General features: G+C 39.5%; 2 protein-coding genes across 2 annotated transcripts; one reads left to right on the top strand and one right to left on the bottom strand.

The window, feature by feature from the left end:
* Nucleotides 1-9,149: 9,149 nt before the first annotated feature.
* Nucleotides 9,150-87,100, top strand: SYTL5 (synaptotagmin like 5). Its single transcript, XM_042810732.1, has 18 exons — nucleotides 9,150-9,209; nucleotides 36,072-36,560; nucleotides 43,847-44,062; nucleotides 52,027-52,139; nucleotides 53,268-53,394; nucleotides 55,176-55,301; nucleotides 58,801-58,957; nucleotides 60,590-60,719; nucleotides 62,657-62,763; nucleotides 66,565-66,657; nucleotides 70,643-70,708; nucleotides 71,621-71,799; nucleotides 72,613-72,715; nucleotides 74,775-74,936; nucleotides 77,050-77,158; nucleotides 78,509-78,644; nucleotides 80,427-80,635; nucleotides 81,012-87,100. The coding sequence occupies exons 2-18, from the start codon at nucleotides 36,442-36,444 to the stop codon at nucleotides 81,152-81,154; spliced, it is 2,295 nt and encodes a 764-aa protein (XP_042666666.1). The 5' UTR covers nucleotides 9,150-9,209; nucleotides 36,072-36,441; the 3' UTR covers nucleotides 81,155-87,100.
* A 3,789-nt stretch (nucleotides 87,101-90,889) lies between these two features.
* On the bottom strand, nucleotides 90,890-106,018 carry SRPX (sushi repeat containing protein X-linked). Its single transcript, XM_042810513.1, is given in 11 exon segments — nucleotides 90,890-91,407; nucleotides 93,544-93,665; nucleotides 94,929-95,062; nucleotides 95,515-95,694; nucleotides 96,323-96,444; nucleotides 96,921-97,047; nucleotides 101,977-102,153; nucleotides 102,742-103,051; nucleotides 103,053-103,103; nucleotides 103,105-103,216; nucleotides 103,218-106,018. Coding segments are annotated over 11 exon segments (1,548 nt in total). The 5' UTR covers nucleotides 103,250-106,018; the 3' UTR covers nucleotides 90,890-91,226.
* Between the last annotated feature and the right edge of the window lie 15,551 nt (nucleotides 106,019-121,569).

Genomic DNA, 121,569 nt, shown 5'->3' with positions numbered 1-121,569 from the left:
AACTGTGAGCTTTTGAAGCAATAAGAATTCCTTTCTTAATGTATTGATATGCAAAATATTCTACTTTTTTAACAAATCATTTGGTAGCAAACAACTACTAGATTTTTAGGAGTTTCAGTTATAAGACTCCATTTTGTTATTTAGGATGCTTTCAGGCTTGAGTTGAATTTCTTAAAAAGGCTTCTCTCAAACTTATGCTGCAGCTGTTGTAGTTTTGAAGGTCAGAAGCAGTTGCACTACACAACACGACTATTCAAACAGAAATTACTGAGCTGGAAGGGAGAAAGGCACTTGTTTCCTTCCTGAGATTTCAAAGTTTTTCTAGCATGAAGTTGACAGAACAGTGTCATGTCCTGGCGCACAGGCAACTGTACAAACATATTGCATTTGGAGTACATGCTGATCAACATTTTCAGTAGCTATTTTGTAGGAAAAGCTGACATTTCAGACTGTGCAGTTTGGGCAGAAATTCAGATTTCAAATGTCATTTCTTGGAATGGGTCACCTGCTCACTAAAAGCAGTATGTTTCTTTTGGTGTTTGTGGAGGAACAAAACAACATGTGACCAAACAACTTTGCCTCGGGCCCTTTCTCTGTCCCAGCGAGCACAGCTCAGCGCTGCCCCTCCGCTCCCTGGGAGGAGCTGCAGCTGCCATCAGGCCTCCCCTCAGCTCCTCTGCTCTGGGCCCACACACCGAGATGGGCCTCAGCTGCTCCTCCCACACCTTGCCCTCAGATCCTTCACCATGCTTGCAGCCCTCCTTGGCGTGCTAACAGCTTTGTGTCCTTACGTTATGGCACCCAAACCTACCTGCATACAGTGCTGGCAGTGGGGCCACACAGCGCAGAGCAGAAGGGACAACCCTTCCCCTTGCCTGGTGTCAGTGCTGGCCCTGCTGCTCCCTCGGGTACAGTTGGCCCTTTTGGCTGCCAGGGCACACTGCTGGTTCAGATCCAATTTGCCATCAGTCAGAACCCCTAGATCCCTACCTCTGTGAGGCTGTATATAGATCCAGGGCTATTCTGCTCAGATGCAGAATCTGGCACTCGCTCTTGTTAAACTTTCGGTGGTTGGTGATTGCCCAGATCCCCAGTTCGTCAAGATCTCTTTGCCAAGCAGAAAGCTGCCCATTTTCTATGCAAGAACCAATTCCAGCCATGCAACAGTGATCTATCTCTGGCTAAAGCCAGAGCCCATCAGCCAAGCTTCTTGCAGGTCTGTGAAAACATACTAAGAAATGGTAAAAAATGCTGTATGGCAGCTGTAAGAGAGAGAAAATAGAGAATGTGACACCAAGGTCAGTGCAGAAGGAGGTCAGGAGGTGCTCAAGGCGCAGAGCATAAGTTCCCTGCAACCCAGCAGAGGCCCATGGAGAGTTCAGTTTAGATTTTATCTTGATCTATTTGTTCAAAATGTATTAGATGTCTTCCTTCTGCTCATCAAAATTTGCTACAGATGGTTCATGAACAGCGTGAGGTCCCTTTACTGAAATTCTCAGTGTTTATTTGCTTCACTCAGGTACAATGGCAGCCTTCTAAGCCAGAGAACTATACAGCCTTAGTAAAGCTATTAGCGTGAAGTCTCATAAATGTAAGTGCTTTCTGAGACAGCTGTTCTATTTGTCAGGTCTTCTGGAAAAGGTAATGTGTGATAAATATAATGACTAGTGAATTAATAATTGGGCAAACATAGAAGTCTAATAAGACAGTCTGTTTGTATATTTCTAACTCTTCATTTATTCCTGATAAATCATAGAATAATGTCTTAAAATGCATAGAATACATTTTTGTTTTTAATGTTATACAAGCAATCATAATGCTGCTGAAGGATTGTAAATTATGAGTGCTTTTTGTCCAAAAACTCCTACAACATGCAAGTTTGGAGGCTACAAGTTTTATGGTGTATAAATATTTAAATAAAAATAAGAACTGTTTTAAAAGTATTTGTTTGACATCATCTGCTGTGTGAAAATTTCTCTGTGTACTATGCATAAAACACTCTCCATCTCAGTCTTTTATAATTTAGAAATGCTGTGGTATCAGCTGCTAAAAGCAGGCACACTGCTATCCATTATTGAATGGAAGACTTTAATTGTATGAAAGTTAAATAAAACATGTCGTTCTTTTCCATGACCAGAGCACTTATCTTCTAAGCTATTGTTTCTTCAGTGCGGTGAAAATATCCATTTTAAGACTGCAGGGATGCATTCCTGATATTGGTTGTAAACAGTTGTACCACTACAAAATGATGAGTTAAACACTGTCAAGAATGTTACATGGATACATTTACATTTTAGTGATTTTATCATTTTGTTGTTTGGAAAAGAAAGAACAATAGCATCAACAACAACAAAACCAACCACCAAACCACATTACTTTTAAGGTGGAGCAAACACCACAAGACCCTCAAGACCACAAGCCAGCTGATCTGCTCAGAAGACTCGGTGCCCTTAAGAACCTAAGGAGCGGCCAAGCCCCTCTTCCCTCTGTTTTTCCTCTGTAGCACAATCCTGCCTTCCCTGGCACGGGTTCTGCTGCTCCTTTGACTCTACTCTCTGAGGATGTTCTTCACTAAATTGGCAGCTACAACAGCTGGGTAACTTTCTGTTTGTTCTCTAACTGAACTGGCTTGCTTAGAGGTCAGGAATCCAAACAAGGGAGAGGGCAAAGCATCACTGATGAAGAGCGCAAAAAGTCACAAACAGCAACTTTCATCTTTCAGCAGCTGCCAGTTATTGCACTAACATTACCTTTAAACCAAACATGAACTCTTTCCTCAGGAATGAAGCTATATTTATTTTTAAATAACTTTCTATACTGTAACTATCTATACCTGTACTGTAACTATCTATATCTGTACTAGAAGCTACTGTTAGGCAGCAAGAAATGTTAGTGATCCTTGTCTGTCACAGTCCTGGTTCGAAGTAAGGAACATTTCCTCTATCTAAGAGGAATTCTGGCTGAAACAAAAAAGCCATTGTCCAAAACACTGTCCAACATGCTACAGAAAAGCATAGAAAGGAACTCAGTCTTTTGGACTAGAGAGCTTCCCTGAACTTGAAATACAAGAACCAAGAGTGGTCTTTGTGTGGTAAGAGAGGTACAGCCAAGAGAGATGTGATTGTGCCCTGAGGACTCTAAGCAGCAGAGCTCACTTTGGAAAAAGAAAAAAGTGAATCTTTGCATAGAGAAATACCTACAAAAAGTGTTTTCTTTTTATAGAGTTCAAAAAAATACACTTGGGCTGTGTTTGCAAGTCACGTAAAGCATGTTGAAGAAACACTTCATTCAAGATGACAGATCTCCTCTTATCAGAAGTAACCATATAAGACTACAACTGGGAACAAAAGCTTTGAGCAAAACATAATGCAAACTAGAGAAAGTCAAATTTGTGACTCTCACTGTGACATTGAGCTTTCAAAGGGTGAGGAATTCTCTTCTAAAGTAAAGTGTTGGGTTGGTTTTTTTATTTTTTTTTTTGCTGTGAAGATATAAGATTGCCTTCTAAGGTGTTTTTCCAAACCCTGTTTCAAATGCAGAATGCAGCTTTTCACTTCCCAAGCTATTTTCTTGTCAAGGACAAACTGAACCAAATTACTTCATCTAAAAATGCCCTTTCAGTTTCTGACCAGAATACTTCTGTTCATTCTCTACTGGAACATTAAAGGTGTTTTTTTAAATTGCTTCATCATCTAGAAAATTTCTAAATCTTATTTATTGATAGCTAGATGATGAAAAAGCATTTAGGTTACTTGAGCTATCTTTCTGATAAACTTTGCAAGTTTGGCAAATAACAGGTGGACACGTTTCATGAAATCACTGACATCTTTCTGTATTTTCTAAGGTCCATTAAAACTATTTGCAGCAAAACATTCAAAAAATATAGATATTTTACTAATGGATTTGCTAAGTGATAGAACTGCAGCTTGCTATTTTGAAGTAAGGTGGTAAGTAATTCTGAGCATTACCTTGGTTACACTTAGGATGAAATTCTGTGTTGTGCTACCAGTTTGTGTTTCACAAGTTTTTCATATTTTTAAGTTATTTGAAAGGTTCCTTCATTGTTGTCTCAAGAAACACTTCTGAACAGTGAAGCACAGGGTGCCTGGTTATTGACTTAATGTTTCTTTATGCAGGATTTGTTCTATAGCTTTCACTCATTTGGCATTGTTCATGCTTGTGTGAAGAATGCCATAGAAAACATCAAATAAGAGTAAATGGCACACACAGTGCTGGGGGCTCCACAACCATTCCCTTAGTTTCATTCTGGACACTGATTCAAACACTGCACAGTTAGACACCCGTAACTGTATTCTGTTGTTCTTCTTATTCTTTCTTGTTTTTGTTTTGAATGTGCTGAAGCAGAAGCAAGCAATTAGGTTCCTCATTTTATGATGTGAGGAAAGTACAGATGTGTTAGTGCATTCAGTATATCTCAAAGTCTGCCTTTAACAACTTCTTTAGAAAGAACAGGGGGCACAGTAATTACTCTGAAAAGCTTTCTCTCTCCTTCTGAATCTTTTCACTGACTGTAACAGAAATGGAGCAGCTCAGAGCAGCTAATAACATCAGTTCACTCTTTTTCACTTCTAAGCCTGTGGCATGTAGTTTTCCTGTTCCTGTAGTAAGTAATGTTAAGGAAAAACAAAACAAAAAACAACAAAAAAGAATAATTGCCATTTCAAAACTTTGCTGTTGGGTGCAACACTTTTGGAATGCCCATCCTCTGCTTTTGACATCGCTTGCTTAGTACGGAGAGGACGAGAAGGAGGGCAGGAATGCTGAATAATTGCAATGAAGCTAGAAAAGAAATCTTTTCCTATCAGAGGAAAGTTAATTGGCTTTGTAGTAAGAAGTCTCTTCATGTCACAAGTAAAAACAGTTGCACAAGTAAGCCAGGACACTGACTTGCAGCCTAATACTGCTGTTATAAAAACAAAACTGAAGTCCTAACAGTGAATGGGTCCAGATTGCAGAGTTACTTGTCTGATCTCACAGACATTTATGATGCACACTGAAGAAACCATGGCCTACAAGGTTGTATGGAATTCCATTCAACCTTGTTTGCCACACGGTTACCAAGCAGGAACTGAGTGATTATCTCAAGTGAAATAATGTGTGTTTTAATAAAATTAATGAAATAATTTTATAACACTGCTTAACAACACTGCTCAAATAAATCTCTCTTCTTTCAATAGGGAATTCTGACAAAGCTGATGAATGATTTCAAGAAGCAAAATGCTGTTGTTGCTTCAGCAGCTGTTCGTACACTTCCTGAAATATTTTCCCTCATTGTTCATTAGTGCATCCTACCAGGCTTTTTTTTTTTCAAAGCATAATATCTTTTCCCCACCTTATGCTGACAGCAGAAAGCACATCAGTGTCACAAGGGCCACTGAAAACTGACCAGGAACCTGTTTTTACAGAAATACCAAGAACTTCTTCATTTAAACTACAGGATACAGAAGAATTCAGAATTTTTCACTGGAAAAAATAGTAGAAATAGGACACTTCAATAGAAGTGGCTTCTATACCTTTCTGACCATTGGAAGGCATTGCTGAAATGTCTTTTTTTGTTGTTGTTGGTTTTTTTTTTTAAAAAAGACCTGTTCCAAGTGACCTTCAGCAATGACAGTAAAAGTCCTCCCTCTTTGTTAGAGGTGCAATTATACTTCTGGAAAACAGCCCAGGGAATGCTCAGCTGGATGATAAGTACTTGCATAATTCAACTTCCTTGACCAAACTTTCTTTACAGTTTTTGCCTTCAAATACTTCTCCTTACATGTGTGTTATTTAGGAGTGAAATGTATATAAGTTATCCTAGTGCACTCCTTGCTCTTAATAGCTGTTGGTGTTTCTCAAAAACTTCCTTTTCTATTTCATGCTACGTTATTTCATACTCAAAACTTTCAGATTTAGCAAAACTGCAGCAGAAATGACTTTTTTGATAAGTACTGATAGGCGACTCATAGATTTAAGTGAGAAATAATAGCTTGCAGAGCGCTTCATATTGTTAACTGAGGTGCAAGCCAACTAAATTTTCTTCATTAGTGTTATTGAACAGTTAGTAATTTGTGCAAGTTCTGTGCATTTGGCAGATGCTGGGGCTGTGTGAAACGGGATATCAATAAATGCCAAAGTCTATTGATGGCTGGTGTGTGGAGTTCACGGTTCCTGACCCAGAGAAGAAAACGTGACAGAAAACCTCTGTCCCAGAGGACAAGATTGTTGCCAAGATTGGACAAAAGCTGTGAATACCTTAAGTAATTCCTCGCAGAGCCGCAGCCAGGGACCCTTGTGGGGTCATTCTTTACAGTGATGCAAATGTGAGCAGAAGATTGAAGTCACCAGTGAAATCATAGCAAGGATACTTCACCTTTCTTCCAACCTTGGCCCATTTAGAAATCCATTTTATGTAGTCGTGATTTATAAAGCCCTTGGTTCGTGTGGTCTGTTACAGATCTCAAAGGACACTTAATAAATCAGAATGTGGATTTACATGCACCAGTGCTACCAGAGTGCTATGGCTGTCCAGCCTCTAGAACAGCTGCTTTTTATTCCAACAGAAACACAAACATCTGTGGTTTCTCAGAAATTCTCTTTGTACTTGGGTATTCTGGCTGCTAGTGTTGTATGTGTGCCATCAAGATGCTTCTGGGTTATTTGCCCTTCTTTTCATTCGCCAACCCTCCAGGCAATATTTATAAGGTACAACTAAAAATTCACATGAATCTCAAGCTTGTGTTTCAGTATTTAAAATTAAGAATTACAGAATATATTTATTTGGATATCTCTGTTGATACTGATGCACGCTGTTATAGAGTATTATTCTGATATTAAAGACAAATGATAAATCTGAGCACTTAATATAGAGCAGATCCATTCAAGAGCTTCTATGTACAAGGGAAAAAATGCTGTAGTGATTATAACGTGTTGCAAAATCAAGTTAGTTTCCACAGGAGTTGTAGTTTTCTGCCAGTTCAGTAAACGTTGAACCTCCTTCCCAACATATGCATTAATTGGAATAATGTAAGCACTGCTTATGTCCTTCCCTTACAAGCTACTTGAAGGGAGCTTATAAACAGAAGGGAGACTGCCCAAAAATTATGCTGAGAGTTATTGATAAACACCTGAAGGACAGTGCAATCATTGATCACAGACAACATTTGTTCATGAAGGGAAAGTCCTTCTTAACTAACTTAATTTGCTTTTATGATGGTAAAAATCTAAATGACCAAGGGAAACCAGTTGATGCTTTTGGATTTCAGTAAAGCCTTTGATAGTGTTTCTCACAGTATCCTTCTGGACAAAATGTCCAGCATGCAGTTACGGAAACGTAAGGTGATGGATGAGCAATTGGCATCAGGTCAGGCCCAAAGGGTTATAGTAAATGGGGCTGCATCAGGCTGGTCACTGGTCACTAGCAGGGTGCCCCGGGCTCCGTTTTAGGGCCAGTTCTCCTTAATGTTTTCACAAATAACTTGGATGTAGGACTAGAAGTTAATTTGCACTAGTTTGCTAACTACTAAATTAGAAGGAGGTGTTGACTCTTTTGAGAGTGGGGAGGCCTTGCAGAGAGATCTAGACAAATTAGAGGGCTGAGCAATCACCAACTGCATGAGGATTAACAGGAGCAAGTGCCGGATTCTGCACCTGGGAAAGGGCAACCCAGGGCTATACATACAGAATGGGGGATGAGATGCTAGAGAGCAGCTTAAGAGGATTTGGGGGTCTTGGTCAACAGCAAGTTGTACATGAGTCAACACAGTGCCCAGGCAGCCAGGAAGACCAACTGTATACTAGATTGCATCAAGTATGGCATTGCTATCCAATCAAGGGAAATGATTGTCCCGTTCCACACTGTGCAGCAGTTTGGGGCACCACAATACAAAAAGGACATAGAACTATTTGAGAGTGCTCAAAGGAGGGCAACAAAGATGGCAAATGGTCTAGAGGTTAGATGTTGGGCAGGAATTCTTTCCCCAGAGTGTGGTGAGGTACTGGCACAGCTGCCCAGAGGAGCTGTGGTGCCCCATCCCTGGAGGTGCTCAAGGCCAGGTTGGATGGGGCCCTGGGCAGCCCTGCACACGGCAGGGCTTGGGGCTGAGTGGGCTTTGAGGTCCCTTCCAACTCAATCCATTCTGTGATTCCATGATTTTCATTGCACACATTGCAATGTTTTCAAAGTGATAAAAATTAGATCATTTTTAAAATGAGTTAAAGCTGTGAAAAGGATCTGCTCTTCAGTGTTTCCACATGACCTTCCTCTGCACACTGCAGAAATTTCAAAGCCCCATTCTAATATGTTGGGCAATACAGGAGTGCTAAATTGGTTTCCTTATCTCCCTCCTCAGATGCCAGCTATGTGAGCTCTCCAGAGGCTTGAGGATACCCACAAGGGTAAATGAATCATTTCTTCTTCTGGATGAATCCAGATGCTCTTTTGCTTGGTTTCTTTTGAATTTTGGGATGTTTTGTAAGACTTGCAGCTATCTGATTAGTCTGAAGACACTTGAACATTGAAATGATGGTCATAAAACTTAAGAACCATTGCCTATTGCTGTAGGGAGGGCAGCTAGGACAAGTGCATACCATCAAGCTCCTCCATTGCTGTTTTACCCTTTGATTTCTTCCCTCAACCACTGCACGGAATGGCGATCCCTACTATTTCCTAATGGCCAAAAAGACAGATGACCACAAACACAATTCTAAGAAACCAGAGCTGCCCGCTCCATGCAGCGAAAACACTGCTGAACATGAGATAGTTACGTGAATGGGGGAGGCACACCTTTCCCAAGCCCTGTGGGAAGCGCGGGGCCAAGTCCCTATGGGCCCGGGGGCAGTGAGGCAGCACAACCGCTCCGGCAACGGGGCGGCCGCGCTTCCTGCCGCTGAGGGGCGCTGCGGGGCGGCTGGGGCTCTGCCGGCGGCAGCTGGGGAGGTGCGGGCGGAGCGCGACGCGCAGCTGCCGGGCGAGCCCAGGCGGGGAGGGGGTGAGGCAGGCGGGCTGCAGCAGGGCTGCACCTGCCGGAGCCCGGCTGTGCCCTGCTCGCGTGCGTGCGCCAGCGGCTGCATCCCGCCGGGGCTGGAGTAGTACTTTGCTTCTCCGCCCCGTAGAGCTGCGGAGTTGACATCAGCAGTCTTTCACCGTCTCGACTGCGGCGGGGATGCTGATAAATACACGCGCTACTCCCCTAGCGAGGTACCTGGTGAGTCCTTCTCTCTTTATCGGCAACCTCTTAGAAAATGATTGTTGTTCTTATTTTTATTTTGCTTTTCTGGAGAGAGCAGAGGAAGAGAAAACCTGCGGCAGGGGTCCCGGCAGAGAGCTGCGCGGTGCCGGGTTAGACTGCGCTGCTCCAGTCGTGGGCGCCCTTCCATGTCCGGGAGCATGGGCTGCGCTCGCCCCGCTCCTCTGCACGGACAGATCGAGCGCTGCTGCCGTCGGGAACCTGACCGGAGCTGTGCTTTGTTTCTCTCTCTCTGTCTTAACGCTTTTTAGCCCACGTTACTATGAAAACTGAAGGTAGTAGATTTCACCTGATAGCGATGCTGCAGGCGGCTCTCTTTCGGCAGAAGTGGCGATAAGAATGGGGAGGTTAATTGTCCTCTCCGTGGGTGAGTGGCTCCGTGGAGCTCAGGTGGTGAGCATCTCTCCGTCGTGTGCTGCCCGAAGTTTTCTTCTAGCTTTTTGCTTTGCCTGGAGGCACTGAGAGGCGTGTATTAGAAATTAGCAATCAGTAGGTTGTGCTGACGTTGGGCTTGATGATCTTGGAAGGTCCATTCCAGCTTAAATGATTCTATGAAAAGCAACCTACTTTACTGTTAACTGAAATTATCTGTAATTCACATGTAGTCATCTGGGTTACTTGGTAGTTATTGAGTGCCTCTGCCCAAATTCGTATTTCAACATATTGAGTTCAGTTTGGGCATGGTCAGCTGATGGGCTGACGGCTGGACTAGATGACCTTAGTAGTCTTTTCAACATTAACAATTCAGTGATTCTATAAGTAGAAGTCATACCACAAGAAAGAGTGAATTAAAAGATTCTGTTCCCCAGATCTGTGGCTTTGGGAAGGCTTTGGGAGCTTGGTGGGCTGTCAGCCAGGGCTGAGCTCCTCCTGAGTGTGAGATGATAGAAGAGCAGGGAGTGTGCGAATTACCTGTGAAGTCTATAGGTGTTATTGCTTTGCTGTATGTGCTTCAGGTGAGAGGTTTGTGTGCAAGATGCAGCCCTCATCCCCATCATTTGAAAGCAAAACTTTTTGGAAAAGCATCAGTAAAGATTTATTTTTGACAGTAGGTAGTATGGGGAAATCTTATGGGCTACGCACAGGTGGGGAGGCTGGGACAGGTGATCATAATGAGCCCTTATTCATCAAGCATGTGATCAGGAAAGCTGTGTTGTCTCAAAGCACATGCTCAACACTGTCTTTCCTTCCCCTTGTTCCTTCAACTTTCTTCATGTAAAAGGGCTCAAATAACACTAATGGCTAATTTAGCTTTTGGCTCTATGCTTTTCTTTGCATTTCTGAACCAAGTTATCTCCCAAACGCAACTAGATCCAGAGGTCCACGTCTAAGTGGTTCTAGTGGATTTCTGAAGGGTAAGAGTTGCAATGACAGCTGCTCAGAGTTCTGAGTAAATTTTGAGGCATATGCTATGTAAGGGTTGCAGGTACAGTAATGCTTTACAATATCAGTATACTGAAACATTTTCTGGAGTTCAACATGTTAATATTCCTCAGCTGCCTTCAGAACTACCTCTGCTCTGAAGAGATACTTATCAATGTGTTCTGACTTCTTCAGACTTCATGGTAGTTTGAAATCTTAAGGTCTTTCAGGATGGAGGAATCATAATTCAATTAAAATTCTAGGTGAAAAGCCCTTTTTGTGTTGATGCTGTGTTTCTACAGTGGAAACACAGTGGGTAGGAAGGATCTTATTAAAACCTTTGCAGTGTGAAGTTGCAGTCATCTGCTTGTTTGAGTATCTAAACATGTTGTTATTACATACATAGTGCTATTTGCTCCAAATCACCCTATCAAGGGTAATGTGCGTTTCAAATCTGATGATTAACTCTATTAGTAAGACATTCAGCTTTTTAAAGTGGGGAGAAAGGGAATCTGCTACTTGAGTGAAAGCTGAAGTCATCTGTGGTGTAGGATTGTGCACACTGTTTTCTCAGTTCTTTATTGCTACTTCCTTGTCTACACTTACTCTGCCTTCTTATCAAACTTTCTTGATAGCGGGGATTTACACCCCTGTGTGTTGTCCCAGACCTTGCAAACACAAGAAGCATAAAGAAGCAGAATAAATAAGAATGTCTGGGAAAGTAAACCTTAAAGAACAGTGTGGCTGAGTCCAAGGCAGGTAGTAAAAGGTGTATTCATGATAGCTGGTACACACGTATTTTTCTTTGCCTCTTTAGAGCACTTTTTCCATCCATTTATGTAGAAGAACCACAAACAGATACATACAAATACATACAGCGTATGCCAATGAACGTATGCGTATATGTAAAATGTATACCAATGAAGCCTTCTGTTCAGAGCAGCCTTTGGACTTTGCAGTCAGAAAAAAGCTGTTTAAGCCCTTATTTTAGGTTGTCCTGGATGTGACCAAGTGGCTCAGTTCTGAGTGGGGTTGCTGTGGTTTTTTTTTTGTTCTCCCCACAAGCTGAGGCGTAGCTTCAGAGCAGAACTAATTGTGCAGGAGCTGATTTTGCTTGCTGAATCAGCCTGTGCTGGAGTTTCTTCATAGTTCATTTACTCTAATCTGTGCCTTTTTATTTTCACTGTAACTCTTCCCTGGGAAGGCTTTTTGTATCACTTAGAAATGTAAACATCTCAGAGATGAGACAAGATTCCACTGTCATTTTTACATTTACATTTTTACATTTACATTTTTACATTTACATTTTTACATTTACATTTTTACATTTACATTTTTACATTTTATACTCCACAGAAATGTGTTAACAGGAATCTCCTTAAATAAGCATTTTCTTTATTAAAGAAACTGCCTTTGCCTCTTTAAATGCATAATATAAATGGAATATTTAAATTTTCAAGGGTATCTCTTGTTCTTGTTTCAGTTGCTCCGAATCTTACTTCCAGATAAATTAGAGTGGCTTTTTTTTTGTGTGTATGTGTGCAAAATTACTCTTTGCTGCATCTTTTTATTGTAAGGAAGACTGTGCTTTTCAGAGTGATTGCATTATGCACTGGGTTAAATTGTGATCTGAATACTGCTCTACTTGTTAGTGTCTCTCCACTGTAACAGATACCCTTCATCTGTACAGCTCCACAAACAGTAGCAATGCATCAGCAGAAGAGAGGAAAGCAATCCAAGGCATGAATGTCTCCTTTTTTTTTAAAAAAAAAAAAAAATAGTAATAATTTAGAGATGGAAATAATATAGGAATTGTATGTAGGCTGATCCAAAAGTAATGCATTTTACTTATTTCCATGGAAACCACACCAGCTACAAAGAATTCAACAACATTGTTTGATAGTAGATATTTTCAGCTACAAAAACCTATTTTTCAGCATAGCAGGAAGGTTCAGCCTTTACTGCCATACCACCAACATCTGCCTCTGACACTGTGGGCCAACATAATGAAATAGGAGACATTACTTTTGGTTCAGCCTTTGTGCATAGCACCAATGTATTTCCAGAGCTTGAACAGCAAATTGGAGCTTGAGGTAATCATTTTTTTTTTTTTTTTTTTTTTGTTCAGCATGTTGCTGTGCTTCTACAATGTTATCTGAATACCAGGGAAGCAAATGTCCATGACCATGGGAACATTGTTTCCAAGGATTCTGTTATTTGACAGACTTCTGGGAGAAAGCACTGTTTGAAAGCAAGCCATTTGTCAGTGATATTTTTCATTTGCAGTTACAAAGCAACAGAGTTGATAGCTTTTTGAGCAGTTGAAGACAAGTTTAATCTGAACTTGTTTCCTCATTTCAAGGGGTATCTCAGAACTGGAGAAGAAGTAAATCAGATTTAAGAAGGGCATACTTCATATATCACTTCAGAACTCTGGTTCGTTTTCCTGAATCTTTGCAGGAGATGGCTAGGGCCTAATGGGCTGAGAGGAGAGAAAAGTAGAGGAAATGATTTCCTGTTCTCAGAATATTAAGCCTATTTATGGTAATGAATATGGGAATGATGCCATGGGTAACAGATATTTACACATGGACACATGCTCACATATATGGCTTCAGAAGGAGAAGAGAAGCATAACTCATGTGTACTCTCAATTAAATAAATATTTGGTGTAGGAGTTACCTTCTACTCACTGTGGACAATAGTGCAGAAATAGTACCATTGTGGAGTCGTTAACAGAGGTAGAAGAGAATGAGGCTTATACTCAGAAGTTGGAAATCTCATCCTGGGGAAAAAAAGAATGAAACCATAGCTAAGGTGACAGTAAAGCTGCTGTTTTAACACTGGTTTTGAAACCCTCCAAAACCAGAAACCCACCAGAAAAAAGGTGAAAAAGTAGGATGTGGTTAGGTGGAAAAAAGTTTAGCATGCTATAAAACAATGACTTATCAGATACAGTTGAAAACTAACAAGTGAGAAGGATATCCCTTTGTGGTATTTTCTCTTTCTGCTCGGAGGCGTGCATCCTTCTGTGGAATGTGTATGGTAGCAGAGGAAGGTGGAGAAGTATGAGTAACCTGTGCAAACATAGGTGTCATCTGTCATGTGGCTGGTGCAGCCGTAACAAGTGTGCTGGAAAATGAGGGTGGGACAAGCTCAGAATGCAGTGGAGGTGCTTGCATGCTCATAGATCTTGTACTTTCTGTAGCAAACATTTGTCTAGTTTCAGCTGTTGTAAGTGAAGAACCTGAGCGGATGCCATTTAGGCCAACTTAACTGCATATTCTGCAAATACCTGGATGTTGGCCTTGCATCTAAGAAAAAACATGCATCTGAACTTCCTTTTTATCTGAATTTCTTAAGGCAGAGGTTGTTTTGCTTATTCTTGGGATAATCTTTTAGAGCGTTGTTCACACAGTAACATTCATGGCAAGCTACAAGTCCTTCCTGATTGAATCTCTTAATGTTTGAGACACTGATTTGCCAAGAATTGGTGGTTTACCCCGAAATCACTTTGGTTCATGACCTCACTGATGTTTAAGTTCTACTACGGAAGAGAGCAAAAGCATTTTGAAATGATTTGTGGGAAATGAGTTTTGAGAGTTCACCTTCTCAATTAAGAGTTTAAATTACTGGTGCAATGGTTCTTATACAAAAAAAATACCTTGAAATGAAACCCCTCGTTTCTGATTAGTTTTGAGCAAGTGTATTTAATATTTGCCACACCCTGTTTCCTGCTATGAAGAGTTTATGTTTGAAGCAAAAGCGGTTCAGCATTTAGCTTCAGGCTTGGCGCAGTACCTGAACCACTGATGCATGTAAAAGTCTTCTCAGTAACGCAGTGAAAATAATTCAGATGATTGCTACAGATGTCTCTGATATTGTCATGTTTTCAGACATGGTGGAGCTGAGTTTTGAGAAAACTATGAGAAATAAACGTTCTAAATGATTTGTGTTCGTTGCCCGCATCCTTCAGTTTCAAGTGAGGAAGCTTAGGTGGGATCGTGCTACTGCTTTCAGTGGTGTTCACGTGGCTGTGTACTTTCTGTATGTGAGGAAAGCAAACTCCGTTGTGATCTGCCTGCCTGAATTAATTAGTAACCAGTAGTAAAACTGGTAAATCAGTCACAAAATAGTATGTACAGCACTTTGCAAAACAGACTTAAGTCTTAGGGATACTTAAAAATACTGTCTGTTGGGTGGTCTTATGCTTAGGAGCAAAACATCCAATTCAAAGAGAGTGGTGTAGAACGGTTTCCAGCTTGCCACCTTCCCAAGATTGTTCTTTCCCTCATCAACTAGGATGAAGGACTAGCACCATGCAGGATTGCCCAAAAATCAGACTGTGCTTCTGAGAGCATTGTCCAGATTCTCCTTGAACTCTGGCACTTGGGGCCATGCCCACTGCCCTGGGCAGACTGTTCCATACCCACCGCCTTATGGTGCAGAACCTTTCCCTGAATCCCACTTCACCCTCCCCTGATGTAACTCCATGCTGTTGGACCTGCAGCCTTTATGAGTCCTGTCCTCAACTCCTCTGCTCTGGGCTGAGCACACGGAGGGCCTCAGCTGCTCCTCATGTCTTGTCCTCCAGACCCTTCACCATCTTTGTAGCCCTTCTTCGGATGCTCTCTCTATGTCCTTGTGTCATGGTGGAATAGTGACAATTTTTTGTACAGTACATTGCGTTTTTCCTTGATTTTCCTATGCTCCAACACTTGAAATAAGCATCCTAGTTTGGTGTTCTTGTCCTTTGACTTGGTACAGCTCATCTGGTTTTGCTGCTTGTGTATAAATTTGAGCTTGTTTTCAACTGTCTATGTTTTTTTGAAACTGACCCTTTCTGGCCCTCCTGTTCTTGTTAATACTGAGGGAATGAGACCAGACTGAAGGGTTTGTTTTTTTTTCATTGTAGCATATGTGGAAGGGAAGAGTGGAAGGAAGAACCGAACAGCATTTCATCAAGTGTTACACTCAGGTAACCATGGATGTGGCCTTTTTTTTTTTTTTTTTTAACTGGAATCCAAATGGAACAATAGCAGGTAACAAGAGAGGAATCAGTAATTTAAGGACAGCTGCTTGTCTTGTCACTGTTACTGGTTTTCAATCGGAGATGCTTTTTTTTTTTTATGTGCAAGTTAAACCTGAGGAAAATTGACAGTGTTCTTGACTTTAGAGAGCTTCTGATTCTCCTTACTTCTCATCACAGCAGATGAAGAGGCTGTGATAGCTGGCAGACAGTGTGCTTACAGTAGGCACAAGTGGGACACTTGTGGCTTTCACCTGGGAGAGAGGAGAGTGCAGACAATGAAATGACAATGCAATACCCTCAAAAACTCAACGTTGGAGTTTTACTGTAGTCTGTGTAGTATAAAAGCTGGAGATGCGTTGAGGAGGAATGAATATCTTCATATACACAGAAAACATCTACAGAAAAAAAGTTTTGTTAGGTAACTATGCAGATGTATCTTCAGACAGCTTATGCCTGGGGAAAGCAATGAAGTCATACTCAGTTATTAATGCATAAATTATGTGAGAAAGCTGAAAGTTTTCGTTACTGCAGATGCTCTTGATCCTTGCTGTGAATGTAAGATCCCCTATTGTTTCCCTTTTTTTTTTTTTTTTGGTGGTTGTTTTGGGAAGAAAATTGGAAGAACTGCAAATCACAGATGATTAAATATGTAACAAGGCATTCTACTTCCAGTAATAAGTAGATATTTGAATAGCACCTTGGGAAGAAAAGCAGTAAAAATACACATATGAGGTCTTCAGTGTGTTTATGTTTAGGTACTGGGGATAAATAGTTCTGGCATCCTTTTATACCGTTGTTAAGAGTTTCTCTTTACTGTAATGCTAATATGAATACCCAAATAACAGTTTTTAGGCAAAAGATGGTAGCAGAAGCATTATGCAACGTGGTTTCTTCTCAATAGGCAAGGAAGGGAATAAACAGGTGGACAATGACTGTTAATAGTGCGTTTTGTGGTTTAGGAGGAGTTTGATATGCCTCCCTGTGTGTTTGTCTGGTTTTGAAGGATCTAGTGTACCTAAGTGGCTTGTGGTTGGTTTCAAAGCTATACAGCACATAGGCAGGAACTCGTTCTGTTGAGAGATGATCTGAAAATAGCAATAGAAAATGTACTTGAGGTTAAGGCATTGTCTCTGTGGTATGATTATTCTTTGTTTGAAAGTGAGTGTGGATGGTGCAGAGAAAATGAGTCTTCTGCATGACTCCCAAAAAATAAGAAGTCTTTCTGTTTGTAAGAGATAGAAACATTTGCTTGAATGCTGAACTTGGTGGCTGCCAATTTTTTATTATAAAATTTCTATGCCATTAAATGATGGGGCATGATCAAATTATTTGCAATGGCTATTAGAACACTGGAACATTTACTGTTATTTGAGGAATCCCACATGTTGATCCAACTCTGTTTACTGCTGTGCATCTCCCATTAATACCTGTTTGTGTTTGAGAATGATGATTCATCAACAGCACAGCTCTGGCATTCCTGCCTGCGGGCTTTGTTGCGCTACGGCAGTGTGATCTTCAGTAACAGAAGCTGACTTCCCAACTGGCTTATTTTGAAACCCTGTCACATAAACATAAATGTAAGATCAGCACAAGACAGTGTTTAGGAACAGTTAAGTGGTAATGATCACGACAATGTAGAGAAATGCTGTGCTGTGAAATACTTGATGTTCAGGATTATTTTTCTAGAAATAAAATTTTAACTATTATTCCTTTTGGTGAACTTAGGCTGTAAAGTTGTCTACTGGTTCTGGCAGAGGAAGATTTTGCCTTAATGTGCTATGGGAGCATGCTGATCAATTGCAACTCCATGGCTACATAGGACAATCTTTTTTCTCTAGCCATTAACAAAGAATTATATTGTGTATTGTATGAGAGGTGTTGAGTTTTGAAGGAACTAAGAAAGGAGCTAAACCCAACTAAACAACATCATGACATTTCCTTTAGCAGAGCCATTACAGTTACACTACCTGAGGAGCTGTATCCCTGCATTTAGAGCAACTTAAAGTAGCTGCTCTGTTCTTGTGAAGAATTCTGTATGATGCAGGGCTTGTAAGGCAATGAATTGGGGGGTCTTTTCAGTATCCTTCAGGACACCACTTTGTAATTCCCACATGTGCATACCCCTGCACATCTGGAAAACCACTGGTGGCAGATTTTTTCTCAAATTCTTCTAACCAAAACTTAAATTATGTGAAATTGAGATGTACGTGTTTCTGAGGGCAGATTTCGGTAACAAGCTTGAAAATCAAAGTAGGCCTTAGAAGGTTTGTAGTATTTCTGGATTGGAATAAGTCTATACTGAAACCTGTAAAAATGACTTTGAGTAAATTTTATTCGAGGCTGAATTTGAACAGTATTATTGTTGCATTGATGAACAAATCCTGAAGAGAGGAATTGCCTCAGACTTGAACAAAATAGGATTATTTTTTTGGTATCTCTATTTCACTCTGAGAGTCACTTTTCCCATTCTTCTATTCCAGTGTAATACTCAGGACAAAATGACTTCTCTACCTATTTCCCTACTCTAAAAGATCGCAAGGAATGAGTGTCTGGAAACATCACAAGACAACTGTGACTTGAAAATAAATAAGAGATAGTGTTACCCAGTTACAGAAGGAGGGCAATCAGCCAAGTGAAAAGAGCAGAATAGTATTTAAGGTGTATAACCATTTGTTGTAATATTTTGCTGTGAGATTTCATGACCCGTGTTTATGAGCTTTTTGTGTTCTCTTAAAGCAAAGCATAGCAGTGTTTGTGCTAGGTTAAAAAAAAAACCAAAAAAAACCCCCACCAACAAAAACCTTTGAGGTTGGTGCTTCTGTCTCATCAATTGGAAGAATTTAAGAAAAGGGACAAATACAGAATGTCTTTGTTTCCACCGTTGACAATTTTTTGTTGCTTTAAGTGAACTACTGCCCCTGTGTTCCCTTAGTTAAGTTTGCATCTGTGCCATCAGTTAATACAGCTGATAAAAGGGAAGATTAAAGTAAACTTTCTAAATTTAGTGAAGTCTCCTGAATGGTGTTGTCTTTATATTGGTATAGCCCAGGACAAACCACAGTCTTTTTGAAGGTCTTTGTGCCTCTTTTTCAATCTACCCATTTAATTAACTTTTAAACCATTTATAGTTTTTATTTAGACAAGAACGTCTTCAATGAATTACATTTTTTTGGTACATTGTGTCCTGTCTTTTTGCTGGGAAAATAGCTTCAGCTGTTCTCTGAAAATTTCACAGAGCCCAATATGAGCAGGAAAATTGATGAATTTTGAAAATACTGTAGTCTTTTATATGATATGTAAATGCACATAATCTGAGTGTTATGTATTCCCCAGCATTCTAGTGAATTTGACAGTCTGAATCCTACTTACACATTTCTGCAGCAGAATGAAAAATGAGCAATGCTGAATAATCCTTCTAGCAATGAAAAGGTCTCTCAATCCTGCTTTTTTATCTACTTTTCCACACTGGAGAGTATCTTCCGCTGTCTGAAAGCATTCATTTATTTATGTTCTCTTTGCCTCTGTAGTATGTCCTGAGTGATCTTGTCAGGTTAGTTTGTAACAGCAATAAGGGTTTTCGCTCAGTGCACCTAGGGATGAGAATTCACCATTAAGCTAAATTTACTCCAAACCTGGGGACCTGGAAATGCAAGTGTGCCTCTCGTGATTTGCCTTTAGTTGGTTGAACTTCCCTGTTTGCAAACATATGGAGTGTGTATAGACAATTAAGCATTTTTCTATTTAAACAAATTGTATTTCAGTAGTCTGGCTTACTCCCTTCACAAACAAGGTGAGATAATCACTCATTCAGGCCCTTAGTGAGTAGCCAGAGACAGCCTCTCCTTTCTCTTCCTGCGCTCCCAGAGTGTTGTTTGTCCTGTACTCTAGCCTGGTGAAACAGCTCAGGTTTTGCTCCCTTATAGGCAAGGTGCCCTTGGCCCAGGCTGTCCTCAGGACTCTGCTTTCTCCTGGTGCACAGGCTTGTCTGTTGTGTCATGTCATAGGAGCATGCACCTCTGCCATGAGCCATGTCATGGATGCTTCCTGTGAACCTCAGGTCTTTGGGAAATGTTGAATCTGCTCAAGTCAGCAGCATCTGAGGATTGTGCCTCCGTGGATGGAAGGTGTGATGCTGAGTTGTGGTACAGCAGAGTGGGTTTTATTCTCCTCTTTTATCTCATGTGCCGCTGGTTTATGAGTTCTCAGATCTGGAAGAAGTACTTGTGCTCTTGTGAAGGAGACGCAATATTTAGGAAGACTAAGATAAGGGAATCCAACTTACGAGATTTGGCGGGTGTGCTTCACTGATAGTAAAAAAAAAACAAAACAAAACAAAAAACAAAAAAACAACCAAAAACATTGCAATTGAGAAATAAGGTTATTTGTATAAAGAAGAAATGTAATTCCTTTCTTTGTGGGAGTTCATGTTATATCTGCCTCAAAACTGTATGCAGGAAATGTGATCTTATTTTCCTTTTTTTTTTTTTTTTTTTTTCTTCTTTTTTTCCCCATTGATACTGGGGGAATATTCAGCAGGCAAACCTTGCTTTAGAAGCTCCTTGAAAGTGTTATAGACTTGCAGAAACATGACAGAGTGCATTTTGGAACAATTTTTTGCAGTGATGCATTGGAAGTTTTTAAAAGTGAATTCCTGAAGGTATTCTGTAGTACCTGTAGCTCAGCAGCATGATATTCAAATGTTATTGTAGAATTAAGAAAATTGATCACCAGCATTCCACATGCATGGTGGTGCTGCTAACAGTGTGGGGTTTGATCACTGTTTTGTTTTTTTCTTTAAATGATTGTGGCAAGCTAGCAGGCAATTGATTAAACATGAGTATATTCATGCACACAGTTTTAAAGTGTGCTGCTAGTAAAGTTCAGTGCTGTCATAGAAAGATCATCCAGTCATTTTCCATGGATTAGTGTTTGTTATTGTCAACTTTAAGCGTACAGGTGTAGTAGTGTATCTGTTCTGGCTGTCATGGACAAAACGTGTCGAAGTTTATCAAGTTTTGGTCATTGAATTCAATGATATAATAAATTCATTGTTTTCATAGAAAAATACCTTTCAGCCTGCACCACTTCTGTCTTCCATCTGCTGTGTACCAAAGAAAGTGTCTCAGCTCTTAGTTGAAGCTTAAAGTTTTTGTTGTTTAATGGAATGGTGTTCCCTGCATGAGCACCACGTTTCCTTGTGGCAGGAAGCCTGGCTGAGGATGTTCTGTGCAAACAGCTCTGCATCCTGTGGTCTCTCTGCGAGTGTCTGAGTTCATACTGTGTTTGACCTATGGACTGGAATAACTGCGCTGCAGAGGTACATGATCAAACAGTAGCTGCTGAACAATACTGAACTCAATTAAAAAGTTCTTCCACCTGCCATTCCGTAGGATTCTGAAATGCACAGTATTTCCTCTTTTGAGATGTTGTTCAGCATTTGTATCATTTGTTTCTAGGTGTAAGAGGGAAAGGAAAGGGGAAGGTTTTCAATCTAAGCATTTGCTGAAAGTGACTTAGAATTTCTAAGAATTCTTCATTTAAAAGGGGAAGGAACTGGTCTTTCTAAAAGACATCTGAACTACCATCTCTGTAAAATCTTGCATTTTTCTTAGTAACAGATTCAAGTACTAATGAGAAGGATTTCTTTGGTTAATATTCTTAAGCAAATATTTAACCCCAAAATACCGCTCCAGGGAGTGAAGGCTTATAAAAGCAATCAGACTAGCCTCAGTTGTTGGGTTTGGTCTGGAGATTTTTGGTTACATTTGAAGCAATGGTGAAGGAAAAGGTTCAAAAATCTTTTACCAGGTAGAACTGTTGGTTATATTTGATTCTCTTGATATGCTTTTCATAGCATGGGGTATATTCTTCACCAGGCTGTGTTTTTCGTTCAGTAAATTGTGAAAGCAAAGCTATTTTATTTATTTTGTTAGCCTGTGGTTATATTTTCTGCTTTCAAACGTTGATTTGAAATTGTAAAGTATGTTAGTTGGATTTTTACTACTTCATCTTGTACGCTACGTGGCCCTAATAAATATTCATGCTAACTTTTATGTTGACTTGGTTTTGGTTTTGTATTTTAAAAAGCTTTCAGGGGGGAAAAAAAGCTTTTTCTGTGAAGTGGAAGAAGTATTTTATACTTGAGAGCCTGGCATCTGAAAGTGCTGGGAGTTCCTAAGTGTGTTTTAAGTCATAAGGAATGTGGGTGCTCAGTATACTTGTAAAATCACGCTATCAATGAACGGAGTGTCCAGCTGTTTAGATTAATTAAATCACTGAACTGTTTATCTCCCTTCCCATTTGTACCCTGCCTCCTACCCTGATGCTGTTTCCTCAGCATTATGCGGATTGCTGTTTTGTGAGGTACTTGGATATGTATGTGTGTACATTGGGTCATCTATTAATCATGTATTCAGGAGTTAGAAGATGTACCTCCGAAGGTGTATGGGCTTTATGGTGAAGCTTTGGGCAGCTGCCTTGCTGTTATCTTTTCTGACTTGATTGGACGACGAGTCCTGTGGAAATTACCATCTGTGGTTGTGTATTTGAAAAACTTTATGATGTTGCCAAGTGAGTAGAATAAAAGCGTATATATGCTTTTAAGGCGGTGAACAGTTGGAAGTCTGATATTGTACCAGAGGTAGTGCCTAACATTTCATGGCCTAGGGCTTTTTATTTGTTTAAGATTACAGGAATGGAGTAAATAGGCTATAGATTTTTTGCATGTGTGAGCTTCTAGTTGGAGTATTACTGATATAAGTGGTAAAGGCAGGAGTTATCATAGAATATTAACTTAGAATGATGAGAGTGTTTGTAAAAAAATTTGTTTTGTTTGTTTGCTTTTACTTACTGTGCTTTCTGGAAAGGTTACTTTAAGATGCTGTGCTCCAAGAGGGAAAGATGAGTTCAAATATGCTGATTTTCCATTGTGTCTAAAAAAATTATTAAGGATGTAAATTCTCAAAGTCATGTGGCTCCTATTTAACTGGGGAGGTTTGCTCTTCTGCCATACAATAATGATTTCAATCCTGACAGGTTCTTTCTCTAAAGCCTTGGAGAGAACCCAAAAAAATGGCTGCCAGCAGCCAATTGTTTACAGGTGGAAATGCGGGGAAATATTTACAGATGAGTCTTTTTTTCAGTACTGGTGGGATGGGAATAAAGTGAGTGGAATAAGTCACAGGGAAAAAAAATCTGTCCTTTTCTCTTGCTCTGCTGCCTGGTTTTATCTTGCAGGAAGACATTTTTTACATACTTCTTTGGAAAATAAACTTGTCTGTGTTAATTCTGAGGATGTTTGCTGGGTTGAAGAGCACAAGCTGTGTGCCACAAGTTGATATATTAATAAGTAATAATAAAGTAATGAGACCGACCCCAAATGTCTGTGTGAGACAGAGATTGAACAGATAAATCTTATTAGCGTTTCAGTATTAGCTTTTCAGTAAGAAAAAACTGTCCTTATCACTTCTGTTCCCTCCCTGAGGGCATCTGTTACACTACAGTTGCTGTGCAGGACATGGAAACAGAGCTGTTATTCTGCGTAAGGAGAAATGCTGAAGTGTGAAGCTTGGGTATCCAGCATTTGATTGCTGGAAAACAAACAAAAAAAAAAAGTAACACTACTGATAATGATAAATTACTAACCAGGCTTACATAAATGTATCCTTAACTTCTCAAAGCTGTATTGGCAAATGAGATATTTGGGCAAGTTTTGAGGGGCTGGCTATACTTCAGAAATAGAGGCAGCAGCAGTGGCAAGAGCTGCTGCTGTTTGCATGTGTCCTTCATGTGAGGACATGGAGGCACCGTCCTTTCCGTGGTGCTTACTTCAGTTACCTACTCTGTACCAAGGACTGTCTCTGAGATGACCTGTCCCTCTCTGAAAGATCTTTAATGGATTTTCCTACTGGAAATGCTCATCAGTTATGCTTTCCATTTTAAACCCTAACCAATGAATGATTAGTTTGACCTTCACATGATGATACATTTTGGTATTGTGTCAACTGATGTAAGGTGCATCTCTTGCAAACGCAACCATAAGGCAGAAGGCAGAATGTTTACTATGTGAAGTACTGGAGTAAAGCTTGGCCATAAGAGGCAGAAAACTGCTGTGGAAATGTCAAGTTATGATTAATATCCTGTGAGAACAGCTCTGTAGAATTGTTCTGAATAATTTCTCTTTTGCCATTTCACCTAAAAGCTAGCATCCATGTAATATGGTGTGTGTGCCCACTGTCTGTACCCAACTACTAAATGGTGGTTCTAGGGCAGGAGAAAACTCTAGAATCCCACCATCAGGTTTTTGAACTTTTAGTCTGTAGTGCTTCTGGAACATAGCTAGTTGGAAAGAAGGAGAGAAATATAAAGCATGATAATGAGTGGGAATGTGAAGATAAATGAATAAAAGTCCTTTTTCTCCTACATCAGTGCAGAAGCAGCTTATTTAGGTGTTCTTTGCCTTTCTGTTGTTTGTACAGCACCCACTGGTATTAGATGATGGAGCTGTCTTGATTGGTTATGTCCAGAAGGATTTAGAAGAGAGCTTGAGATTATTATCTCTTTCTGTACAGTTAGCATAAAGTGTCGTAGTATAATATACTTCAGGTTAACCTTTACAATTGAAAAATTTGGTTGCTGGCAAAGATGACCTGAGGCCTTGAGTCTTGAACTATTTCTGCAGTGGAAATCTACGTCTTCTGCCATGTCCTATGAAGTCACCTTTAGCAATAGTGAATGCTTGCTTTTGCTTCAGTGCGCTTCCCACACAGTGATCCACTGAGCCACTTTGCACTTTACTCCTCCAGCCCTGTGTCTGACTGCTGCTTGCAAGGCACTGCTGAAAGCCACGCTGCTGAATCTCTACCACTGCTTTTTATGTGAGAAAGGCAGGCAGGCCAGGCAGTCTGTTCAGCTCTGGCAACTTCTGCTGCATGCCCTTCTGTCAGGGGAGGTGTACAGCTGAGGCACAGAATTTGCTGAGGGCAAAGAGCTTGAAAACAGCCAAATAATGATTACAGGAAAAAATAAAAAAATCTCACATTCTCCATTCATTTGATGAGCAGGTTCTTTTGGAGGAATCTGTCACTTTAATTGGTTTCTTACGCAGTGTAGAAAAAAGGATGCTGATATACTTAAAAATGCAGGTTTCTCATCCAGCCCATTTTGAGGTGGATACCATGGGACGATGCACTGAGCATTTCATGGCAAGGCTTACGTGATTGGTGAGCTTTGTGTGCTCTCCATAGGAAAGCATTGTGGCATTGTGTATAGTGAAAAACAAGACAAGGCATCAGTCTAAGTTCACCACCCCCCTTATGATTTAAGCAGTTTGTGTCTTTTGGTAGGTTTCTGGACAAGTGTACTTTTGAACAACTTAGCTACGTCTTACGCTGCTAATGAGTACATTTACTCATACATTCTGTATGCTTGTGTTTGAGGTAGTCATGCTGCATCCTCTTCACAGTCAGTGAAGAAAGATAGATGCTACCAGACAGGGACTCCTCTGACCTTTAAAAATCTTCTTGCAAGGTGAGTCATGCCCTAGAAACGCCTGTTTCTCTCATTTGCTTCTAGAGCAAGACTGGGATGACTAGGTCAGAGTAAATAACAGATTAATCTCAAGATTTTTCATGCCTCTACAGAGGTGACTTGTGGGTTTAATGTGTGTTTATGTTTAGTATCTTTGCTGTGCATGAAAACAAATTAAAAACTCATTAAAAAACCTGAATCCGGTCGCTTTTCTAAATCACACTGTAATACTCTTTATTTGCTGCTTGTGGTAATAACTATACCATACTGATGTTGCAGAAAGGGTCGGTGAGTGCTTAGCATCTAAAGGCTGAAATAATGGAGTACTGGACCTCTGACCTCCTGCACATGCCCCCGTGCACACACACCACGTGCGCATTTCCTCAATCTTGTACACCTTAGTTCCCTTTACCATTGCCCCATAAGCCAGAGAGGGATTTCCTGTTTGGGTGGATGGTCTTCCAAACTCTGGTTCCCCCTTCTCTGGCTCTGCAGTTTGGCTGTAGTTTCTCAACAGTCTCACTGCAGCCCTATTGCAAAGCTCAGAGATCCTTTAATTTTCTTCATGGGGAAAGCAAGGTCATTGATATAATTTTATCATATGGACTAAACCTCAGGTTGATAGTCATGAGTTTATCTGGAAAATAAATATTTTATGAAGTCAAAACTTTTAAGAATGCTCTTTGTAGTATTCTTAATTCATCCAATTAGTGAAAACATTTGAACATTTTAAGACTTAAGAAGCTTTCATTGAAATTTTTGAAGAAAAATCAAGTTCTGCAGAGTGTAGCTGCGGGCATTTGTTGTTGAGGAGGTTTTCTCTTATGGGAAAATCTTGGTCAAATATATTGATATTTCAGTAAATTACTTTTTGCAGCTAAAAGAAACAGATGCAGACTATTGTTTTACTGTGTATCTTCTGCCTCGTGTTGGCTGAAACCTCCCAGAGATCTGGCAGGGTTGCATGTGATAGCTGCTGCCCAGAGCAGCCTCAAGTCCCAATGGAAAGGAAAGAAGGTGGTTAAGGAGCAGGAAGGGGGAAGATGGGCTACAACTAGATCATGGAGCAGCAGCTGCTGGCTGATAGTGGGGAAGTCAGTGCTTTCAGGAATCCTGGGTTCGCTCCTGTACAGGCATCATGTGGTGACAAATGCAATCATGTCATGTCATATGTATAATTTAACTTTTCCTAAACTCATTGTATTTGATAAGTGTAGGGATGTGCTTGCTGGTATTGTTCTTGCTGTCCATTTTCAAGAGATTTTTCATATCAAGAGATTTTCTTGCTGCCAAAGTTCACGCTTGTTTTATTGTGGGGAAGGAGTGTTAGAGGTTCTGAAGAGTACTGTTGGTACGTTTTCTTCTGCTTACCTTAGTTAAATGCTGTAAATGTGAGTCTTGGTTAAATTTATAATTTGTCTAGCTATGAAAGAAAACACATGCAAGGTGGGACATGCTAGAACTTTTGCTTTAAAACAGTCTAAATCTGTTTTGTTCTAGACCTCAGTTCACTGTTTACTTTCTGTAATGGAAAGTAAAAGATGAAAAGAATAACATAGAAGTAAGGTAAAGTTCAGTACTGTATGACTACTGCTTTTATAAACACTGTGAGTAAGCGATAACATTGAGATGAGTCAAGCCCTAGGTCATATTTTTACCGGCAATTTAGTATTGCACAAATGCTTTTGCTTAACAATAAAAATATATTTTGACTTCCTTCATTTCTTTGTTCAGGTCTTTTTTGTCTTGTTTGTTTAATTTTGCAAGCTAACATACTGAGTTTTATTTACATTCCTACCCTGGGAGGTCTTGTGTTTTCTGGTTAAATGCTCAGCCAGGACAGTGATCTGTATTTACTCAGAGATGAGGAAAAGAAAAGAAAAAGAAAAGACTGCTACCTTGTTGTGTCGTTTTATTTCCCTTCCTTGAATTCTACTCGTACGCATATTAGCTAAAGAAATGTAATATAGAGATGATTATTAGACACTTGTTGAATTTAAGGCTTCATCTAAAGCAGACATATCCAACCCCATGGGCTGCATATGGCTCGGTACAACTCACACTGTGGCCATATCCTGCCCTGCGCCAGCATAGCAGCAGCCTGGCCGCTCAGCACCATCAAACATTGATGCACTACAAATCCCCTTGGAGCTGAAGCAGGACATGGAAAGGTACAGCATGGTGGTGGCTCAAGTGATGGCAAATCACTTTATGCAGTTGGATATGTTGGCAAACACAGTCCTGTGAACAGCAAAAAATATGCAGCTGTCCTTTCTGTTTTGATACAGGAATTGGAGAACAGGTTTCAAGATAGATGAATAAATCATCAATTTTTTGGTTTATTTGCAACTTCAGTTCCAGTTGATGTAAATACTATACTTGCAAATTTTCAAAGGAAATTTATATAATTGCAGTCAAAAGTCTGATCGTGTCTCTTTGCTGGACTTCTATCAGCCCTCTCTTACAGAGAGAACTACCCCTCACTTCACAGTCATGGCTCATTCATCTCCTCACTTTTTGGCAGTGAGCACAACTTGTAAGCAAATACTGTTGTGGCTGAAGCACAAAAAGAATAAAATGTCATCATAAATCTATGTCAAATGCCTTGAGAGCTCATGAGAATTGCAGCCACTGGCATGGAACTAGACTGATCCATTAATTTCACAAAACACAGGATCATAGATAGTTTGTTGTATGTTTTAATTAAATATATATATATATATATATATTTACATACGTTAGGTGCATTATACGTTTAGCAAGGACTGCTCTGAAAGTCATGCTTCCTGTTTTATGATGTTGGCCCATGATGTCAGAAGCGGATGTTAGCTGTATAGCAGAAGAGGTTGAACCTTCCTCCCAGTATCCTGTTACATTTTGTTGCCATGTGACAGATGGCAGAAGAAGAGCACTCTGACACAATGGTGTCTGACATAGAAGTGCAGATGAAGAAAAGGGCTGCAATTGAATTCCTCCATTAAAAAAAAAATAAAAATAAATAGCTCCCACTGACATTCATTAATGCTTGCTGATTGTTGATGGTGACCAACCAGTGGATGTGAGCACAGTGAGAAGGTGGGTGCATTTCAGCAGTGGTGACAGTGATGTGAAAGACAGGCTGTGTTTCAGATGGCCACGCACAGCTGTCATGCCAGAAAATGAAAAACATCTCAATCAACTCACTTGTGTGAATTGATGATTTTGATCAGAGAATTGTGAATGGAGCTGAATAATCGGTTTCAGTTTGTTGGAATCAATGTTGACAACATTGAATACTGCAGAGTTTATGCTGAGTATGTCCCACAAATGCTCATACAGGAACAGAACTAACACTGTAGGCAGGTTTGTCAAGAAATATTGAACCAGTATGAGGCTGAAGGTGATAGCTTCCTGGATCATAGTTACTGATGATATGTGGTGTTGCTAAATGAGCTGTAGTTAAAAGATTGTCTGTGATTGTCTGAATGGTGGTGTATAGATTTCCCATCAAATAAAAGGTTGAGGGCTCAACCCTTGGCAGGTAAAGTGATGTGCATCATCTTTTAGTGTAGGAAAGATGTGGTACTTCTGGATTTCCTAGAAACCAGACTGCCACGTTCTGATGCTGACTGAGCTGAAAGCTTGAACGTCCAGAGTCAGGCCGGAGAAGATAACTTTTCTCCTGCAACTTGATAACACCAGGCAGCAGACCAGTTTGAAAACTATGGAGAACATTGCCAGTCTTGGCTGGACAGTCCAACCACCTCTACCATGTAGTCCAGGTTTGGCACCTCCTGACTTCCAATTGTTCAGGTCAAAGAAAGATGGACTGGGCAACATTTTGTAGGAACAACATTGTCAGTGTAGCTGTGGAACAGTGGGTCACCTGTGCTAGTGCAGATTTTTCCAAGTGCAGTATTTGGGTTCCTGTGCTTCTTTTGCTCATCACTGGCAAAAAAGTATAGCTAATGACGGTGTCTGTGTTGAAAAATAGTGTTTTGTTGCTGAGAATTTGCTCTGTCAAGTAGCGTTATTGTACTCTTTGTTGTAGCTTCCATGGAAAGAAATAGTAGGCATCACTTTCAGAGCAACTTACCTGTGTTTTTACTTTGTTTTAAGTGCTTTCTCATGTTACTCATTTATTTATTTTCCAGGGCTGAAAAATAAATACAGATACCTATAGTAGGAACTTGGCTTGAATGGATGACTAGCAGCACTGAGCCTTAAATCTTAGCTCTCTCCTTGTACACGTTAGGTTCTGATTTCATTATATAATAAGGTGAAATTCTTCACATGCTTAATGGGCATCAACATTATCGCTTTAGTGTTTAAACTCTCATGGGTTTGGTTTTGAAATTCAGTTACAACATCACTGTAACCTAGATATAGCTTTGAGGCATTGACTGTGGTTGTAATAAAAAACGCAGTCTTTTACTTACAGAATAACTTTGCCAAGTTATGAGAAAGCTGGAATTGTTCCTGACCTAAAAACTGAGCTACTTCTGAATGCATTGTTTTTGTTTGATAGATGAAAGTAAACACACTTGGGCTACGTGAGTTTCGAAAGCTGACATAGAGGGTTGGATGTTTTGGGTTTTTTCAGCTTATGTTCATTGTGGTGCACTGATACAAATTTGTATGATGGTATTCTGTGCTTTCAGTGTCTTGCCAAACAATCCTGCAGTCACTCGTATGTGTCTCTTTTTTATAATGCTTCAATATATGACTTCCCAGATAATACATCTTCCAGTTTTCATAAGTAAAGATCTTTTAGGTTTGCTTCTGGCAAAAGAAAAAAAAAAAAAAAAAAAAAAAAAAAAAAGGGAAAAAAAATCAATTTGCTACTTGCATTATGATATTGAGTGAAGTTCTCAGTCAGACTATGTGCTGTTAACCAAGATCACATTCGGTTTTCTTTTCTTTCTGCTTAATTTCAGTTTCTGCCAAAGATGGAAAAGGTGCTCTTTTTTACCTTGTATATTTATTCATTTTGTGCAACAAATATTTCGCAGTGCTTCAATATGTGCTGGCACTTAGCATACCTGGGTGTGTGCTGTGCAAACAGACCATTGAGAAGTTAGCTGGTTTTTCTTGCTCTTGAATGTTGGAAGTGCTATGTTTGTGTTGAAACAGGAAGAGGGATGGATTGGCCATTATGCTCTGATCATGGTAAGTTTTACATTTGCTAAGGGTTGTTGATGTGATGTTCCTTTTTATGTGCCTTTTTATGCCTTCATGCTATTTTATTAGACTTGAAGGTGAAAGTTCTTCCCATCCTTCTCCCATAATAGATTACTAAACAGCTATGGGCATCAGAAAAAAATAACTGAGGTTGAATATGTTTAGGAGGCTACCTAGTAATGCCATCATAGGTCTTTATTTTATTTTGGACCCTGTGTGAATGAACTCAAATAGAACACAGCATTGGAGTGTTTTAAACAGCGTGTACATTTGATTGCCAAAGCCGGATGTGATGGATCTGGGTTCAGCACATCATGATACAGGTGCCAGCATTGGATTAGGAGTTGTGGCCTCTTGAAATGTGTGTGGGAGGCAGCAGTACCACTGTGCCTGCTCACACTGAGCTTTGCTGTTTGCCTTGCACAGCTTTCGTGTTTATGATTGGTGCCTTTCTTCAGGAACGATGTAACTCAACTGAAGTGACCCAATGAAGGTCAGCTATTGCCCACAACATCATCTTGCTCCTGTTGGTCAGAATTTCTTTGCCAGTATGGAAATAGTAGCTGTAGATGAAGGCTGCTTCACTTCAGTGATATGAGGTAATGCTGTTCTCCTACTGCTTCCACACACGTGGAAAATGCTCCTCTGCTGCTGAGTCACCAAATGGTTCCAATATCAGCTTCTGATGAGTAAACATAATGGTTTGGCTGGGGGAGTAATTTCCTGCATCAAGCCTCTTGTTGATAGTGCTGTTGAAGAAAAGAGGATGATTTCTTCCATCCCTGCCTCTTTCTCAGGGGCAGGATGCTTCCCCCGCTTCCAGAGAAGATGGCAGAGATGGGCGGAAAGTGTCTCAGAGTGCCCAGGGGGCTGCTGATCTGCTGCATTCACAGGTTGTGTTGATGAACAGTGTAGAAAATTGCAGGGGATTTGCTGTATTTCCTGTAGTTTTGACTAACATCCCTCACAGAGACTCAGTTTCAATGGTGACGTGTTTCAAGTTGTCACAGGCAGCTGTACTAACAATTAGGAAAATCAAACAGCATATTCTTCCCCTCTGCAGTGCTTTGGGTGTTTTTTTTTTTTCTTTTTCCTTCCTGTTTTTAGTCAAGCCTTTAAGTAATTCTTTTGCTTTATTAGTGTAGGCAAATGCTCTCTGGGTAGACTTGGGACCTACATACAGTAGATACATAGTATACAATAGAATGAACAGCAGTGTCTCAAGAGCCATCCTACTCATGAGAGTCTGTTATTTGTGATGCATCTTCCCGCAACAACAGCTTCAGAGAGGTAGACTGCATTCTAGAATTACCATTTTCACAGGGATAACAAGTGAAGAAAGCATGTAAGGAGTATTAAACATTTTCATAAGTAGTCAACGTGGATTCGCCAAAGGGAAATCATGCTTGACCAACCCGATAGCATTCTGTGTCATCACTGGCTTGGTAGGTGGGGGGAAAGCAGTGGATGTTGTGTGCCTTGACTTCAGGTTATCCTCCCTCTCTACCATGCCCTAGTGAGGCCACATTTAGACTACTACCAGTTCTGAACTCCTCAGTTCAAAAAAAAAAAGACAGGAATCTCCTAGAAGGAGTCCAGTGGAGGGCCACGAAGATGATAAGGGGCCTGGAGCACCTCCTGTAAGAGGAAAGGCTGAGTAACCTGGGTCTGTTCAGCTTGGGGAAAAAAAAGAGAGGGGATCTGATAAATGTTAATAAATATCTAAAGGGAAGTGGGAGGAGAGTGCATGAGGCCAGGCTCTTCTCAGTGGTGTAGGACAAGGAGTAATGGCCTAAAACTTAAACATAGGAAGTTCTGTACTAGCATGCGGAAGAACTTCTGTATGATTAGGGTGATGTAGTGCTGGAACACGTTGCCCAGAGAGGCTGTGGAGTCTGTGGAGATTCAAGACCCAGCTGGATGCCTACCTATACAACCTATTGTAAGATACTGCTTTATCAGAGGGGTTGAAATCAATGACCTCTTGAAGTCCCTTTCAACTCTTGCAATTCTATGATTCTGTAAACAGTCCCAATGAGCAGTTCTTTAACCTCTTCCATGAGGAAAGGGAAAAACAAAAAAACATGCTCAAAATGCTCACTTATACATGGTTTCTTTATATTGTGTCACTTCATTCCTTCCTCCCCTACTACTAGTTTTTCTGCAAATCCAATGGTGGGTTGCCTTACCCTGAATAAGGAAATTAATGCTGTAGCCCAAGCTAAATAGAGATTTAAAACTACCTGCATCCTTCTAGGAGGCTTTGGATTCTTCCATGCTTCCTAGTATGTGATTTAGTATTCACAAAATACACTGTTGTGTAAAATCTTCATTTGTTTTAGGATGAAAACGTTGTCACTTCCTAAATGTCCCCAAGGCTACTTACTAAAACATCAAATGTCTGTTGAAAGGAGCATGTGCTTACATAGACATTGTTACTTTCTAACAGCTAGCTGGTTTGTCCTGTAAAATGGTTCAAATATTCAGCATCTGTCAGCTTATGCCTTTTTATCTGTTACATCTTAAAAATGGGCCTAATCACACGTTGTCTAAAGCAGGGAATTATTAAGTGTTACTTCATTTGAAACAGCGTCTCATTACTATTAGCCAGTTTTGAATAGAGGAAATGTTCCTGCTGTTTTGTTGTTGCTATTCTTTTTGTTTTACAAATACATGTATAATAGAAATGCCTACCACAAAAGGCATGTGAGCTCAGACATAGCTGTTATGAAGTGGGTGATGTTTTGTGTGCATCAGTCCATGACGGAGGGAAGGCAGCGTTCTCACTGAGTTTCAGCACAGAATTGGTATCATCAGGCAGGACTGAAATAGAACACACTGACAAGGAGAAATTTTCTCTAGTTCTGTTTCACATAGGATAAACATACCAGATACCTAAACTAATCTTCAGACCTAAAAGATGTCCTTGACATAGTAACATTGCATAAGCTAAGCTTTCCCTCTTGATTAAGCAGAGGTTATGGGTGTAATAACTTTAGGAACAATCTGGTCTGAACAAACATGAGTTTCTCTTGAGATGTTTGTGGAAGCTTCAGTAGTTAGAGAGTTAATAGGATAATCCAATTATTTTTTCATCCTGTGTTGAGTAGCAGTTTCATAGTGCAGAAGAAAATCTGGAAGGTAAAGTGGGTTCTGTGCCTTTTTGTCAATCAGCTGGTATGTATGGCTACGCTGGATAGCTGACAGGTAGAAAGCCAGGGTTATTTCAGCATCTGGTATGTTGTTGTAGCCCTGAACAATGCTGTTTGTGACTGTTTCAGACTGATGGCAGCTGATCTCCGCCATGCTACTTTCTCACTCCCCCTATTCGAAACAACTGCAGAAGAAAATATGATGAAAAAGGGCTGAAGGATTGAGAAAAGGACACTTGTGGAGAACACTTGTCAATTACTTTCGCAGGCAAAATAGACTCTGCATAGGGAAATTAATATAATTCCCCAAGTGGCGTAGAGTAACAGAATGGGGGCTGCAGTCAGTCCATAATGCTTTGTCTGTGCTGCTCCTCCCTGGTCGCTCTCTTTTCCTGCTGTATGTAAAGTCCTTCCCATGGGATTCCACGTGGACTTGCCACACGTGTAGCTCTCCCAGCACTGCTGCAGCATGGCTCTGTACCACAGGACGCACCCTTCGAACACCGCTCCACATGGGTGCCTACCAGCAGCAGCTCCAGCCCTAGGCTGCTCCTGCAGGGGCTCTCCATGGGCTGTGCCTCCTTCAGGCTTCATCCACTGCTGCCCCATCAGTTCCTACATGGCTGCACGTGGAGATCCAGTAGTGTCCTCTACATGTTTTTCCTGTTATTTCTCTTAAGTATCATCCTTATCTCTTCTTGCAGAGGCCACTCGTGCACCTGCCACTACCAGAGCCTTCCCAGTAAGCCCCACACACACCTATCATATGTCACCTTATTAATTCTGGACTACATATTTGGGAAAAAATGCCCAGTGTTGATGACAAAATCCCCCAGAATATCCACGGATGGGTGTTATGCTTAGCCAAAGGAAATTTTTCAGGCTTTCAGGTATTCTGCCAAGAATGCTAGCTTCTTTAGAATTAAATGAAAAAAGCTCAGAATATGTCCATACATCAAGTTAAGGTTAAGGTGCAGTCATAAAGGTCTGTTTAAAAAATCTTTTGAGTGTTTTTCTCTTCCCTGCTTCCCCAGAAATACCAGAAAATATCTTACATAGAACAGTGCTCTTTGTCAACCTGCTTGTTGTACCACTGCATTGTTTTTCTGTAAGAACCCCAGTTATTTGCAGTGTATTATCAAGATAGAAATGGTACAATCAGAGACAATTTTAACACTTTTGTTATTTTCATTTTCAGTTTGTATTGCACTTTCTTTACCCTTTCGGTTTTCTCTTTTTTCAATAAAACTTTTTTTTTTTTCTTTTTTTCTTCTTTTTTTTTTTTTCAATAGAGAAAAACATAGAACCATAGAATTGGGTTGGAAGGGACCCCAAGGACCATGAATATCCAAGCCCTGTGCCACAGGCAGAGCTGTCAGCTGTTAGATTCTCAGAGTAATCTCAGCATAATTCTTAGAGTAAGTCTGTTGCCCACCTACCTTGTCCCTTGTATGGTAAATTTGCAAACAGAAATTCAGAGCACCCTGACCCATCAAGCGTCTTGTTTGTTCTCTGGTTGCTGGATTTAGCTCTCCATTTTATGCCAGAGCACTGTGCTCCCAAGCACATCATGATGTTAGAACCTGGCTGGGATGGAAGTACTGCTTTGCTGGGCAGTTCAGGGAAGAATTTAGCAGTAACAGTAGCAAGGTATGATTCACACGTTGGTTGTCTTACTTTGCTTGCAAATAACTTGGCCTTAATGAATAGAAACTCAATTTTCAAGAGCCTAAGAATAAGTGTAGTGCTCCAGCAGCTTCTGCTGTTGTTTGTCTTCCTGTTCAAAAATAAATGCAAAGAAGCAAAGTAGAATTTTTCAAGTAGCTTCCTGATGATTTTCTCCTAGCAGGGTCAAGTAGGGACCAAGGTGCCTCTTCTGTTTTTGGCGTGGTTGGCTTGTTTATTTAAGTTGCTTTTTGCTTAGAATAAACAAAACAAAACTGAGTGAAATTTGTCTTATTTCCAAGTGGATTCACATTAGCTAGTCACTCATCTTTGTCACTGTATTTAGTGGGCTCTTCTAAGATGTATCATCCTAAATTAAATCTGTAGTAAGTTAGTATATCACTTCTAAAAAGCTCCTGTTTCTCTGAAGTAGCTGTGATTAAGTGTAATGGGTGACTTGCTGAAGTTCAGATAGAGTACTTGTTGTTGGGTGAGTCTTACCATTAGTCCTGTCCTTTGAAGTTTTTCCACTTTTTAAATTTTAACTAATTTTCTACTTTCCATTTTCAATTATTTAATTGCAGACAAATAGATGGATCGTCCCACACCTGGCCATTATTATTATGGAAGTATAGCAAAGTGAATGCAGTCATCTAAGCTTATTGCAGTAGGAAGAGAATTGCAAATTGTAATGCACTAGAGAGAGCCCTTGTGGGAATATAATTATCATCCATTAGAGTAAATAAACAACAACGTAGAAAACATGAGTTATGCTTATTCCCTGAGATAACTTGATAGTGTACAACTAAGTAGGCATTTATGATTTGGTGGCTTTCAAACCAGTACTTGATTAAGTCTTTCTTAAATCAGACCACAACAGTAATGTCAAAATCACTTCCATTTGTTTCTTTTGACTTTCAGATAGTTTGAAGTAAATGGCACTGAACGAAAGTTATTCCAGGAATGATTCTGAATCTGCAGCTGCTTATGAATGTGATCTGAAGGCCTACAGCATGTCAGAGAGCATCTGCCAGGACACGGGCATTCAGCAGCCAGAAAAATGAGTGGCTTTTTTGAGGAAGAAACAAAGAGGAAACCTTTATGTCTCATGTAGTTGGAAGGCAGAGCAATACAACCTTGACACCTGGTTAATGTAAAGGAACATTTTTTGAAATACCTCTTGACTGTGAATCTTGTAATTCAGACACAGAAGTGCCTTTGGACCTGTGCAGATAATTGACTGGAAAAATTGATCAGACGAAGCACTCACTGAAAGTGTCACTGAGGAATCATGGCGAAGCACTTGGAAATCATCAATCTGTCGTTTTTGTTGGAACATGAAAAAGAAATGATACTGGGAGTATTGAAGAGAGATGAGTATCTGAAAAAAGTTGAAGATAAAAGAATAAGGTAAGACTTCTATTATTGTAAATATATATATATATAATTCTGTATTATGGGTATTGATATGTTCCTCAGAGAAGATTTCCTAAATGCTCTGGAAGAAGGATCAATGTTGTGAGATGGCACAGTTAGTTACAGATCAAAATGTGTTTTAAAAAAAAACTTTTTTGCTAGTGTGTCCCTTTAAGAATAGAAGATTTTGATGCATCCATTGCTTCAAAGCAAAAGAATAAGAAAGTGAATCTTGAACTTCAGTCTGAGGCCATTTGTTGGTGCAGGGAAGTACTGCAGTAAATTTGTTCTAATGATCATTTCATATAAGACTTATCTACAATGTATTGCTTATTCATATTTCAAACTGATATCATTTAGAACTGCAGTCTGCTTGGAAAGCTGCCATTTGATCTTCATAACGTAGAAAGCTTTAACATATAATGGAAATATGGTATAATGAAATCTGATGGCTCGCTCTAAGTACAGCCACATTGTCTTGGCTGATTTTCATGCTACGTTTGAAATCCTAGGATTTACTTCAGTTATTAGATTTACTAATAAAAAAAGAATCAAACTGAAGGTGTTGGCTCAGAACGCGCTAATGAGATAAGTAAAGACTCAGAGTGTTGAATAGAGTTTGTGTATTCTTTTCAGAGGAAAAAAGGTGAAATAAAAGTTGAGAGAAAAATGTGTGGAGGCAGTTTGAGTTCCAGATAGTTCAAAGGGTGACTTCAGTTACTTCAGCAAAGTATCAGCTCTTAAAGGTTTAAACACGTTTCCAGTATGTTGCTGCTGCTTCCAATTGCTTCTCTGCTGTCTTTCTATCTAATGTTGGTTCTGAGAAACAGGCTTAGTGTGGACAACACGCAGCACTCAGTGTTGATGAGGCTGCTAAGTGCAATGGATTACAAAGGGAATATTTCCAGCATTTGCTGGTTTCTGTACATGTCCTCCTAGGCCAGGCTGCATTGTTCTTCTCTTTGATTTGCCGAAATGCATTTTAGATGTACATTCAGCACTTCCTGAGGCTTCTTTTGTATGAAATTATTTTGAGAATCCATGCAGAGTTATCCAGTCGTTTTGGAAGGCTTTGTCTCTTGAGATAACCAAGTCCAAATGCAATGCTCCTTTTGGTTTGCAACCCTTTTAGAAGAGTGAACATAGCTACTCGTCTAAATGGAGTGGGCTAAAGCTGGCATCTCTCTCCTAGTAAAAGACTGGAAAGAACAGAGTAAATCTTTGTGGTGGAGTGGGCGAATTAATTGTTTAACCTTCTTCATCATTCATCAGACGAAGCAGAAAACAGAACACAAGAAAACAGATGGAGCACTGTCTGTTCCAGGCATTGTGTTCTATTTTGTAACAGGATAAGCATTTCAGTGTACTTCAGTTTTTGAAGGTGGTGGCCTTAAAACATGAGCTGTGCAATAGTCATCTGTCAAAGGCTTTGGTATTAAGTGCAGGAGAGTAACCAGATCACTAGCTTCCCGAACACCCTAAATAACTTTTTGCTTCTGCTGTTGTGTCCCAGTCTCATGTAGGACATGGCAGTAATTTGTAAGTTAAAACTCATGCTGTTTTTTGTTGTCACTGTTTCTTTGTTTTAGTGATGTCTTAAAAAATCCTACTTACCTGTTTTAGTTTTTGTTTTTTGTGATACTGCACTGAAAGTCACTTTGTCAAATCTACTGAGAACCCAGAGCTGCTCCATAGGATGTGGTTTGATTAAGGGAGAGGTAGTATTAGACTCATCAGTGCTTTGGTACAAATGGAAGGAGCACCTTAGAAACATGGCTAATCTGAAATACTGTGTTAGTTAGGCTAACTCAAGTTGTGATGCTACATGTAATTCTGGCACCTGTATTAACCAGTTAGCTTGAAATTCAAGGCATTTCTGAAGTATTGTCATTAGACCATACTATGTCTGACAGTGATGGAATATGGTCCATAAAAGACTTTCAAGATATACAGCTGTACAAAGCTGGTAACTGCTTCCTGGGAAATGTCATCGTTTTTTCTTTTCAAATACAGCGTGGCAGGGTTATCTTTAATTATGGCTCATAAGTGTACTTCAGAGGAACATGTGCTGTCTTTGGAATTCCATTTGGTGCAATCTGTTACATATTTTATAGGAGTACCTTCAAAGGAACAAATCCTTTTTTCAATGCATTTTTAATTCTGGCAAGATACTTGCTTGAACACTATACAGAAGAGTGTTTATCTGTCTGCTCCACCCTGAATCTCTGTTAGTAATAATAGTGGGTTTTGTTTATTTCATTGTTTTCTTTCTGTTTCTATGTCTTCAGAAGCCATAATAACTTGAGAGGGTCTTTGGATTCAATGAGGAAGCAACAGTAGGCATAGAAGGATGAAATTGTTAAGAGTCAGATTCACACTCACTACTCATACTTGCGTTCTGAAATGCAGGTTGTTGTTCTTGTATTTTTGTATCATGTGTAAATATTTCACTTGCATATGAGAAATACACAGAAGGCAGGAAGAGCTCTTTCTGCATTCTAGCTTCGATAGTGTAAAAAACCAACACATTTTAATGAATGCTAATTTCTAGTTATGTCTTTACATCTGTGTGTTTTGTGTAACTGAAAATTTTGTTTGAATATAAATTTAAACTTGCAGATTAATTGTGAAAATAGCATTTTGTTTCTTAAACGTTGTATAATGCTTTTAGTATCAGTCAAATAATCATCATTGTTTTCAAATGGTAAGATTGTTTGGGTAAAATAATTCAGTGACATAGATCTAAAATAGCTACGTAAAAATAGTGAAATTAATCATACTGAGGGAGCAAATGTTTGTTAGGTTTTTCTTTGGCTTTTTGTTTGTTTGTTTGTTTTCATATTATACATTTGAATTGCTAGGAAAAATTTGTATCCAGACTGTGTCAGTCAATACAATCTGAATTGACTGTTCTTAACTGGGATATGTATTTCTTTTCAACTCTTCTACTATTTTTGAAGTTTTGTTCTTCTAAGACTGTTTTAGGCAAACCCTTGTTACATAGGTTGCTGTGAAAGCAATGCCTCCTATTTCTTTCCATGGAAACTACAAGTATGAAAAGCGCAGTAACACTGCTTAATAGAGCACATTCTCAGCTACAAAACGCTGTTTTTCAACATAATCACCACCAGGAGCTATGTGTTTTCACCAACAATGAACATGAGTACGTATGCTGCACTAGTGAAGATTGCACTATTGCCACTGCTGAAACACACCACCCACCACCTCACTGTGCTCACATCCACTGCTTGGTCGTCATCAACAGTCAACAAGTGTTGATGAACATCAGTGAGGGCATTTCTTTTTGCATAGAGGAATTCAATTGCAGCCTTTTTCTTCATCTGCATTTCCATGTCAGACACCATTGTGTCAGAGTGCTCCTCTGCTGTCACACAGCAACAAAAAGGAATGGAATGTTGGTAGACGGTTCAGCCTCTTGCTATACCAACGCGTGCTTCTGATGTCGTGGGCCAACATAATAAAACAGGAGGCATTACTTTCAAGCAGCCCTTGTGCAGTAGATGTGTGATATTACAATTCATGAAATCAAAACTAAATCAGAAGAATCTGTACACAAGCTGTAGTTTATCTGTTTGTTGGTTTGTCCCTATTCCAGCAGCAGATCTGCTGCCTCCTTCCAGGTCTGATGTTACACAGGCCCCTGGGTCTGATGGTCACAGCACTTTGCATTTGGAGCTAACTCTCCACCTTGGTATTAATATGCTGTCACAGAGCAAACACACATGACACGCTTACTTGCTAATTTACACTGCTTTTTTACCTTGAGTGTATTCCTAGACAGCTTTGTTTACAAAAAAAAAAGCTGTGAGTTGTAGTTGCCAGGCTTTTAGAAGAGAGGAAACCGGTGTAATAATTGCTGAACTGAGAAAACAATTAAAGAAAATGACAATTTCTTACAAGAATCAGGCTTGGTTGGGTAATTACCTTCATTGTTCCCACGGTGTTTAGATTGCCAAAAGTAGTACAAGCATTGCATGGATTCTTGTCAGGGGAGGTTAGCATTCCTCTCTCTTCCATTTATTAAAATGGTATCTCTTGAGCAGTCAGAACAGATCCACAGAAGCAATTTAAGGTATTATCTCCATTATGGTATAAGAGAATCTGTTAGCATGGATACACCATGTAACTAAAGACAAACAGTAGATCAAATGTTTAAATTTGAGTGACAATAGATGTGGTTTACCTGGTGATTATATATTTGGACTCATAGGCACAAAATGACTGCAAATTAGTATATAGTAGCACATGGTGTATGTTTTTTGCAACGCTGGCTATAAGTAATATTTTAAGGAAGGAGGTTTTGTGTTAAAGGGCACTGTTGATCCCTCTGTAGATGGGAAGAAAGGAAGTTGGTTGTGTGGAGGCTGTGTCATTTGGAAACTGGGTAGTTCCATGTCATATGTTGTTACTCTTTGAACTGAAGACTGTTTAAGATGAAGTAGCTCCTACTGCTAAGGAGGATATTTTAAGGATAAAGCTGCCTGTTCTGTGCCCCGTTGTTCCTCAGGAATGAAGATCTTCCATTTATGAAAGGATTTCTGATGGCGCTTTATTCTTATACACTTATACTGTGCAAACATCGATTTCATCAAAGGTAAGTAAGAAACCAACAGATAATTTGAGGTTTTGGATGGTTTTGTTTCTTTAAATACTGGTAATAGTCGTTAGATGAGAGGATAAAGAACTTGCTCAGAAAAATATTGATTTGTGGAAGTGTGTGAATGTTAGTCCCCAATATGATCTCAGTTTCCACATCTCCTTTCCTCTGTTCTGTCCCCCATTCTGCTATTCATCACTCCAATTCTCTTCTCCTTTGCAAATTCCCTGTCTTTCTATTTCCTTTCATTGCCACCAATGTATCTCCATAGTTAAATATTCCTAACATATTTTTTATCATAAAAAATCTGTTCCATAAGCAAAATGTGAAATGCTTATAAAATAGGGGCTTAAGTAGCTAGATTTTTACAATGAGAGGAAATGTCAATATAAATTGGTGATAGCTCATCCTTTTGTGGATTGACAGTAGCAGTTACTTTCTAGGTATCATGTCAGACATGAGTGAAGACTTTTTTGTTTTCTAGTGAATTTTTTTTACAGCTGTTTGAACTCTGGAAGATTTAGAGCAGCAGAATAAAATTAAGGATACTTGAATTCTGTGCTTTGTATCTGTTAAGATGTAAGTGTGCTTTCCTTGCCTTGTAGCACTAAACTTGAAGCAGTAAAACTGTTCAATTTTTATAAACTTGGGGTATGCATGTTCTTTAAGGTAAAGCATGCTAAGGAAAGATATGGCTTTCTTAAGGCTTCTGATCTCTTCTTTGTTTCTTTGCAAGTCTATTAGGATTAGCAAATATTCCTTCTCTGGTGGCTTCATTTGTGTAGGAATGAGATGAGTGCCTGTGATTCTTGAAGCCACAAGGCTTCAGTAGGGGGGGGTGAAACTCCTTCAGGGATGTTTTGTGCCTCTTGCAGGTGCTGCATGATGGTGCCTACAGCTATGACTACTGGCTGTTTCTTGGCTTTATTCTTGTAGAATTGTATTTCTTGCTGCCTTCATGTTTTACCTCATCTTTACAGAGTGCTAGACTTTCATATTTACATGTTTGATGGACCTAATGTAGGGTAATTTCTTAGATTTGCTTTGGTCTTTCTTGTTGTCCTTGGTGCTTAATGTGATATTAAAGGTCCTAGCTGAAGCACTAGATACAACAAAGCTCCTCTCCAATGCATGTACAGTATTTTGTCAAACAGAAGAGAGATCTTAATATGAATTCACAGAGGAGTGACAAAATATTCCATTATCCTTGCCCGTAACAGTTTTCTTCTTAATAATATCTTCTGTCAAATGCTATCATAATAAATGACTTAGAAATCTCGGTGTATTACAGGATTCTTTCTCCAGCAGCTTGTTAATTTGACTTCTGGACTTTATCTTCTCTTTAATATAAATAGGAGATCAATAAAGACAAATTCTTATTTAATATTTGTAATTAAAATTGTCTAAGTGTGTGATACATTAGATTGCCTTAATATTAAGGAGAACTCAAATGTTAGCGTAGCAAAATTTGATGTTTGCAATACAGCTGGTTCCTGTACTGGGGGATGAAAGATGTTGATAAATCAGTTTAGGTGCATGGTGCACTTGTTATCCATTTTCCATACTGTGTAACTGGTACTACTAGGCTATGGTTGTTTAGAGGTTGTTACAATGGTGTATTTATTATTATTTTTTTTTTTCAGATGAGTCACCTGCTCCCTCCTAACTGTTCGTTTTTTATTGTCTTAAGATACAAATGTGTTTGTTACTATCAGATAAGTTCCTTTTTTTGCTGTTGTAGTAGTAGTTGCACTTTTCATATGGTTCTTTTCTCTTAAGGACTTAACTCATGCACCCACGAAATTGCTGTTTTTAAATTAGGTCTTTAAATGCAAATATTTTTATCCTGCAGAGTCAATGGTAGAGCTGGTAATGTGAAAGTTATGATATCTAAACCAATATTCTCCTTTAAGGAGGAACAGAGGAAAAAAATAAAAAAAAAAGATGGTGTTATGCTATAATATCATTTGGTTAGCCATCCAAAACCTCAAACTATCTGTTAGTTTCTTACTAATCTTTGATGAAATCAACTGTATGCACAGTATAAGCGTATCAGAATAAACCACCATCAGAAATCCTTTCATAAATGGAAGATCTTCATTCCTGAGGAACAAGGGGCACAGAACAGGCAGCTCTATGGTTAGTTGGTTTTGTTTCTAAAGATCTAAGAATTTTTGAGTAGCCATTGCAGAACTGCATTTGTATTTGTGGCAAACTCTACCATGTCACGGTCTCAAATGCTCACTAGTTACTGGAAAGATTTTCTTTTCCTAACCTAAGATTTTCTTTTCCTAACCTGGAGCCACGGAAAAAATCTCAGTTTTGAGCTGCATTCAACCTGGTCTCAGCATGACTTGAATTATTGATAACATACAAGCGAAGATAGTTTGACAGCAGTCCAGAACTATTCAGCTACCTGCAGTCATGTATAATGATCTACCACAAGACTGCATACTTTCTTCTTGATTGCTCATCTGAGAAGTTGGAAGACAGATTTATTCTTCTTTGTTATTTATCTGTCAAAAGTACAATTAATATATGGAGCACATTTTTCATGACCTTATTTGTATGCATGGACATATTGATTGATCTCCAAAAATTTTACCCAAATAACATTCAGAAATCAGTCGTAAATTAAAGGCTTTTATTTTCTTCTTTCTAGGAAGTTGAAAAATGAGCTTCTGGAAGTGAAAAGGAAAGGTGGAAGCCAACACTGCCAACAGGACAACAGCAGGGTCTGCGTTCGCTGTCAGAAAGGCCTGGGCTTCATCTTTGACAGAGGAGACCTGTGCCAGACCTGCAAACTTCGAGTCTGCAATAAGTGTCGTGCAGTGGGAACTGATGGGCAGTGGAAGTGCTCTGTGTGTGCCAAGATTGCGTAAGTCACGCAGCTTTCGTAAATACATGTAGAGATTACCTCTCTGTAGGTAATTGTATGCTGGTGTCACTGTTTTATCTCTTCTTAGCACAAGAGCATGTGCGTAGCAGTTATACAATGGAAGCTTTTCTGGTGTTTTTATTTGCTGCACTGTTTTCCAGTGTTGTATGTTCAAAATCACTTATTTAATATATACTTGGAGGAGCATTTCCCTGGATTAGTTTAGTAATATGGAATTTTGTAGCTAGTCTTAGTAAGATAACCTGGAAGGAAAGTTACATTGTGCAATAGAACTTGGTCAAATACCTTAATGTTTTTACGCCTTAGCTCCCACATCAGTAAGGAAATTACAGATCTAAGGAAAAGACATGATACAAGGGTAAAAATTGGTAATTTCTTAGAGGGAGTTTCTCATTATTTCATAGAGGGGAGTTGGGCTTGTTCTTCTGTTGTTGTTGTAGGTTTGTTGGTGTTTTTTTGTTTCTGTTTGGTTTTTACAGATCAGGAAATAGAGATTTTTTTTCTAAATTGTATCAAAAAGAGAACCCAAAATGGTAGTTACGTCAGACTTTGGCTACCTAGACAGTTAATGAAAAACTAATGGAGCAGGGCAGAGAGTTTAAGGTTTGTGTCTCCTGACTTCAGCTTTAAAAAGCTAATGTCTAAATTTTTAGCCAAATGCTGTAAGCTCTGCATTGGTGCAGATGCATCCAGAGGACATCATTTCACCTCTTCTAAGATGAGTCACATTCAAGCACTTGATTTTATGAAATGTTAAACTGTTAGAGGCACCGCTGGTCTCCTTGTAGTCTACAGCCAATTTCTGAGGTGATCTGAATTCTGTGCCTTTCAGATTTTGTCATTATGAGGTCTAGGTGAGATGACAGAGAGAGAATAGCAAACACTAGGTCTGCTTTTTAAAAATAAATGAAGAGCACGGAATTTGTTGGCCCTGTCAGATTACCTTTATTTTCTCTACAAATACTGGAACAAATGGTCACAGTACCGTTTCAGAACTAAGAAGAACCATCGATGATGAGTTGGCTCAAGAACAAATAATGTCATAAACTTTAATTTCTTCCTTTGAAAGAGTGGCAGATCTCATGGATAGAAGAGGATGCACAGATGTCTTGTAACTTGACTTCAGTGAATCTTTTGATAGCTCCTATCGTACTGTTCCTGTGAGTTTATAAAGAAGGGAGACTGTGCTCTGGAATAAACTCTGTCAGCGTAATTGCGGATGTGCCTGGAGAACTACAAAGCTCTCTTGTCAGAGTAGTTGCTGGCATTTCATTGTCAAAGAAAACAGTGGTTTAGAGCAGAGTATTCACTGGATTTTTACTGTTCAATGCTTTAGTTTGGGACTTGGTGCAGCAGATGAGTTTGCCAGTTTTACTTGCTGGTGACATGAAACTGAGGGATGTTGCAGATATGTTGAAGGACAGGCCTGGGTGTGAGAATCCTTCTTTGTTTTTTTTTGCTCAAAGCTTGTTTCCTGAGGTATTTCTTGCGATAAGACTGACTTGTCTAGAAGATGAGTGATGGGTGTTGTTGTGTGGCAATCAACATCACTGTGCAGACAATTTCAGCTGTTTGCCTTTGGAAGATAGTGCTCAGGACTGTTTACTGGCGGAAGATCTAGCCTGTGATCGAATAACTCCAGTTTGTTATGGGAGGATCGGGGATGATGCCATTGTATCCTGTGAAGGCAAGATACAAGTTGATGCCTCCCTGCTCCCTCTTATCTGTTGGCAAGGCTAGGAAGATAGGAACAAAGGAGTTTCCGCTGAGATCCCAAAGCCAGAAGCTGCCACTTCAAGAACTAACTCAACCACCTTGGGTTTGAGCTGTCACTCCAAAGACAGCTGACTCAACCACTTTGGAACCATTGAAAAGGGGCCATCATCTCCAGTTGTTGCAATCGTCATCATCAACAGAACGATACCTGATGACCCACCACTAGCAATCACTGAACTACGAACCTCACTGGATCCATGGTGGTGACTATCTCCCTCTTGCTTCCTATAAAGACTCCTTGCTTCTTCTTTTCTATCTTTTCTATCGCCCTCCTTCCCTTTCTCATTACCCTAATTCGTAATAGTGTTCGTCCTCCCCTTCCCAATTTCCCTGATTAAGATTTGTAATAACTTGGTCGGACCCACATTTGAACCGTTGTTTCTTAATCTCACGCCAAATATATAGATAATAAAAGAAAATAAAACACAGAGTGAGAAAAAAAGCTTAAGCAGTTGTTCCTTAGGAAAGGATTGGTATAATGCACTGAACGAAAAGCTGAACATGAGTCACATGAATCAACAGTTTTATGCAGCTGCGGATAAGTCCAGCATCACTTAGGATGTGCAAACAGAAGTTTGGCCTACAAAATACATGATACTGTCATTTTTTGTATAGAGTACTCTGCCTCATTTTATGTAGGATGCTATAAGTTGGTCAGCTGGGGCAGGTTGAGCGGAAAATAGTGATAATGAGCCTAGAACATGGTGTGTCCAGGGTAATGGAGGGAGACAGAAACATTTGGCCTAGGCAAGAGAGAAGTTGAAATAACTGAATTTAGAATCTACAAAAGGCAACTGCATTGTGGATGTATACAAGCTGTTCTACATACTGACTTTGGATAGGAAAAGTAATGTGATTCTTGAATTGCAATGAAAGGATTTGGGGTAGCTGGTATGAAAAAGCTATTCATATAATCGGGAGAGGACGCAGAATCTTGTTTTAAAAACAGGCTACACAAACCTGTCTCAGGAATGATGGCGTCAGTAGTTGGTTCTGTTTTGTGGCTGAAAGGTGCATGTGGCCACCTCTCAAAATGTATGTGGTTGTGTTGCATTCTGCATTCCAAGCAATGGCCCTAGCAATCATCTTGAATATCAACTCCAGCTGAAGCTTGCATGTAAGTTACTGCAAAGCATGGTATAAGTTTAAAGCCTTGACAACCCTAGCATTATGTATTTTTATTAAATTCAAATCTTAGTCCTTTTTGTTTTTATATGTTGTTTTTGTAAGACTATAATGGCAGTTAATGATCTGTAAAACGTTTGCTATGCTGCTAAGAAAACACATTATCTTCTACGTGGATAATGTAGAGGTGATGCAGATGGGTATTTCAGTTAAATCCAATCTCTATGCAAAAAAAAAAAAAAATACTTTAAAATTCTTTCGTTTTTGCTTTCCTCTGTTTTACTTAAATGAGAAAGGCAGGGAAAATTAGGATTATTAGGCTTTCTGAATTACATTTAGGAAGTTAATAGAAAGGGAGGCTTTGACAAGATTGAAAGGCTGAAGGCAAGGACAAGAAAAATGAGAAACCAGTGCTAAGAGAGACAGTTATGCTGCATGAATAAGAACACAAGATAGAAGGAGAAAAAACTTTAAGTTACATGGCATTGATCTGCATACAGTGTTTGAGTCCATTAAACTGAGTTGTTTTACCATGCTAGTGACTTAGAAAAACCTAGCAATTTTTCCTTTTTCTTTACACTTATTTTCTTTTAGCAACCTTCATGAAAGAGGTATAAGACAACACTGATATAGACACTAGCACCTACTGTAACAGCTGTATGTTGTACAAGAGAGACTCTGTAAGTCTCTTAAAAGACAGGGATGGATTCTTGGCCTTCATGAACTCTCTTTGGTTTTGTTGTGATACTAATTATTGGTTGCTCTGCCAGGATAGTCCACAAGAATGTCTATTAACTACTGCTTAATGCAATGGTAGTGGCAGTAAACTGCATGGTATGCTATATAATAATAATCTTGCTTATCTGAGGGAACACATTCAAAAGTAAGTCTTTCTTGAAAAGTCTGCTGCAATACACATGGTGTCAGTGAAGAAATTTGTATACTGAGAATCTACTGTGTTTAGCAAAAGAGATGTTTAAGTACCGCAAAATGTGTTGGATAAATCACCTGAACTACACAAATAATACAAAATAGTTGCTGAAACGAAAGACATCTTAGGGCACCGAAAGAGAATGTTGATAATATCAGCCAGCTTTGGTCTATTGCTTCTTTTAATGCATTTTGACCCTTTCTTGTTTCTTGAGTCCAGCCTATCCACTCATGAACAGGAGTTTGGGATTTCTGTCCTACAGCCTTTGATGAAATACCATCTATGAATAGCATTAATATTTAGAGTGAGTTTGTGTGCAGCTACAGAAATACAAAAATTAATAAAAATGAGGAAAAAAAGGGCCAATTTGCAACTGTGTTGATTGACTTGAAGATCGGTTTATCTCAAGATACTCCTTTGGTAAAACCCAGTATTGTTTTCTGAACAAATTAAACACTTGTATGGTAACATAATGGTAGCTGAAAGGATGAGGTACTGTTTGCTTAATAATAAAATCTATCTCGTTGTTTTTCTGTCCACCAGAGTGTCTTCATGTGGCAGTAAGCAAGTCTGACTTAATCTCTTCGGTGCCTCCAAATAATCTTTAGTACCTTTTAATACTATTTCACTAAGGTCAGGTGGTGATGAAGAAGCTCATTACAAATCATTAATTACATTCTAAACCACTTTCAGAGAGAGCTTTAGTGAATTTGAGGAAAGAAATTTGGATGCAAAAAGTGAGAGATGTTTGTTAGAATTTTTAAGAATAACAGACTGAGATTTATACATAAACTACCTTGCAGTTTTTAGTTACAGGGGAAGGATACTCCATTTGTGTGTCCTTAAGGAGAAAGTAACTTGTTTTTTTCTGTTATCAGAGTTATTACCAGATAGGATATAAGGTTGCAAGATTAATTATTCAGAGGTCAAGAAGAGCTAGAGCCAAGTCTTCTCCCAGATTCTGTGGTCTGTTGTCACTGAGGGCAGAGAATAAGATAGTCTTTATTAATGAGATGAGATGTTATAGTGTTTAATGAGATAAAATGAGCCTTTGTGTAGCAGTGCACTTGGTGAAAAAGAAAGTTTTCTGCTCCGTTCCTTGCATACGAGGAACAGCTGAGTCATCAGCATCTATCAAACACAGGTGCTAGAAGAGACACTTTCCATCTAGGTCACATTTTTCCTGTATCATCTTAAAATGTGAATAAATTTATCATTTAATTTAAAATCACATTCTTCAAGCAGTCTTCTAGTTTTTCATCTTAATGCTGTGTTCTTCATCATGGTTATGTTTAGATGTATATGAATGGGGACTTTATTTTTGAATTCTTCAGCAAGATAAAATACCTAGGTGGCCCAGGTTAATACAATTGAATTAAGCAGTGCTGGGAGACCTATCTTCATCTGTGCAATAATTATATTGTCTCAAAGTGTCATGAAAACTCAGTATCATTGTGACAGTTACTCACATTAGGATCTTAAGAATAGATACTTCAAATGCTTTAGAATAAAAATGTTCATCAGATTTCCCTCCACGCCAACTTCCGTGTACGTTTGTCTTCTTTTAATAGAATCACAATTTTCTATTTAATAGCCTCACAGCATATAAAAAATACTCTGAAATTAATTTATGCTGTAGAAAGTATTCTGTGCAATTGAATGCATGCAAAGGTGGGTGTGTATGTTTTGGTTATTTATCTATAGGCTACACTTTATCCAGCTTTTGGTCCTGCTGTTGTTTTCCAATTTTACTTCCCAAAGAGGAAGTGAGATACTTGGTAGTGGTGTTTTTCTGTTGTTTTTTTGTTTGTTTGTTTGTTTTGTTTTTTTTTGTTTTTCTCACAGAAAAAGTAAAAATTGGTAATTTCCATCTTAAGTGGAATTTAACAATGAAGTGTCTTCCAAAAATGAGAGTGGAAAATAACAAGCTGAGTTGTTGGTAGGGACAGGCTACAGGTTGTATTGTTTGGAAGCTGAGCAATGTGTTAATGAAGCTACTGTGTTTATTGGGAGGTTAGAGAGGAAGAAGCATGAATACTCCCTCTCACACGTGTATGTAATTATCAGGCTCACTAATTAAAACCCACTGAGGAGTTTATGCAGTACCTACAGTGTTTTGTTCTAAATGTAGCTACTTGAACATGATTTTCTTTAAAATTTTCCTACGTATTTTGAGAATAGGGAAATGCAGTCAACAACAATTGCTACTGTTAAAATTTATAACTCTAGTTTCCTTCTTTCTAAAGGTACTGGTTTTAACATCTGTCACATATCCAGGAAGGCCAGGCTAAACATTTTTTGTAATTTTGTTTGTAAAACACATTTTTGTAAGTTTGTATGTAGCTATGTGTAGCTAACTGATGAAGGAAAGAAAATACCTATGTGTACCATGATTGCAGCAGTGATGGAACCTGAATCCATTTCAAAAACAAGTGAGAACAAACCTGGGAGAACTGATTTGATGTAATGCTGTGTATGTGATCTTGATTCTCTTCCCACTGGAACAATTATCTAGATGGAAATGGTTAATTTAGGTTCGGTATCAAAAATAGAAGAAAGATGTGCTATTTTAGTAGGAAAGACAGCCTGCCTTTGTCATAATTATACGTGCATGAAAATAATGTCATTGTAAGATGATTAGGTTTCAATTTTTGTTTCGGAATGTCAAGTGCAATTATGAAATTCAAACCTCAAGTCAGAAACTTTGGCATATAATCTGAAATCATTTTCATTCGTGTAGAACAAGAATTATTTTTGTAGATATTCCTGCAGTGCATGAATGATTAATATTATATGAACATTAGCCTTCCTACGAATTGTTCAGCATACATAAAAAATACATTTGCACATCTCATCCTGTATTAGTGTGCTAAAAAGTACAGAGCTTTTTATTTTTCCCACTTATTTCATTAAAATGTGATATTTTTATAGAATCTGTTAGGTATGGACACTTTCACAAACGAGTGCTACCAGAGGCTGGGAAGCCAAGACAAAGTGATGTTGATATTAAGGATAAAGGTCCAATGTAAAGGTTGAGGCCTCTATACTTGCTCCAAGTACTCTCAGAATAGCTGACTACAGATGGTTTCCAGAAGGTGGATGTCAGGGGAGGACCTCCTACCTCTACCCAGACCATAAATGAAGCCTGTATCCAAGGGGAAAATGACACTTGGGGAGTTTTGTGCCAAACCTAGGAGTAGCTGAGGGAAAAATAAGTGAACCACGTAGATCATCTAATACATCATTTATGTTGTAGTAGAATGCACTGGTATAGTTGAGTGTATGACAGTTTTACAATGTGATACAAAGCACTAAACTTGCTGTAAACCTTGACATAAAAATAACTGCACAGGGAAGTGCATGCTGTAAATGAATTGTGAAAATACACGTTTGGAAAAAACTGGTTTTCATATCATATAGTTTCTAATACAGTGACTCTAATATTCGTATCTTAAAAAAAAAAAAGTAATTTAACATTTCTGAGTGGAAATGCAGAGATTTTATTTAACACCTTGCGTAGTGACCTACTGTGCATACAAAATACATGATTTTGATGTTAGAAATATGCAACAACGAGGTAAGGCAGTAATCTTCTGCTACCTCATTTGTGTGCATGTTTTGGATTTGGAATTTTCATGCCAGGAAGGCTAAATTATTTCTTTTCTGGAATAGGTTAGCAAGTTTTCTTACTGGACATAAAGTAATTAGGAATGTGTCTGGAACTGAATCATTTTTTGAGTGATTTTATATGTTTATTTATTCATCCATTTGGAATATTTGTGATTAGTGGCTTTTTGCCATCAACTGTACGTGGTAGGGCAACAAAAGTGGTGATGCTTTAATATAATGAAACCTGTTCAAAGACACCTGGCAATTCGCATCAAAAACTTACCAAACAAAAACAGCAATGACGATGCAGGCTTTCTTTTTGTGAGTACAAGCAGAAGGATTTGAAATCTTTCCAGTTACCTCCAGAAAAGACAGCATTATCCAAAACAATAGCAAAGCCACAAGTTCTGTCTGAACTCTGAACACACATATGGGTAATTCGTAACAGTCCTGACATGTGGAAAGACTGCATTTAGTGGCTTTTTGTCTTCTTCCCATGCAGACAACTAAGGATAGTGACAGGAGAATGGTTCTTTGAAGAGAGAGCAAAGCGCTTCAAGCAATCAAATCTCGGAACCGATGTTGTCAGACAGTCCATCCTGCGCAAGTCCCCAGGTAGGGACCTCAACACAGGCATTTGCTGCATACACTTAATACGTTCAAACCATTTTCCCGGGGTGTTTTACCTGTGTTGTATTTCATTCTTCACTGCAGAAGATGTAAGCGTGATCAATAATCAGCCATTTTTCGTCTTTGTCTCTCTTATTTGTGATGGTAATATGTGAAATGCATGATCCATGGTTTCCATTTTGGAAAGTCAGGTGAGATTGGAGATGTACCTTTGGTTCAGGTACCTCCAATAAGTTGCACCCGCGTGCTTACGTAAAGAAAGCATTCTGCTGTCCTGATTGAGCAGAGCAAGCATATGCTGTTTGGGAGCTGCTGTACTACCTTGCTGGTACCACTGGATTAAGAAATAGAAGTTCAGCCTGAATCCTTATGCTTCGCTCTTCTCATAACTATTTCACTCTGATCACAGAAATTGGTACTTAAGTATAGTCTCTTTTCAGAGGTGGCATTCAAGTCTTTCAGTACTAATGTGGTACTTACTGGCAGGTTGTAGGGGAGGGTCTGGTTTACTGCTATTGCAAGAATCTCAGGTGCAAATATATTGCTTAGCAAAATGCTGATCTTCTGATCTTTCCAATACCGGCATGCTTCAGAAACTGTTGGACTGATGTATCTAATGTTTCTGGTGGTTTTTTTTTTGGTTTTTTTTTTTTTGTATTTCCATGTTGTGTGACTTTTCTTTACTATATATTTATATTTGATAGACACATTTGAAAAAATGAGCCATTTTTTCTGCCATCTGCTCCCAAATGAGCATGCATTTTAATTAAGAAAACATTATTTCATGCAACACAGAAAATGCGCTACACTGCAATATTATGTTTCAAGTCCTTTGATTATTAACTGTAGTGTCAGTGATGAATTCAGAAACATAGTTCAACAGTAAAGCTGGGAGGAAGAAACATTTCAAACTACTTGAACTTTATTTTTCCTTTATTAAACAGCAAAACTAAAGAGCCCTCCCAGCTGTTTTCATATGATATTTTATCATGTGGTTTCATTTAATACTGAAACATTGAAAACCTCTTTTTGCAGATTGTTTAATGTTTGCTGCCTTTACATGTTTAAACATTGATTTTTGTTGTTGTTTTTTTTTGTTCCCCTTCACTGTAGATACAATTTCCAGTAAGGCTGGAGAAAGAACGTTCAAAGATCAACACCAAGAGAATGAAGAAAAAGAAATATCAACCTCCTCCCTAACTGGACATAAATCAATCTTTGGCAAACCTAGAAAGATAGGGTAAAGCCTTTTCTTTTTAGAAAGTGAAAATCTCATAACAGCTGCATGCGGTCAAATGGATTGTCTTTTGAGACTCTCCAACAGTTCACATCAGCCCCAAATTTTCCAGAGTTAGAAAGACTCTTCAATTGAAAGCTGCTTCCTATAATTAGACTGCTGTCTCCAAGGAAATACAGCTGTAATTATCCTTCAGCTATAAACATAGCAGGAAAAAAAAGCAATTTAACTGCTGGATTATTCCTATTTATATTTGAAATAGCAGAGGGTCTCTAAAAGACATTTGCTGAGAAGGCAAATTCAAGAAAGGCCTGTTTTCTACATACGCTCATTGCTCCCATTTACAAGTCATGTTTTCCTTTGGCTTCTAGCTCTGCAAATTTAGTGTAACAATCAAGCAGTGATCCTTTGTTTTTTTGTGTTGTGACAGTGAATAAAGAGATGTGATGGTGGTCATTTTACAGCCTGTGAAGTGTATAACCCCACTTAGGCCATGGCCTTAGAGAAGTGCTCACTTATTCTCAGGGGACATGGACAGATGCATTGAATATATGGTTGCATGTGTGATTTTCAAAGATAACTTGAGAAAGTTCAATGAATGGGAATAAAATTGGATGAATGTTCATGTTATGGGTAGAGCTGTGGATCCCAACCGTAGGGTGGGTAGATGGCTTTCTACACCTTGACTGTTGAGGAGTAGTAGGTATGGAGTTCCTTCCTCCAGTCAATCAGAAAATGTGAAGTATTTTTCTCTGTTTAGTAATGGTGAAAAGAGCATCAGAACATCTCTGGCTTCTCAAATGAAGGTGAAGAAGAAACCAGCTAAGGGAATTTATTGTAGGGGAACTGATTGGTAGCTATAGGGAGAGCACCTTAAAATTTAGTTTTCGGATCCTCTTTTACTTAAATCCATTGAACATTTACTCATGAGAAACGAATTGTTTTGGTTGGGTTTTTTTTTCATTTTCTTTTCTTTTTATTTTTATTTTTTAGTAGTTTTCAGCATTTTTCAGTTTGTGGTTTGGAACATCTTCCAATGGTGACATTCCCCATAAATTTATCTCCACAAGAAATAGGCCGCTTCTCTTAGGAGTAATTCATTACTTCTCCTCTTTCTTCCTTGCTCCTTTTTCCTCACTCAGGTTTCATGTTCATATATTTCATGAGTGCATTTGCTTTAGCAAAGCCATTTTGGGGCCAACTCCTTAAACTTAGCATAATGGGAAACCTTTTACACTCTTGCTTGTATGTCTGTGAAGTATACTGTGACTATTCAGTTACATGTAATTTCATTTCATCTTTTTAAACCAAGTACTGCAGGGTGAGGTAAGACAAGGAGGTGGTGTTGTGTTTTCAGAAAGTCTGAGGTATTGCTATGTACAAGTATAGAAACTGCAAAGAGAAAATACACTTGGTGTAATTTCCTACAAGAAAATACATGTACTTGATCAAAAACTCTTTGCTGTGTATCTACTTAAAATTCTGAGGATTTCATGAGGCACTATTAGTTCATAGCAAGTAGTTAACCTTTTATTCTGTGATTCTGTGGTATTTTGATGTTCTGTGTCTTAAAGTAGCTTACTGTAAATATGATGCTGCTTTTGTTCCTAGAATCAGCTTGAAATTCAGATTTGGAACTTTGTTGACAATTATATCCCAAGTTGTCCGTAGCTCAGACATAAATAGAATGTGCACTTTGGGGTATTTCAGCCAGTTTGCTGTTTCTGGGAAAGATATTGCAACTTTTACAACATTTTTTTTTTTTAATTTCCTGTTTTCATCAGGAAGATGATCAAGGCAGCTACCAAAGGAGAAATTACAATTGCAAAAGATGAAGGTGGAAGGCGCATAGGCTGTGAAGCTGAATGCCAAAGCCTACACAGTAGCAAGTCAACGCCTTGTTCTGAGAGGTGAGTGGCAGAAATCTGTTGCAGTTTGTGCTGAAATTGACGTATGTGGCAGTCCACAGAATTGGATTGTCTTCGATTGCCCTGAGTGAGCACAGTCTGAGAAGGAGAGCTTCTGTTTTAACAACTAACTAAATAAAAATTACTCTGTCCATCTCTTTTTTCTCCCTTATGTTTAGGTGGTGATTGCTGTCAGTGCATTGGTTTTTCTTTTCTGGCTTTTAATCCAGCAAGTTGTGTTCACGTTGCAGAACTGAGGACCTTTTCCCCAAAATTTTACTTTTGTAATGACATGTTAATTCGTTATAATTTGTAACTTTTTCTTTCAAAGGATCTGTTTTATCCTTCTCTTTCCAATATTATGTTCCAGTTATTTCTGTTAGAGTTCCATTTAAAATTCTTTGGGACTTAGAAAATCTTTGTTATTGCCTGTTTTGATAGTATTATAAAATGCCACATGCAGTATTCTTCTCATCTCACCTCCAAAATCAAGTAAACAAACAACTTCTTTATTTTTCTTGTTCACTTGGTAATCTATACTGAATACCCATATGTTTTACACGCATTGGAAATTTGATAATATGGGTTTCTGTAGAGGAATGAAAATTCCTGCCTTATACAGATTTTCAAAAATGTTTGTTGTAGTTTATCCATTGTTACCTTATAGAACTGAGTAGTACTGATTAAAAATAACAACAAACTTTCCCAGGCTACCCTCCATCGCTGTTTCAAATTAAGGGAATATAATAGCATGTTGTGTCACTGTTGCTGCCCTAGATTCTCCTGCGTATTTTTTATTTTTGTAGTTGTCCCATCTTTTAGCGGCATTGTCAAAACTCTGAGTATTTCACCTACCAACAGGGAGATTGAGAAAGAATGAAAGTTCTTTCTGACTATTTTGATTTAAGAAAAGCTGTACTGAGATGAGAAACGGGAAGGCCTGGGCCAGGAGTTCATCTCTTGGACTGGTTTATTTCTACTGCTGCAGGAATGTTTACTGTTACTGCAGCTGAACAAACTGAATTTGCAGCATCAGGATACTCCTTAGATGAATAGTGTAGGAATTTTAGACTCATCTGTGCAAATGCTACCCCATCTTATTGAGGTCTTGTCTACCATGTGGAAATGCATAGTATTGTCACCTTATAACAACTTCTTTCATTGTTGTCTACGTAATATACGTATAAAAAAAGTTGGGCCCCTCTCTAAAAGCAGTCTGAAATAAGCACAAAGGTCTGAAGATGACCTTCCAGTATTTAAAAGGGGATTACAGACTGGAGGGGAATCAACTTTTTACAAGGGTAGATAGTGATAGGACAAGAGGGAACGGTTTTAAGCTCAAGGAGGGAAGGTTTAGATTAGATTTCAGAGGGAAGTTCTTCATAGAGAGAGTGATGAGCTGCTGGCACAGGTTGCCCAGAGAGGTTGTGGATGCCCCATCCCTAGAGGTGTTCAAGGCCAGGTTGGATGGGGACCTGGGCAGCCTGGTCTAGTATTAGATATGGAGGTTTTGGGTCCTGCATATGGCAGGGGGTTGGAACTTGATGATTCTTCCACCCCAAGCCATTCTATGATCTGGTATGCAAGTGCTCATTCTGACTGATGATTACAGAATCTCTCATAACACATTTTGAAATCTTTGTTATCCCAGTCCTGTGTGACTTAGGAATGCTTCTGTTGTTTCACATTAGTTTACAGAGTGAGGAAAAATTCTGTAACAGGAGCTTTCAAAACACAAAGTTAAAGCAATCTATCAAAAGTGGTGTGACAGAATAAAAATCAAATTTTATTTTTTATTGATATTACTCAGTGCAGTTTGACAACTGACCATGGTTGGCAGGTTTAGAAATTAAGTGTGCAATGAAATACAAGAGCTTTGACAAAATACAGATGACAGCCAGGTGCTTTGATTTTCTGACTTCGTGGCACCAAAAGCACTTCTTTATGTGAGCAGATAGGACTAAAATTCAACCAGACCACATTTTTTAGGGTTTGTTGATCACTGATTCATCAGATTAAAAAGTAGTAGTGCGATTATATGAAGTGCACATGGGTGAGAGTGAGTTTATTATGAGTAATCTACTCTTGTTGATATAAGAAACAGAATGATAATTGTTTAAAAGGTTTCTGTATGACCAATAATGGACAAAATATTGTTATGTAACATTAGTAGACAGTTCTGGTTTTTGGAGTTTTCCTCTCTATTCTTTGTTTTTAATAACTCTACAAATGTGATCTGTGTTCCCTGCTTAGGGTAGACAGTAACTGAGCATTTGTTTTCAGTTCAGCAGTAGTTCTGATACACATTTTTGTTATTTTAGAGAAGATTTTTACTGCTGTTACCCTAATGTGGTATGACAAACTGAAGTGAAGGTGAAAATCAGATGTGTGCACAATGAAGATGCTTGCAGATCTAAAATAATGGCTAAGCAAGCTGAAAACACGCTTTAAGTTCCAAAATCATTTTCTCCAGCAAAATCGCATTACCTCTGTCCTTTGGTGCTGCGTTTTTCTGCATGAAAAAGGCTGTGGTGCTTGCATCAATTGCTGTTTATCAGTAATTGTTTGAAATAGTAAGTAGGACTGTGTACAGAACTGTTACTGTCTGGCAAGGCTCTGTTACAGTTCCCTAGGTTGTGAAGGAAAATGAAAATATCTGAACTGATGTTTGCAGGGAAAGAGGGAAGAATGGATGAGTCAGGAACTTGGATTTTTGCTTCTAATCAAATTTCAAATGGAAATAGGACTTAGGCTGGAAACGTTAAAATAAATTTTAAAATCATTTTCATTCTTTCAAGAGTTAAAAAGTGATAAAAATAAAAAGTACAACAGCTTACCTTTCCTAGCACTCTAACACATGGACTGATCAATATTTTCTAATAGAAAATGTCCCTCTTGTCTGCTGCAGCATTAGATAGCAATTGGGCATGGTGACCACAGGCTGCTTTTTGTCACTTTTCAGTCTGGTTGAAATGATCTGCCAGCTGGGGTCACAAGTCATTGTCATTATATAAATAGGATGGTGCTCTTCTAGCAGGAGAGAGGATAATTGTTTTTCTGGAGAGGAAAGAGAATGCACAGCTGAGGATTTTAGAATTCCTGGGGATAGTGCTGACAGAAGTGATCAGAACTGTCAGATCCTGGTAATTTTTCTTCAAAATGAGGAGCAGCTCATTCCCCGTATGGGAAGTCCCACTGGAGGCCTCACGCCTTCTGCTGAGATGCTCGTGTGCTGTCACATGAACATGTGGCAGTGCAGCAACTGGAGAAGAGGCGCCTGCTCGGGCTATTCACACTTCTGGCAGAGATGCTGAAAACAGGTATAGGCGTGACATAATTGGTTCACCCCAGCTTATGTTTGTCTTTCCAGGTGGCCATTTCCTTCCAGTGGATGACACGGTTCATCCAGAGCAATGCAATTCTAATAAACCGTTATCAGTGATATTTTATTCTGTGGTTTGCTGGAAGCAGTAACGCTTTTTTACTCTTATCTCCTTCCCAGAGGAAGCACTCTTTCCCTGAACAGCAGCGATACTGAAGCAGCTGCAGGCCATGTAAGAGGGGCCATGGGCCCTGCAAACAGAAGCAGTGCTTCCATATCTTCCCTCCTGAGGTCGCCGGCGCTGAGCACATGCAGCATGACTGCAGATTATAGCAGGGTAAGTTCCCTGATGTAGAGCTGACACCAAATGGAGCTGGCGCCGAGCAGGACAGCTTGGCTGGTGTCTGCTCTGTTAGATCAATTTGTAGCTCAGGAAGGACGAGCCCGGTGGAGAAGATTTTGTCTCTTCTATAATTCTGCTGGGACCAATGAAGGTCTCTACTAGAGCAAGATTTGTCGTGCTCTATCAGTGATGTGGTTTTTGGTTTGGCAGGCATTTTTCTGTCTAAAAATTGCTGCTGATATCCAGAATTGCTTAATGACTTACAGATTTTGAAGTGGGAAGCACAAGGGATGAGTGTACATGTTTTTGACACTGTAGGGCCTTGAATAAGTGCCGTGAGCTAAGGATGTGACTCTCCAGCATGCAGGGCCCAGCACACCCCCCCGACTTCTGAGGGAAAAGATCAGCAATTGCAGAAAATCAGGCAGTACATGTCTTAATTTTTTGGATTTGTTTAAATTGTGGCATAGCACACAATGTGTGCTAGATGCTGTCAAAATGAAACATCTGGGACTCCTCTTACTTGCTGTTATTAGGCCTCTAGAGGTGTAGATGGCCATGTCTGAGTCAGCATCCTTGGCTGCTTCATAATAAGCAGGATTTGGCTCACTTCAGCAAGAAGCAAACACCATCTTCGTTCCTTTATCAGACGGGTGCTCTTGGCTGTCTGCTGAGTGGAACAACCATCCTGCATTCATTTTGGTCATCTCTCCTAAGAAATCAGGCTTATTCCAGTCAGTTAGTGGGCATGGTGGTGATGGATTGACGGTTGGCCTACATGATCTTAAAGGTTCTTTTCCAACTTCAATGATTCTAAGTTGATCCAAGTTGCAACAACACAAGTTGTATAGAAGGAAAGTCAAATTTATAGTCAGAGATAATTCTTTTTGTCACTGGAAAGAAATAGATGGGCTTTTGAACTCCATCTCATTGAGAGAACACATCCATTTTTTCCAGCTTCCAAGTACTTTGTCTAATTTATAATCTTTTATAAAAATGAATTAGTATTAGTGAAGGCCAGTTATGAGTGCTGTAAATAAGTTAATACTTGCTTTATTTATATTCTTGCTAGCACACAAATTGTCTTTGTTTCAAGTGCATTAGATGTCATTGAAAAAGACAAATCCATTCAATTTGGACACAGTTGATGTTGTTAGCTATTCCTTGTACAGGAAGGCAAGAAAAAAATAATAGTATCAAGCATACTAGCTTTATTTAAGGAATTATGCTATCATAATTTAATTAGTTCAAATCCATTTACTTCTAATCTGACAAATTATGCTGGTATAAAGCGAATACTTTTTCTTCTTTTTTTGTTTTACATAATTTCTAGGCTAAATTAGCATAGTATAGTTGTTTTTTTTTTTTTAACTTTCCTTCCCTCACTCCTGATTTTTCAGTTGCGAACTCAGACTGTACACATGAATTGCAGTTTTTGGCAAATTTTATGCATGATCTGTACTAAGCAGCGCAGATTAAGTGGTAAACTAAATATATTCAGTTATAGTCCAGGTGCTAAAGAAGCTTTGGATTTCTGGAAATTAATAGAAATGGTGCTTTTGTAGACTGATGGTAAGTAAGTTCAATTTTTGTATTTCTGGGATGTGCCTTTTTCTTACTGAGCAGGACACTGGTTCAGAAAATGGCATGATTATTCCAGCAAGTGAAAGTGTACCTGAAGATTTAGTAAAGAAGCACCGTAGAAAAGCATCTGGAACACCTTCCATTGCAGTTTCTAGAGTATCTTTGTCATCAGGCAAGTATTAAGTCTTCTTTTTTTCTGCTAGCCCTTATCATTAGAAGATTATGGCTATTCTTGTGGGTCTGTGATTTCTGTTTTTAGTGCACATCAGAAGATCAGGTATAAGAGTCATGTACTTGCTGATGTTCATCCTACAAAATTCATCTTTTTTCTAATTAAATTTATGCCACTTAATAAGTTTCACGTTTGAAAATATGGTAATCCTTACTGGCAAATGATATACTCTAGGACTTGTTACAAGATTTTTATTGACAGTTTCACATTGTTAAATCGTTCCCTGTGTGGTCAACCATATAAAATACTATCTGTGAGCTATCTGTATAAAATACAATTACATTTCACACCCTCTTTGCCCAGAAACAAATCACACTGAGAAACAATGAGCTGTCAGATAGCAAGTCCCTTACAGCTGTCACATCATTTTGGTTTTTATGCATGAAGCATTGAACGCTTGGTTTAGCTGTGATTTACCTCATTTCATTGGAGGCTGCTAGGTAAATGAGGCTTGCCCAGGAAGAGCCTCTTTGCATCAGTGGGTGGAGATCCTCCTTTCCTACCTGAAATGGGAGGCAGGTGTGTCCTGCACTCTTCTGCCTTTTACTCTGCTTCTTACAGGCTAACAGAGTGGGTTCAGATTCATGTTTCTCTCTGAAGAAGAGCACAGGGATCACTCTTTCATCTGAATTTAGCCCAAAGCAGAAACCTAGTGACAAATCCCACTGAGTTAATCAAAGGAGTTACAGTCCTCACCTTAGATTTTTTTCCACTTGAAAGCATCAGGGTTTCTTTGAGAATACTGCATTATGCAATTCCTGGCAGAGGCATTCCTGGCTATTACTTTATTTCTGAAATGACTGTTTCTTCTGCTTCTGCTGCCTTACAAATTACAGGCTTTCTGAGCATTTAAGAGCTGGCCTCATTTTACTAAAGTAGATGCTGAGCAAAATTGGAGGCAGCTTGGGAACATCCCTCAGACTCTTTGTTGTCTTATTTCTGGGGGATTTCAGAGGCTGCTGGCACAGCTGCCCAGAGAAGCTGTGGTGCCCCATCCCTGGAGGCTCAAGGCCAGGTTGGATGGGGCCCTGGGCAGCCTGAGCTGGTGGGGGCAGCCCTGCCCATGGCAGGGGTTGGGGTGGTGTGGGCTTTGAGGTCCTTTCCAGCCCAAACTGTTCTGTGATTCTATGGCATAAGCTCAAAATGCAGACCTTTCCTGTCACATCAGTTATAGACCAGAAGAGGATGGACAGCAGAAAACTTTACAGATTCTTATCTGCAGGATGTAGAAGTATTCTCTTCATTTTTTTAAATCTATTTATTGAACAGTAGCACAAAACATTTAAGGGGGAGAACAAAGAAAATATTTCTCTAAAATATCTAGCATCTCTTGTGCCTTTAAAGAAGGGATGAGAAACTTGTGGAAATTTTAAAAAATGTAGAATTAGAGACTTACTTGCTTTGACCCTTTCTGCACAGTGGTGGCAGAAATGTTTTTTGTGCCCTTCTGTATCTCAGGCTGCTTAAATCTGAAGGAGATGCTGAAGGGTTTTTGGTTATGGTAGGTAATGTTGTCGTCTCTAGAAATGCTTGGGCATTATTCCAAGTAATGCAGTATTCCAAGGTAATAGGTCTAACATATGAAGTCAAAAGCTTGATCTGTCATGTCATCCACTGGAAACAATTACATCAGATAAAAAGTGCACGTGAAAAATGTTGGCAGAAGGCCAAATAGCACCATAAAACATGTTTTTCTATTTTTCGTCACGATGGGCATTTGTCATAGAGTTTGTGAGCGATGTGTACAGAAATGCAATTTTAACGTTTTTCCTTTGAAATCAGTCTGAGACAGCACTTAGTAAAGAGTAGCAAGGCAAAAGTGGCAGTATTCTTTACACAAAATTGTAATGAGCTGCTTTGTTACTTTCATTTTCTAGACCGTAGCCGATCTGAGATAGATTTGAGTGAATCTTACTCTGAAGGAAAACAGGATACCTTGAGCGTAAGAAGCAAATCTGTACCTAGCGCCTTAGATGAGGAGCTGGTGAGTTGTAAACATGTGAATGTTTATCTGGCAGAAATCGTGTTTGCTCAGTCTTAGAAAATCAGCACTGTATGTATAAGTGATACAAAATGTACGTTGAGGGGTATTAAATGAGTTTTTAAGCAGTTTCATTTTTCTTTAGTCTGTTGGCTGTAGAATGATTCCAGTGAATAACAGTTTGCTATTAATTTGCTACTTTTTGAGTATTCAGGTGAATAACACTGAATTTCAGGCTCCAGATTATAGATACTCCGAAGTGCTGTTAAATCCTACTTTCTTCATTTTTACTTTTTATGCTGAAAAATACTGTATCAGCTGTAATCTTTATCTGTTTCTGTCTTTTGCCTTGTTTCTTTGGAAGATGAAGCCCTCCCTATCTTTCCCACCACTTTTGCCAATCTCTTCTTTCTGTTAATCAGTTTCTTACATACATCTGCATTCCTCTTTTTGTGTGGTCTGTAAGGACTGCCTTTCCTGATGTGATAGCTAACTTCCCTCTCACATTATGCACGTATTCAAGACAGATGCACAAGTTGCAGGTGTGCATCGATGCCATGAAAAGAAAAAAAATCCTAGCTTGTTGAGTATGCATGAGGAAAAGAGTAATTTGAACATTTTTTCATTTAATCATAGTTTGTTTTGAAGTTTCCAAATGCAAATGGTTAGCTTGAAAAAAAAAAAAAAAAAAAGAGAAAAGAAACATTACCTGCTGCAACAGTAATGTTTTGTCTTTTGCCATAATACTTTCCTATCATCTGCTCTTTTCAGAAGGGCATTGGCCATGGGACACGTGTCCCTTTCTTGTAATGTTTGATACTTGAGGATTTGTGGAAAACAGTAAGTTGGGATTCCCATCTGTTTCTTGGGTTGTAACCACCTAGTGAATTTGCCTGCAGCATTGCTCTGTTTGGAAACATTTAGGGAATAACAAGCCATTTCTGTGCATCAGATTTATGTTGAAATAACCTTTAAAAATTAATGTTTTATTATTTAATTTTAGTAAAGAAAAAGGGTGCGTTCTTGATTTAGAAGCTGGAAAAGATGGCAGAAGAAAACCATAAAATAAGAAAATAAGAGCTTTAAATATTTTATGTTGGTTTCCTGTTCTAGTTGTACAGAGTGTGATAGTTGTCACTTGGGAATTTCTTTAAGGCATGCACCAGAAGTGTCCTATCCAGAGTAGTTTTAGGTTATTTGATTTTTGCCTTCCTTGTACACGGAAGGGAGTTTTTGCTTTCTCTAAATGAAATGCCAGATTGCATCTCAGCGTATTTTTTAGGGTAGTTTGACTCATGGGACTACTTCAGTGTCTTGCCTTAGATTGCATATGAATGCTGTGTTTTGAGATGAAGGTTATACTCCCACTGGGGTTTAGTTTTGGTGCTTGATACAAGAGACAAAAATAAGAATATCTGATGAAAATTACAACAGTTCCTTTAGTCTGAGAAGAATTATGAATTCCTTCATCTTGACTGGCTGGTGGACCTAGCTGAGGTCCTTTAGTCTCTTGTAGGTGATGGGAACTAATGGTAGTGGTGTGAGAGATGCCACACATTAATAAGATAAGCAGATTGCCAGCTGGAAAGGTGGAAAAAGGATTTTTGCTGCTCTGCTCCCAGCTTTATCAATAGCACCGCTTACATGTAGAGATAGAGTGGTATTTTTCTTCTTACTCTTGGAAGTGGGAAGGGACGAGAAAGCTGCATGCTGTGGTATTTTTCAAGGAGCCAGCTAAACATGTAGTGCTGCTCTCAGTTGTGTGCACCTTATCTTCAGAGGTGTGCGTTGAATTCCTGACCAAGTAGTGTTCATTACGTGCTCAGCTGCTTTATTAGAAGGAATTGGATAATGTGCATTTTGTAACTCCCCCTGGAGACCACAAGATTAGTGTCCTTCCAGCTCTAACTTTAATAGGCTTATATAAGCTAATAACAGTAACCAATTATGTAGCTACTGTTCTGTAACACCGACTGAGAAACATAATCATTGTAGTGGAGAAGGAATTAAGTGCTTATGTTAAATGGTAACCATTTGTTTTAAATTTATATTATCGCTTGCAGACAAAAATTGGTGATCACGTACTTACCGTTAGGACTCAGCTCTTTCAAACAGAGTTTGAATTTTGTGGTGCTTTGTGGAGCCAGGAGTTGGCATTGATGATCCTTATGGGTCTCTCCCAATTCAGGGTATTCTGTGATTCTACAACTCCCTGTCACGGAAGGGCTGTCAACAGTTGAGTGTCTAAAACTTAAGCATCCCATGGCGAAGATGGTACCTCACTGTGATTTGTCCTGTGTATAACTATTCACCAATCAAAATTCAGTACTTGATTTTTAACACCACATATGTGGATACAACAGTGTAAAGGAAAGAGTTGGGTTGTATTACCAGAATTGCTTCTCTTTGATGCACTGGCTGGAAGAACATCTTGCTGGTATCATTTTCATATTTTTGTGTCACTTGAATTCTAAGTCAATAAGGAGAGTAGAAGTGATAAGTGCTTGTTTATTTTATTTAATTTTTTGAATTAATTAATTTATTTACTTTTGAAGGATTCAACAGTGTTTCTCATGAGAATAGTGTACTATGTTGTGCCTGGGTCTCTATGGACATTTTGTTTACGGTGTGAAGTATCTATGACATTTTGTTCTGCAGTGGACCCCAAGTAGAAAAGGAAGGAAACACACCATCAGAGGAGGCTCATTGTAAAAACGTGAAGCTAAAAGGTTTTTTTTGGTTTTTTTTTTTTTTTGCTTCACTATGTAATTTTTTGTCCTGAATAAAGTGATGGCTTGTCCTCATTTCCCTTTGCTCAATGTTACATGTGCACGACTGTGGTTGGAAAGTAGTAATAGAAAATGCTGCGTAGTTTTCAGCTGATTCATTTCAGTAACTGGAGCAAAGGATTAGAGAAGTAACAGCTAGTTTTATTCATACTAATAATGAGCACTTTGCAGATCTTTAAATAAACAATGACAGTTTAACTCTCCAGCAGCATTTCTTTTCTGCTGTTCTTCCTAATTAGAAGTCTGTGTGATCTCTGTTTAGTTTAGAAGGTATAGAGAATGGTTGTGCAACCACTGAGGTAGGTGTCACATGAGACTTGTATAGTTGCAAAGCAGATATAAAGGATTTGTACATTTGGCTTCCATAAAAACAATACCTGCCATGAGACTTAAAGAGTTCCTTGAAATTTCCCAGCTGCTCTGAATAGAATGGAAGATGACTTTTTTTTCCCTGTAATTTTTGCTTCAAGTTAAGAATCTTATTAGTACTATCAGCCAGATACTAAGTTTCTTGTTAGGTTTTACTTTATTGCTGTATTTAAAAAGTAATATATTTTTTCTGGATATGAGCTAAGGATGTTAGATTTCAGTCTTGATTATTAGAATTCACCTATATATATATGAAGGTGTGCAACTAATGATTTCTTTGCAATTTTTCTGATTATTATTGCAATAATGCATTATTTTAATGCAAGAATTTTTTTATGTGAACAATTATTGATGGTGCAAAATTATATGTCTACAGAATAAGATAGCGAATGTGTGTGTCATTTCTTCCATTTTTTAAGCAGTTTAAACCTGAAATCTGATGACCTCTTTTTTTTTTTTTTTGCTGTGTACCTGTGCAAAAATATGGAAAATGTTAGTTCAAAATTCTTCTGGAGATTAGAATTCTAAATGCATCCTGTGCCATCTTGCCCAAGCAGAAAATATGTGAAACAATGTCAGGGGACAGAGGCTGACCAAATACAGTGGAGAACACAATGACTGAATTGCACATTTCTTTCTCATTTAGGATTCCCTGGATGAAACAGAAGAAGATATTGATGACATTGTAGCCTCTCGTTATTCAAGGAAACATGGACATCTGACAAGTGGATTGTCAAGAGTAAGATCTTGAGTAGAAAATTTGCTTTTTTCCTTTCATATCAGACCATTATTTCTTCAAAATGGAGATAAACATTGTATCACTTGCAAGCATTACAGTTTATATTTTAGTAATTTTCCTGGCCATTTAATCCTACAGTCGAGGAACATGATTTTTAGATAGAGTGTTCTGACTATTAAGATTTTTCCATTGTTCAGAGCTAAGACATCAATCTCTCAGCACATGTGGGAAGCTACAACCTTTATTCATCAACAGATTTGTCTACACATTCAGGTTACTGCCAAGCTAGTATTTGGGGAAGGAAAGCCATAGATGTTTGCAGAATGTGGCGACTCAGCTTTCCAGAGGAGCATTTAATGTGTTTGAAATAAGTAGAACAAAGCTGTGGTGTGTTCTTTCACCTTATTTTGTTTTCTGAATGCTAAGGTTCTTGGGACACAAATATTTGTCCTTCCATTAACTGTGACAGGACTGTTACACCACCTCAATCTCAAAAAGTATTTCTTTTTCCAATGAGGAAGGAGATATTGGGGGGTTCTGGTGGGTGCCAGCTTTTCTACCTCCTAAAATAACTGTGGTAATTTTCTTTATGTCAGTCATGCCCACAAACTGAATAATATAAATCAGATGTTTGAGTCTTTTGGTTTTCTGTTGCAACTTGGTGTTGGTTTTGAATGGTTGCATTTTCAGGTTGTTATGAATGCTTGGCATGCAACAAAATTAGCCTAACAAGTCTTATGCAGCTCTTTTTACAGTCAGTTATTCACTTTGATAAGAACAATTAGTAGGAATAGTCTTTAACATGTCTAGTTTATGAATATGTAGTGTGTACTGCATTACTGGTATCTGACACTCAAGATGTGTGCATCTCATCTCTAGTGATGTCTTGGAGCTTTAGCCACTATTCTTCATGCCTTGTGCTGAGAATAGCTCTGGCCAGCACACAGAGCAGCAGTAGGCTCCAACAAACAACAGATACAGGGTGAAAGAGTTGAAGAGAATGGATAGCTGGGGAGTCTTTTGCTAAAAGGGAAGAGAAAATATGGCCCATGACACTGATTGGTGAACTGTTCTTTTCAGACTGTATTCCCATTAGTCTTCCTGCAGGCAGAGCTGTGGGAACACACATTTAAGTTCTTGATCCCAAAGAGATGGTGTTGGCTGAACCCAAACTTGGCTTATCTGAGAACAACAAAGGGCTGAGAGAAGTGTCCATGGAGAACATTTTGGTATCTCAGCTCTGCCCATGTCTAGGCCTTTTTTTTCCTTTTTAATTTGTGTAATTTGCAGAAACAGCTACAACAGAAGTATGTGGCACATCACACCAAATTGTTGTGGCTTGTTTGATGTTGGTCTAATAAAACCCACTTCTGTGAGGTTGACTATGACTCATTGTCTCCAATCCTTTGCTGGCCAATGATTTTTCAGGCAGAATTGTTTTTCTTTCCTCTGAATATTGGTAGGAAGGTTGCAAGCACTTAAGTGCTTTCTCAATTCATCCCATTAATTGAGGAACTGTATTTGGAGATCCTTCTCTCTGTGTTCTGTAGGCAGAATTCTGCCTGTACATTGGATTTCATCCATTTTATGTCCATTTTTTACCTTTTCCTAAGCAGAGTGCAGCTTTGCTGCTGCTGGAGGTTTGAGGTAATCTCACATCTTAATGCTCTTATTTCCTTGTACTCACCCGAAAGTGGTTGTTAATGTTACTGCATGCAGTGCTAATGGAGAAATTTTGAAAGGCCAGCTACTACTCACTTAAGAACATATCAGTATTACAGGTTCATTGTGGCTTCCTTGTGTTTGTGTTATTAGTAATTATCATTCATTCTCTCTTGTATTTTTTTTCCTTTTCTTATTATATGCCTTTGAGCTTTCTGCCTCATACAATTTTTTTCCCTGTATTTTTCTTGCCTGTCAAATGACTGTACTATTATTATGTCACATTGCAGTAATGTTGTTAGTGAACAGTAGACTTCAAGTGCATTTTTTTTTTTAATATGAGAATTAAAAGTATAGCAAGGGTACTCTAATACTAAGCATTTGAAATAAAAGAAATATTTCAGAAGGTAAAAACGCTTTATATCTACTTATATGATGGGTGAGTGAAAATAGGAATGAAAAATGGCATTAAACAGGAATTGTAGCTTAGCATTATGGTGTTTTCTTTCTGTTTTTCCAAAACTAATACGTGTACAGTTTACTTAGTTTTCCCTGAATCCTTCACTGATTCCTTTCCTAAGCACATCAATGTGTGGCTGTCAGGTCCTGTCACATCATTAAGACTAAGTTGTTCCTGTGCCTTCCTGCTCCTGTAAGATAAGATTCAGAACAAGTGTAGTTCATAGTGATGGGCTAAAATGAGGCTAAGCAACCTTCGTGTGCAGTGCTTGTTTACTAATGCAACTGGAAAATGATTAGATTTCCTAGGGACGCTGCGTTTAGTGCATGTAAAGGCTGTTGTAATTTCCACAGAACAGAACGTGCAGAAAGAAGATGTGTCATATTGCAGTTTCTAAGCAGTTGAGAAATTGCTTTTGCGTAGATTCTAAGGTCAGAGGTCATCTATGCATTTAGGATTTCCCAGCTGTTTTTCCCTTGCTGCCAATGTACCTAAAGGATATTTGGGTTCAAGAGGACAGATATTCCTTCTGGCCACATTGGTGTAACCTTATTAGATTTTTGAGATGGGTATATGGATGGTTATTTTCTTTTTTGTTTCTTCTCCTGGACTCTGTTCTTCCTTCCTTCCTGTAGCTGTCAGGGAAGGATGTAGTTTCCCATGAATTTATTGTTGAGACTTTCAGATATTGCTGTGTCACGGAGTTGACCAGATCAATCTATGTCCGTGACAGGGGCGACAGGCCTCTGCCCTCCCCCCCCACCCCAGTCCCACAAAATGGGAAGGAAGGAAGGGAGGAAAAGTACAGCGGCAACAATCTATGGAGGAAAACTTATTTTACTATAATATTGGAATACAAGATAACACAATCTATACAATTTAATTGAAATTGAGATTAATAAATCAGACAAGATAAGAGAGAGAGAGTTCCCAGGACCGATTCAAACCTGAAAAGCTTGGAACGGCTAGGAAAGCACCCTCCAGCACCCACTGCCAGGCAGCAAGAGAGCGACCCCCCCACCCGGAAGGGCCAGATCCCGTGACTGCTGTAATGTACAGGGATAGGTACTTGGAATTGGGGCAGTGACACTTCAATGCCCCGTACACTGCATGATGTTTTGATGTGGAATACTGAAACCCAAAAAACAAAAACAAAACAAACAAACAAACAACAAAAAAAAAAAACCATAGAACCATGACATTCCACCCCTTATTCTACATCGTTACATCATGCTTAATATATATATATATACATATATATACAAACAAAAAAAAAAACCATAGAACCATGACATGCTGAAATAAGCAGACACTGGAAAGTGTTTTCCCCAGTATTCTGTAACTGTATTTTTCCCCCCAGTGACATGTTTAAACATTTATGCATATTTTTTTCCATCTGGACTTACAAACTCCTCAGAGAAACTGCTTTTTTTTGTTGTTGTTGTTGTTGTTGTTGTTGTTGTTGTTGTTGTTGTTGCTGTTTACAAAGGCACCATTGCTACAATACAGGAGTGCTCACCTTTTGACTAGCCTAAGTAAGAACTGAGTTCACAAAGGTGTAACTGGGGCACATCCAAGTACAATCTGATACAAATCTAATTTTTTTTCTTTTTGAGACAGCAGATAACTTCATTTCTTTTTAATCACCTTGAGCCATGTGTCCTTCGCCACTTGAAGTATTTGGAAAACACTTTGCATGTCTCTGATTTAGCAATATCTTTTCCTTCTTTCTTGCTGTTGTTTTGTGATGTGAATTGCATTTACCTGTCTGTATAGGTAATGCATTATCACTGCATTTATTCTTTCTTACTGCAGCTATCTAATGCTGTTTTCTGTTGACTTTTTGCACTGCTTTCTCTAAAGAACTTCCCAGAAGGCTCTGACAGAAAATGGAACTTCTTAAATGTGCCTGAAACAGATGGTGATACTGTGAGTTCTCTGCAATCCTCAGCTTAACTTACTTTTGAAGATTCTCTTTTTTCCCTCTGAATTGAAAACTGTATCTATATGTCTTGCAAAGTTTTATGTAGTGGAGATTTATATTGTTATGCATCTCTTTGAGTAATCTTAGTCAAAGACTAGAAACCTGCCAAGCGTTTTCTTCTGCGAATGTCTTTGCGCATTGCTCCAATTTTCTTTAAAAACATTCAGTTCTTTTCTAAGTGAAATCTTTTGGGGAGAAGGATACTCCTGTTGCAATACTGCATAGGACAGCAGCAAAAAAAAAAAAAAAAAATCAGGGTATGATATATTATACAGTGGAAGATTTTGTGGGTTTTTTGCTAAATTTTTTTTGGCTTTAGGAAAATTGCACTGGGTATTGAATTTTGCTAATTCTTTTAGAACTGCAAATGAGAGGTTGGTGTCACTTTAATCAAGTGTGTTTTTATACCATTTTCATTAAGGAATCATCCTTAGAGCTTTTTCTAATGGTTGCGTCAGCAGTTATCTCATGATATTCAATAAGAATTAGGTGGACAGCTGAGCCAAAGAGTTGTTTTTTGTCTGCTTGGAGCTTATGTGAGTTTACAGTTGATGTAGATTGACTGTCCTTTATTTCATGCATGAGTCCAATGGTGATAATTTACATTTAGTCGTGTTTATAAGTAGGTTTGAGTCTTGCGTGTAAAAAACATAAACTGTCTAGATAAATAAGCTATTCTCAGTTATAGTTCTTATTCTCTTTACATCAAACATAAGCCAGTGGTATTCTTTTCTTTCTTCTATCTCTTTTCAAAGCAAGTCTTAACAAGTGAGACAGTATCTGTGACCCCATGAAAAGCAGATTCTGGAAAATGTACTTTGCTTAAGCTTCTAAGTCCTTTTTCTCTCCCCTTGCAGACCAGCATTAATAGCATGCTGAGTGTATACAGTGAAACTGGTGACTATAGCAACGTGAAGGTCAGTGGTGAAATCCTTCTCCAAATCAACTACAGCTACAAAACAGGTGCGCTCAACATCCTGGTGAAAAGTTGCAGAAACCTGGCCATTGTGGATGAGAAAAAACAAAGGACTGATCCGTAAGCACACAGAATATGCTTTTTAGGCCCTGCTAGGGCTGTTCTCCAACACATAGCACACTGTAGTCAGCAATGACATAGCCTGCTACAGGCCAGCATTCTCTATGGGAAATACATTTTCATTATGTTTCTTAGGGTAGTGTGCACATATTCTGAGGAAACAATGTTACTTAAATTATCAAACTATTTGCTAGTATTCTCTGCAAGAGGGCAAAATCAAGAATTAATAGGGAGGCTGAATTGATTTCTTACTCCTAGGAGCAAAGCTAAACTATAGAAGAGGAGCGATGTTTTGGAGGGAGTGAGGGAAAAATAGCTTTGTGCTGTGCATGTAGATTAACGTTGCTAGGACAATGTTTTCTGGGATTCACATTATAGTTTTCAGTATAATATGTCAGTTCTCATAGATTAGGAATTCATACTATATTTCATCATCTCTAATCCTGTTGTATGTCAAATATGATTTTTTTTCAATCTCAGCTACTTTCAGGATGTACATTGTGATATATAACCAGTCAAGAGTCATAATACTGTACAAGGGAAAATATTGGGAAAGTTTTCTGCATTTCTGAGAATGAATGAATTGATTTAACCCTGCCGTTGTGTTGTTCTGATCCTATAAGACCAGCACTGCTGTGTTTGCAGAGAAAGACCATACCTTACCATGTTTCACATATTGGCTGTTACATGCATACGTTGTTTAGACTGCAGAAATTCATTTCCTCGTTCTTACTGCTCATGCAGCAATGGCAGGTCCTTGCTCAGATTTTTTGTTTTATATTCCTCGTTAATAACTTGCTGCTTGTTCCACAGATACGTCAAAGCTTACCTCCTGCCTGATAAGTCCCGCCAAAGTAAACGCAAGACCAAAATTAAGAGTAACAGCACCAATCCGGAATTTAATGAAACGCTGAAGGTGAGAACGCCGTCTCTCCCATGGGCTGTGATGAATGTTCCACTTGTGCTCATAGGCATTCTCTGTAAATGCTCCTGTACGGGAATTAGGGTTTAAAAACGATGCCTCAGAAAGAAAGTAAAGCAAAGCATATGGTAACTGTGTGAGTTGTAATTTTTGACTTTCAGCACCAAGGAACTGGTTTTTTTTGGTTCTTCTCTTCACAGGTAAAAATTCTGTTGATTTCTGTAGGTCTCTATCAAAACTATCGATGTTCCCATCTAACGTGATCTCAGAGTTAAACACACCTTAGAGATTTTACAAGCCCTACATCAGCAACTGATGCTGAGACAGAGATCTCTTGAAACTTCCTAACTGATTTCTAGGAGAAGATAATCTCTGTCAGTAAAATGTGATTTTCTGTGGAGATTTTTCTTTGTTTTTAAAGCAGAACTGACTTCAGTAATAAAATGCTGACAACAGCTTCACTAGCTGCATCCCCAGAAAGTTCATTTTATGTTGCAAAAGAGAACAAGAGACTACTCCCTGCTGGACTGGTTGAGCAGAGTGCCCATTCCCTTTCCATCCCCACTTCTTACTTATGTCCAGCCTACGCAGGCTGGAAAGGTTTTGTGTTCCCCATGAGCTGCCTGGCATCTAGACCACAGGCTCCTGGTGATTCTGCTTCCTGTCAACTGACTGGAGTCATCCCAGCCAGCTGTCATAAAGCCAGAGACTTTTCAGATTCTCTTGAAAGAGTTTTGAGGGAATTTTGGTGATGCTTTAAATAGGTTTCTTATAAGAGAGGCTAATACGTATTCTCTGGCTTGTACTCTTGACCTAACCTGGCTACAAAACCATTTTGTAGACTTACCTTGGTCTGTCCAGGCAGCTTGCCAGAGGAGAGTCTCCTATTTAGCTTCATTTTTAAGTGGTTTATAGTAAAGTTAATTCTTGCCTGAAGTGGCGAGATTAAAAAAATAAAAAAAATAAAAAAAGAATGTGTTAGACTCTATTTGGCAGGGCTCATAGTTAGTGTTAAATGTTTGTTAGTAAGGAGCTCTGCAGGGATAAGAACTAGCAGCTTGCTGAAAATGGAAATTGTGACACAAAGGATTTACTTGAATTGCTGGAAGGTAAGCAAGAGCTAGATTTATTTGCTGCAACTGTTAGTATCATTAAACATGCATATATATGCATGTATGTATGTATCTGTCTTTATCTTTTGTCTTGGATGTTTATTCCATTATTGGTGAATATTGCTGCTCTCATAGTTGGCATCTAGGAGTAAGCAGTGTAGACATATCTATACTTTAATAGCCTACTGATGTGGCTAGCCAACTAGCTTCACCATTTCAGATTCTGGGGAATATATCTGTGTCCAGGCATTGCACTGAGAACAAACAAAAAGAAGACATCTGGGTTTCCTCAACTAACACTCGAAGAAGGGTGAGCCTTGTGGAATTAATTGGCTTTTTACTAAAAGCAGAGATAGAATTCCAGATGTTTATAGTTTTCTGTATATTTGCTAGAATATGATGTTAGGAATTTTAATAACTTTCGAAACAAACTGTGTTGCTGAGACTGAGACATCTTGGTGAACGTGTTGCAGGTACAATTTTATTTATTTTCAGAACAATTATTCTGAAGTTACAAAGATAGAATTGAAGAGGAGAACACTATTTCTAGAATGCAGTGTCCAGCAGCCTCTCCTTAGTGATGAGAGAACCAGTAGGATTTCTTCTTACAAACTAAACTTTGGTGTTGAACTGCTTCCTTTACATAAGCTGTAAGGAATTAACAGGTTGATGGTTTTAAACATTATTATTTACTTTATAACCATAAATACGCAGTAAGTAATACAGAGAGAAGAGTTAGGTTTAACAGCTTCCTATGAGATTTCTAGCTATTGAAGTCGTCTTTGCAAAGCAAACAAATCTCTCTTTCATGCTTCATCTATTAGCTGCTGCGGGCTTTACAAAACTTAGCTATTACTGTAAAAGGCTCCATGGAAACTATTATTTATGCTTATTTTGAGGGTTTCTTTTACTGTTGGTTGTTTTGTTTTTTTTGTTGGTAGTATGTCATCAGTCATACGCAGCTAGAAACCAGGACACTGCAGCTTTCTGTCTGGCACTACGACAGATTTGGACGTAACAGCTTTCTTGGAGAAGTGGAAATTCCATTTGATTCCTGGAACTTTGAAAATCATGGTGATGAGTGGTTTGTGCTTCAGCCCAAGGTAAGGGTTTCCAGGGACCAATGAAACCACTGAGAAGTAAATTTAGTGAGGCTTAGTTATTTTTTCTTTGGAACATATTTATAGAATGATGACTTTACGATTGTTTAATATGGAGGTGAAAATCGTGCCTGTGTGTTTTATTCAGTCAGAACATTTTCATTTTCATGAAGACTTCAGGAACAGTATATGTTGTTGGCTACTTAAAAGAAAAAATGAACAGAACAGAGCAAAACCACCAAGAAACACCTTTTAAATAAACTGTATGTTCATTTTGCTGCAAACTGCAGTGGAAAAATGAGTAAAAGATTTAATTGATTTTTCTACCGCTATCCCAGTGTAGCCCTCAGCAGTTTAGTAAGGAAAAAGACTTTTTCTGCTTCAGTTCAAAGTGCTTCACTCTTTTCATGTGTAACAAAATGACTTATAATCTCTCAATCACCCCATCCAGGAAGGTATAAGATGAGGCTTCTCAGCAGGTAAATCAGTTAGTTTGTGAAATAGGACTTTCACTATACTTAGCTGCAGACAGGGTGACTTCTGTCTTTCGGACACCCCTTTGGCAAGGGCAAAGGTGTGCATTTTTGGAAGAGATTCAAATTGTTATTTTAAGGTTGAGGATTAAAGGCTACTGAGTTGCTTGCTCCTGCAGCAGCCAGAATCCCCAGGAATTTTAGTGGTTTAGATTGCTATTTCAGAAAGTTTATTTTTCTTGATACAGAAAAATCTGAGATTGTATTGCAGATGATGCGGAGACAGACTTGGGTAACTTATATATTTCATTCTCATCATACACTAGTGTTATATCTGGGGCTTTAGGAGGGACTGTTTGATTTATTTTCCACAGTTTAATCTGATTGCTGTATAATTTCTGGGCATGTTCTTTTTTTTAACAAAGAAATAAAATGCGAAATTGGACTTGTCTGTCCTAAGTTGTTATAAATAATGTTTCTGAACTTAAAATGCTGTTAAGATTGTTGTTCAGAAGATAATAGTTCTTCTGAAAGCTAAATTATTGTATTTTGAAATAAAAAAAAAAAAATACACAGGTTAACACACAAGCAAGTTGTGTGCTGTTCTCTCGTAAGAACTGCACGATGGAGAAAGAAATAGCAGTGAAACATTCTGTGGGTTTTATTACAAAGTATGATTTTTTTTTATCCTGTATCATTTAGCAGCTTTAGTGAAAATACTGGAGACCTTAAGACCTATGTCTTCTATGAGCACAACATCACTTATTTTCAAAAGGAGCATGATTAAATCAGAAAAAGAACAGAAAATATTTCTGTGGTTAAAGAGGGAATCGGAGTCTAGAGCCACTTTGTATGTAGGGAACGTTGGCAAACTGTTCCTGATGTGAGAATTTATGCCATCAGTTTTCCCCCAGTATAACAGAAAAATAATCCTCATGGCCTTTATGGGAAATTGATGCAATACCTACATAGTTGAGACCTTAAACGAGCTGCCTTACTGACAAAATTTAAATGATGATTTCTTGTTGTTAAAATTATACACCAGCATTTACTACAGGCTTTCTTTTGTCCTTTGTTGTAGCAACTGGCATCAGACACTGCTGCCATCTTGGTACTTATTAAAAGTGTCCTGGATGTGCTCTTCTTAGGCAAGATCAAATGTTTTAAAATAAAAAAGATGCAGAAATAATATCTGAGTGGACAAGGACGCTGAGGATAACCTTAGTTTTCACAGTTTTCTGTTGGAGAGCTGCGCTCTGTTCTCTTCCCCTGCCATGGTTCCCCACACCTCTGTTCCAGCAGTGACTCAAGAGCGACTCTTGTAAAATCCATGAAATCTATTATGGAGTAAAAACCTCATTGGGATAAGTAAGGGCAAGAGGATGTCATCTTAAATTAGCAGATTATGTCTCTATAAATGAGTTTGAGTTTTCTCTTTGGTTGTTTCACTCATTCATGCTAGATATCTCTCTGTCCTGTGTATGTTTGCTGAATGGTGTCTACTGTTGTGTGACCTTGATTTGTTTAAGAAGCAGTTCAAACACTATTGATACAACAAAGTTAAAATCAAACAGCAAAAATGAGTGATTAGCTTTACCTGGATTTATGTTTGGGGCTATTCATTTATTTATTTTTACTTTCAGGTGGAGGTTGCAACAGATGTTGGGCTTCAGTATAAAGGAGAACTGACAGTTGTTTTACGTTACATTCCCCCAGAGATAAACTTGATGCTTCCTCTAGGGCAGTTTCAAGGTAAAACAATTATCACTGGCAGTTTACAGTAACATCCCTCTGAGTATTGAAAATCTTCAGCTAGTATGAAGACATGAAATTAGTGAAAATTTGAATCGGGCTTGAATATATTAGTTGTCTTTATCTGTGTAAATTCTGAACCATAAGTTAGTTTATCCTCTATCCTCTTGTGTAACGTTGGACTTAAGGAGAGGGAAGGAAGAGAAGAGTGTGCATGGTAAAATGTTGATGTGTGGCTCTGTCCTAGTTAGAAAAGGCTAAGACATTGAACAGTATGACCAGGGACAGCCACATACACATAAATCTTCTGAACTGTAGTCCTTGTGTTCTTTGTTCAACAAGTTCTAGAATAGTGCTCTAACAGATCAGAGTAATAGACTTCCCTGAGTTCTTGCTTAATTGGCCAGAAGCTTGCCTATATCGTTTTAAGTTTACCTTTGTTTTGTTTTGCTGCATTACACCAGTAATTCCATCTTGTAAAATATTGTTTTAGTATTTTAGGGTAAAACATTATTAGTAATGAGTGAGGGATAATTTTCTGAGGAGAAAAAACCCACTAGATTGCATCTGAGAGTACATGGTCTTACAGGCTACAGGTAGTCCAGGAGGAATTCTTTCTTAGTGACATATTGATTTTTTTCTTTATTTTTTCTTGACAAATAGCATTCCCTCTGTTTGCAGTAGTGCCAAGGTTTTCTCTCTGAAAGCTAATTGCTGTCCAGAAAGTGTAGATGTACTGTTTACATTTTTTTTTAATTAGTAACAGTTTAACATCATTCCTATTCTTCTTTTCCTTATGCTTCCAGTCCTAATCTGTATAAATGATCCCTGCTGATACATACCTTAGAATCTGCAGCAGAAGCAAGTAACGTGTTGTCATGTAGCTGTTTAAATGCAGCAGTGTGTCAGTGAGCACATGTCCTTCCTCACTGTCTGTGAGGAACCCTGTATCTTTACAAGAGGAACGCACACAGTATATTAATGCACTTTAAACTTTAGGACAGATTTCTTTTTTTTCCTCTTTGTTTGTGATGTTTGGCTTCCGTAAGCTCAGTGGTGGAATTGGATTCTGAAAGGAGGATTGGAATTATGGCACATGCAGGTCCTTCTGTTCAGCATAATGATCCACAAATAATTAAATTCATGAAGGCCCCTCTCACATACAACACACTGCCCCTGACTTTTCAGTTTCAATACCCTTAGAGAATCAGAATCTGCTATAAGAAATCCTTTAATCCCATTGAAGGAAATGAGTAAAAGAATCCAGCCATGAGAACTTAAGTTTCCAAATCAGTTTTGTAGTGTATGGTTTCTGCTGATGACAATATTGCAACTCTTTCGTGTATGTAGGAAAGAAGAGCTTTAAGAAAGGAAAAAAGGGAGAGAACCACCCGCCCACTGGAGGTATATTAGAAGTCGTCATCAAAGAAGCTAAGAATTTAACAGCAGTGAAATCAGGAGGCACATCAGACACATTTGTGAAAGGGTCAGTAGCATTTTCTGACCTGTTATTTAATGGCTGCACTGCATAGTTCTTTCACCATTTTTTTCCCCCAGTGTATCTATGTAAGTGTGTATGTAAAGTCAATACTGAAAAGCAGCTGCCACTTTGAAATGGGATGGTGGAGGATGCTGTTGGATAAGGACAGGGAGGTCTCAGTTGTCCCAGTGCTTAACTACCAGCCGATCTAGACTCAGTCAAGAAACAGTATGTAACCTGTATCACTCACTACATTAAAGTATATTCACTGTCCTCATGTGCACATTGTTAAAGAGCAAAGAACGTAAAGTTTGGTGAAATAAAGCACTTCCTTTGAGTCAGCAGAGGGAGGTAGGGGAACTTTCATCACTCTTGGAGGTAAGAACATGGAAAGTGAGGTTCATACACTGGACATGATACCTGATCTAACAGTGACCTTTGCATTTCCAGCAAATTGAGACAAATACTTTTAAGAGAGGAGCTGAGAATTTGCTCTATCACATAGCATTATTGTACTCTTTGTTGTAATTTCCATGGAAATAAATAGCAGACATTATGCTCAAGGCGACCTTTTAATTCCATAAGCAGTATTTTTGGTGGGCGGTCAGACTATATGGAAAATGCTACATACAAGGTGTACTTGTAATTGAATAAAATGAGTATAATGTCTCATTATACAGGTCTCATTATACTGGATTTTCAATCAACTACAGAAATAACGGATCGCTTAAAACATTTTTCTTTCCTGGTTTTTGCTCTCAGTGGTAGCTTTCAGAATTGCTAAATTTTAGATGTATAGTTCACTAGTGATTATTTGAGTCTTGTTTCTTCAAATGTCTGCACAAAAAAATCCTGCCCTTGGAAGAGCTGAGAATTTCTCTTGATCTGTCAGTCTGATTTGAACTTTCACTAAGCTCATATACTTCGTATTGAAAAAGTTTGAGCTATTCTTCATAAGCATTTGTTCTTCCATGCCATCTGTTTTCCTGATATAGTTCCTTTTACTGAAAAATAGACTGCTTGATCCCATTATGGCTTGATTCAGCTTGGAGCCTGCAGCAGATCCCAAAGAGAAAATATTGTCAAAGTTATTTTACATTAGCAGTAGCAAAGTGTGGCCAAGGATTCTGTGATGTATTCTTAGTTAGTGGTGTCAGCTCTTGCTGACATGGATCATTCAGCGTGGTGGAACTGGCCTCTGTTTACCTTGCACTATTGACTGGTCGTCTGTCATGTCAAGTTGCCATGAACTAGTAGATGTACTGCAGTAGTCTGATCTGCACTGCTTGTTTCACTAAAGAAATTCTTCACTAAAAATAAAATGTGAAATGCATTTCAGACTTCACAGTATTGATGTTTCTTCTCTCAGTAAGACCACATAGGTATAGGTGATAAACTTCTGGAGTTCCTTCTTTGTCAGTCATTTCTGTTTCGTTTGAGAAGACCTTCTTTTCTGCTTTGGGAGGGCTGCTGTGAAGCTGCCTTGTCCATCCTCCCTTTCTAGTCAACGTTTTAATGACTGTATGTAGTCACGTGGAAATAAAAATTATTTTTATATAGAACAAAAATAAAAGGCATGGGACAAGGAGACTAGATTTCATTTTCTGATTGTGATAACTGAAATTGTAACTGTAAGAGCAGCAAATGGTGCACAAATGTGTATACTTAATTTAATTACAGTGGGAAATGGGTCTCTGACATTATTCAAGCCATGTGTGATTCTAATTCTTTATGAATATTGTGGGACATCCTATTACATCTTGAGCTTTCCTTTTCTCTGTCTCTCAGGTACCTGCTCCCAGATGACAACAAAGCTACAAAACACAAGACTCCCATAATAAAGAAGAATGTGAACCCCCAGTGGAATCATACATTTGCTTTCAGTGGCTTGAATGTATGGGATATACATAATGTCTGCTTAGAATTGACTGTGTGGGACAAGGAGTCACTTTCCAGTAATATTTTTCTGGGAGGAGTTCGTTTGAGTACTGGAAGTGGTAAGGTCCCATCTTACTGATGATTGCTTTCCTTATTCTGCTGTCCTTCTTTACCACCCTAAGTGATTCATATGTATTGAGGTGTAGAAATGTTATTGAGTGTATGAAAAATATACAGAAGTTTTGGGAAACTGGAAGGGGAGAGGAGGCAATATGTCATCCACTGATGATTTAGTTCTTTCCTTCATTGGGTGAGACACAAAAACATGGAGCCCAGTTGCACTTCAAACTGGTGCTATCCAGAAGCAGCTCCCTACACAGGCAGTAATATAAAGTGCTTGTCATCTTTCTGTAGGCTGTTGGAGTGAATGAACAGTGATGTTAAGTAACTGCTTACTAATAGTGCAAAAATGCGTGATGTTTTTGCAATTTCCAGGCATAAGTAATGGCAAAGAGGTTGACTGGATGGACTCTCAAGGAGAAGAGCAGCTTCTCTGGCAGAAGATGATTGACAGTCCTGGAACTTCTGTGGAGGGGATATTAATGTTGAGATCCAGCATGGGAAAACGTAGACTCTAAAAGACTCTCTACTACTGAGGGGTAGCACAAGTCCTTCTCATTTCAGTTGTGTTCAGCTCTTGTCACTTTGCCCATTTGAAAATGGGTAAGGGTTGTACTCTTTGCCTTGGATATTAAGGCTTTATGTGAAATTTTAATGCATTCTGCACTTTCATGCACTCATTTTTAACCCAGACTTCTTGAACAGATTATGTTTCTCCTGTAACCTCTGAGAATGTGACTTCCTACAGAGATTGGACTGGCTTTCTTTGTCCCTTGTGGTGGCTGGTGGTATACAGCTGATGGATATTGCTGGCAGGGGACGTGGAGCAAGCAAATTCTCTGAGTAGCCATTTAGGATGTAAAGTGTGTTTTACATATCTCCTTTTGGGTCAAAGATGGCCTAGAAGACAAGAGTGATTCAGTACATTCAGATTCCGAATGAATCTGTGCTTTGTTATTTGAAAGACAAGAAGCCATAATGTTCAGAAGACTAACATTTATTTTTTATGTTTGCTCATTGGGCTGTGCGCTGTGCGGGATGGCAGGCATGGAACCAAGTAGCTCACTAAAGCCAATTCACAGCCAGCTGCACAATGGAAAGAGTCAGCAGATGAAGGAGTCTGAAGTGCCCGTGTTCAGGCATTCTCTTGGTTATTTAGTGCACTGTATAAGAGGTAGACTTGGCTCAGTGTGGTCAAAGAGTCTCTAATGAAAATAAATCATAACAAATCCTAAAGAATTTCCAGAACTGTGTGGTATTACCACGTTTTTCATTTCAGTTGACGGCTCTATCTAAGATCTTTCAGTGTCATTGAATAGAAGGAATTACATGCCTATCCCACTTGATGAGTCAGTGAGTTGAGACACATTCTGGTTTGGGGCATAGCTAAGATCTTGGCTCAGCAGGGTGTGTAGTAAAGTAACAGGATTAATGCATATTCCAGAATGCTTTGCACAACTGTGGAATTTTTTCAGAATGGGATCCTGTTCAAGTTTGCCTGTGCGTGTTACTTGTTAAACAGAGAGGGATTTTTGGATTTTTCTCCTCAACTGTCCTCCATAAGTTAGCAGTAGATTTAATAAGCGTGGATTTTGGCTGATTCAGTCATTAATCTTACTAACCACAAGCATTTGCCATTTGGTTTCCTAAAGTGATCTTTATAACTGCTTAGGTCTGCCGTGCTTTGGGGACTTGCAAGGTTGTATGTGAAGAGATGCTGTTTTGTATCACTGTGGGCTAGCACAGCATTGCAAATAGTAGTAGTAACATAATAAGATAGAATGTCTTTTCCAAGGACAAAAAATGTCTGTTTGCAAGATTGGATATTAATATAATTGCATGGCTTGTAATTGCTCAGGGTGTGAAACAGAGGAAGACAAGTTGAATAAACAACATTTCATTTGAATCTCAGAATTGGATCATAGCTTCCCATTTGATCCAGTCTATAAGTACATTTCTTATGTATTTTTCCCCAATACCTTATTTTGGAAGCAGTGTCATATTAGTACTAAGGAAACAATTTGAATATTGGGAAACATAATCCTTACATTAAGTATGTAGGGGAAAAAAAAGGCTTTCAGAGGATGTATCTTTCCCTGCAGGTCAAAGCACCAGTATTCAAAGATTTCTGTGCAGAAGGCCATACAATCTAATTGGTGATAGAGAAGGAAATGCTGTTCCTCGCAGAGTAAAAGGTGCAGGAAATCTAGATTGAACTGAATGGAAAACTGATAGCTAAGTGTAGGTTAAATTTTTTTCATCTGTAGCAGTGCTGGTGTTAGTCACCTAAGTGTTTTTTTTGAGGTAAATCCAAAACCTGAACTTCTACTCCATTCCATTTACGTCTATTCCTTCCTGCTGCTCCATCTTCCCACCCCACCAACGCCCCGAGAAAAATTATACTGGTTTTGAGGGGCTTGAAACTGCAGGGCAGCTTGCAAGAAGTCTTGAAAAATACTAATACTTTATTTGGATTTGTTTTTATGTTTTTTTGTTAAAAACAGAATCTCAGTTTTAATAGAAAGCAATCTGATGATATGTATTTTCTATTAAAATTCTGATGTGAATTTAAGCAGTCATTGGAAGTAATACCTTTTCTCAGCTTAAGACCCCTAGTTTTCAGAAATTACTGAGTCATCTTTAAAAACGGAGTTTGCATTTAAGAATTCCATGTTGGGAATCAAATGTCGATGTTTTCATGAAGCTTGTTCAAGAAAACCAGCTTCATTTTCCTTCTTCAGCTGTTCTTCATTTCCTTCGGCAGTCCTGCTCAAACTGGGCAGTGAAGCAAGCTCAGTGCAGGTTTAATCTGCTTTTCATCTTAGGCAGCAGGTGCTGCGAGCTGATAAAGTAGAGCACAAATATCAAGCACACACATTTTATTATGATCTTCCTTTTATCATTATAGTCTTCTTTTCAAAATTAGATTGATTTTTTTTTTTAAATTTTTATTTTTAATCTACATCCTCAAAGGGAAGTAAAACCTTACCTTTGGCACCAAAACTGCCTTCTGTTTACTGCTCCACAAGCCAGCTGATGTAGGAGCACAAGTTTGATTTTTCATTTGCTGGAAGTTGGCTTAAGAAGATAAATCTTTTTAAATCTAATGATTCTTCAGGATAAAATTGCAGGTAGGGTTAGTGGAGGGGACAGTGGGCAGACTGATGGAGTTGTTTCTGTTTCATTTTGGTGTCGGAAATAGGAAAACAGTGACACAAAAAATCTACCAAGATGAACCCCAAAATTGAAACCTTTTTCTCTCACCAAATTGAAAATCCTAAAATAATTGGAAACTGAGCTAAGTCTTTTACTTAAAATGGAATATAAGATGGAGTGTAAGCATTTATATAATTTTGAATGGTATTTTCTAAGTAAGTGTTAGCACTGTATCTAAATCTAGTCTTGCTTTGAATGGAAGTCTATGTTTTACTACTTCAGCTTCTACCAACTTCCCTCCCATTTTTAGGGCCTGTGTTAGAGTATGAGATAAATAGACTCATCTGGAAAGTGTCACGTGTGTCCTATAGCTTTTGGAAGGGACAAAATTTTACTCTGAGCCTGCATCTGAAAACATAGGCCAGGCTATGAATAGTCTCTAGGTGTCAACTGCAGTTCAGTGTATGAAGGGAACAATTTCAAGTGGGAATTTAATTCAGCCAAGGCAGAGAGTGTTGTTGGCCATTGATGGGATTTGGAGTAGTGCAGTGAAATTATCACCTAGGTTAGCAGTGATGATTGTGCATGATGGTAGCATACAGGGCATATCGTGCTCTGCTTCAAACGAGCCTCAGAGAGATGACAGTCATTAGTATAGACATTGGAGCAATTTGGCTGTTCTGTGATGTTAACGACAGGTTTGTAGAAAGCATTTATTTGTGGAAAATGTCACATTTAATTATCGCTGTTATATCCTCTTTCTCTTCTTTTGCAAAAAATGATTTGTGGTTTGGATAAAGCACGAGATGATTAACTGCAGATGTGATTTCTTGTTTCTGAGATATTGGAGCAAATAGCCTGTGACTGTGTGTCATCACGTACCTCAGCTTTACTAGGCTGAGCAGAAATAGAGAAAGCCAGGAGCCAGGCTAAAGCATTCTATATGTATAAATGTTTGTGATATTGAAGTGCATGGATGGTTTATCTAAGACCAACTTTTAGGAAAACAGAGTCAGTTTTAACACTGATTCGCTAACTTTTATCTTGATTAATCAGACACAGGAGAGCTGATGTTTTAAAAATATTTCTCCATGCAGACTTGAATGACTAAAGATGCTTCAGTGGAGAAGAGATTTTCACTACAGTGTTTTTTGTAGATATGAAACATGATTCTACTAGTGGTGTAACTACAAGGTTTTCATCACTGTCTTTCCCCCCTCGATACTTGATTCTGATGGCAAAATTTGACCCATTAAGGCAAAATAGAAGTACAACTTGGGCTGTAAAATTTCATGTGAAGACAGTAAATGCATCCCTAGGTAGTGTGGTTATTGCCAGTATCTATCAGGAAGAGCTGATGCTGAGGGCTGTCCAAGCCCTGCCAACGGACTTCATTATCCAAACCTGTTCTCTGGATGTTTCTCTGCTCAACTTGTTAGTTACATAGGGACTTCAGGCTTCTAAAAGTCAGTGATCTTGCTTGCATGTTTAGATGCTAAAACCAGTTCAGATGGCCTCTCTTTCTCCTCCATCTCCGTCACATTACTATCTTCCTGTTCTAATCCAAGTGCCATTGCCTACCTTAAATGCCATTTAGATAACACATTTTAACATTTCTCTCCCAGCTGAATGCTCAGCAGTTGGTTTAAGAGAGAAGGCAATGGGGATGGTGAGTATGCTTTGATCACAATGCATTAGACTGGAAACTTAATGTTCTTTGTCTCCTCCAGTAGAGATTTTGCTAGAGTAGCATAAAAGAAATCCATAGAATCATGGAGGTTGAAAAAGACCTTCAAAGACTGTCCAAACATTAGCTGAATCTGCTGAGTCACATCACTAAACCATGTCCCTTTGTGCCACATTCACGTCTCTTCAATACCTCCAGAGATGGAAAATAAGCATTTGGAAGTATTGTGCTTGATTTTTCTTTTCCCTCCTGGTTAGGCCCTGTGAGGTACAAGTAGACAAAGATGTATTCTGCAAAATGTGAACTAAATTGCAGCAGCAGAGCAGCCACTGAGCATCCACTGGTGCTAACTGATGGGGTAACATGAGGGAGGCATAGAGACTGGCATTGTTCTGGCTTTACAAGGGGTTGGCCAACTTCAGGCACGTAAAGCTTTTGATTTGCTCTAGAGTCAATGAATATAAAGTCTGAGTCTTATTTCTATAACTGTCTAGTCTGTTGTTTCACACAGGACAGTAAGGATTATACCTGAATCATTGCAGGATCTCTTCCATCCATCCTTCCCTTCAGTTCAGCAGCCCCCACCAGGAAACTGTTCAAGTTTTTGTCAAGTTTGTCCAACTGTGACCCCATGTTCCACCTCAACACCTTCAACACCTCAAATCTCTGGTACCCAGAAGGAGGCAGTGTGCAGTAGTTAAGGAGTAGCTTATGGTGGCTAGGTGAGGTAAAAACTGAAATTGCCCTTTCCTAACATACAGTATTGATTTTCAGCAATGGCAGAAATAGCTGTCTCTTGAAAGATGGTATGTGCACTTTGTAAACTCTTTTTTTCTTTTGATACAGTTTTTGAAGATGGATATTATTTATTTATTGTTACATGTAGAAATAAGAACGTTAGAGGACCTTAAGAGAAATGATGGTAAGAACATGTGATTAAATCCAAAATTGGATGCAGACTTTTATTTGCAGAGATGTTTCTTACCTTAACCTTAAGTATGAGGCACTGAATCATGCTTGTAGAGCCTTACCACTACATGCTGTGAATTTCCTGCCTGGTGATTTCATATTTGCAGATGCTGTTTGATAAGTGATAATAAGACTGTTAATTATACTGTGTATGTTGACACTGGAAAGGGAATCTCAACATGCTTCTATAGATGTTCCTTAGGTTGCTTTTGAGACTCACCCTTGCTGCATCATGGCCATTTATGTAGGATCACTATTTCAACAATTCTACTCTGTGGCAACAACCTACCTACAGCTTTGCACTACTGCTCTTGAAAGCTGGCTGTGTATTTTTGAGGGTTGCTGTAATTGCTGGGGTTTGCTTAAGGCCAAATGTAGTCCTTCAATGCAGTGAATTGAGAATGCTACATGCCCCTCTTGCCACCTTTGTTCTGATTAAAAATCTATTGCACGTTGTTTGTTTGGTTATTCTGCTGGATATTAACAGTAGTAGCAGTAAGTGGCACTGCAGTATGTTAAGTTCTGCCCAAGTTTAGATGAAGCATTTCCTGCCCAGAACATTTTTGTACTGTGCACTGTATATTCAGTTTTGTGGAGAAAAGTGGCTGGTAATACATTTGCAGCAGTTGTCAAGAATATTGTTCTGTTTTTTAAAATTAAAATTATGGAACGTTGTCTGTGTCCCTGTCTCTTCTAAAATGCATTATAGTGAACTATTAAAATGTCTTTTAGGGATATCCAGTTATCTCTCTGAGGCAAACTCATTATTCACTGCCTATAAATGAAGTAATCTAGAGGTGGGACTGCACTGATAGTCTTTCTCTCTGTTTTTGTCTTCTGTTCTACAGATTACATATTTTTAATGCTGATTTTTGTTTCACATGCATTGCACCAATTTTGTATCTAAGAAACTAGGAAATGCACTGATCTTTTCTCCTCTGCTAGAGGGTTATTTTTTCTGTGCCTTAACACTGCATTCAGTTCCTCCCCTCCGTCTCCAGATCTCTTCCCTGACCTCTAGCTCAAGGTGCTGCCTGACTGTAAAATCCAGGTACGTTCAAAACACAACTTCTCTGTAATTGGTGGTCTGGATTTTTAAAGATAAAAAGCACAAAACCCCTTTTATTCTCTCCAACTCATATTTGGAACTGAGTCACACTCACTTCAACTTAACCACTGAGTGCTGAGGTCTCTTCACCTCCTCTGAGTGTACCAGTTTCCCAGGTTTGTTACCTTTGTTGTCATTAATTATGACAGGCTCTTGGGTAAGTACTGAGCACTGAAATACTCAATACTGAGTACTGAGTATAAAACACCACACTGCAGTCATTCAGGATGGAGCTGCCAAGGTCAGGAGCGCTGTCATCAGAGTTTCCTAGAAGGGATGATCTGAACTTCAAAAAAAGGGAACATGCAACTTTTGTCTCTCCCCCTGCAGATGGAGGTGATTATGAGGTGTGTGATGGCAGGGAGTGTTCTCATTAAACACGTAGATTCTTGTGTAGGTTTGGGGGAAACCTACAGACCATGCAGAGAATTGTTTGGGGCTCCTGAAAAATCGCAGCAGTCTTGTTGCAAAAGATGTCACCTGGTAGAAACGTGAATTATTTTCCGTTCTAAAATGATGGAAGCTTTTTGCTTGTTGAAATAACATTCAAAACCAAGATGTTATCTCCAGACTGATGCAGATGCCTCCAGCCCCTGGCTGGGTGCCCACATTGGTCTGTCAGTTCTGGAGCAGGAGAGGAAAGGAGACTCACTGCAGGTTGTGCTCCTTGGTTGTGCTGCCTCTAATCCTCTCCACCCAATTTGTGCTTTTAACAGGATTTGCATTTTGACAGCAGTGGTTGGTAGGATTAGCATCTATGCTAAGAAGAGCCATGATGGAAGTTAAAGGAAAGAGTCCAGCCTGCACGATTGTGAGGGAGGTAAGTAAATTCTATCTGAAACGTTTTTTAATCATCTTTTATTTTTCAAAAGTGGAATGGTATAGGTACTGCACCTTGCTTACACAACATGATTTTTTTCTAGAACCAAAGCTTACTGGAATATATTTGAATATTTAGAATGTGTTTGGACATACAAATGCTGGGCTAAAACCAGTATACAAAATCTTCATTCGTTCATTCTTCTCCAAAAGGCAGATCTGCCTCATACCTGCGGTCCATACCTGCACGCTGATCTGACTCCAGGTCAGAGATGGCATGTGAGGTTTGTCAGTCTCCCATTCCTCCCCACAAAAATGTTCCACAGAAAATGCCAGAAAGCTTGTGTATTTAATCAAGAGCAGCTTTTGCTAATCATAGGACTTTAGCAGATGTTCTGTGTAGAACTATAACTGGTAATCCAATCACTCATGCACTTCCATCCACTTAATTCAATTTCCTTTAGAGGACTGGTGATTGCAATCACTTTTCTGGCTGCAGCAATCATCAAGCCCCACTTTTATTCACCCAGATGTGAAAGATGGCTGCATGCACCAATTCTGCACCTAAAATGGAGCAGCAACAGATTGGAACTGCAGAAATAGAACAATCAGACTCAGTAGACCCTTGTATTTATTATTTGTTTGAAAAAAATCACTGGAAAACACTGATGTGCTTTTTGACTGAGTAAAAAGGCTGGTGAAATGACCTGTCCACCTGTGCATTCATGTTACGCACATGCATGTGCTGAAGCACCAATGGCCATAGCAGTGTACATAGATCTGTCCTCGTGCTGGCTGTTCTGCAGGTGCCACTTAAGGCATGAAGTGATTTGGCATGCTGCGTCTTCATTTCTTTAACCATCAGTGTTCTTCAAACAAGAAAAGAAACAGCTGTATCCATAAGCATGTTGGTTCATAGCCACCTTGCTCCTTTTATAGTTGATTAAGGATGAGTTTTTGGTCTGGGTAGGTTTGGAACAGAAATGCTGTTTATTTCTGTGATTTTGTCACCCTTGCATCTTGGAAACACTTGTACAGCTCATTCAGAGGAAGGCTTCCTGCTCCTCCAAGTGCCCATCCTCACAAACCTGGCAGTACCCCCTGCAGAGTGCATCTGAATCTTCTCTGCCTTCGGCATCAGCTCTGAGGTCGGTCTTTACCTTGGCTATGCTATGCTTTCATGCCTGCTCTTGGGTTTTTGGTAAGGCTCCTCACCATCTCAGAAGCTGCCCATCTTCTCCACTCACTTCAGTGCTCCTGCACTTCATTATTCTGTTAGTTTTTGCTAGCAACTGTCAAAATGAACACTTCGCTTTACAGTTAAACAAGCATTTATCTGAAACAAAAAGGGCCACGCTTTGAATGAGCAGCACAGGCACTGAAATGCTGTTCAGTGGTGAGGGATTACCCACCTGACACTTTAAGCAAATGTCCGAAGCTGTAATTCATACTTTTCAACACTTTTCACTCCTTTTGGATTTGTATTCTTCGTGCACAGTACAGATTCTTTGCAGAGGATGTGCAAGATTGTGGATTTCAAAAAAACACCGGAGAACTTTATCTTTTTTTTTATTGCCTCCTAACAGTTTTCATTAAGCAGTGATTTTTTTTTTTTTAATTTTTTTGTTATTGTTAAATGATGAGTTGCAAAGAACTATTTTCACAGACCTGGAGATGATGAATCCTTAATGAAGTTTCCCTGTGGGGAATGTTCCACTGAGCTATCTCTGGGATGAAAAGGGAAAGGAATCTATTACTCCACCTCACTGGACATGAAACACAAGGTAAGAGCATGTCTTTCTATCGAGCATATGGCCTTTAGTAATTATCACCCATTTTCTATGTTGCTTGCTGTTCTGTTATCAAATTCCTCCGGGGTATGACTCCTGTATACCTGCCATGAGCTGTTTTCTTCTGGTTCTGCTAGAATCAGTTACTTGTGTTGCCTTTGGCTTATGCTTTGTGTCTGTGATGGACCTTATTATAATGGATCTGACATAACACACAAGTCTTATGGGGAGTGGCTGGGGGGACTGGGATAGTTTGGTCTGGAGAAGAGGAGGCTCAGGGGAGAGCTTACTGCTCTCTAGAACCACGTGAAAGGAGGATGTGGTGAGGTGAGTGTTGGCCTCTTCTCCCAGGTGACAGCGATAGGATGAGAGGGAATGGCCTCAAGTTGTGCCAGGAGAAGTTCTGGTTGGTTATTAGTGAGAACTTCTCAGGAGGAGCAGAGGGACAGTGGCACAGGCTGCCCAAGGAGGTGGTGGAGTCACCATCCCTGGAGGTGTTCAAGAGCCGTGTGGATGTGGCACTGAGGGATATGGTTAGTGATGGTTAGACTGGATAGATGGTCCTAGAGGTCTTTTGCAGCTTTCTACTGAAAGACACTGCTGGGTTGCTGTGCACTCGTAGCACAGACATTGACCTCTGATTTAAATTGTTGATCCAACTTCTACGTTAATCTCTAAACATTATAGCTAAGAGGACTTCTAGAGCACTATTTCTTTGCAAAACAATATTTTATTAATAAAAGACTTATAAAACGGAAGAAAGAATTTTACACTGAATGAAAAATCCAAAATAAACCCCAGGAGACGTACCTCAATTCTTTGATGTCTGTACAAGAAGTTCTATTGGGTAGTAATCCTACGTACACATTTCTCTAAAGATACTCTTTGAAAGTATAAAAAAGCATCATGCATACGCCCATGCAGAGCAGCTACACAGACATAATGATACACACAACAACTCTGTACATCAGTGATTAAAAAGCCATGCTTTCTGTAGCACCGAGGGAAGAATTATCTGGGTAAAAAATTCACTGACAAAATGCTAGCCCTGTAATTCTGAATTAAGGACATGACTGGCCGATTTCTGCTTGCAGTTTCATCTCTTCTTTTCTCAAGGGAAAATTGTCAATAAGTGCAAAGAGCTCAGCTGGTGTTGCTGGGAATGGGTAGCGTTCCTTGTCCATTCCATGCTTGTCCATCACCACAATGTTGAAATTATAATGAGGGATCCTCAACAACAGCCTATCCCAAGGGCAACAGGAAACAAGACAGAAGAGTATTTTCAGTATTAGTATACAGATATTGACTTAAAAAAAAAAAAAACAACCAAACAACCCAAACCATTCTATAATTCTATGGTATGATTCTATGATGGTGATGGAGCTTAAGAGTTACAGGTAGACAATTCTGTTTCTTTGCTGCCATGCAGTACAAAACCATGATGCGAAAAAGCAGAACAAAATGACTTAAGTCAGTTTTTGTTGCTTTCTGCTAGTAACTAATTTACCTGCTGGTAGCTCCAATTTAGGAAATCAAAAGCCAGCACTAATCAGGCCAGATCCCTTTCCTTCACAGTGGTAAAAATGAGTCATTTAAGCTCCTCAGTCATGCAGACAGTCAATGCCACTGCTGTGGAGAAAGGCATCTGTGAAGGAATGAGGTCAGGACAAGGAGGGTCTGTAGGGCACTGGATGGCAGTAAGGTTGTGAATCATAGAACCTGACCTTTTGTGCCTTTCACTACCCTATAATCTATTGCTCTGAAACTAAAATCGTTTTTGAAGCTAAGTTGTGGTGATAAGGGAGATAAGGACTGTGGTTTCTTAAGGAAAGTGCTTACCCTCTGCAAATGCTAATCCTTCTGAGTTTGGCAAAGTCTTAACCAGGGTAGTTGTGACTGGTTATTTTACTGAGTGCTAATGCTGGACAGCATCTATATTCAAGATTCTTAAGGGTGTGTTTCATTTGGATTAAGTGATTTCTTGGACTGGAATGCTATCTCATGCTCTGGTAGCATCAGAGTCTAGAACAAAAATCAAATTGAACACTAACTTCCACCGAGTGGAGATCAGGTTGTAAATTGTGTCAGTTTCTGAAATTGAAGGTTGAGGTGGGCAGCACAATGGGGCAGGAACAGGAGTGTTACCAGAGCTTATTTTGTACAGAGCCACAAGAAAATGTCTTCAACTTCAATCTAACTATTATATAAGGTGTGATGTTTTTTGGTTTGTTTTTTGTTTTAAGGAAAAAGAAGCTGGCTCTTTCTTTTATGGGGAAGAAATACTTTTTTTTTTTCTTTTTCTTCCCAATTCAAAAAACCTTTCAGACTTGTCAGAAGACTGAAAAAAGAACATTTTTTCTTGTCCCCAGTTAGAACTCACACCATTTTCTCAGGTATAGCACAGAAAATGCTGCCTAAAATGCTCCTGGACTTCTTTCCTTAAATTACTAGCACTTACCCTGCCAAATAGGCCTTCACTTTTAGCACTTGGAGTCTTCCCATCCCTAGGTAGTGCTGACACTTGAAATCTCCCTTTCAAGTGAGAACCAACTCCCTGCCAGTTCAAAACCAAGTCAAAACAGTTCAGACACCTCAGTAAAATTGATGAATGTCTGTCAGGCTGAGGAGGCTAAGATCATTTGTCCTCTGAAATCCTGTACATATCACACGGGACTGTACAGGGGACTTCAAAGAGCACCCACTGTTTACCTTCTGGCCTGACCACAGCCTCAAGCAGTACTGCAGAGATGAGGGGCTGGTGATCCTGCCTGGGGCTGTCCTTGCCAAGCGACTGCAGGTGGCTGGAACTGCATCAGCCCAATTCCAGCACAATACAAATGTGTTTGTAATCAGTGTTTTCCAGTGACAGTACCCAAAAACATAAAGGCATAACATCCTTCCATCCCTGGAGATGTTCAAGGCCAGGTTGGATTGGGCCCTGAGCAGCCTGAGCTGGTGGGGGGCAGCCCTGCCCCCAGCAGGGGTTGGAATGGGTGGGCTTTGAGGTCCCTTCCAGACCAAACCATTCTGTGATTCTACGATAAAGGGATACATAAAGGGATACACAGAGAGCTCACCTGAAGGAGCATCATTCATGGAACAAAAAGGCAAGAAAGACACAGCACTTGAGCCAGCTGATCCATAGCATGTTTAAATATGAAACATACCCTTAATTTCATAAATCACAAATGCCCAGCAATTTGTTTTAGCTCTTACAAGTTAAAAGAGAGTAAGTATTGAAACTTATTCATGAACATCTACTTATGATCCTAGCTCGGTACAGTAAAGATGCCTATTTAGATAATAAAATGCAGGAATTCAAAAACAATATATTGTATATGCTATAGCACACATAACAGTAGACAAACCTTACTTTACCTGAGTTGCAGTGCAAGTGAAGGGGGCAGCAGCTTTACACCTATTCTTCCTATCTGTGCTGGGAAGATACCAACCAACTCAACCACAGTAACATGTCGGAGGTCTAAGCCACACTGTGCTGGCTGGAAGAGTTGAAAGAAGGAAAGAGGTAGGTTAGCCATCAGAGGGAATGCAGTTGGCTGTTTGGCATGTGCTGTGAGTGTTCACACAGAATCTGAACTGCTCAAGTTAGTGAGATGGTTTAAGCTGAAATGAGTCCAGGGGCTATTAGATGAAGGATTCTAACACAACCACGACACAGAGAGCACCTAGGAGAAATGTAAACTTGTGTTGAATGACATTAAAAGATGCCAATTTGTTAAGTATTGTGCCAGTAATCTAATGGGGCAAGTGAAGCAAAGTACATGAAATGGAAGAAAACTTGACTAAGTATGTCAACTTGTTTTTCCAAGCAACGGAAGAGTAATATTGCCAGTAAAATTAGTATTTTAAACTACATCATTTCAATCAAAATATTTTATTTTCTTTCCCAGACAATCTTCTGTGGGGAAAGAAAAAAAAAAAAACAAACACAAAACCTTCTCATTTTGTTTTTAACACAACTTACTTCTTTAAGCCTGCGGTTAGAAATGTTATCACACTCATATTGAAATGACTGTTCATTCTGACTTTTGTTCCAGTTGTGGGAACAGAAACAAAGCATTTGCCACTATGAAAGAATACAGAACTGGCTGCTCTCCCTGCGGACACACATACATTTCTGAGCTGAGGTGTATTTAATCTAGCAATAACCCAAGTAGAAATATTATAGAAATATTTATATAAGAAAAACAAGTGCCAGTCTTTTTTTCTTTTTTTGTTACAAAATACCACAGTGGTATCTTCAGCATTCTGGGTGATTTTTATTTATGCTGAGCCTCTGGTCCCCTGTCTGCAGTACACAAGTTATTTCTAGAGCTTGTCACTTTTCTTCACACTGCAATTACAGACCCCATCAGCCTGGTTTGCATGAACTGTAACTCTGAAGCGCTGGATGTTTCTTCTTAACTCCTTTATGAAGTGAATGAGGGAATGACTATTAGATTACAGGTTTCATATTAATTAATGTTGAGAGGATGGAAAAGACTCAAAACTGCCTGGATTGAGTAACTAGTCAGTCAGTGGCAGTACAGTCCAGAATAGAGTTGAAGTGGAAAACAGGGAGCTCAGGCACACATAAAAAGGATTAATCCAGAAGCACTACCACTTCTGCAAAATCCTCTACTGTTCAAAACATAGTAGCTGATGTTTGCTGGTTTATATCAACAGCAGAGCTTATCCTATCATGTGTCTAAAGAAAAAAAATAGCTACAACCCCCTGCAACCCACCCTGGACTGCATTTTACCTGCAGCATTCCCAACTGCATCCTGTAGAAGAAGTTGGCTGCAGTAGGAGTTGAAATAATTAGCAGTCTCCGCTTCTCATAAAATTGATCCAGAAGTGCAGCTGCAGTCCTCACATTCACATTAATATTCATGGCTAGAATGAAATTTAAAAGAGAAGTTACAGAGAATACTAAAACCAGAACTATTTCTAAAAGGATGAACAAGTGTCAGATACCAGAAACACAGGAACAAGAGAATAATAAAGAAGAAACGGCTGAAACGGCCTCGTTGAAGCCAACTATTTTATCTGAAGCTGTAATCTGGCTTACAAAATGGTTTGACTGCAGTAGGTGAAGTTCTGTATAAAGACCTAGGCTGAAACACACTATCAGTTGTAAGGCACCATCATTATTCCAGGAACAGAACAGCCAAAGGTGGCACATGCTTCAGATCTAAGGGTGAATTGGCAAGAAACATTAAGATGTTTTTTTTATCTGCGTGGCATTAAAGTTTGTAGTTGTGTTTGATCCCAACCCTCTTCTCCAATTCTCACTTCTGTGAGAACCATCATAGCCCTTTCAGTAAAGTAGCAAAATACTCACTTACGTGCACAGGTTGGCTCCACTCCTGACCACCCCAAATTGTACTGGCACACTCTAGCTGGGCTGCCTTGTAGCTCATAGCCTCCAATGCAGGAAAATTCACACATAGCACCATAGTTATTTCCATCACCTGAACACTTGATGTAGCCATTATCTGGAGCATTTAACTTCACACAGCGCCTGACTTTAAGAAAGACAAGATATGGAGGGGAAAAAAAATGGCAGGGCACAAATCATAGCTAACAGAATACCAATATGGAAGGTATTTTTTATTTTTGCTGTCTCTATTATGAAAGTCAAGTATGTAATAAGACTGACCAAATAAAAGCTCTTCTTAGTATCATATGTAAACTGAAAGGATGCAGATATCGAGGTGTGTGTATGTCACAGTGGTAAATGGTAACAAATGGCCATAGGGGCACAAAGAGATCTCATCATGTTCACAGATTCAATTGCAGATTTCAAGACCTGGACTTGTGAAAAGGTAACTTTTCTTGACAGATGGGAGGCACAGCTGAAAAACTCCTTCAGCTACTTGATTCAGCAGTTGACATTTTCAACAGTATGGAGGAGGGTGGATCACTAGAGCCTCTTCTTGACTTGCAGCATGCCAGGTGCACACCCTGCTGTGGGTCTGGCCATCAGGGACTCAAGCAAGATGGTACACTAAGTTGCATAGTCAATATAAATTTTAAATAGATGTTTGTGTGCATAGGCACAGACAATTACAGAGATAGGGACATTTCTAAAACTGCCTACTAGGCCAGGTACATATCAGTAACTGTGTTTGTAGTGTAAAAGATCATTCTTACCTCTGACTTTAACAAGGAATTTGCAAGTGCCCTTATTTTCAGCTCTGTCATACACAGTATACTGGATTTTGTGGTCGCCTTCTGGAAAATGTGACCCTGGTGGCAGGCCTTTCAAAATAACACTAAAACAGGAAATAAAACGGGACAGGCATCCATAAATTCACTGGTATTTTCCTACTTCCAACACTGTAAAAGCCTAAAGAGTGAAGTCCGGAGCACGCTGAGCTTGTCTGGCCATTCTACATGGCTGAAAAATGAGAGTAAGCACAGGCACAGGAAGAAGCTGCATAGCAGGGACCAGGTCAGTCATACATGCTGCCACCAGCCCCACTCTTTAATGAAAAGATCCCGTTCCACTGACAAAATGGGAGCAGAGCAGTCAGGACCTGCTTGCTACTTTTAAGACAGTTCATAGTGTAGCTGAGCATAACATAATGCCCCCAAAAAGTGAAGTTTCCATTTCTTTATACAAGAAAAAACTGAAACGGCTCATCCTATTTCTTTTCTTCCATGAGTAATCCCCAGCCAAGACTGTAGTCACTCATCCAACAAGTCTGTATGGGATATTTCCCACAGACATCTATGGATTTCTACCTACTCTGTCAAAATGCCATCAGCGGTGTCCCTTCCCTCCGGGGTATCCCAGAATACTCTGGCCGTCAACTTGTTGGGCTCCGCAGTTTTCTCCTTCACGCTTGGACACTGGATTCTCGGAGGCTCTGTATCTGTTGAAACAAACCTCAGAGAAATGGGCACCTTTGCATCTGTTAGAGCTGCTCCTTTTCTTCACAGTCACCGTCCTGCTGTCAGAGTAACCTCAGGCCACGTTCAGCTGGCTTCTTCAACACCAGAGCTGACCCAACCAATGCAAGTGAAGCCTGTGCTTCTCATCTTTTTGGAACAAGAGCAATAGATGACACTGACCCTCATCCCCATCACACCCTTCCCCACCCTTCCTGCCCCCCCAAAAAAGAATGAAAACTTAGTTTTATGTAAATTTACTTGAATAGCGATGAATTAAAGCTTCACTTAGCCTTGAACTGTAAGGAAAGATGCTTAAGACTGTACCCACAGAGCCTGGACCTTCTGTTCATCTGCTCTGCCTCTCCTTGTGCAGCTGTGCAGAGGCTACTGTGATTAAGTACATTCATTAAGCACTGAACAGAGATCTGCTTCTGTGTGTTAACTTTGCATGTAACGTGTGTTAACTTTGCTTGTTGGTTATTTTTCCTGCAGCAGTGTCAAAAGAGAAATAACACAAAACTGACAAAATTGTCATTTCTGTTGAGGATTACTCCTAGATTATTTTATCAGGTAATTCTTATAATAATGCCTTACTGATAATAAATGAATAACAAAGCACATCAAGTACGTTTTGAAAGCTTGATTAAGTGCTACCAGAACACTGACTATTATTAAGGAGTACAAGAACAGCAGTGATCATAAAGAATGCTGGTGATGCTGGATAAAGGTGACACGTAACTGCTTGCCTTTCTTTGCTATTACTACTATACCAGAAAACCAAGTCTAAACATCATAACAATTATTAAAACATCCACGTCTAATTACTTAATCTTTGGTTTTTCGATCATCTCTTGAGCTATGCCCAAAATAAAGCCTAAATACATGAAGTCACACTTAAAAATAACCAACAAGACAGGATTGCTCTTTACCTGCAAGTGGATGACAATCTCTAAAACACTGCTCAAATTTAAAGGGTGGCAGGCCTTGATTTCTCATTTGCATGACAAACACAAAGCAAAATCTTTCAATTATAAGAAATGAGAAAAGGTTTGGATCTTTATAAAGCAACAAATACATCAAATAACTCTACACACCTTCATAGAAAACTGTCTATTGCTTCAAAGCAACTGTGTGTTGCTTTAGTGTATCAGTTTAATGGTGGCAAGTGCAGCGCTGTCGTACTCCCTTCAAGCTTTGATAGTATTCCAGGAACTTGACAACCTCCAAAGCTGGCTTCTTCTGGGTTTTTTTTGTTTGTTTGTTTTTTGTTCGTTTTTTTTTTTTTGTAAGAACAGAGTATTCCTTCAACCCTGAGTGCTTTGTGAGACACTTCATGGCAGCTCTGCCCTCCTCTACAAAACTACATAGCTCTCAGTAATCCACTGCCAAATAAAGGTGAAAACTAAGCAGATCTTACCAAGTCCACTTGCACGCCTGTTGACTTTGCTGTGGCTACAGCTCAGCACCATGGTATTGAATGTATCAATTAAATAAAAGTAGTGATGGTACAAAAGTCAGAATGGCATTTAAGACCCAGTGCTTTAAGAACTTCATTCATTCAAAAGCTTATTCCATCATTTAGCACAGAGCAGACCAGCTGGCACAAACCAGCTCAGAAAGACACATCACAAAGACAAACAACGCAGTTACTGCAGGAATAAAACCATCAGGCACCCTTTGGAGGAAGCCGTAAGACTGCTGACCGCCGGGGAGGGTTCAGCAGAGGGGAAAAGAGACCCTGGAAGTTGTGAATTGTCACAGACTGTCTTGTGGCAAATATCCTGGGCAGGGTTGGAGGCAGGATGCTTTGCAGGGCACTCTGACCTCATATGGTTGTTCTTAACACTTTTACTGCTGTGTCACTACTGAAAGAACGATGGCACTTCAAACTGATTTATTTAAGCTGTGTGTCTTAATGGATGTGAACTTAATGGATGAGTCCTGCCAGAAAGGTTTACATCCTAGCCAAGGAAACTGAATTTCCACAGAGAAAAATTGCAGCCATTCAGCCACTACTCTTCCTATGTTCTTGTCAACTGTTGCTTTTCTTGGCTTCCCAGCAATGACTGGTATGCTGCCCTATGCTCAGAAGAGGTTGCAGAAATCACAGAATATCCAATGTTGAAAGGGATCCATTAGCACCATCAAGTCCAACTCCTGCCTCCACACAGGACCACCCAAAAATCAGAGTTGCCCAGACCTTTCTTGAACTCTAGCAACTTAAGTGGTCAGTTAGCAGAGGAGTATTCAATTTTAAAGCTGTCTTTTGAACTTCGTTGAGAAATATGTTTTCAAAATAGCTTTTACATTTACATTTCTTCTCTTCTACGTACGAATGGCTGTATTAGCAATATCAACAATGAAATGAAAAGATCTTGTTGACTGCATTTCTCATAGTCTGCTATTTGCTTGTGAGCAGGGACTTAGTGGGACAGAAAGAGAAGGGATGGTATTAAATGGCCAGTGAGTCTGCTGTTGCATACAAACCCTCTTATTAGTGCTTGATGGCTGGAAGCTAGCTCAAAAACATTACTGTGTGTCAAAAACATAAAGAGAGGAAAAGACTGGAAATCATGAAAGGGTAAATGAAAAACACCATTCTGCCCTCCACAAGGCACTGTTCTGTATTTCAAAGCATCCATTATCACTGCCTGTATAATTAATGACTCAGAGTGCAAAGCTTGTTTCAGACATCAGTAGTTGAAAGCTGTTAATCACCTATCAGTACAATCTTCCTAGGATGTGAAAAGAATGACTTAGCATGGTGACAGCCATTTACCACAACCTCTGCTATAACAGCAGCAGGAAATGAAACCTTCATTGAAGGAAAAAAAAAAAAAGAAAAAAGAAAAAAGAAAAGTGATATTTTTCACTCTTTGAGAAGAAAATCCCTATTTCAGTCTGTGTTACAGTGAATTAAAGACACAATGGAAAAACTATTCAAAAATCATTCATTGGCATTTTTAGTTAACTGATAGCTGAATCAGCTATACTTTGGACTTTCTCCTTCTGTTCAGCATCATGAAGAATATCATTCCTCTTATAGGAGGGAGAGGGGACACGTGCTTTGTTAGAAGTTAATATCCACTGTCTATAAGGGCTCCCATAAGCAACTGCTAAAACACACCTAATTTTCTTGAAGAAAAACAGTCTCTTTTTCCTCCTTTTAATGGAAAAGGTACCACAGGCAACAACAGTTGTTTGATCTTACATTGACCTTCTATACTGCTGTGAACTCCAAGTATTTTTGTGCAAAATTGCTTAGCAGTGCAATTACAGTATTAAAGCTCAGAGGAAAGCCCCTTGTATTTTCAACAGTTATAAATTCAGCTCTGTGGTAATTCTGCCACACTTGATGCCAATATCTACAGTGTCCACAGACCTCTTTGCCGCCCAGCGATATGAACTTCACATGTAATCACAGGCATGGGATGGTAGCATCCCTTATGAATCACAGAACTGTAGAGTATTCTGAGTTTGAAAGGACCCACAAGGTCCTTTCAAATCAGGAAGAGCATCTGTTCAGCTGGTTCTCTTCTGCCCAATTCACTAACAGTTTTTCTGTACTACTGAACCACGCTAAGATTAATCAGACTGCATTATGCTATTAAGGTCATGCCTGGTCACAAACAATTCCTATCTTACCTGTCAAGAATTTTATTAAGCAGCTTGCTAACTGCTTAACTCACTGCGTATGTGCAAAAACAGTGTGCACACAAGGTTTGAAAGGGTCTTCCCCATACTATGTGGTATTACCAAAACTTAAATAATGCTGTTACTTGGTTACTTTGGATTTGTAATCATATCCTATGCAATAACCGACCTGCATTGATGGACTAAAAAAGAAGTGGATGTGCAACCCTAAGCTTCTCTTATTTTTGCCTAAGGTAAACTCAGGCAAAAAATTTTCTACAACACCAGTCAGCATCTTCAGCAATAAGCATGCTGATACCAAAAACAGATGAGGCTCTGAAAGAGCCAGGAAATACAGAAAGCATTTAATGATTCCCAAACTTAAAAGGATTCTTCTTCCTCCACCCACACCACAAAGAAGGACATGGCTCATTTCTGTAAACAAAAACGACACCACAAACAGGCTGGACCTAAGAAGCAGAATTATTCATACATTTGTACAACAAGTAACAGGAAAACTAAAAAAAATCTCCAAATATAAAGCCAGAATGGAGAGACTCCAAGCCTGTTTACTAACCTAGAGTAAGCAACAGGAACTTTGAGGAAAACCAAGACACCACACACAAAAAAACACTGAGCACAAATATCCTGCCACCTACAAGCTCAGATTACTGGTAGCCAAGTCAGATAGCTGAACAGCTTTTCTTTGTGGGCAGCTGCTGAACCTTCCCAGAAAAAGCAGCAGCAGAGACTTCACTGCCTATCTGCCAAATCTTGTCAGTTGGAAGAAGTTAACTCTTGTTATTTGTTTCTATCCTGATTGATTTACGGATATAAAAACCAATTGTACCAGCTGAGATTCCCAGGATATTGGTGACTAAATAATGGAAATTGCTGGTAAAACTCATGTGAACTACATTAAGACTAGATTGCTATAGTCACCATCATGGTGACTACAGTCCATCCATATTCTCTGGGTATAGCCAGAAGACCACGATACCAAGAAACAAATGCAAGAGGGGGGCATCAGAAAAAAGGGGCCAGTGTCCAATCTGCGTAGGGAACTATCACAATGCAGACAAAGCATACTATTTTGAAGCACTGGCACAGCTGCCCAGAGAAGCTGTGGTGCCCCATCCCTGGAGGCTCAAGGCCAGGTTGGATGGGGCCCTGGGCAGCCTGAGCTGGTGGGGGGGCAGCCCTGCCCATGGCAGGGGTTGGGGCAGCATGGGCTGTGAGGTCCTTTCCAACCCAAAACATTCTGTGATTCTACTTACCCACGCAGGAAGCTGGCCGGCCGCTCCAAGCTTTGCTGTCCATGCATGTCACTATGCGGTCGCCTTTCAGCTGGTACCCTGGTGAGCAGTAGTACTCACACCTGGAGCCAAAGTAGGCACCATCCAAGCACTTGAAGCCCCCATTGGTTGGCATGGAGAGCGTGGGGCAGCGCTTCTCTGAAATGGAGAAGAGAGAGTTCTGAAAACCTGTTAATACTCCCTTAGAATAATGTCCCCGAGGTGTTGCAGAGAAGTAAAGGTGCAGCTACCAAGCAAATCCCCACATGAGGTTTTTGCACTTTTCTTATTTATCATCTTTCAAATTTAATTTTACACGCACATTAGCCCAATGCAGTATTTATATGAGAGAGAGCACGTACATGTCTTACATTTTACTGCAAGATATTTTACTGCAAGAGCCCACTTAGGCACCTGATAAAAATTGCATCAGCTTACAAAGTCCACAATGGAGAATTTTCTAAAGAAGTTTTAAGGTTCTTTTCATAAAATTCTTCCCACAAATAAAAATCTTACACTTGTAATATGTTGTCCTCTTTGCTTTCCACTTCACTTGTGATACTTATCACACCACGTACCACTGCAAGACTTTTAGATGACAAGCCTGTCTACACTGCCTATGACTAAAATAAGATAACCACCAAAGATGACTGTTTCGTCTTGTTAGTACTTAGGACTCTCAGGTTTCAGCTACACTGAATACAAAGATGAGCAGAGCTCAGTGTCTGCTGCATTGGCACTACTTACGTTTGCACAGCACTTTCCCAGACCAGCGTTTGCTTGACTGACAGATGAGCTGCTGAGGGCCATGCAGTTCATAGCCTTTCTGACAACGAATATCACATCTTGTCCCCAGTACATTCTTGTAATATTCCCCTTGAGGTGTCCTGCAGTTTGCATAACCATGTTTCACCTTAATGGGAGAGCACCATGGTGTTTCTAGCACAGAGAACAACAAAATTAAATGTACATAGTACTTCACAAAATGTAAAAGGTCAGACAGGAATGTAAAAGCATCTTCTTCATACAAGGTCACAAGAAGAATCAGATGAAAAAAATATATCATTCAAAAAGTCAGTGATCCTCAAAAGAGGAGACATAACAGCACAGCAAGGGGTACTCAGTACTTACACATCTGTAGGTCAGGTCTTCAAATACTGGTGGCTCTTTTTTATCCCAAACGTTAAAGATCATAGTCAATAGATTAGGGCAGGAGGTGTTGGTTTTTTTGTCCATGGAATAAGTGTGCCACCATGTGGACATCTTGATGACAGACAGATCTTTCTTGTTTTTAAACTGGGAAATCTAACATTGTGACACAAGTTTGCATCAGTGACAGACTTGGTCTGACTGTAGCTGTAATCTTTGCAACATGTAGCTCTCCTGCTGCCTACAGAAACAGTGATTTATGCAATAGAGAACTTTGCCTTAGATGAACTCTACAACAGGTCAACCTCTACAACGTTTAGAAAGGATGTCACCTTCCTAAATTGCATTATCAGTAAAATCAAGCCTGCACGTATACACCCTTCTCACACCAGATCAACCGTTCAGGGTTTAAGTTTGGCTCTGGTTTTGCAATATTAATTTCCAAGTTAGCACTCAGGGTTAAAGCTGGAGTGAAAAGTCTACACCTTTACAGCCCTCAGTGGTTCTCTGGTGCCACACAGAAACATTCACATACTCATAGGATCACTAACATAAAATAGCCTTCTACCAGCAAAGCTGGGCACAATCATTGCCATGATCAAACCTGAAGGGAAGTGTCCAATCTAGCAGATTAACTGAAGAGCTCTCAAGACAGATCTAAACGTATTCTGTTCTTTTTGGTAGAAATTCTCAGCATCCAACTGCAAAGTGTGCATTCCAGCACAACACATGGATTGGACAAGACTAAAACCTGTACCTCTTCCTATCAAATTCTTCAGAGAGTGTCAGTGCTTGTTTATGATCATACACATAGCGCACGTGCATAAAAAAAGGAACACTCTTCACCTCAAAGATGGGTGAAGGACCACCTTTTCCCTAAAAAACAAGGAAACATGGCTCTGAGTACATGAATTGCCTTCTTGCTGCTCCTGGATGCAGGACAGCAGCATGGATGCATCTGCCAAATGAGAGAAAAGATGGAGTTGTGCTGGGACTTGGTGACTAATGCTTCTGCCAGAGTTGTGGGAAAAGGGAAACACAAGTGCAGATGAAACTGTATTTTTAGTAATTGATCAGAACTTCAAAGTAGTCATGAGGTGTGGAGGATTTATCCTCATACTGGGATACTGATGGGTGCAGTATCAAATAAAGACTTCTGCTTCACAGGCAAAGATTTGGAACCTTTGTTGAGCTTTGACAGCAGCACAGATGAAGAAAGCACTGGGTTTTGTGCTCTGGGCAGCTTTTCAGTAGCAGTTTCTGACCCAAGCAGTGACTAAGTCTGCTGCTTCTCAGCTCCAAGACTTGAAAAGGACAGACCCAGGGGGATGGAAGGACTGTAAGGCAAAAGAGCTGACAGCTCCTGAAGTCCTGTGTGACATGCAGCAGCAGATGAGACATGCAGGGACTTACAGAAGACTACAAGAGATACAATAACAACCAAAAAAGAAAAAAAAAAAAGAAGAAAAAAGATCTAGAGAAAGAGTTTTAGCCTTCATCTTCACCAGCTCACAGCAGACACTTAAAAATAACTTCTGGAAAAAAAAAAGAGCACTTTGGCAGATGTTCACTTCTAGCTCTTCATTCACATAGTGGTTAGGTACATGTTCTACACAATTGGGATCAGCTTCAAATACAAAAAGCAATACAGTCTGTAATAGTTTGTATTCAGTGTAGAATGCCTCCAGGCCTTGTTTGCACTTTCCCAACGGAAACTGGATTTTCCACCTACGTTTTGCTGTGTCAGCCCTGGAGAAACAGAAAGAGCACTTTGAGGATGGGCATCACAGACTCATTATCAGACTATTGCCCTGTTCAACAGCGTTGAAGGGACACAACTTGAGGATTGTTTTCATCCCAGTTAGCAAGGCAATTTGGAGCAAATCATGATATTTATGCTTAAGGTGTCATACAGATATCAAGTGCAAACGAGCACGACTGATTTCCTTCATAAAGGGCATTAAGATGTACACTTGGCAATGCAACCAGGTGGCCAACCAAAAAAGCAAATCAGCTGTTCTGAGTATTGCAAACAGCCTGAGCTTTTTTTAGAAATATTGCAGCTGTAAGTAGACAGCTGCCTGTATATTTAGAAAAAAAGAAGAAAAAAAATGGCTAGCAGCTAACAAATGCAATTTACTGCACAAAATGAAAACTGAAAAACATCAGCAACAAAAATCTTGATGCAGTTTTCTGGCAGTTATGGTGGTCTACAGAAACAAAGCAAGGCTCCTAGGGAGAGGTAGCACATCTTTTATCAGACCAAATAGTACTGCTAGAAATAAAAACAAAAACAGACCTGCTTTTGGATGCAGATAGCTTGAAGAGCTTAGAGGGAACATCTCTTTGATCTAAAATATTATTATTCCTACTCCAGAACTGAAAGCGATTAGAAGAAAGTCAGTGAGGCAGGCGAAGGGGGCAAGAATCTGGGTTTGGAACCACTGATATCGCTGAATCAAACCCAGTGAACTTGAAAAGCTTTTGTGCCTGAACACACATCAAACGATACAACAAAGTTTTACATCAAAGCCTGTTTATTTTTAAGTGAAGGCACATACTGTTTTTCAAAGGCTAAGCAGCTACATGTAGTATTTAAGGAATATTAGGGTTGGTTAGGGCCTGGAGAGGTCATGCATCTCCGTCTGGGACAAGACCAGCCCTGTTTCTGAAGAATTTGGAAATAGAAAAAGTTACAGGTCTCTCAGGCATCTCTTCAGGAGTTTCACTGGGGCTCTGTGCAAGCAAATAAAATTATAGGTACTAGTTCTGATGCAATGTTTTTATGCTTAGTAGACAGCTTGCACCGCTCCTTAGTGATAAGATCCAAGCCCAGATACAGGTTGGGAGGAGAATGGCTTGAAAGTAGCCTTAAGGAGAAAAAATTGGGGGTCCTGGTTGATGAAAGACTCAACATGAGCTGGCAATGTGCACCTGCTGCCCAGAAGGCCAACCATGTCCTGGGTTGCATCAAGAGAAGCATGACCAGCAGATTGAGGGAGGTGGTTCTGTCCCTCTACTCTGCTCTTGTGAGACTCCACCTGTAGTACTGCATTCAGGTTTAGCATTCTGGGGCTCCCAACGCAAGAAGGACATGGAGTTGTTGGAGCAGGTCCAGAGGAGAGCCATGAAGATGAAGAGGGGGCTGGAGCACCTCCCCTATGAGGACAGGCTGTGAGAGCTTGGGCTGTGAAGCCTGGAGAAGAGAAGACTCCAAGGAGACCTCATAGCAGCCTGCCAGTACCTGAAGGGGGCCTACAGAAAAGCTGGGGAGGGACTTTTAAGAAGGGCTGGCAGCTACAGGATGAGTGGAAATGGCTTCAAACTGGAAGAGGGTAGACATTAGATACTAGTTATTAAGAAGACATCCTTTACTATGAAGATGATGAGACACTGGAACAGGTTGCCCAGTGAGGTAGTGATTGCCCCAGACCTGGAGGTGTTCAAGGCCATGCTGGATGGGGCTTTGAGCAATCTGTTCGAGTGGCAGCTTGTCCCTGCCTATTGCAGGGGGGTTGGAACTAGATGATCTTAAAGGTTCCTTTGAACCCAAAGCCTTCCATGATTCTGTGAATAAAATACCCTGTATTATCGCTTAGTAGTAAAATATTTCAAAGACTTAATTGTGTTTGAAGCCTCCAAAAAAAGGCAGCAAGCAGAAATGGCTGAAACCACAATGTTACAATGTTACCTACAGTTGGGGTACGGTTTCATCCTTACAGGATTTGAGAAAAAAATGTAAAGAAGGAGGATCTCAGAGCAGTTGGCATTAGGGCAGTGATGAACACAGGAACTGCTGTATTCAAGAAGGTTTTCCTCGTAAAATAAGATCCAAGGCAGCCCTGCCAAGTGGCAGGAATGAAAGCTTTTTCTAGAGCATCATTTCCCTCAGCCTCTCAGTGCTGTTTAAACACCAGTCTGTTTTCCTTCATAATCTGCATGCAAAATGCCCTGTTGCACTGAAGGGTACCCCAGAGTGGAAGGTTCGTTAGGGAAGGAGGAGAAAACTGTGAAAACACTGCGGACACAGAAAGTCTCAGCAATGTCTCTCTCTGGAAAGCTGAGCAAGCTGAAAAACATCCAGATGAAGACAAAGAGGTTTGGTAGGAGGTCAGTTCCTCCCCATAAACAGCAATGCTTTGTTTGCATATGAAAATAAGGACGAATCTGTGTGCTTGCTCACACTGCTTAGTGTGCACAGGGGCAAAGAAAAAACACAGCACTGCTTAAATATGTTAACATAAGCTAAGCAAATTTAGCTACTTCTTACTGGGAAGTTGTACTAACCAAGCGATAGGCCATAATGGAAATGCTGAACTGCACATACGAAGAGCAGCTCAGAACATGGCTCCTTAGCCTGCTTTTCCCTGCTTTGTCCTTCTCCACCCTCTTCCCTCCCACTACCAACTTAAATAAATATGCTAATGAAGAGTGAGCCTTTTCTGCTCCATGCTTTATTCTCTTACATTCACATTGTTTGATCCTCAACATTTGGCAGTGGAGTTTCCAAGCTCAGGGTAGTTTTTAGTGTCTGTGTGAATGAGTCATTATGTTTCACTTACCCTCGTGACATTTTGGCTGACGTTAACATAATCCATGTTGGATCACCATAAAAAAGGAATTTATGCAGAATCTGCATTTTAACTACTTGCCTGCCCTGGCATTAATTGGCATTGATCTATCTTTATGATCTTTGGGATTCTTTTTCTAAGGGTCCACAGAGGGTTACATGTTAAAAGGCAAAGAAGAATGAGTTTACACAAAGAAAGCTTTAGAGAAACATTTCTGCATGTGTTTAAAAGGAAAATTTTAGGGAGGAACAGGAGAACTTTATGAAAATAGCAATATAATCATAGCATCATTACTGTTCATAGATGTCTGCGTTACCTTATGACTTACCTCTTACTTAAGGCCCACTATTTCTCTGCAAGGTATCAATAGCATGAAACCAAGTCCTCTGTTTTCAAGTAATCAAAACAAGTACACAACAATTCTAACACGTTCACCCATCAGTTTACAAAAAAAGCAACACTTGCCATTTAAAGTGACAAAAAATGCCATGTTTCTGTATTGTTTGGGTTTCTGAGGAATTTGGGCAGGGGAGGGGGGCTACTGAGACAGACTTTAAGAAACTGACATAGTAATTGGAAGATTTACTAATAACTGGCAAAAAGCTTCTCAGCCTTGCTGAAGAGCAAAATCTTCTGCAATGTGGAAGAAAACCTGAATTTGCTTTATAAACATGCAATGCCCATCCGCTCTTTCCTCCAGCTATGGTAACTGTTTTAGAATGGAAATGTTCTTTCATTAAACACAGCATTACAGACAGCAAGTTAGCTTAAAATGAGAACAATTTTATGAAAAAAGTCATGAAAATCAAGTTCTCTTGCATGTTCTTCTACACGTTACCATCAATGGTCGCAAGCTTTGAGTCAGCTATCATTGATGGTTTTGTTATAATGTATGAAGAACAAAGAAGAGAAGCTCCTCATAGATTTTCATGATCTTGCAAACTTGAACTTCCAAGAGCCAAGGCAGTGCAAGGGTTACTTACTCAGGTGCATAAGAGTGGAGACTGAGACTTGGTCTAACTTCCATCATTTAAAAAATAATAAAAAAAAAAAAGGTAAAAAGTAAACCTTGATCTCAAATCCATGGAAGGGGAAAAAAAAGCAGTAACAACATGGAGCTGGATCTGCAAGATTCTATAATCTATGAAAAGAAAAAGAAGAAAGCTTTCTCTCAGCAACCAGCTGATCCTTATTGGCACATAAGCAAAACATTCACCTTTATATCTACTGCGTGCATATGCATCTTCGTCATCTTCAAGGGGTGAAATTCCAGATCCTACAATAGAAAAATAAGGAGAAAAAACTGCAGCAAGAAAGGAAATATAAATTAATAAAAGAAAGCTTCGCTAAAAGGCATGCAAGATTAGAAAGCAATGATCTATGCAATGGCATCAGTATGGGCTTCTCTGAAGCTCAGATTCATAGCAGAACAATTTATAGTGAATCTGGAAGGGATAAATTGATTTAATAATCAAGCGAAATAAAAATCTTTCTCACTGCTCCTAGAGCAGTCTTGTGCAATGCCTCAATGCACAATTCCAGTCACAGCTCCTCTGCTATGGAAAGCTCAGCTTCCATGATCTATTGAGCAGCAGAGGAACAAGTGGAGGGACACTCCAAAGAATTCACTATAAAATGGTTCCAATAGTGTAAATGGCTGTTAAAAGCCATAAGGCCCATCAGCAGAAGTGAGAAATGTGTAAGTCGAGAACAAGCCTCAAAATCTCTGTGATTTTCATACAAAACCAGAGCACACGAGTTACACTCATACCAAGAACACAGTTTGGTATCAAGCAGTCTTCTGCCAAAAGACTCCACATCCAAACTGCTCAGAAACCACTGAAAATTTACTTCCTACCCTACCAACCTCTGGAAAACACACTTTGTTACTTCAGTATTTTTTGTACAACCAATGCATCATTCCCGCATCACAACTTCTTTCAGCTTCCTTCTCTCTATATATATATTTCCATCCGTGCCACTGGCTCTAAATTCCCAGTTTAAGCCACCAGCAGGAAGGCAGCACCCTTCCTCCACCCCACCAGCCAAGGCAGAGGCAATCCCTCTCTTCCTCATAGGACAGCACAAAGCAACTGTTAGGCTAAGCCAATGAGCTGAAATCCATGGCAAATGCAGGTGCCCTGATCTACTTGCCTGCCATTTTATTCAAAACTCCAAAGAAGAAACTCAGCCTAGGATCTGCAGCTGTTCCATGGGAGAAACTTGCATGCATTGGGTCCTGCTGCAAAAAGGCACTTCCCTCAACTGCAGCACTGCTTCTGAGAGCTTGGGCCACCTGAAGAAGAGACTCTGCATTCCCCATCTTGCCTTACTACTTGAACATCGGGCACAAGCACCCAGCACTCCGGACCAGTTTGTGGTGTTTAGCAGCACTTCCTGGAGGCTGCAGGGAAGAGAAGGACAAGTGCACCCCCCTCCAGATCTAAGCCTTACACCAATACTGCAGCTATGTGAACCTTTTAGAACCCTGCATGGGAAAGAATAAAGTCATACATTCAATAAAATCAGCAACAAAATAAATTTCTTCTGATTCAAAGCTTATTATTATCACTGGGCACTTTTCTACCAATTTTCAAAGGCTTTGAGTTCAGTTCTTATGAAGCTAATTTCTAGTTCTCCCATGAAATCTGGAGTTTTATATAGCACAAACTTTTTACCACTTGAGAACTGTCTCTCTGGATTCCTTATTTTTGTTGCTACTGTTGAATTTTTGATGTCATCTTAAAAACTTCTCAACATAAACTTCATTGCATTTGAAATTGGAGCATACGATATAAAAAACCATGCTGGGATCCCCAAGGGCTTCATGAAAACCTTGATATGTAAAATGAAAACCCCTCTAAGCATCAATTATTCTGTCAGAAATTGGGATACTTTAGCTAATTACTTAGCTTGAGAGTTAAAAATGAAAACAGTGAGGTAACACTCTTTAAAGTTGTCCAAATTTTGCTGTGCAGTGACTTAAGCATTTAAATATCAGTGCAAGTTAGGTTTATGTCAGCTGTTACCTAGATACCTTCCCATAGACAAAAAAAAAAATGTTTTTGAAAGTCCACCAGTAAAAACTGGTCTTATAAAGATGTGCACTGCTCTAAAATAAGGCTCTGTCCTTCAATATTTGCCACAATGCACTGGGGATGAAAATAAATAAAATGAACTCACCCAGAAAGGTATTATTTGACAACTTCCACTTCCTGATCATTTTATTACTAGAAAGTGGTTGGGCTTCTCTACTAACAGGCAATGTTTCATTACTATTAATAATCATAACAGACTTGGCTCATGGGAGCTGCTGAAGATTTTCCCTGCTTTCCATTTGATGGGTCTCACTCCCATTTTTCCTGTGATGTCTTCTCACATCGCCCAGCAGAGTGGGGCTGTGCCATGAAGAACCAGCCCCAAGCACAGAGCCCTAGGCAGATGCATCTACACCACCATACATTTACACAACAGTAGTGCTGGACCTTCACACGGTCTTCTTCATATTTATGCTGCCTGTCTCCCACCCAACTTGTTTGACAGAGGCATCCTTACCTGGCTAAATGTGCAAAAGCAGCAGCCCACTAGCAAAGCTGGCTCACATCAGCAGGCAGCCCCTGCTTTGGCAGCCATCAGCCCTGACCTGGAGCCTAATTCCTCATTGCTACTACCCCAAGAGTGACACCAATTGCTATTTTAGCTTTTATTTAGCCTTACATACATAGTATGCACTTACATACGTTTGAAATCAACCACCAAATCAGGAAAGGACAAAGTTTTGTTCTGCGTTCCAAGTGCCAAAATAATCACAGTATAAAAACTGGGTCTTCCCAAGGATGATAAGCAACAAGCTACTTGCTACCCTCCATCATGGGACATGTAATAGCAGAATCCTACAGAAATTGGATGTGGATTTTGTTTTGGCAGACTACAAGAAAAACCTTACAAAATAACATTTTAACATGTATCTGCTATAAAATTAATCTATGAAAGTTGATGATCCTTTTAGAAAAAGGAAAAGAGATTTCTTCAATCACAGAATGATCACTAGATGTTTGCAACCAGAGGTCACACAAGGAAGCATTCTCTTTTCTTACATTTTATTAGGGCAGAGTGTTTTAATGCAACTGCAGGCAAGCTAATAGAAAACTCCCAGTACTGTCCATCACTGACCCACCCAATAGTCTGTACTGAATTAAAAAAATCCACGGATATGGCTGCAAAACAGGGCAGGAGGAGTGGTAACAGTGTTCAAGCATGCTGATGGAAATAAAAATCCCTGCATAAGCAGAACTCATTAAAAGAAATTTGATCCTTCTCCAAACATTTACATTCAGGATTCAACCTGGCAAACTAATGAGATGCTCACCACACCATAGTTGCTTATTTGTACTGAGCTTCAATCTGAAAGTTTCAAGAGCAATTTTGTCTTTGTGTGTTTTGTGCCTGCTGCATTTCCTCCAAGAGTGATGATGTCTGCCTTAGAGACTTCACCAATTCCAAAAACAGTTAAATATCTCCTTAAGTGGTCCCCCAAGCCTTAAGGAGGCCACTTATTTGACCTTAAATCCACTCAGAACTGTATGCAGACATTGATGTTTGATGTCAAGCATCTGATGAGGTACTCTGCTCTTACAGTACCACAGCCTACACTCAGTGAAGGCAGCTTTCTCATGATGACTATTTCCACACACACAGCCCAATATTTGCTCTCCTGGCTTTGGTCCACTGAAAAAGAAAGGGAGAGAAGCGGAGCATATAGCTGCATTCTTGAATTAGCACAGATTCCAATGTCATGTCCACATATGCAAACAATACAAGGTGTATTAATTACAGACGAGCCAAACATGCACTGAGCAAAATACTATGTTCCTTGGATCTGATCACCCTCCTCTTTCCCTATTAATAAATCAGCAAAAGCTTTGAGATAAGAGTACATGGTCTGACCGTCAAGAGCAACAATCAGGTCGCAGGGTTTGCTTAGCCAAAGAAGGAAGACATGCTATCAGACAGCAGAGGGAGTTTTAAGAGAACTTCTGCTGTCCCTCTCTCGGTTTTGCTCAAGAGTTCATCTGCTTTTATATATTACTCCTTTGTGCAACCTCTTAGCAGATAGAAAGAACTGCTCCAGAAAACAAGATCCCAAATTCCACCAGATTTTTTAGGTACACCATTTCAGCCTAAGGCAGGCATATCCTTCTAATGGACAGGTAACTTCCACAAAAACACCTTTTGGTTACTGTACAGTAATAACCTGTAGTAGGAAAACAAAGTTCTCATTCTGTTCTACCACAATACTTGCCAGAACTGGAAAAGCTATCAAGAATTGCTTAGCTGTCTTGTTTCTACAACAAACAAACAAAAACCTGGCACCTTCTCCAACCTAAAGACAGGCATTTTCTCTTTGGATCATTTAACTAAAGGCCAGGCTGGATGGGGCTTTGAGCAACCTGGTCTAGAGAGAGGTGTCCCTGTCTATAGCCCCCTGTTTATAGGGAGGTCAGAACTAGATGATCTTAAATGTCTCTTCCAACTCAAACCATTCTATGATTCTAGTTCCAACAAGTACTCCAACAAAATGGCTTAGGTTGGAAAGGACCTTAAAGATCACCTAGCTCCAAAGTTCCTGCCACGGGTTGGGATACATTCTGCTAGACCAGGTTGTCCAAAGCCTCATAAGCAATGCAAAGACTTAGAATAATAAAAATGCACAAAAAGAGAAATCAGCACAGTTTAGGTTTCTTTTAAAAAGTTGAGCAGAAAAACAAGGTACCAACAAACAATATCGAAAACATTATAACTATTAGTTGAGTTATTCAGCACAAGAATACGCCAAGAACACTGGGATTATCTGCATGGGCAACGGGAACGAAGCCTTGTGCCCCCACTGTCTGATATCACTGATTACACAAGTGGCTCCATGTGGGCAGACTAGGGATGCACACACGAATGTTCACCCACGAGGCAGATACTGCATACACAGGTGTGTACAGGAACAGCATTTGATGTCCTATTCTGTTATAAATCCTGTATAATTGACAAAAGGAAGGAATGTGGGCTGTAAGAGGCAGATTAGCCAGGCAAAGTTGTTTTTCCCATGACTAATAAGCAAATTTCTCAACTTTTGACTTTGATTAATTGAAAATATGCTACAGACTGCAACAGTCTTCTTCATGAAACAAACACAAGCTTTTTAAATGTTTACTTCCCTGAGACATACAAGCTCAGTCACTGAAGTACAAGAGGTTACCATGCACTATAGGAAGGGCTTTATTCAGAACGGAGCTATATACTCCTCCCTTGTTTAGTACTAGGCAAGTTGAAACTTACAGTCCTGCCCATTAGTAACAGATGTTTTCAAGAAATACTATTTTGTCACTTTCCACCATGGAGTTTCTAAAGCTTTTTACCCCCCCCCCCCCCTCCCTTTATCACAATCTTTTGTTTAAGGTTTACAAAGATGACGTAAAATTCACATAAAAACCAGCAGCTAAAATCAACGTGCCAGTTGTAGCCTTATGTTATACTCAACCTTGAAGTCTTAAACATAGCACCACTTTAATATGTAGTTCAGAAAAGATCAGTGCCTTTCAAATTTTGGAACGCTGCTGGGAATTGCAAAACAAACAAACAAAAAAACCAACCCTAAAAATACAGTGCTAAGGCCAATTTCCAGCATCAGTTGTAATGCAGTTACGTTGCACGCAGAGAAACAGAGCTAGATAAATGAGCCTAGGTAGCCTCTTGTCTGGTGTGCAGACAAGAGCAATACTTGTTACTGGGAGGAAAGAAGAGGGTCATTCCACATGTTCTCTATTCTTCTTCAAAACAGGACAGTGATTGGGAATTCATTCATAACCTTCACATAAGAGAGTTTCATTTTGCGTGTAATAACACTTGCACTCATTTTATGATGGTAGCAAAGATGGAAAGCTGGTTTCTTAATCTCATCCTTTACTGGCTGAATGTAACTTCCCAGTTCTGCAAGGCTCATATGTAGATGTTATCAGCTTCAGAGGCATTTCAGTATTTGTTTAAAAGCCAACTGCACAGTCATGTGTGCTGCAGCATCTGGTCTGTAAGGCATAAAAAAATCCCCCACAACAAACGTAAACTTTATTTTGACACAGGCATCAAAGCACAATACATAGCAGCAGAGGCGTCAGCTGATTCAACAGATACTGACTAGCACTGAACCTTCCTACAGGTGGCTTGATACAGACTGCTCCTTTTAAGCAGTCTTCAAGATCCTCTTTCCTCAGAGGATGTTCCTACTGGCCGCATCACTTTTCATTCTCCTGCCTGACTCAGTCAGTAGACTTAAGTATCTTTGCAATGCAGACAAAAGCATAGAAACCCAGCAATCCTGCATTCAGCAAGAGCTGTGACTAAATGAGAAGTTGGATCCTCAGAGAACCTCAGTATATTCCTGAAATCAAATGCAGCTCAATTATCCAGACCAAGTTAACAGGTTTTCCACTAATTCTACATGTTTTAGCCTGGATGTTCCAGAAATGTCTAGCAACTTCCCTGCCCGTACTTACAAAAATACACACATGGATAGCTCAGACCTGAGCTCCCATGCACACCCACAAGCCACTTGCAAGTTTCTTGCAGGTGTAAGCTCTTTAAGGCACAGAAAGCAAACTCATATCAAGAAGCTGCCCTCAGGGCTATATATTTCCCTACTGGTTAAGATGCAAACACCATGTTTTAAAGTACAGGTTTCAACTTGCTTCAACAGACATGCCTCCTATAGGATTCCATCAAAGTACAGCTCTTTCAAATAATTATAGCCCAATTGAAATGCAGAACAGAAAGCCTCATAATTAGCAAGTTCAAAAGAGGTCACTGATGTCTGAAGTTTGTGAGCCAGCAGTAGCTTGTGCCTTGTGGAATAAAACCACCCAATTACTCAGAAATCATGAATCTGATTATGAAAATGCAGGCACAGGTTGTCTTCCCAGAAGACAATCTCTTTCCTCTTTCCTCGCCATCTGTGACTATGTGACTATAAAGAAACTGCAGCTGACAGCAAGCACTACAGGTGTTTCAGAATATGTTTCAGAATTCAGATGAATTTCACATGTTGAGAGAACTACTGCTGTACACAGTCAGCTAACAAGATAGAGCTGGCAAACACTGTGTGACACAGAAAACAATACTGCTAGCATAATTTCCCACTTATTTCAATGAAATCACATACTCAGAATAAGGCAGGCTATGTCCATACCCTTTACTCACAAAAGTTGCTGGTGAGATGGAAAGAGCATGGATGCAGAAGTTAGTGCTTAACCAAGAAATGCTCTTGAAAATAACATTAAACTTCATTCCCACTTACGTACATACGCCAATATCTTAGATACAGCAAATCCAAAGCAGAACACTTTCCACCACTGCTTTGTGTTATTTCTCTCCTCCCTGCAGGCTGGCAATAGGAGTGGAAGTTGTTCAGGCGGCTCGGAGCCAACCCAGGCAGAAGGCCGTTAACACAGCCGTCAAGGAAAAGCTGGCAGACTTCACAAGAGGCTACAGACTCCCCTGCCAACACATGTGCGCAGCCCAGGGAATTTAATGCAGCCAGAGGCTGCTCCCTGCTATCGAGCCTCACTGCAAATGTATAACCACAGGTTTAATGTCAGGACGAAGAAGGCACACCACTTATGATATACATCACATTGTGCTTAATATAGACTTGTAAAATATAAGAGCTAGATAAAATAGCTTCTGCTATTGAAATAAAGTGTTGATTTCTGTTAAAAAAAAATATCTAAACAGGCTAATAAAGACATACTTGGGAGCTGACATTGGTATGTCTGCAACAGAAGTATCACTCATCTTACACTGTGCTTCATTTCCTTCCACATGGACCACATTCCCTTGATTGCTGAGCAGCACAGTCCACAAGGTACCACAATGATTCATCAAACACATGGGCGGTGGGGGTCAAGCCAGGAGCTTGTCTCAAAGAGAAAACTCAGAATGTTATGTACATGAACATCGTGAAATGCTGATTTTCAGACTGGATGGTCAGGTTTTATTTAGTCTCTTTAATCTGGCAATGAGTCCAAAAACACTGAAACAACTAGGTGCAAGAATGAGGAAGAAGTCAGTTTCAGTGTTTTTTTTGTTTGTTTGTTTTTCCATAAGCTGTCAAGAGAAGACCCAAGAGCATATGCCCTTTCCTTTTACAAGGTTCCATCTGATGGCAATCTTGCTAGAAAGCTGAAATACAGCAAAACAAAATAAAAAACCCAGAAGAGACGGATGAACAAAACAAGTCCTTGAATATTTAGAGTGGCAACATATCATGCCAGCAGGAAGCCAAAAGGGAGAGAATGGAGAAAAATGTTATTTTTATTCAGTCTATGAGGAACTTCAAGTTCCATTTTTGCTTAAGGAACTAATCAATAAACAATACTAGAAAAATAAAGATAGCATCTCTCTTCCTGATCAGGAACAGTCACAATATCACAAACTGCTAGCAAAAAGAGGAAAAAATGCATCATGAGCCCTGAAACATAGCTCAGTTCAAATGAACAAAATGTACATTCCTTAACCTATATATTTAAGAAGAGTCAACACCCTCCATTACAGCTATGCGATATAGAGCTAACGTATATTATTATGCAGCATGAAGCTATTTGTGATTCTGAGCACACAGAGACTCTAAGCCTAAGAGTGTAAGTATAACAGAAAGGCAAAGAATTCATTATTTGCAGCAATTACACAGTTTTGCATGGAAAATATAGACAGCTCTTGATACAGAAAAATTCACACTGTCTGACAAAATAAAAGAGGAGGCTCTCTGTCCATATGCTGTTTGTGGTCTGGACATGGACAAGTACTGCTCATTTCTTTGTTGCTCTCATATTTGCCTACAGCTCAACCCAGATTCTGCCCCATCCTGGCAAGAATCAGCTCACCTCCATCATTTACAGCTTTGATGCTGCTCAAACAGACTGCAATAACATAACCTAAGCACAAAGTTACTGGCAACGAAGGAAACTCCAGCTGTTTTATATCCCTGCAGCATGCCTTCACCCATCCTGTTTTCTACACTGGCTTGTCACAGCAATTTTACTCTTTACATATGTGTGGCCCTGTTTTCCACAGAGGTTTCATAGCTTGATTGAGAACTTCTCATCTCCATCCTACTAGCAGACCCTTGCCTTCTGCCAGAACTTCAGAGACTGGTACTGCCTACAGATAGGCATGACCAGTGGCACGAGATCAGATGCGCACATATAAGTCATCTTCCAAGAGCTGGGCCGGCCGGAGCCCCATAGGACATTCAATGGACTGCCTACTCAGGTCAACAGCCACCCTCAAGCAACAGCTGCTTGACATGAGCCAGCAGTGTGCTTACAGCCCAGAAGGTCAACTGTATCGTGGGCTGCATCAAAAGAGGGGCGGCCAGCAGGGAGGGATAGAGACTCTAAGAGTCTCTATCTCAGGGAGGGGACTGCTTCTCTCTGCTCTGCTCTCACCTGGAATATTGCCTCTGAGGCCCCCAGCATAAGAAAGATTAAGAGCTGTTGGAGCAGGTCCAGAGGGCTGGAGCACATCTCCTACAAAGAGGCTGAATAACTCTGGTTCCCTCAGCCTGGAAAAAAGAAGGCTCTGGGGAGACCACACTGCTACCTTCCAGTACTTCAGGGAAGCTTATGCACAGGAGGGAGACAGACTTCTTACATGGTCTGATACTTATAGGACAAGGGGGAACAGCTCTGAATTAAAAGGGGAGAGATTTAGGTGAGATATTAGGAAGAAATTCTTTCCCCATAGGGCGGTGAGGCGCTGGCACAGCTGCCCAGAGAAGCTGTGGTGCCCCATCCCTGGAGGGGCTCAAGGCCAGGCTGGATGGGGCCCTGGGCAGCCTGAGCTGGTGGGGGGCAGCCCTGCCCACAGTAGAGGATGGTAAGTAGCTAGGCTTTAAGGTCCCTTCCAACCGAGCCATTCTATGATTTTATGACTAATCTGTCTCTAAGCTATCTGAAAGGGTGAAGAACTATGTCAGACTTTGGACGATAACCTGATGGCAGGGAACTTCCCAACATAGCCATCATATTCTCCATCACATTCGAAGAGTCATGGCTGGCAAGTGAGGTTCCGGATGACTGGAGGAAGGGTCATGTCACTCCCATTTACAAGAAAGGGAGCAAGGAGGACCCCAGGCTGGTGAGTCTCACCTCTGTGCCTGGGAAAATCATGGAACAGACCCTCCTGGACTCCATGCTTGATCACATGAGGAATGAATGCATGATCCGAGACAGCCAGCTTCACCAGGGAAAGGTCATGTTTAACCAATCTGGTGGCCTTCTATGATGGAGTGACAGCACTGGTGGATAAGGGAAAGGCGACCAATGTCATTTACCTGGACTTGAGCAAGGCCTTTGACGTGGTCCCCCACCACATCCTTATCTCCAAATTGGAGGGATATGGATTTGATGGGTGGACCACTCGATGGATAAGAAACTGGTTGAAAGGCCGCAGACAGAGGGTGGTCATCAATGGCTCTACGTCCTGGTGGAGGCCAGTAACGAGCGGTGACCCCCTAGGGGTCTGTCTTGGGACTAGTGCTCTTTAACATCTTTATCAATGACATAAATGAAGGAATCGAGTGCACCCTCAGCAAGTTTGCTGACGACACCAAGCTGAGTGGTGTAGTTGACACGGTGGAAGGAAGGGATGCCAAAGAGGCAGCCAAAAGGAGAGCCAACAATACCCTGGGATGCATCAGGGCCAGCACTGCCAGCCAGAGAGGAAAGGAGCTGTCCCAATCTGCTCTGTGCTGTGTGGTTGAGCACAATACAGGACACATATTAAAACTATGAGGGAGCATCCAAAGGAGAGCTATAGAATTGGGAAAAGGTCTAGAGTGGAAGATACATGAGGAGAGGCTGAAGCTAAGCTCCTCAGTTTGTTCAGTGCAGAGCAGAGGAGCTGATTGGAGGCCTCACAGCAGGTGCAGCACCTCACAGGGAACAGAGGAGCAGCGCTGAGCTCTGCTCTCTGGTGACAGCCACAGGGCCCTTACAATTCAGGATATTCTATGAAATAAAAATTTATAATGAATAAAGCCCATATTAGTCATAAAGCTCTACAGAAACAAAAATGACAGTCTTCTTCCCAGGATGAAGCACAAGGAGACAGAGTACACTGTGGGCAGGTGCACCACCACATACATTAGGAGCTGAAATCTAGAAATCATAATCATAGAATCATAGAATAGCCTGGGTTGAAAAGGACCTCAAAGATCACCTAGTTTCAACCCCCCTGTTATATGCAGGGTCACCAACCACCAGACCAGGCTGCCCAGAGCCACATCCAGCCTGGCCTTGAATGCCTCCAGAGATGGGGCATCCACAGCCTCCTTGGGCAACCTGTTCCAGTGCATCACCACCCTCTGTGTAAAAAGGCAAACTTTTTATGTACAGGACTTTGAGGAGGCAAAAAATACTACCACATGTATATATATATACACACATATATATACACATATATATATGTATTTAACTTTTAAGATCCAGAGAAATAATATCTGCGAGTATATTTCAATATGCTCTTTTTTCCTTATATTAAAATATTCTATGGCATAGAGTGGACTTTGGGATAAATTTACAAAGGAACTGATTGAAAACTAAGTTTGATCTATTCTGAACTGGTGACAGATGAAAGAAATTTTATTCACTTTTAATGCAGACAGTGGAAACTGGCACACCTCAATATCTAATCTTTAATAGTATAGCAATAGGTACACTGCTTTTTTTCTCTTCTATCTGCAATTCACATAAATAACAAGTGAATGTTATTTGGAAGTTCTGCCATTTTACAAATATTTTTCACATTTTACATGGAATCTAAAAGGAAACAAAGACAAATCCCAGTTTTAACCATCAGATAGTAATCCTGATACTTGAAAGCTAACATCAGGGACTATCTATATTCCATATGAAAGTCTTTGCGAGATCCCAGGAAACAACAGGAGAGTGGAAAAATGTGAAGTTACTGACTCAAGTTCTTGTCTGTGATCTCTTCTAACTCCTTTATAACTGGAGCCCTGCTGTGTCTGAAAGCAACGCAGAGCTACTGTATATTCTGTGCTGGCACTGAGCTCCTTTGAAGACTTCCCCTGCACAACTTTTCTTTATCTTCTCTGCTTGTCACCACTTCAGAAAAACACATATATAATATATATAGTGTAACTTAAAAAAAATCTATGTAATGATCAAATATATACACACACACACACACACACACACACACACACACACACATAACTGGTTCAAGCAGAACTTCCTGGCTTTAATTGTTAGCTTGCATTGTCTCACTCCCTATGCATAAATGCAACTATGGTACAGAAGTCTATCACAGTTTACTTTAAGTTCCAACTCCATGCGAGTGAATTCCTTTTCAGAGAAATATGAAGCATAAACATTGGTTTACAAAATTCATGCTCTAGAGAACATGCCATTTAATCCATGGCACATGCAAACAGATGAAAGCATTAAGAGCGCTTGGTATTAATACTGCAGGACCCCTCAGAAGGAAAAGAGACTTCTAAGGACTCCAGGACTTCCCATTTTTTGCTATTGCTTAGCAAAGGTAACACGCAAGCAAAACCACAGGCATTGCACTAGAGAGCAGGAGCTGAAGAAATGACTAAGGGCCATGTATGGCAGAGACCAGGTCAAAAGCCAAGCAAAGAAAATGGAAAAATAGATGGAACTCAAAAAGAAAAAACAACAAAAAGCAACCAACCAGGTACAGAGGTACTTAAAATTTAATAGCAAACTAATCATCACTAGAAACAAAAAGAAGCAACTGCTGTCAAAACTCAGAAGGTAGGAAT

The sequence above is a fragment of the Centrocercus urophasianus genome, unplaced genomic scaffold, assembly GCF_019232065.1.
Source record: "Centrocercus urophasianus isolate 14NV4802_14NV808 unplaced genomic scaffold, USGS_Curo_1.0 seq_12, whole genome shotgun sequence".
Lineage (NCBI taxonomy): Eukaryota > Metazoa > Chordata > Aves > Galliformes > Phasianidae > Centrocercus > Centrocercus urophasianus.
Note: the sequence above shows the minus strand (reverse complement) of the source record. Positions and strands in the feature narration are given on the sequence as shown.

Excerpts from the sequence above, each read along its gene's own strand:
- SYTL5 (XM_042810732.1), top strand. The coding sequence starts at position 36,442 with ATGGCGAAGCACTTGGAAATCATCAATCTGTCGTTTTTGTTGGAACAT. Across the intron at positions 52,140-53,267 it reads CATCCTGCGCAAGTCCCCAG|ATACAATTTCCAGTAAGGCT; the intron begins GTAGGGACCTCA and ends CCTTCACTGTAG. Across the intron at positions 77,159-78,508 it reads TCCTCTAGGGCAGTTTCAAG|GAAAGAAGAGCTTTAAGAAA; the intron begins GTAAAACAATTA and ends TCGTGTATGTAG.